Source organism: Cibotium barometz, chromosome 26 (assembly GCF_041138505.1).
Source record: "Cibotium barometz isolate CiBa-2024 chromosome 26, ASM4113850v1, whole genome shotgun sequence".
NCBI classification, from domain to species: domain Eukaryota; kingdom Viridiplantae; phylum Streptophyta; class Polypodiopsida; order Cyatheales; family Cibotiaceae; genus Cibotium; species Cibotium barometz.
The window spans coordinates 52,705,533-52,849,711 of record NC_141071.1 but is presented as its reverse complement, the minus strand read 5'-3'; the positions used below and the strand labels follow the sequence as shown (position 1 = coordinate 52,849,711).

The 144,179-nt window shown below is 42.4% G+C and overlaps 1 protein-coding gene across 3 annotated transcripts; it reads right to left on the bottom strand.

The window, feature by feature from the left end:
* Positions 1-38,868: 38,868 nt before the first annotated feature.
* Positions 38,869-133,630, bottom strand: LOC147624083 (K(+) efflux antiporter 4-like). Of its 3 annotated transcripts, none has more exons than XM_086820743.1 (20): positions 132,799-133,630; positions 114,421-114,470; positions 64,828-64,895; positions 63,006-63,096; positions 62,655-62,716; positions 62,408-62,483; positions 62,234-62,308; positions 62,043-62,114; positions 58,960-59,043; positions 58,785-58,853; positions 58,105-58,182; positions 57,923-58,011; positions 49,051-49,150; positions 48,683-48,736; positions 48,319-48,414; positions 47,024-47,212; positions 44,625-44,702; positions 39,781-39,825; positions 39,601-39,693; positions 38,869-39,515 (listed from the first exon to the last, which is right to left on the bottom strand). In XM_086820743.1, exons 1-20 carry the CDS (start codon positions 133,091-133,093, stop codon positions 39,438-39,440), a joined length of 1,842 nt encoding a protein of 613 aa, XP_086676869.1. In that variant the 5' UTR covers positions 133,094-133,630; the 3' UTR covers positions 38,869-39,437. The 3 variants fall into 3 exon arrangements, 2 of the variants coding, with proteins under 2 accessions (XP_086676869.1, XP_086676870.1); XR_015269256.1 differs by having other exon boundaries at positions 38,883-39,515; positions 43,611-44,702; XM_086820744.1 differs by lacking the exon at positions 44,625-44,702.
* Between the last annotated feature and the right edge of the window lie 10,549 nt (positions 133,631-144,179).

Here is a 144,179-nt window from a genome sequence, read left to right as displayed (position 1 = left end):
AAAGAGTATGTCAGCAAAGTGCTTGAGCGTTTCAATATGGCGGGGGGGGAAGGCATTGAGCACTCCTCTTCCTCCATATGTGAAACTCAGCTAGAAAGATTGTCCGAAGTCAGATGGTGAGAAGGCCGAGATGGCTAAGGTTTCTTATGCATTAGCAGTTGGCAGTTTGATGTATGCTATGATAGCTACGAGGCCCGACATTGCATTTGCAGTGGGAGTTGTTAGCAAGTACAAGGAAATCCAGGCAAGAAGCATTGGGAGGCAGAGTGAAGGGTTTGATGCATTACTTGTTTGCGAGAGGTACAGAAGAGATGTGCATATGCTTTGGTAGACGAGATGCATGTGTATTGGGCTACACAGATGCAGATTATGCAGGTCACCCTGACACGAGGAGGTCTACTTCTGGCTATGTGTTTACCTTTGCTGGAGGTGCAGTGTCATGGATGTCACGTGCATAGAAATGTGTTTCGCTTTCTACCACACAGAGGCTAAGTATATTGCAGCCCACAGAGGCATGCAAGGAAGCCATTTGGCTTATCGGCTAGTGGGAGATTTGGGAGTTACAGTTGATACTCCTGTGTTGCATAGTGATAGTATGAGTGCTATACAGTTGGCATGAAATCCAGTCTTTCATGCAAAGACCAAGCACATAGAGGTCAAGTATCATTTCATTTGAGGACAAGCGGCTTGAGCTTGTCAAGGTGCATACGGATGATAATCCTGTAGACCTTTTGACGAAGGGTCTAGCATCTGAGAGATTCGCATGTCTCAAAGAGATGATGGGCATTGGGTGAGCACTATTCTCGCATGTACCACTCTCGCTTAGAGCCACATTGGCCTTTAAGTGGGAGGTTGTTGGGGGTAAAGGCCCCTGTATATGGGTATTTAGCCCATCATATATAAATGGAATAAAAGAAAGATAAGGTAGTGTGAGCTACCACCAAAATACGAGTCGTCTGCTCCTCTCTTGCTCACCCATGAGCTTTTGCTCTCTCTCTCTCTCTCAGACTACACAAAGGATGAACTAGAATTTCAGAAGGGTCAAAAGGTTTCACAAGCTTCATTTATCATAGAGATTGAATTTGATGAGATGAGGTTATGGACCTAGTTTCTAGTTATGTGATGAGAAGTGCCTTCTAAGCACAAGGTTTGATGTGCCAGAGTTTAAGGCATCCACTGTTATTGATGAGGGATCATATGTGCATGGAGAACACTTGAAATCAAACTTCGTCATCCCTAGGCTGCCCTCCTTTCTTATAAATGGCAAGAATTCTATTCTTCTCTCTTACATACCAAATCTTTGTAATTTAAGGGAGGATTATTGCCTTGCAATTATAGCAGATGGTTGTTGATGTGGAAAATGAACATAAAGAGGAGTTTCTAAAGTTGGACACTGAGGTGACAGAGAACTTCATTGAAGCCCCTAGAGCCATGTCATTGTGGCTTTGACAAAGCCAAGGAGACCGGGTTCACAATATTTTCTTCCCACAGAGCTAGAATTTCAAAGTCTTCAAGAGGAGTTAGGAATTATTGAAATGGGAAGAGAGCCCTTGCCCGCCCTTGATCAAGGAAATGAAGAAGGCTCCATCAACCTTTGGGATGCATCCAAGTTGGAAGAGAATGAGAACCGAAAGGTAATTTATATGTTCTTGAGTGAGTGAATTTATGTGATTTATGGTATTGATTGAATTTATGTGAAAGCCAAATTCTTTGTTTAATGCAGATTGATCTTGATGATGCCGATGGTTTCCTTGGATGTGGAGGTGCTGCCCATGCAAGAGTTGGCCAAGATGCTGCTCTTGCACACTACATTCTATCTACTATTGATAAAATAAAAATTGTCTACCACAATAAATATTCTAGTGATGCTAAAATTCCACTTCTCACACTCAAGGCACTATCTAGATATACGGGCTATTCTTTAATCCCTTACAATACACATAAGGTCATGCTAGTAGTAGGGAAGTGTGCTACTATTCATATCTTTGGATACGGTACAAGATTTTGGCCTTCCAGAACCGGAGACTTCCTCTGTTATGCTAGGTATGCTCTAGGTGTTGGACTAGAAGATGTAAATGTACTCAAGGGTTATAGTCACAAGAAGTTTTTACGCTATAGAGGAAAAATGCCTAGTGAAGAGGAAGAGCACGTAGAGAAGAGACTCGAGAGAGCAATTAATTATCTTGTCATTGTAAATATTTTGTTATATCTTTTATGTAATGAAATGATGCAATTAAGTTTTAATTACAAGTTTGTATTAAGCAAAAATGTTTACAACACTCAAAATGTTATTAACTTCGCATACAAAATTTCGTTACACTAAATCAAAATTCTTCCTTCTCGTCTTCTTGATGATCTCCATGTCGCATGACGTGTTGGTCCTGTGCCAGCTTTCCACTTCAATGATCTCCTCATTTTGGCTTGATTTTATAAGATTCCTCCCCCAGCCCCTCAAGATGTCCAGTTTCTCCCCCTATAATCAATCCCCTTTTCAGAATAATAACAGATCTTGTTTCTATCTGTTTTGGCCTAGAGAGAGAAAATGTTCTAAAGAGAGGTAATTCAGTTTCTAGATATCTTTGGATGAAAAAATATCCCTTCTTATTAACAGATATTCAAAAAGAACTTTCCAGTGTGCAATTGGAATAAATTGAAAATAGGTAAAAAGGACCTTAGCCTGAGGGTCTAGCTTTTCTAAAATTTTTGGATTAAGGTTCCTATGGACCAATAATATTAATCCAAATGTAGGGAGGAGGTGATAAATTGAATAATAAAAGAAAATTCTCCCAAAAATGAGTAAATACTCACATAAGATGAAGAGTTGACTAAGGACAAGGTTATTAGTTAAAAAAGAAGAGATATTTAGATAAATAATGCATTTTTGACACCTCAGTATGGGGAATTCCCCTCATGAAGGAGGCACCTATTTCACATGTGTGGATGAGTTTTAAACTCACAAATAATGAGATATTTTCATCTCTCCTCTCTCTTGTTTCAACTAGAACCAAAAAGTAAGCTAAACTAACCTAAAAATGGTCAAAAAGTGACCAAACTAATCTGAAAAATTCTAGAATCAGTTTGCTTGGTTAGAGGCTCACTTTTTCCTATAAATAGAAGCCTCCTCCTTTGTAAAGGTTAATAGTGTTTTATGCACTGTTACTCTACTCCTCCCCAGAGCCAAAAACATTGAATTCATTGATAATTCAATTGTTTTTGACTATTTCCGCTACAAAGAATTGGTGGCCACTCTTGATCCAAGCAAGAGAGTAGAACCCTCAATCCCTCAAGCCAAAGGATAGCTCACAAAACTCCATGTAAGTTAGAAATTCTACTTTTTTCTAATTCTATTCTATGGTTTTATGATTTCTTGCTTCTTTTAAATTGAAATTGGATGTTATGCCTTGATGGAAAGGCTTCCCCCTTCTCTTCATTAAATTCAGCTCGTCTTTATCCAAGATGTGTAATCAAATAAATAGAGTTAAACTTTTCGTATTGTTTTCTCTTTAAAAAAAATGAGAATTGATTAAATTAGAATGCTAAATTCATCTTGGGTAAATGCTAAGTAGATTTAGAGGGTAAAAATTAAAAAATGGTCAACCATACAAAGGAGGTTATGGTAAAATTTTCTTAAATTTTGTGGAAATAAGTTTTATCTTTATGTTTCAAAAAGAGTAATCCCCTCCGTTTGTGTATTCTCAAAGTGTTATTTTCATTCTATGCATAGAAAGATGCATATTGAAAATATTTTCATTGTAAAAGCATTATTTTCATCAAAATTCATTTCTATGCATAGAAAGATGCATATTGGAAATATTTTTATTGTAAAAGCGTTATTTTCATTAGAACTGATTTCTATGCATAGAAAGATGCATACTCAAAATTTTTATTATTATAAAAGTATTATTTTCATTTAATTTTGATTTTATGCATAGAAAGATGCATAAAGAAATTTATTTTTATTTCAAAAGAGTTACTCTCATTAATTTTGATTTTATGCATAGAAAGATGCATAAAGGAATTTATTTTTATTTCAAAAGAGTTATTCTCATTAATATTGATTTTATGCATAAAAAGAGGCATAAAGGAATTTATTTTTATTTCAAAAGAGTTATTCTCATTAATTTTGATTTTATGCATAGAAAGATGCATAAAGAAATTTAATTTTTTATTTCAAAAGAGTTATTCTCATTATTTTTGATTTTATGCATAGAAAGATGCATAAAGAATTTATTTTTATTTCAAAAGAGTTATTCTCATCATTAATTTTGATTTTATGCATAGAAAGATGCATAAAGGAGTTTCATTTTATTTCAAAAGAGTTATTCTCATTAATCTTGATTTTATGCATAGAAAGACGCATAAAAGAATTTATTTTTATTTCAAAAGAGTTATTCTCATTAATTTTGATTTATGCATAGAAAGATGCATAGAGGAATTTAATTTTTATTTCAAAAGAGTTATTCTCATTAATTTTAATTTTATGTATAGAAAGATGCATAAAGGAATATAATTTTTATTTCAAAAGAGTTATTCTCATTAATTTTGATTTTATGCATAGAAAGATGCATAAAGGAATTTATTTTTATTTCAAAAGAGTTATTCTCATTAATTTTGATTTTATGCATAGAAAGATGCATAAAGAAATTTATTTTTATTTCAAAAGAGTTATTCTCATTAATATTGATTTTATGCATAGAAAGATGCATACAAGAGTTTAATTTTTATTTCAAAAGAGTTATACTCATTATTTTTTATTTTATGCATAGAAAGATGCATAAAGGAATATATTTTTATTTCAAAAGAGTTATTCTCATTAATTTTGATTTTATGCATAGAAAGATGTATAAAGGAATTTATTTTTATTTCAAAAGAGTTATTCTCATCAATTTTGATTTTATGCTTAGAAAGATGCATAAAGAAATTTATTTTTATTTCAAAAGAGTTATTTTCATTAATTTTGATTTTATGCGTAGAAAGATGCATAAAGGAATTTATTTTTATTTCAAAAGAGTTATTCTCATTAATTTTGATTTTATGCATAGAAAGATGCATAAAGAAATTTATTTTTATATCAAAAGAGTTATTTTTATTTCAAAAGAGTTATTCTCATTAATTTTGATTTTATGCATAGAAAGATGCATAAAGAAATTTATTTTTATTTCAAAAGAGTTATTCTCATTAATTTTGATTTTATGCATAGAAAGATGCATAAAGGAATTTATTTTCTATTTTAAAAGAGTTATTCTCATTAATTTTGATTTTATGCATATAGAAAGATACATAAAGGAGATTTTTTTTTATTTCAAGAGTTATTCTCATTAATTTTGATTTCATGCATAGAAAGATGCATAAAGGAATTTAATTTTATTTCAAAAGAGTTATTCTCATTAATTTTGATTTCATGCATAGAAAGATGCATAAAGGAATTTAATTTTATTTCAAAAGAGTTATTCTCATTAATTTTGATTTTATGCATAGAAAGATGCATAAAGGAATTTAATTTTTATTTCAAAAGAGTTATTCTCATTAAATTTTATTTCATGCATAGAAAGATGCATAAAGGATTTATTTCTATTTCGAAAGTGTTATTTTTCTTAAAATCAAATTTATGCATAAATAGATGTATAAAAGGATTTTTATAAAAGTGTTATTCCCACTGAAGTTGATTTTTATAAAAGAATGAATGGATGGATAGATGTGATGTGAATATGATAAATGTGACTGAATGAATAGATGTGATGTGAATATGATAAATGTGAGTGAATGGATGGATAGATGTGATTGAATAGATGGATAGATGTAATGTGAATATGATAAATGTGACTGAATGGATGGATAGATGTGACTGAATGGATGGATGTGGATGTATGTATGTGAAAGGATGGATGTAGATGTAGGTAAAAGGTTAGATGTGGATGTGTATGTGATAAGTATGGATGTGGATGTATGTGGAAGAATATATGTGGAGTGAATGTGATGAATATGAACGAGAATAGAGGCGATGAGGTGTGATGTAAATTTGATAGATATGAATGAATGTGATAGCCTGTGAATTGGGATGTGAATGAATGATAAGGGATGTGAATGAATGTGATGGCATGTGAGTCAAGATGTGAATGAATGATAAGGGATGTGAATGAATGATATGAGATGTAAATAGATGTGATGGGATGTGAATCGGGATAGATGTGAATGAATGTGATGTGGTATGAATGAGATGTATTGTGAATGAATGTGATGTGGTCTGAATGAGATGTGTTATGAATGAATGTGATGTGGTCTGAATGAGATGTGTTGTGAATGAATGTGATGTGATCTGAATGAGATGTGACGTGAGTGAATGTGATGTGGTCTGAATGGATGAGATGTGAATGAATGTGATGTGATGAGATGTGATGAGATGTGGATATGGGTAAATGCGAGTGGATGAGATCTAATGAGGATATTTGAGGAAAGAAGTGATGACATGAAAAATGATGTGATTGGATGAGAATGGGAATTTATATGAAATGAATGTGGATTAAGTAATGTTGATTAATATGGAAAGACGAGAGTTCGTTTTATAGAAATTGTATTTATGATCGATTTTTAAATGACTGTTTTATGTTAAGAATGCTAGGAAAGCATTTTGACCGTCTTGTGAATGAGGTCGTGGAGACCTAGCTGATAAAGTTGCAATAGCTGACGGAGAGTCAACAGAGGACATCTCGCGTAGCAAGGTCGGCCGAGGTCTTGACCAGCCTCGATTTAAATGGTGAGCTTGCGGTACGGTGGATGAGGGACCAAGGAAACGGCCTATGAGTGAAGCGCTAGGTGACCTACGAAGGATCCTAGAGGGTGCTGACCATACGGTGCTCGGCCTCTAGGTCACCGAAGATACCCACAAGTACGTCGGGGAAGATATTGAATAAGGAGTAAGAGTTATTTTTTGAATTCGGGCATGGATCTGGTTGATTGACCTTGCTGGTCCTCAATGGATGAGTCCATGGCTTTTTTATATGGATTCCGTTGTGATTGATCTTGCTAATCTTCAACGAAGATTCCATTTTGATATGTGAATATATTGCCAGTTATTATGAGCTAGGAACTAACAGGCCCGTGAGTGGACAGGTGGTGAGCGTTCTGGTTGCCAATGATGCCATAGGTACACCGATGAAGGAATGATTGTGGAAATTAGGATTTAACCAGAGATTTTGAGGATTATGATCAGTGATACCATGATTTCATTAATGACTGTTTTTAAAGATAGCTGATTTTATGAAAAATGCAATTTCATATTGGGTGTGTAAGTGGTGTGACTAGTTTAAGTTTGCATGAATATCCGGCTAGGGGGCCTGGGAACTCTTTTCCCTGGTACCCGAGAAAAAACCTAACCAAATTCCTAATTGGATCCCATCACTACAATGGTTGGGCGGTTGGCTAACCCATGGGACTGGAACAGTGGTTGGGCGGTTGGCTAACCCATGGGTTAGGTTGGACTGATGGATCCCTAAAATGAGACTCCATTCGGTTATGGTACGACAGATGAAGTAAATCCCGGACAAAAATTGTTCTTTGGAAAAGGATCAACGGCTGTGCCTCTCAATGGGGAAAAAAGTGTTGGTCTCTATGATCCAAGTACAATCTTTTCCCTGATCTGACTATGGGACTTATGGGTTTGGTCAAATCAGTTCAGTTAGTTAAGGCTTTTGACTACGTTAGAGAAAAGTTATCTTGGAGGAATTGCCGGTGCTTTCCGGGCAAGGGAAGTTTTTCCGGGTTCGGTTTTGGAAGAACCGATGGATTAGTCTCTTGTCCGAATATCCGTGGGCGAGGCCCCGAGTGTGGGACCTTACCCCGTGTAAGAAGTGCTACTTCCACTGCTAGCACCCCTGAATTCGTTGCGTGGTGGGGACACGGATCTCAAAGATTTCGTGCTGCCTTTGCTAAATCACTCATACAGGCCTTTTCCATTGATATTTTTCGCCCAAAAGTATATCTGTAGAACCAATTGAACATTTCTTTGAGGTAATTTGTACAAGTCTTTCCTCCTCCATATAGCGGGTGTTTTTGAAATATACTCCTCTAGCTCAGTAGTGAGATTTTTCCATTCCTTGGGTGCTCCACATGTCAAGAGAACCATATTCATTCATGAAGTATGCACCATGTGCATACAAAATGTGCTACAGAAGAAAATAGGACCAATTCAGAAGCTATACTTCATAATCATTTTTAATTTATGAGTAGAAAGAAACTTATGTTTACCATGTAATGTGTAATGTTGGTATCACCCCATGTATCGACCATGGCTTTTGTAAAATTCTGAAGCTCTTCTTGAAATTTTTGGCGCTCCTCTATAGTCGTCCTACTTTTGCTCATTAATTTAACCATCTTATTGAAGTCTGACCAAACCTTCTCACGTAGAACTGCAGAGTCAAATGTTGTACATTTACACAAATCCTTCCACAAGTCCCAGGGCTTTGAGTTCTTTACTAGAAAATGTATTGCCTTATATCCACTCATTGACACCTGCTGGCGCTGGGCCACTTCATGATTCATGCCACAAATCTTCTTGTTAACAGTAATTTGCACATTGCCACCATGGCACACCCAATTGAGTTGAGTAGTTCCTCTACTTTTTGAAGAGCTTCATGTTGTCTTTCCTTGCCTTGCATAGTAAATTCATAATCAACGTCACACTTGCGAAGACGATCAAACACACGCATGAATGCATGCGAAGTACAAAAGTGGACATTCTTGAGTTCTAGTGAAATTGTAAGATTCCATTCGGGGTCTCTCAAATGCATGTTTGGCTCAGCTAGCATGTTAGCAGACAAGACACCTCCAACCCAATCGCCAGCATTATCATCCACTGTGTCATTCTCATCATCTTGATTCTCTAGCTTCTTGTTCCTTCTTGCCTTCTTTTGTGTCTTTTCTCTCACGATTCTCATGCACCATGGACAAGAATTGGGGTGTTAGCACCTTGTGGACACCCAAGAAGGCACTTTATTGTCTTCCAGTCACCTCCTAAATGCCAATCTATTTTATAAGTGCCCTTACCCTCCACTTCTAATTTTTCTCCTTGAATCTGTGCTTTAATGACATTGGTAATCCATGGTATCCTATCAAACATCCAAGCCAGCACTTCATGTGCCTCCTTCGGTACTTCAAACGCTCCAAGCCACCATATCTCTCTCTAGGATTTGGACACTAAAAGAGGGAAAACTTGACTTGTAAACTCTCTCCCTATTGCTCGTCTGATTGTCTCGGTTTTCATTAGAACCTTCCAAAGGTAACTCAGTCTCCTCATTCATGTTGATCTCACTCTTTGCATATGCCATTGCCTCATTCTCATAAGTGTGATACTCATTCCTTCTAACCTCTTGCCTTTCACAATCTGACACTCATCCACAATCAACATAAAACTTACCTTGTCTCAGTTTTCATTAGAACCTTCCAAAGGTAACTCAGTCTCCTCATTCATGTTGATCTCACTCTTTGCATATGCCATTACCTCATTCTCATAAGTGTGATACTCATTCCTTCTAACCTCTTGCCTTTCACAATCTGATACTCATTCCTTCTAACCTCTTGTCTTTCACAATCTGACACTCATCCACTTTCAACATAAAACTTACCTTGTCACCTTGCATGACAAACAAAAGTAGATAAGTTTTAGTACTTAAAAGATTTTTCTATTAGCTTGCACATTAGGTGAAATATGGACTCTCATTTTTGCCCCTTAAGGATTTCCACACCTCCTCTCTCTAGAAAAATGGTCTCATAGAGTGAATTTTTTGCAAATCAACTCAGAAGAAGTGAGAGGAGTTTGGAAATTTGGAATCTACTCTTCGATAGCTTTCAAATGATATATAGCATGATGGGCAATTTTGCATAATAAGGAAGTTCCCAAATTGGTGATGACATGGCATCAATTGGTGATGATGTGGCATGCATGCCACATCATCACCAATTTGGGGACTTCCTTAATATGCAAAAATTGTCCATCGTTCTATATATCATTGGAAAGCTATCGAAGAGTAGATTCCAAATTTCCAAACTCCGCTCACTTCTGAGTTGATTTGCAAAAATTTCGCCATGAGCCCGTTTTTCTAGAGAGAGAAGGTGTGGAAATCTTTAAGGGGCAAAAATGAGAGTCCATGTTTTGCCTAATGAAGAATGTAATTGATGGAAGGCTTGATATCCTTTTGTGCTAATTCCCACCTCATTGCATGCTTTCTAAACCTCCTCAATGCTTAGAAGATTGGTAATGTCATCCATTATCTCATTTGCGAGTACTTGACGTATCTTCTTGTGGCATGGGTCTCGAATGATGGAAAGAATGTCACACCTCCTCATACAACTACGTAATATTTATCCAAAATCTTGAGGGCCATTATCACCACATGCTTCTTTCAAAAAGTTACTATCACAAACTAATAAAGATTACCAAAAACACTTTGATCTATTGCTTATAACAACCACAACAACGAAAAATACCTTAATCAAAATTACTTGCAACAATAATAGCCAAAGAACAAAAAATAAACCTTGCTGCATGGATTCTTCGCTTGCGAGCACTACCACCAACTACGAGTTTTTGAATGTTATTGATTGTCCTCTTTCGCTCTCTTGCTCCCACGGGGATGCTCTTCATGCGAGAGATTGTGTCTTGTAGCTTCATCTCATCTCACAGCTGGAGGATAAACTCTCTCACCTTAAGATCCAACTGATTAATGGGGTTCCTTATAGTCTGGTCAACCCACACAGAATCTTGGGATAAAGATCCCTTCTACAAGAAGTACATATAGAACTCATTATCAGAGAACAATTCATTCAGAACATATCATTCATATCGTTAACATAATAATGGTCCGTCAGACCGAAAATTCTATCTGAACATTCCCCACAAAAATTTCACTTATGCAAGTTCTCGATTTGTCATCCCTTAGATCCACTGGGTCAAAGGTCAAACAGCAGCAATCTATCAACACTATCCACTAATCTCATAGTGATTTGCTGAAGGTCATAATCGTCTTCCAGTTACTAATATCATCATTGGGGTTCTCCCCATTCATCCTCATTGTGGCTTTGTTCAACTTATCTTATTTCAACTTATCTTTGTTCAACTTATCTTATTTCAACCATAATATAGAATCATCATCTTTAAATCAGGATCCAAATCAATTCATCAATTCTCAACCAAAATTTAAAAAATCATATCAATCAGCATTTGAATTCATCCTCTAGATAGCATTTTTTCTTATAACTTCAAGGTCTTAGATTTACTCGTATATATTGTCAGTAAAGAGCTGCAGATATACCCACGATATATACGGGTAGTCACGGTCCTTGGAGCTATAAGGTAAATACCATCATAGCTATGCCTCAAGCAAGTCAGGGATTCCATACAATTGCGGTACTTCCATCTGAAGACCCAATTTCCAATTTATGAATCTTCATTCTGAATATCAATTTGTATGAATTTCATCACACTGTTGCCATATATATAGGCAGTGATGTGTGTGAACACACTTAGGACCGCCGGGGGCACTTTTTTCCTCTTTAGGAGGTTTTTTTTCCCGGCTTGTATATACGCCCATCATTCTAGGGCTAACTTATCTTTGTACATTGACACAATCTAATACACCGTGTGTTGTGTGCATTCTTGCTTCTTCTTCTCCAAGCTTTGTGTGCTTTCCTGTAACCCTAATTCCAACAATTGGTATCAGAGCAGGCATCGGCTCCCATGGCTACGCTGCTATCACCCTCCGACTCATGTTCTCCGATTGAGGTGAGATTTCACGAGCACTTGCAGGTCCCTATACTCTGCAAATTATCTCGTAGGGCTCTGCGTTCCCAGAAATTGCATATGAGGTTGTTTCGGGCTCTGTTTTTGCATTACAAGTTCTGCACAAGTGTTTTTGTCATTTTGTGCAGAAATTTTGACAGTACAGTTTTTTGCAAAACAAGCATACGTATTCTATTATGGATCGTGCTACATAGCACGAGTTGTTTTCTGTTCAGTCTTTGCTTCATTACAGGTAGCTTTTGCATCAGTTTCAGTCAGTGGCCATGGTTGATAACAGCAATGATGTATTTCGCATGTTGTCTCTGCTGATGACAAACTGGATGGAGACAGCAACTACCCGCTTTGGGCATACATGATGCAGCATGTTTTGGTTGCAAAAGGAGTGTGGAACATTGTGCAAGGTATGGATGTATGTCCAGGTTCTATGGATGTAGGATCTGTTGAGGATATTGCAGGTTCTAGCAGCTCTACTGTTGCTGCTATTTTACCCACTGCTGAACAAGCTCGTTGGGATGGTAAAGATGCGCAGGCTCATGCCTTGATTGCACTTTCTATTAAACGTAACATCACCCCACATATTTGTTCAGCTAAAACAGCAAAACAGGCTTGGGATATTCTAGCTGGTTTTTGTATGCAGGTCATATAACAAGGCAAAAATCTCTTACCTGCGTAAAGAGCTAGAATTGAAGATTATGCAGGAAGATGATGACATAAATGTTTTTCTTTTGTTGAGATTAAAGATCTCAAGGAACAGTTGATTTCTGCAGGTGAGATTATTCTTGATCATTCTCTGGTGCAGACTATTCTTGATGCTTTACCTGAGTCATATCAGACTTTTGCTTCCATGTGGAGACTTATTACTGAGGATAGACCTGATGTTGTCAAGTATGATACTTTAGAGTCAACAAGCTTTTGCAAGAAGCGCAGTCCAGGTAAAACAGGGCTAGACAACGTGCAGTTGATCAGGCACATTTGTTGCTGCCCACCAGCAGAGAGAAGAAGTGGTAAGGCAGCCCCTTTCACTATTTCTTCTCCTATTAGTAGGTCTGCAAATTCTTCTCCTTCCACCAGGTAGCAACAATAGATCTAAGAAAACTCTTGAGATAAAGGCAAGAAAAAGATCAGGTGCAACTATTGTAAGACAACTGATCATGTCATTAAGAATTGCCCTAAGCTAAAGGCTAAAGCGGCAAAGAAGAAAGAGTCAAATGCAGCCACAATAGCGGATGCTTCTACAAATGCAGCCACAATAGCGGATGCTTCTATAAATGCAGATTCTGCAAATGTTATGCAAGATACAGAATGGGCGTTTAACGTGTATTGCAAGTATGACCCATTTTTCCATAATGCATGTTTGGCAGTTTCTGTTGACTCGGATGTATGGTATTTTGACAGTGGTGCTACAAAGCACATTACCTCGCATCATGATATGTTCACTTGTCTTGAAGCTGTCCCTAATGGGAATACTGTCACATGTGCCAATAATGCTTCTTACCCAGTGAAGGGCGTTGGTAAAATTATTCTTACTGCTACAGATAGCAGCGCTTTCACACTTTCAGATGCTTTGTATGTGCCAGGGATAAAGAAGAATCTATTGTGTGCCTCTGCGCTTGCTAGACTTGGACTTGTAGTCAAACTTGTGGATGACAGATGTACTGTTCATGATTTGACTTCTGGTGATACGATTATTACATCTAGCACCTTGTTTCGTGGGTTGTATAGGCTCAATTCTTATGACAAGTGTGTGGAAGATTCAGCAAATGCAGTTTCTAATGAAAAGGTAGTTTCAGATGCAAAACTATGGCATGCTCGTTTTGGTCATTTGAACTTTGCTAGATTGTTTTGTTTGCAGAAATTTGATATGGTTGCTTCATTGCCTCCTCTTGAGACACCATTGAAACATGTTTGTGAAGGCTATATTTTGGGCAAAATGCAGCGTTCTGCGTTTCCAAAGGATGGTTCTGTGCGGGCCACTCGCAAATTACAACTTGTACATAGTGATATATGTGGGCCTATGCAAACTCCGTCATTTGGTAAACACTTATACTTTGTTGATGATTACTCAAGGCATGCATGGGTATATCCACTGAAGGCAAAGTCCGAATTGTTTTTGTGCTTCAAACAGTTTTTTGCTTATGGTTGAAAATGTATCCAATTGTACTGTGTGCACCCTCCATTTTCTGATCGAGGGGAGAAGTACATGTCTAAAGAGTTTAATGCATTTCTGGCTAGTCGTGGGATAAAAGACCAATGTACAATGCCATATACCCCTCAGCAAAATGGTGTTGCTGAGAGGAAAAACAGGTCACTTATGGAGATGGCACAATGTATGGTCAAGAGCCAATCTTTGCCACATGCGTTTTGGCTTGAGGCTGTCATGTGTGCTGCATATGTACTCAACAGATGTCCCACTAAGGCCTTGTAGTCTGTTACTCCATATGAAGCTTGGCATGGTAGGAAGCCTTCTATTGGTCACTTGCGTGTCTTTGGTTGCTTGGCCTATACTTTAGTGCCTGTGCAACAACGTAGAAAACTGGATGATAAGGCTGTCAAATGCATTTTTGTTGGTTACAGTGCTGAGAGCAAGGGTTACAAATTGTATCATCCGCAGTTAAAGCGTATCTTGATTAGTCGAGATGTTGTTTTTGTGGAAGATGCTGTGCGCAGCCTTTGTTATCATGTACCAAAGAGACAGGTGTGAGCTCACGGGATGTATTTGATACGTTGTTGCCTCTGTTTATTACAGGTGGGAATTCAAATATAAGTCCTAATGAGGCAAATATTCAGCCTATGTAGATTTCAAACGACATCATAGATCAGCCTATTTCTGATGCAGATTTACAAGATGTAATTTATGAGGATAGGGCTGAAAATGAGCAGGCTAGAGGTATGCCTAAATTGCTAGTGCAAACCTTGCGTAATAGTAAAATTGATGCACCTATGTCTAGTCGTACTCGTTCAAGTTTTCAACATGCCTCTTATGCATCAGATTGTTATGCTTTGACTGTGTCTAGTATGTGTAAAGAGGAAGAACCTCTTTTATTTGACGAGGCACAAAAATCAAAAAATTGGTTGGCTGCAATGTAAAGTGAATATGATGCTATAATGAAGAATGGTACATGGTCTTTGTGTGATTTGCTTATTGGTAAAAAGGTCTTTGGATGTAAGTGGGTTTTTAAGTTGAAACGAAAGCCAGATGGCAGTGTTGATCGCTATAAGGATAGACTTGTTGCAAAGGGTTATGCTCAAGAAAAGGGCATTGATTTTGATGAGACCTTTGCTCCCACTTGTCGTATGACTACCATTCGTAGCATTTGTACATTGGCAACTCATAATGGTTGGAATGTACATCAATTGGACATAAAGACTGCGTTCTTGAATGGAGATTTGCATGAGGAGGTGTATGTATCGCAGCCTCGTGGTTTTGTTCAAAGAGGGCAGGAAAACAAAGTGTGCAGGTTGAAAAAGGCCTTATATGGTTTAAAGCAAGCTCCACGAGCTTGGTATGAAAAGATACATGCATATTTGACTGCACATGGTTTTCAGAATAGTCCAACAGAAAGCACTTTGTATGTTAAATGTGTGGATGATGTACATCTAATCATTGCTCTCTATGTCAATGACATGCTGCTCACAGGACCAAATGAGAGTCATATTGCTGATTTTAAGGCTGATTTGAATGCCTCTTTTGAGATGTCAGATTTGGGGCATTTGCATCATTATTTGGGGATACAATTTAAGCAGTGTGATGGAGGTATTGCTTTGTGTCAGACAAAGTATATTGAGACATTGTTGCAGAGATTTGGCCTTGAAGACTGTAAGCGTATTTCTACTCCAATGGGGACAGGTTTGAAGTTGAGTCTTCATGATGCTAGAGATCACCTTGATGTCACACTCTATCAGACAGCTGTTGGTTACCTCATTTATGTATGCATTACGAGGCCGGACATTGAGTTTGCAGTCTCACAGGTGAGCAGGTTTATGCATAGCCCAGGGTCTTAGCATTAGAAGGCAATTAAACGCATCTTTCGCTACTTGAGTGGCACCATACATCTTGGGTTGTTTTATCCCCAAGGGGGGATCGTTGCCGCCAGATTTACATGCTTTTTCGGACTCAGATTGGGCTGGTTGCTATGACACAAGAGTGTCCACAAGTGGTTTTTGTTTCATGCTCGGTAGCTCATGCATATCTTGGTTGAGCAAGAAGCAACCTACTGTGGCCACTTCTAGTTGTGAAGCTGAGTACATGGCAGCTTTCACAGCTACGGTTGAGTGTGTGTGGCTCAAACGGCTTATGGCTAACTTAGGTGTTGTACAGGAGACTGCGAATGCACTCTGACAGCAGTCAGAGCGCATTGGCAGTTGCGAGAAACCCAATTTTTCATGCTCGCACAAAGCACATTGAGGTGCATTATCACTATGTCAGGGAGAGACTCTCAGCAGGAGAGATCAGCTTGGCCTATGTGCCAACACAGGACAACCTCACCGATCTTTTCACAAAGGCACTTCCTCGTGAGAAGTTCGAAGCTTTCCGCAAAGCTTTGGGCTGGCTCCCCTTTGTGGACTGATCTACTTCGGGCATGGCACTTCCCTATACATGAGTGCCAACTCTCATGCACACCACTCCCAGGGGAGATTTGTTGCCATATATATAGGCAATGATGTGTGTGAACACACATCATTGCACATATATAGGCAATGATGTGTGTGGACTGATCTACTTCGGGCATGGCACTTCCCTATACATGAGTGCCAACTCTCATGCACACCACTCCCAGGGGAGATTTGTTGCCATATATATAGGCAATGATGTGTGTGAACACACTTAGGACCGCCGGGGCACTTTTTCCCTCTTTAGGAGGTTTTTCCCCCCGGCTTGTATATATGCCCATCATTCTAGGGCTAACTTATCTTTGTACATTGACACAATCTAATACACCGTGTGTTGTGTGCATTCTTGCTTCTTCTTCTCCAAGCTTTGTGTGCTTTCCTGCAACCCTAATTCCAACACACACAACTACAATCTTTTACTAGTATTTCATAAATTTTTGACATTTCTTGCTTCTTGGTTGATCCACTTTAGCCAATTCGCATTGATATCAGCTAAAAGATCCATGTCCCCTCCACATTACGAATTTTGGGGTGCTAGAAGTGGAAGTAGCACTTCTTGCACAGGGCAGAATCTCTCACTCGGGGCCTTGCCCCCACAGATATCTGGACAAGAGACTAATCCCTCGGTTCTTTCAAAACCAAACCCGGAAATACTTCCCTCGCCCAGTAGACATAGGCGATTCCTCTAGGATGTTTTTATTCTAATGTTGTCAAGAGCCTTAACTAACCAAATTGATTCGACCGATCTCGTAAGTCACATGGTCACATCAAGGAAGAGACTTGCACTTGGATCATAGAGACTAATGCTTTTTTTATCATCAAGAGGCATAGCCGTTGATTCTTTTTCCATAGAACAAGGGTTATCCGGGATTTACTTCAACTATCGTAACTTAACAGAATTGAGTCTCATTTTAGGGATCCATCAGTCTGGCCTAACCCCATCAGTGATAGGATCCATTTAGAAATTTGGTTATGTTTTGTCCCGGTACCAAGGAAAAGAGTTTCTAGGCCCCCTAGCCGGCGCTTCAAGCAAACTTCAAGAAGATAGTCACACCACTTACACACCCAATATAAAATTGCATGTTTCATAGATTTAGCTGTCTTTAAAACAATCTTTTAATGAAACCATAGTATCACTGATCATATTCCTCCAAAATACCTAGCTTAAATTCTAATTTTCAATCATTCCTTCATCGGTGTACCTATGGCATCCTTGGCAACTAGAACGCTCACCACCTGTTCACTCAGGGGCCTTTTCAATAGTTCTTAGCTCATAGTACCCGAAAATATATTCACTTAAGAAAACCCAAATGGACTCTCCGTTGAAGATCAGCAAGATCAACCAACAGATCCATATAAAAGAGCCATGGACTCATTCATTTAGAACCAATAAGGACAATCAACCAGATCCATGCTCGAGTTCAGAAAATAACTCTAACTCCTTGTTCCATTTTTCTTCCTCGACGTATGCGTGGGTATCTTCAGCGACCCAGAGCCTGAGCACCTTGTGGTCAGCACCCTCTAGGCTCCTTCGCAGGTCACCTAGTGCTTCACTCATAGGCCGCTTCCTTGGTCCCTCATCCACCGTACTGGAAGCTCACCATTTAAATCGAACAGAGGCTAGTCAAGACCTCGGCTGACCTTGCTACGTAAGATGTCCTCCATTGACTCTCCGCCAGCTATTGCAACTTTATCACTTACATCTCCACCACGACCTCATTCACAAGATGATCAAAATGCTTCCCCAGCATTCTTGACATAAAGCAGTCATTTAACGAACTTTCATCTTTCCACATTGTTTCACATCATTTCTCGTTATTCCACATTCTTCTACATCAATTCACATTGCTTATTCCACATCCAGTCATATGTATTCCCATCGTCTTCATCCATTCTTATCCAATCACATCATATTACATCTCATCACATCTATCCTCACACATCTCATCCATTCTCATCCAATCACATCATATTACATCTCATCACATCTATCCTCACACATCTCATCCATTCACATCTACCCATATCCACATCCAGTCATATATATTTCCATCGTCTTCATCCAATCACATCATATTACATCTCATCACATCTATCCTCACACATCTCATCCATTCTCATCCAATCACATCATATTATATCTCATCACATCTATCCTCACACATCTCATTCATTCTCATCCAGTCATATGTATTCCCATCGTCTTCATCCATTCTCATCCAGTCATATGTATTCCCATCGTCTTCATCCATTCTCATCCAATCACATCATATTACATCTCATCACATCTATCCTCACACATCTCATCCATTCTCATCCAATCACATCATATTACATCTCATCACATCTATCCTCACACATCTCATCCATTCACATCTACCCATATCCACATCACATCTACCTAGATCCACATCACATCACATTCATCCACCTTACATCTTATCCATCCATTCACATTACATCACATCCATTTATATTCATTCAGATCCACATCTCATCACATCACATCCATCCACATCACATCTCATTTATTCATGTCTCATCACATCACATTAAAATTCATTTACATCTCATCATATCATATTCCCACACATCATATCCATTCACATCTCATCACACCCATTCACACACATCACATCCATTCACATCTCATCACACCCATTCACATCCATCACATCCATTTACATCCATCACCCCCATTCACATCCATCACATTCATTGCATCCACATCACATCACATATATTCCATCCACATCTATCCTTATCACATCACATTTGTAAGATCCCCGTCCCCACCGCACAACGGAATCGGGGTACTAGCAGCGAAAGTAGCACTTCTTGTATGGGGCAGGGTCCCACACTCGAGGCCTCACCCACGGATATCCAGACAGATAACTAATTCCTCGGTTCTTCCAAAACCGAGGAACCAAACTCGAAAAAAATTCCCTTGCCTGGAAAGCACATGCGATTCCTCCGTGATAATTTTACTCTAACGTAGTCAAGGTCATTACTAACCAAACTGATCCGACCAAACCTATGAAGACACTTGGTCAGATCAAGGAAGAAACTTGCACTTGGATCATAGAGATCAATGCTTTTTTCCCCATCGAGAGGCACAGCCGTTGATTCTTATCCATAGAACAATTACTAACCGGGATTTAATTCATCTATCGAATTATAACAGAATTGAGTCTCATTTTACGGATCCATCCGTCTAGCCTAACCCCATCCAGTCCCATGGGCTAGCCAACTGCCCAACCACTGTAGTGATGGGATCCAATTTAGAATTTGGTTAGGTTTTGTTAGGAAAAAGAGTTCCCAAGCCCCCTAGCCGGATATTCATGCAAATTTAACACCAGTCATGCCACTTACACACCCACTATGAAATTGCTTTTTTTTCTCAGATTCAATCATCATTAAAACAATCATTTAATAAAACCATAGTATCACTGATCACAATCCTCCAAAATATTCGATTGAGTCTTAATTTCCAATCATTCCTTTACCGGAGTATCTATGGCATCATCAACCAGAATGCTCACCACCTGTTCACTCAGGAGCCTTTTCGATAGTTCCTAGCTCATAGTACCCGGTAAATATTCACTTATAAAAATCAAGATGGAATCCTCGTTGAAGATCAGCAAGATCAACCAACGAATCCATATAAGAGAGCTATGGACTCATCAGTTGAGGACCAGCAAGGTCAATCAACCAGATCCATACTCGGTTTCAAAAAACAACTCTTACTCCTTGTTCCAATATCTTCCACGACACACGTGTGGGTATCTTTGGCGAGACCCAGAGCCCGAGCATCGTATGGGGTCAGCACCCTCTAGGATCCTTCGCTCGCAGGTCACCTAGGGCTTCACTCATAGGCCACTTCCTTGGTCTCTCATCCACTGTACCAGAAGCTCACCATTTAAATCAAACCGAGGCTAGTCAAGACCTCGATCGACCTTGCTACACGAGACATCCTCCGTTGACTCTCCGTCAGTTGTTGCAACTTTATCAGTTAGGTCTCCATGACCTTAATCACAAGACAATCAGAATGCTTCCCCAGCATTCTTGACATAAAACAGTCATTTACAAATAGGTCACAATTACAGTTTCTATAATGAACTCTCATCTTTCCATATTATCCCTCGTCATCAGTCCACATTACTTATTCCACATTCAATTCATATGTGTACTCATTCTCATCCAATCACATCATTTTTCATCTCATCACATCAGATTCATTCACATCACATATCATTTATTCACATCCCAATTCACATGTCATCACATCTCATCCATTCACTCATATTAACGTCTCATCATTTCACATACACATTCGCATTCATTATTCCACATACACATCCACATTCGTACATCTACATCCATACATCCAATTCCACATCCGCATTCATACATACACATCCATATCCACATCCATACATCCACATCCACATTCATACATCTATATCCACATCTACATCCATACATCCATTTCCACATCCACATCCACATCCATACATCCATTTTCACATCCACATTCATACATCCATTTTCACATCCACATTCATACATCCATATCCACAACCATATCTACATTCATACATCCACATCCATACATCCACATTCCACATCCACATCCATACATCTACATTTATCTGATTCATATCACTTCCATCCATCCATTTACATCTATCTGATTCCTATCATATCTCATCACATCTATTTATAGAATGTAAGAGAATTCTAATTTTTTGATATAAAGATTCTTTACGCATCTAATTAGGCATAAAGACAACTTTAGTAGGAATAACACTTTTATAAAAATCCTTTTATGCATCTATTTATGCATAAATTTAATTTTAAGAAAAATAACACTTTCGAATTAAAAATAAACCTTTTATGCATTTTACTATGCATAAATTCCATTTTAATGAGAATAACACTTTCAAAATAAAAAATAAATCTTTTATGCATCTATCTATGCATAAATTGAATTTCAATGAAAATAATACTTTCAAAATAAAAATAAATCTTTTATGCATCTTTCTATGCATAAAATCAAAATTGATAAGAATAACTCTTTTGGCTTAAAAGTAAAATTCTTTATGCATCTATTTATGTATAAAATCAAAATTGATGAAAATAACTCTTTTGAATTAAAAATAAAATTCTTTATGCATCTTTCTATGCATAAAATCAAAATTGATAAGAATAACTCTTTTGGAATAAAAATAAAATTCTTTATGCATCTATTTATGCATAAAATCAAAATTGATGAAAATAACTCTTTCGAATTAAAAATAAAATTCTTTATGCATCTTTCTATGCATAAAATTAAAATTGATAAGAATAACTCTTTTGGAATAAAAATTAAAATTGATAAGAATAACTCTTTTGGAATAAAAATTAAAATTCTTTATGCATCTATTTATGCATAAAAAATCATTTATGATAAAAATCACACTTTTAATATAAAAAAATCTTTTATGCATATGTTTATGCATACAAATCGTTTATGATGAAAATCACTCTTTTATGATCAAAATAAAAATTTCAATATGCTTCTTTCTATGCATAGAATTTAATTCTAAGGAAAGTAACACTTTTTTAATAAAATATTTTTAGTAAGCATTTTTCTATACCTAGAATGAAAAATAACACTTTAAGAATACATATACGATGGGAATTACTCTTTTGAAATTAAAAAAAAAGTAAAACTTATTTTTTATTATTTTAGAAAATTTTGCCATAACCTCCTTTGTATGGCTGACCATTTTTTAATTTTTAACTCTCTAAAATTAATTAAAAGTTCACCAAGAGTATTTAAATCATTCTAATGTAAAACATTTTCTACTTATCAAAGAGAAACATTATGAAAAGCTTGATTTTATCCATTAATCAGTCATCTAGGATAAAGAATGGTTGGATTTACTAAAGAAGAGAGGGGAATGCCTTTTTTCAATGAGGCATACATCATATTCATTTTAGAGAAGACAAAAATCATAAAGAACCATAAAATGAATAGAAAAGAGAAGAATATCCAACTTACAAGGAGAATTTGAGAGCTTTCCTTTGGCTTGATGGTTTGAGGGATCTACTCTTGTTTGAAACAAGAGTAGCCACCAATCTTTAGAAGAGAGAAGGTCAAAAACTAATGAATTATGAGTAAATTCACAGTTTTTGGCTCTTGGAAGAAGTAGGGTAACAATGCAAAAACACTATTAAGCTTCAACAAAGGGAAAGGCTTCTATTTATAGGAAAAAGTGAGCCTCTAACCAAGCAAACTGATTCTAGAATTTTCCACATCAATTTGGTCAATTTTTTACCATTTTTAGATTAGTTTAGCTCACTTTTTGGATCTAGTTGAAACAAGAGAGAGGAGAGATAAAAATATCTCATTATTTGGGAGTTTAAAACTCTCCCACACATGTGAATTATACGCCTCCTTCATGAGGGGAATTCCCCCATACTGAGGTGTCAAAAATGCATCATTTCTTCTAAATATCTCTCCTTTTTAACTATTAACCTTGTCCTTAGTCAACTCTTTATCTTATGTGAGTATTTACTCATTTTTTAGGGGATTTTTCTTTTTTTCTGCCATTTATCTTCTCCCTACATTTGGATGAATCTTATTGGTCCATAGGAACCTTAATTTAAAATTTCAAAAAAATCTTGACCCCTAGGATAAGACCTCTTGCTTGATTTCTAGTGCACCTCCTGAAAATCTTTTTGAACTTCTATTTTGGGGAAACTTATTTTAATAAGAAGAGATTTTTTCATCCAAAAATATTTAAAAACTGAATTATCACTCTCTAGAAGATTTTCTCTCTCTAGACCAAAACTAGTTTGAAACAAGATCTTTTATATTTCTGAAGAGGGATTTGATTATAGGGGAAGAATTTGGACATCATGAGGGGCTGGGGGGGAGGAATCTTACATTCTACCCCACTTAAAAAACGCGAGATGTCCTCATCTCGCAGGTGGAGTATGATCTCTTTTATCTTCTTCTTCTTCTTTAATCACTTCCAGCGTTACTGCCTTGGAAGTGCATGGCCAATTTGGGAACAACTCTCTTTGGCTTCCCCTATTCTAAGGTGGAGGTCTTACATTACTTTGGATTGAAACTGCAGGTTCGATAGAGGGTCTACCTCTGGGATTTCCCTGATTTTGGCAGATAGAATCCTGATTACTCTGAAAGGAAGGGACTGGAGTCTGGAATCTTGATCCCTGATTTCCCTACCCTGAAAACCTTGATCCAAAAGGAGTTGGGTAATCCATACTGCGATGTCCAAATCCTTGACAGTTATAGCATTTCACTCTCTTGTTCAAGGGTGGAACTTCTGAAGTTGAAATCTGGGGGATTGAGTTTCGAGAAAAGGACATTTCTTCCATTCTAGAACTTCCCATATCCTAGGTTTGACCCTGATATCTCTTAGGCAGAGGAAGGTTGGAATCACCTTCTGGGAATAAAAACCTTTTGAAAGGTGATGGTGCTGGCTTTGGCGAGACTTTGACATCAAAGGCTTTGGCAAAATCCTTCGCCATTCTTACTGCTTCGACCATTGAGATAGGTTTAGCATTCTTGACTAAAGTATCCAATGGCTCGTTCATTCCTCGAATGAACCTGGCCATCAGTTGCTCTTCATCCAATTCAGGGGAATATTTAAGGAGAAGGGCAAAAGCCTGATGGTACTCTTCAATTCAAGGAGAAGAGCAAAAGCCTGATGGTACTCTTCAATTGTCCGGTGTTCCTGATTTAGTTCCAAGAACTCAGTCATCTTAGTTTCAAGAAAGCCTGGGGGACAAAACCTCTTTCTGAGGTAAGCCTTGAGATCGGTCTAGATTTGGTATTTCGGTCGAGATGGTTTGTCTCGCAGTGATTCCTCCACGCAACCCTGGCCGTTTCCACGATCTTTAACCTGGCGAGAGCCATCTTGCTTCTCTCATTGTAGCCAATTACATCAAAATATTCCTCCATGCCTCAATCCACTTTTCTACAACTTCACCTAACTATTCCCCTTCACCCTTGAAGGGACCAGGCTAAGAACTATGAAGAGTTTTACGAACATCCAGGTCGAGCTCTTCTTCATCGAGTTGGGGGTTAACATTTCTACCATGACGACCTCGATCCATGTTCCTATCAATACGAAAATTCTTGTTAAATTTCTTTATTTATGATTCAATCCGATTTTTAATTCAACTGATTTTGGGGTTCTTTAAATAGGTCGGCTCCCCACATAATCATGGGGTAAAGATACTCATATAGAACGCATTATCGGGTAACAATTCATTCAGAATATCTCATTCATATCTTTAACACAATAATGGTTCATCATACTGAATTTTTTCATCTGAACAGTCCTCCATGGGGATTTCAATTTTTCAGATTTTTAATTTATCATCCCTTAACTTGATCCACTAATCAAAAGTTAACAGTAGTAATCTGCCCTAGCACAATCCACTAATCTCATAGTGATTTTATGAAGTCATTAACGTCATTCCAATTATGAACATCATCACAGGGACTCATCCCATTCATCCTCATTGTGGTTTTGCTCAGCTTATTACATTTCAACTAAATTTCAGGAATCATTATTTTTCAATCAGAATCCAAATCAACTCATCAGTTCACAACCAGAATTTAAAAATCATATCAACCACATTCAAATTCATCATCTAGATAGCATTAATGCTTATAATTTCAAGTCTTAGATTTACTCGTATATACTGCCAATAAAGAGCTGCAGTTATACCCTCGGTATATACGGGTAGTCATGGTCCTTGGAACTATAAGGTAAAGACCATCATCTCTAGGCCTCAAGCAAGTCAGGGATTCCATGCAATTGTGGTACTTCCACCTGAAGACCCAATTACTAATTTATGAATTTTAGTTCAAATAACAATTTGTATGAATTTCATCACACAATTCTGATCTTATTCTGCTACTTCATAAATTTTTGACATTTTTGGCTTTTTGGTTGATCCTCATTAGTCAAATTGCTCTGATACCAGATGTAAGATCCCCGTCCCCACCGCACAAAAAACGGATTTGGGATACTAGCAGCGGAAGTCGCACTTCTTGCACGGGGTAGGGTCCCACACTCAGTGCCTCACCCACGGATATCCGGACAGGTGACTAATTCCTCGGTTCTTCCAAAACCGAGGAACCGAACTCGAAAAAACTTCCCTTGCCCGGAAAGCACAGGCGATTCCTCCGTGATAATTTTACTCTAACGTAGTCAAGGTCATTACTAACCAAACTGATCCGACCAAACCTATAAAGACACTTGGTCAGATCAAGGAAGAAACTTGCACTTGGATCATAGAGATCAACGCTTTTTTTCCCAACGAGAGGCACAACCGTTGATTCTTATCCATAGAACAATTACCAACCGGGATTTACTTCATCTATCGAATTATAACAGAATTGAGTCTCATTTTACGAATCCATCAGTCCAGCCTAACCCCATCCAGTCCCATGGGTTAGCCAACCGCCCAACCACTGTAGTGATGGGATCCAATTTAGAATTTGGTTAGGTTTTGTCCCAAGTACCAGGGAAAAGGGTTCCCAGGCTCCCTAGCCGGATATTCATGCAAATTTAACACCAGTCATGCCACTTACACACCCACTATGAAATTGCTTTTTTCTCAGATTCAACCATCATTAAAACAATCATTTAATGAAACCATAGTATCACTGATCACAATCCTCTAAAATATTCGGTTGAGTCTTAATTTCCAATCATTCCTTTACCGGAGTATCCTGTTCACTCAGGGACCTTTTCGATAGTTCCTAGCTCATAGTACCCGGTAAATATTCACTTATAAAAATCAAGATGGAATCCTCGTTGAAGATCAGCAAGATCAACCAACGAATCCATATAAGAGAGCTATGGACTCATCAGTTGAGGACCAGCAAGGTCAATCAACCAGATCCATACTCTCCTCAACCTTAATCGCAAGACGATTAAAATGCTTCCCCAGTATTCTTGACATAAAATAGTCATTTACAAACAGGTCATAATTACAGTTTCTATAATGAACTCTCATCTTTCCATATTATCCCTCGTCAATCCACATTACTTATTCCACATTCAATTCATATGTGTACTTATTCTCATCCAATCACATCATTTTTTATCTCATCACATCAGATTCGTTCACATCACATTCACTTATTCACATATCATCACATCTCATCCATTCACTCATATCGACGTCTCATCATTTCACATACACATTCGCATTCATTATTCCACATACACATCCACATTCGTACATCTACATCCATACATCCAATTCCACATCCACATTCATACATACACATCCATACATCCACATCCACATTCATACATCCATATCCACATCTACATCCATACATCCATTTTTACATCCATACATCCATTTTTACATCCACATTCATACATCCATTTCCACATCCACATTCATACATCCACATCCACATTTCATATCTACATTCATACATCCACATCCATACATCCACATACATCTACATTTATCTGATTCGTATCACTTCCATCCATCCATTTACATCTATCTGATTCCCATCACATCTCATCACATCTATTTATAGAATGTAAGAGAATTCTAATTTTTTGATATAAAGATTCTTTACGCATCTAATTAGGCATAAAGACAACTTTAGTAGGAATAACACTTTTATAAAAAATCCTTTTATGCATCTATTTATGCATAAATTTAATTTTAAGAAAAATAACACTTTTGAATTAAAAATAAACCTTTTATGTATTTTACTATGGATAAATTCTATTTTAATGAGAATGACACTTTAAAAATAAAAATAAATCTTTTATGCATCTATCTATGCATAAATTCAATTTCAATGAAAATAATACTTTCAAAATAAAAATAAATCTTTTATGCATCTTTCTATGCATAAAATCAAAATTGATAAGAATAACTCTTTTGGATTAAAAGTAAAATTCTTTATGCATCTATTTATGCATAAAATCAAAATTGATAAAAATAACTCTTTTGAATTAAAAATAAAATTCTTTATGCATCTTTCTATGCATAAAATCAAAATTGATAAGAATAACTCTTTTGGAATAAAAATAAAATTCTTTATGCGTCTATTTATGCATAAAATTAAAATTGATGAAAATAACTCTTTCGAATTAAAAATAAAATTCTTTATGCATCTTTCTATGCATAAAATTAAAATTGATAAGAATAACTCTTTTGGAATAAAAAATAAAATTCTTTATGCATCTATTTATGCATAAAAATCATTTATGATAAAAATCACACTTTTAATATAAAAAAATCTTTTATGCATATGTTTATGCATACAAATCGTTTATGATGAAAATCACTCTTTTATGCATATGTTTATGCATACAAATCGTTTATGATGAAAATCACTCTTTTATGATCAAAATAAAAATTTCAATATGCTTCCTTCTATGCATAGAATTTAATTCTAAAGAAAGTAACACCTTTTTAATAGAATATTTTTAGTAAAAAATTTTCTATACCTAAAATGAAAAATAACACTTTAAGAATACATATACGATGGAAATTACTCTTTTGAAAACTAAAACTTATTTTTTATAATTTTAGAAAATTTTGCCATAACCTCCTTTGTATGGCTGACCATTTTTTAATTTTTAACTCTCTAAAATTAATTAGAAGTTCACCACCCAAGAGTATTTAAATCATTCTAATATAAAATATTTTCTACTTATTAAAGAGACATAATGAAAAGCTTGATTTTATCCATTAATCATTCATCTAGGATAAAGAATGGTTGGATTTACTAAAGAAGAGAGGGGAATGCCTTTTTTCAATGAGGCATAACATCATATTCATTTTAGAGAAGACAAAAATCATAAAGAACCATAAAATGAATAGAAAAGAGAAGATTATCCAACTTACAAGGAGAATTTGAGAGCTTTCCTTTGGCTTGATGGTTTGAGGGATCTACTCTTGTTTGAAACAAGAGTGGCCACTTCTCTATGTAGCCGAGATCTGATTGATGCTTGATCTTTTAATTAGAGCATAAACCCCACTATATTTTCCTTAACAAGTTAATATTATATCATTGGTTAAAAACTTTTTAAATAAAAGAGACCCATTTAATGTATCTTACCTGAAATGAAGGATTAAGAGAGAGTTTCTAGTACTCTGTTGTGAGATAATGTTTCAAAATCCTAAAAGCATGGACTATAGCAATTAAATCCTTGTCATATGTACTACATTTACACTCAGTTGGTTTTAACTTGCAGATCTCATAAGCTAAGTAACGACCTTGAGGAGGTCACTATATAAAAATCGTATACATCATATGCCTTCAAGTCTTATATAAAAAATACCTTATTTGAGAATTGAAAAAAATAAAATGAACCTTTTTTCCTTATAAACTTACTTTTTTTTAAAATCCTTTAAATGATACCCTTATATAAATATATTTTTATAAATTTATTTAACAAAAGAAATAAAAATTTTCCTTTTGTTAAACTCTCGTGCTATTTCACATATTCTTAAAGTAAATCCCTTGAGTTAATGACCATCCTGCATTAGTCCAATAGCCACTCGCATCAATCACAACTTAAAAAATGGTCTACTAAAGTCAAGAAGTTGTAAGACATGGGCATGGTTTAGAGCTTATTTTAAAGCTTGAAGATAACCATTATGTCTTTCAGTCCAATGAAGTTGTTGAGTCTTCTTTAGGAGATCTACTAGTGGATGTGTAATTTATACAAAGTTCTTGACAAAATTTTCTATAATAACTGTATAATCCTAAGAATGATAAAAAGTCATGTACATCACGAGGTCTAGGCTAAGTGACAATGGGCTTGATAATCTTTAGATCCACTTGAATGCCTTCGACGCTAAGACTATCACTACAGAAGAATGACAGTATAGTAGCATTTCTAATAGCATTTATAATTACAAGCCTTGGTAAATGTCGGGGTTATTCCGCTGCTAGAAACGTTGCTATCTTCACTGTAGTAATAGGAGCATTGCTCATCAGCATTTTTTGTAGTGATAGTTCGCTACTATGGGCAATAGGTGCTGTGGATAGTGACATTTCGTTGGCTGGTCAGTAATATTTCGTTGTTGCTAAAAACGTTACTGAGAAATGAGAAGAAACATGTTTTAAAAAAAACTTGAGGCACCTAGGAGATTTTTCATAGAACTCCAAAGTTTGCTCTAGTTTTTTTATAATAAAGAGATAGTGCTTAAGAGCTTCAGGCTCTTATCTATAAGATCTTATGCATAAAGCATAAGATTCTTTAAGCTCTCTTGCATGAGAGCTTATGCATAAAGATATTATGTATAAGAGCTTATTTAAGCTCTAATGCATAAGAAATTATGAGAAAAGAGCTCGTATGCATATCTTATCGTATACAACAAAGTAAATAAAAAGATATAAACGTAAAATCACACTGACTGTGTGTATATATAAAAATGATGATAAAGTATACAACACCCATCCATGGCTGTGTAACCAAATATAGTTTTTATTACTTAAATCGTTGAAGAAATACATTTTGGATTGGACCAAAAAAGAGTACTAATGCTTTATCATAGGCAAAACAAAAAAAAAAACGCAAAATAAAAATCTATAGAGTTAGGGGCTGCATTGGGGCTCCAAAAAAAACAATCCATCTTCAAGATACGACATACAAATAAATGAACATTGCTTTTATGTTATTATAAGTTTACCTTTTTTTTCCTAAAAATTAAGATACAATTCAAGACAATATATTTGCAGCAAAGATTATTCGAAAATCTAGTCCTCTTTCAAATGTAACATCGCGCTGCAAGTTGGTTGCCATCTATCCATACATAAACATAAATACTCAAAACTCCTATGCATAGTCTATACATAATCAAAAATTCATCCTAGACCGTAACACCAGAGTGCTACAAGATGTTTACCATCTACCTGTTAAAACCCTAAGACCTCTCTAGATAATTGTTATGCATAAACATGCATAAATCAGGCATAAGCTCAACCACCCAACCACCCCCGAGCCCAAGGGATGCACACATGAATTATAAATGAAATACATCATACCTCTACCTTGATGTCCCATACCATCAAGAGGTATAACTCCAATCCAATAGCATGTAGCTATAGTGTGAAATGGTAATGAGTAGATATGGACGTCTACACAAGAGACCATAGCATAAGCCTCCAAGCCTCCAAGCTCCCTTGAGTGTGCCCCATGCCCCTATTATATAGGAGGACCCTCAAGTGACTCTTGACTTTCCATTTCCCATGTGTGACCCTTGGATCCCTGACCCTAACCTTAACCCTTAGGGTTAGTCCTAACCCATGCTCCACTAGAGCTTGTTCCCATGCTCCCATGCTTACAAGCCTAATGTGGGTTAGCCTCCTAGTATATGCACACATAATGTGTATATAACATAGCACACATAATGTACATATAACATACTTCCTCTCTCTCAAAACATTGCACTCTTGCAATGAAAAGAAGGAGAACTACGTTGAACAATCTCAACCGACTCCCAAGTCGAATCCTCAATTTCCCTATCTTTCCACCTAATTTTAACCTCATGGATTAGTCAACTACAAAGTTTCCTTTCCCTGAATTCAAGAACCTTATCAAGTTCATGTGGAACATAGGATAAAAAATCGACTTCAACGAGTTCTTGAGGAGTAACTGTGTTATCCTCACCTCCCAGATTCCCTTTCAATCTATTGATATAAAAGACTGGATGAACTCTAACATGTGGAGGTAGTTTTAAGTTCAAACGCAACCGTGCCAATCCGATGTATAATTCGAAAATGGACCACAATACCTAGGAGATAAATTCGAGCATTTTTCCATTGACAAAGTCTGAAAAATCTATAGGAACATTAAAATAAACCAACGCTCCCGGTTCAAAAGACCAAGATGAGCGTTCCCTATCAGCATAAAACTGTGCCCTATCGTGAGCACTCCTGATAGAATCCTGAGCTTCGGTCAACATTTCCTACATATCACGTAAGAAATCCCTCGATACATCAAGCTCAATGTCCTTAAGATCGACATCAATAGGTGCCCTGGGTTGATACCCATACATAAGTATGCACGGACTAAAAACCAAAAGCCGTAAATTTAAAACTGTTATAGACAAATTGAAAGATATTTTTTTCAATATGATGATTTTTCTAGAGACATATGCACAAAGCATATACACTATAATCTGATTTATACGCTCTGTTTGCCCATCAGACTCTGCAGCGGATGATCAGAGTTATTCACATTCCAAGTAACTTCCTCGTTGTAAACCTTTCGGAATAAAGTAAAAAAGCATGGCATTATAACAGCAGAAACCAGGGATTCATCGATGCCCCAACATACCCACATCTGCATATGGAATAATCGACGTCTCGAGTTACCCATATCAACATAGAGAGTCATCAATGTCTCGATGAGTCACATATGTCCATCCGTAAACAATCAAGTTGACTATATAAATCACCTAAAGTAGGGAACTAGAGAAAGAAATGCCAACAAAGGAAGAATCCAAATTTCCTTATCCGAACACAACAAGATAAACTTATTTGAACTCTAAAGAAAGATTTCAACAAGTGAAAATGCCGATGAGATTACCCTCATCAAAACATGCAGGCTATAGATAAAAGAAGTTTATCTAGAGAATGCCCACACTATAACTTCTAGTGAATTTAGAAAATAAGATTGTCTTTGAATGTTGAGGTCAACATGCTAAGTGATGTAAGCAAAGCAACAATCTTGAGCCCAAATTATTCCATAAGATAATATATCTGAGGGATCACTAGCGTCCCATACCACCATTATACCACCCATATATACCTTAACAATTTAAAACTCCCTAGTATGCCGTCTAGGAAATATGAATAAAATCCTGTATAAAAGGAATAAGATGGCCTTATCCAGACTTTCACATACTAAACCTATCTCTATATACTTGAGACTACATCAAGGAATAACTCCTTCTGAGTACATCAAGGAATAACTCCTTCTGAGTACATCATTTGAAAAGAAATTGAAATATTTGCGCCTTTCTAATGATAACTACCCAAAACACAATAAAGTTAGGATAGAAAAATAACTCACCTAGATATATAAGCAACTAGGTATCCAAGTTGGAATATATACAAGAGTAGAAGAAATATACTCCAAAATTATGTGCAAAAAACGAAGGCAAATGCTACCTTCAAAGCACATGTAATGATTCAAAAGATCAAAAGATCCTTATAAAACCATGGATAAAAGCATAGAAGGTTCTCGAATCCATAAAGACCATAGTTGATCATAAAAATCAATGCATACTATCTAATGGACATTAATCATGCCAAAAGAAGCATTAAAATTGGTGGCCAACTCATCAATCCCTGGAGTATATGAACGTGGTGTCGTTCAAGCAAAACTTCAAAGTAAACAAGTGAAACACATGTGTGTAGCACTCAATAAAAAACTCCTAGACACAAGTGATCTAGGCAGAACCTGATGAGTCCATATAAAACTTGAAAAACATCCAATAAAATCCACCAAAACAAACCGATCAACTAACCCATGATAGAATTTGTCTTAGGCTTAAAAAATTAAGCACAATCCACACTTAAATAAGTGCAAAATAAATTATCATGAAAAAGTGTCAAAGGTGAAACACACTTTGAACGCAAATTATAGCCATCAAAAGAAATTAAGGAACATGTCCAAAAAGAATGGCTAAACAATGGTAAAAAATCATAAATACATCGTTTAAAATTAATCTAAACATAAATGTCCATTAATACCAAGTATAATCGTATTAATAATATGCGAATAACCCGCATCTATCTAATGTCAGAATGAGAAAACGTACTTCAACATTAAATAACCCTCAAAAATATTAAATTCTCAAGAAAAAGAATTATCATGATTTTTTTCTAATTTTTTCTAATTTTATACGACCTCAAAATATGATAATTTTGAATTCCACCAAACCTATCTTATGGCATTCCAAACCTATATTTTTCCAGAAAATTTTTAGCAATTAATTTTACCAAAATACCATTGATATTTTCAAAATATCAATTTTTAGGATTTCTAAAAATAATACCTAGAAAATTTTTAATTTTTCTTGAGAATCCCATCGTTCACAAAATTTTCAATTCCGCCCGATAATTCTCAAATCCAATGAAAATTTATAATTTTAATGAATTTTTCTAATTTTTTGGATCAAAAATATATTTTTAAAGAAATTTGAATGGTCACGGATGCTCGAATGGACACACCACATGTCAAACACCAACCCCACATTTTTTCAAAATTTAAAATAACCTTTGTCTAATTTTTCACTAATTTTTAAGAATTTTTTAAAATTTTTAAATTACCTCGAACGCATTTAGAATACGAACGGTCAAAAAATTTCGGAATTCCAACGGTTTTCTCGGAATACGGAAAGCCAAAAGTTTTGGGAAAATGAAAAGACAAAAAAAAAATCGAAATGTGAAAGGTCAAAAGTTTCCGGAATACGGAAGGTCAAAAGTTTTTCCGGAATTCGGAAAGCCAAAAGGTTTCAAGAAAACGAAAAGCCAAAGGTTTTCTGGAAGATAAAAAGCCAAAAATTTTCAAGAAGAAATTTTTAGAAAATTTTCAGAGATTTTTTCCTCAAATCTCGTAATTTCTCACTATTTTTCAAGCTTTTTTTGAAAAAGATTTCAAAAGCTTTTTTAATAATAAAAAACTTATTTTTAAAAAAAATAAAAATAAAAAAGCTTTAATTAAGCTTTTCTTTGGATTTGATTTTTCTAAGGGGGGGCGATTTTTTTCGCCGGCGGGCTGCAGCTCCCCCTCCCCCCCGGTGTCTGCGTGCAAAGGAGAGAGATAGGGAGTTTAAAAAAAATACTCCCCTCTTTCCTCTCCTTCTCCCTTCCATTCTCTTTCTCCTCCCCTCTGTTAATCACAAATTAACTTTAATCATTGATTAAAGTTTTTTAATTAAATAATACTTAATCATAATTAACATTAATTATGATTAATGTTTAAAAAATCATTTTTAAGAGAATTCCTCACGAAAAAAAGAAGAAAAAAAACAGATTTGAGAGGCGGAGAGAGTCCCACGCACACGGGAGAGCATCTCATGCATCAACACGCTGTCCCCTATTGAATTTCAGTAGAAATTGGCAAAAATTTGATCGCATTCTCGCGAAAAAAAACCCGCAAAAATGTATAAAAATACATTTTTAATCATAAAAATGCTCAAAAAATTTAGAAAAATTTTCTAAAGACTCTAGAAATTCAGGGAATCCATTCTACCAAAAATATCCACCATAAAATATGTGGTATTTTTGTAAACATTTCCATTAATGCTTGATTTTAACCATAAAAAATAAAAAAAAATAGCATTAAACTCAAAATTTCTCCGCAACGTCGATTCGTCCATTGAATTGTAGTAACACACGTTCCAATCACCATATCGATGATCCACGTGTAATTCATCAACACAAATCAACAAAATAATATTTTTATTAGTAAATATTAAATTTACTTAAAAAATCAACAACAATTAAATAGAGATTGCTCTGATACCACTGTTAAAACCCTAAGATCTCTCTAGATAATTGTTATGCATAAACATGCATAAATCAGATATAAACTCAACCACGCAACCACCCCCGAGCCCAAAGGATGCACACATGAATTATAAATGAAATACATCATACCTCTACCTTGATGTCCTATACCATCAAGAGGTATAACTCCAATCCAATGGCATGTAGCTATAGTGTGAAATGGTAAATGAGTAGATATGGACCTCTACACAAGAGACCATAGCATAAGCCTCCAAGCCTCCAAGCTCCCTTGAGTGTGTCCCATGCCGCCCCTATTATATAGGAGGGCCCTCAAGTGACTCTTGACTTTCCATTTTCCATGTGTGACCCTTGGATGCCTGACCCTAACCTTAACCCTTAGGGTTAGTCCTAACCCATGCTCCACTAGAGCTTGTTCCCATGCTCCCATGCTCACAAGCCTAATGTGGGTTAGCCTCCTAGTATATGCACACATAATGTGTATATAACATAGCACACATAATGTACATGTAACACTACCCATGCATAAACATTAGAAAAAGTGGTCTAAGGTTAAAAGACCCTTATTTTACTTTATTCTTGTGTGTGAGTCAAGTAGGTGACTCCTTGGTTCTAGCCATCACCTTTTAGGTAAGTCAAGTGAGAGATCTTAGGAGAGGTGGAGTGATTCTAGGCCTCTAGGCGCCTCCTCCTGAGTCTATATAAACAAGCTCTCCTACTCATTCACTAACTATGTGGAGAGAGTAGAGTGCATACTAATGTGCCTCTAGGTATCTTCTCTCATGAGTCAATATAAACAAGCTCTTCTACTCATTCACTAGCTATGTGGAGAGAGTAGAGTGCATACTTTGCGTACTTGCTTATAGTGCTTAATATACTAAGTGATCCTTTGTGAAAATACTTTTTATTAGCACATCATTAGCATTTGTTTATGAATATGTTTAATGGGTTGATTTCTTGAGCACATTCCATTACTCTTGAGTCTCATCTATTTATGCTTGTGTACCTTGTTCATGTTTTGAGCACATTGATGATAGCTTGTGTTAGCGTATTCAATCATAGTTGTTTTACACTTCATCTCCTTGTGATCAATCTCTCATCATTTCTTTTAACATTAGCCAAAAACCAATGTATCATACTAGGACACAGTGCATTATGACTTTATGAGAAGGATAAGGTTCTAGTAGGTGATGTGAATTTAGCTTATGTCATCCAAAGGATTAGATGGCTAACATCTACAACAAAAGAAATTGTGTACATAGAAGCTTTGTAGTTTAGAAGCTTACTTAGTGTAGGATACGGAGTTGAGCTTGAGAGTGAGCGTTAAAATATAGAGCTCAAGTAGTGTAGATATGGCTGGATGAATATGGTCGACATGCCAAGATGAAACCTTTGCACTTATGCCCTTAGCATAGTTGGTGATATTATGGTTGATATGTCACTAGTGGTTTATAGGCTATATGATAGCCATTTTGCTTTACTAGAGTTATGGCACTATGGACCTTGTATATTTTAGTACTAGAATACTTTTCCTTATATATGTACTCTTATCTTTATGTTATGGTTGTCGATAAGTGATAAAAGAAGAAAATTCAACCATCTATCTCTCTTTTGTGTGTGCTTGTCTACTCTTGTGTGTGTGAAACTTAAGAATTTTATTTCAAAAGAGAACTTATTGGGAGGATTTGGACTTCTGAGAGGACAAGAAGTCTTGTGAAGCCTACTTTGTCCCTTGAGTGATATTCACACTCACTTAAATAGGTGGGTTAGCACCACCAAGGGATGTGCTGAGGTCATCATACCAATCACCTTAGAGAAAATATTATGATAACCTTTTGAAGGCCAATGTTTACATGTCACTGAGTCCTCTTTCACTGAGAGGGAGTAAATGAAATAAAATCAAGAGCTAGAGGCTAAACTAGAACCTCTATCCTTAAGAAAGTGGTCAAGTACAAAACCAATCATAGAACCTATGAAGGAACCTTAGATCATCCCAAAGACCTTGACCAAACCTATGATCATCTCGATGATCTTGACAAAACCTATGACTATTCTCAAGTGGCTACAAAAAGAGCCAATTCTAGAACTTACGACTATTCCCAAGTGGCTAAGAGCGCTAGAGAAAAAGGATAATTACCTTGGGGATTGTGGTCTCGTCGTTTCCAAATGTTTCACTTACATGTATAAATTGAATGATAGAAAAATCTTTATGGGACACGAGTAGGTGTGTCCTTACAAGTCTTTAGACTCACAAGGATAGAACAAAGATATATTTCTCTACTGTTGGGACTCAAAGCATATGCTAATGTAAAAGTAGAGTATTCGTGGGTCAAATCCCAAAGAAGAATGTCTTCATCTTCCTATGAAGACAAACACACTAACATAAGCTTTACGTCCCAACAATAGGGAAATATATATTTGTTCTATCCTTTGTGAGTCTTGTCTCTCAAACACACAACTCCTCTAGACCCATGGGGAAAGCCCAATCTAATGAGACAAAAGACCCACACCTTGCCCCACTAGTGTTTTTGTAATCCCATCACACGACACCCAAATCTAGCAACACTGCCCTTCTCTCCATTCTTGCAACGCTGCCCTTCTCTAGCAAACATTATGTTTGTAAACCCGGATTCCTCTATGAACATTATAGTGGCATCAACTCTAGAAGGAAAAACATGGTGTCTACCAACTCCACAAAGCATATGATTTTCTCGGATCCAATGGGTGGACAGCTCCTGTCTTCAGGTCAAAAAATGCATGGTATATGACTCGTGGTCTTCAGTGGTAAAGTTTACTTCCACTACTCCACACAAAACATCACAAACTAAACCAAAAGGGAGAATTGCAAACTATCTAAGAAAATTGCAAGGTTTTAAAGGGGTTTATGAGGTCATGATCAAATAGAGTTCATTTGTAGCACTTTACGCCATAGCAAAATCAATCTGTCAAATCTTCATGGTGAAGATTTCAATGGTGGCGGCCACTTTGAATACTAGTAAGGTATTACTTTGAGATGAACCAACTTCTTTTGTCACCCCCGTTATCTTGTAACTTCAATACTAAAGGCCACGTGGCACTAAACCCAAAGTCATTTCGTCCATGATGCTCTTACACTGCATTCAGAACATTTGCCATTCACAGAGGACGTGCTGCTTTTTCACAAGGCAATTTCTTACAGCGCACTCTTCCCGCAGGAGAACCTGCGGAAGAGCAAAAGGATCTGCCATAGACTTCAGAGCATTCCTTGTTAGGAAAGCGCTTGCAACAGGAACCCACCCAAAAAAAAAAAAAAAAAAAAACCTTCAAACTAGTGCACACTGCAGTTAGCCGAGCCAACGTCTCCTTCATGACACAAGAAAAGGGAGAAGCAGGTAGACCTACCAGACAGCTCCATACCTTATCGAAGCACCACCTCTATAATATAATCGCATCCCAGCTAGTGACCCTATGCAAAGCTAACAAGAAACAAATACCATACGTATTACACCCCCTAAGACCTACCAGACAGCTCCATACCTTATCGAAGCACCACCTCTATAATATAATCGCATCCCAGCTAGTGACCCTATGCAAAGCTAACAAGAAACAAATACCATACGTATTACACCCCCTAATCACACTCATTAAAGACCATGGTGGACAGCTTTATACTGCACCAGCAATTGTAGCACCTTGACCACCTTCTTAGATCGAAAGAAGGTCAATAACATTGGGTTTTCAATCTTCAAAGAGGCTTTAAGCATATCTGACACAATTGCAACATTCTGGTGGTGCTGATTTAGCTATGATGATGAAAAAACTTGTCAGAATCACGTCACATGATAAATTAGAATCTATGCAATGCAACAATTCTAAGAGCTAGCCTACTATCACTTTCTTGGGATTAAAAAAAGAGCTAGCCTACTATCAGTTTCTTGCTTTGTAAAGTCTCTTTGCTTTCAAACAATTGATGACTCAGATGTTACATGATTGGACAAAGGTACACATCAGTGAGTTGATCTATTGCAATGGCTGATCAAAGTTCTGCATCTTCTCTTGCACTCAAAATCTAGGCAATGATTGTATCCAGAAAAACATGCATACAAAACAGTATAACTGCACTCAGCAATGTATTTCCTGCAAATGAAAGACCGCTCAGAGGTTGAAGACTACGGACAAATGAAAGAATTCCGTCTGGCACCATGGTTTGATACTCATTGCATCAGATGAATCATTAAGGCCAAAATTCCTATAAAGCTACAGCCATTAAAACTCGGGAGAGCCTAACATCTCTTTAGCACATTACCCATTGTGGGACCAGATCTCTTTCATCCAGCGTCATCCAGCAAGGTGGTTACCCTGCTGGTGTGCACACCCTCTTTGGCTAGTCTCATTGGATTCAATCATGCCCCTGCTTTGGATGCACCTGCAACAGAATAGGAAGAGCACGCCTGCAGAAAGAAGAACTCTCCATTGAGATTTTTAAAGAGCTCATCATCTTTGAGAGCCCTGGACTGAAACAATCAATTGCTGGCCGCTGCCAGAATGATGATTCTCCCCTTTAATAAAAACCTGCAAAGCAGCATCTAGTTCAGGCTAAAACGCAAATAGCATTTCCACCCTTCATCTACACAGATATTCGCCCAACTGTTTTTACCTCAGTCGAGGTGGAGTCGGAGGAGAACCAGCCCATCAGAATACCAAGGTGGATGATGATGGGAATGAATTTGAAAAGCAGGGGGGTTGTTACCTGCAATCCAAAAAAATATCACCAATCAAGACTTTCATCCAGGACACTTTTTTCTATACAGAGAAAAAAAAGGAAAGCACAGCTTACCAGGCTAAGTGCTGTTGTTCCCAGCAACAACAAGTACAGCTTATTCTGCAGGAGCAAGCAAACACAGCATTTTAAACTAGGAAGAAGCATTGTTGTAAACCAGACTGATTCAAAGCTGCTCGTCTATACAGGGAATGACCCCCCCCACCCCCCCCCCCCCCCCCCATGCTGGATGCCATTGAACCCGTTTAGAAAGGAGCACAAATCGCCTGATTAGAGAAATCATATGTTCATGCACAAGCGCCCACAATACTGGAAGACTCGTTGGGGAAGAGCGTCAGGGTTAAGGCCTTTAGAGAACAATGGATATGGCATTGTGAGGGAAGATCAATAAATTTTGCATCCTATGCTTTGAATGTCCTTACTAGTGATGCCAAATCCCCCTTCTATACCAGGAAGACTACTAATTTCTTTTAAAAAAATTGGCAGCTAATATTTATGCCCCCAGATCACCTTTACATAGTACATAAATCAGCCTCTTCTAATCTCTAGCCCATGGAAGAAAAGGTACATATGGATATTCAATGCTATACCAATAGAAAGTCATTTTCCAAACTTAACAAAAACCAAAGTACAATCTCGATTCCATTAGAGTCTACTCACAAAGCTTCAAATCATCATGCATAGCACAGACACAATGCTATGAAATCCCCCCCACATCATTAGCACCCAAGTGTAGGTGTAGGTTCACGCATGAAAATGTGTCGCCGTAGTGACAAATCTGCGTAGATAAACTATCAAACTGAGTTTCTATCACTTTTCTTGAGATGAAGGGCATCATCAAGGCTAGCACTATAGCAGTGTTGAAATGAAACACGTTTCATTCCATATGAATGAAACGCATTTCTTTCATGCTGCTTGGGAAAACCTACGTTTTTCAACGTTTTCTATCCAGAGAGCACGTTTTTTGAAAAAACGTCTACAAGCAACTAGGAAATTTTGATTGAAGGAGCTCTTGCCTTGCACAACCTCCCGCACTTCCAAGGTTCCGTGCTCGCCAACTCTCAGGTTGGTTGTGCTAATTTGTGCTTTTTTTCTTCGATTTTGTAAAAAACACAGATTTTGGAATTCGGGGGTTTTCATGCCACGGTGCCAATCCAGCCCTGCTTTTGTCAAGATGCCTTGCACTAAGGATGCCATGTGGGTCCATGTCACTCCGGTATCTAAATATGGTGGTTCAGGCACACAAAAGTGAAAATGCAATTTTTGCGGGGTTTGCTCACGAGGGTCCATAATCCGTGTTAAGGCCCATTTCACAGGTTTAACCGGGGAAGACATTGGTGCATGCAAACTTGTGCCTGCAAACATCAAAGCCAAGCTACAAGAATGGAAAAGACAACAACTGGCAGGACGCAGTTGTGGGCCTGTACTTGAGGATATTGAGGCTAGTGAGGATACATGTGAGGCATCAAAGAGAACACGGTTGGGTTCAGAGGAAGGTGCACAGAGCCAAGCAAGATTTGGGGGTGCTGGTAGTTCCACTCCCACAGCAACTAGGGAACTCACTAGGCTTTTCATCCAATGTGCTTTGTCTTTTCACATTGTGCGCACACCACGATGGAAAAAGGCCATAAGGGCAATCAGCCGCATTGGATGTGAGTGGGAGGGACCCTCCTATGAGACCTTACGCACTAAAGAGCTCAGAAGAGAGCAGCAAGCAGTGGAAGTGGAGATGGAGCCATTAAAAGCCACTTGGAGCAAGTATGGTTGCATATTGTTATGTAACAGTGGTCAGATATACGCAAGAGGAATGTGTACAATATTTTGGTGTCCTCTTGCAAGGAAGTGCCATTGATGCATCTATGCCTGCGACAGTGGTGACAGGAGCATTTATATGGTCACACCCCACAAGGCTATCATGGAGATAAGCCCACAAAACTTAGTGCAAGTGGTCACTGATAATGGTAGCAATTGTCTCTGTGGGACGGATGCTAGAGGATGAGTTCTTGCAGATTGTATGGACTCCATGTGCAGGCAGAGTGATGCAAGAAGATTGGCGAGCTCTTCAACCAATCTATAGTGTTCTTCGCATCACTGACATGGAGGGCAACACTCTTGGACTCTTGTACGAGTTCATGGACCGGATTGGAGAGGCTCTTAACCGAGGCACTCTCTTGACAAATGAGAGGTACTGAACTTCCAACTAGTTGCCTTCTTGTTGTAACTTGTAAGTTGTATCATACTATGATCTATCGTAGCCTGTAGGAGTGAGCTAATAGCTTTGATCATTCATGGCTACTTTTTAGGGTTGAGGACATTCGACGAGTTTGGAATGACCGGTGGGATTGGTTCCATAGACCAATCCACGCGGTTGCCCACATATTGCACCCTCTCCGGCATAGTGAGGCCCAGTATATTAATGAAGAGTTGGAAGACGGATGGCAAGATTACATTCAGAAATGGACAAGAGGAGACGTGGAGCTCATGAGATGCTTGGAGGATGAGCGGCTAGTGTATCGGAATGCCAGCCACGCATTTGGTAGACAGACTGCATGCATACGAGAGAGACAGACTGCATGCATACGAGAGAGACAGCTTCAGCCAGTCTCATGGTGGGAGAAGTGTGGGATCAATAGCCCTCACTTGGTGAGTACAACTCTAAAAGACAAGTCTGTTATTTACATAATACATTGATCAATGATGATTATACTTAAGACTTTAGTACCCTATACTTACAAAGTTTAAGTATTTTAATGGCAGAAACGCCTCCTCATTCGAGTCCTCTCACAGGATTGCAGTTCGGGTCCTGCTAAGAGAATTGGAGCACATGGGCCCTCTTCCATACAAAGAAGAGGACCAAGTTGTCTACTGCTCACTTGGAGCGGTTGGTGTATTGCCATTGCAATCTCCGCCATATTGAGCAGTCGGGCAATCCAATAGAGCCTCGTTAGGTCAATGTCGGTAAAATCGACATTGAGAAGATGAAAGATGTCCCAAAGATTCCTCATGAGGAGCGCGACATATATGCCATGTTGTATAAGGAGTTGATGGCACCTGCTCATGGCACACGAGCATCTACAGTAGCATTATCAGGAGGTGCTAGTACTAGTGTAGCAGCTGGACGAGTGTGGTAGCTGAGCCAGCATCATCCTCTTCTAAGAGTGACATTGAGTCTACCGAGGAGACTATTGATGAGGACATCGAGGATGTTGAGGATTGAGTGCCCAGTTGGTAGTGCCCGCACTCCATATTGAGGACTCTAGTCTTTGGGGCTATCAAGCTCCTCTAGTTTACTATTTGTCATCATTCATGCATGATTGCATCTATCAGGCTTTAGCATGCTTTACTTTGTGTATTTCAGACTTTAGTTTACTTTTTTTGTATCAGCTCAGGATTCAAACTTTTTGTGATCACTTTGAGTGCCATTATTGAGTAGTTGCCATTATTGATGATGAAATCCAGATCTTGATTCTTGATGTTGCCAGTTTATTTATGCCAATTGGTCAGTGACTCAGTTGGGTGCCCACTCTAACTGGGTCACCTAGATTGTTTAGTTATAGCGTGTAAACAAGTTTTAATGTGTAAATGATGCATGTTTAATATTGTTTTGCAAGGAAGGCAACATATTTTTAACATATTATAAACCTGTATATAAATTTTGAGGCCTGTACCCCCCCTTTTTGTATGAAACGTTTTTGAAACTTCTAGAAAATGAATGAAACGTTTATGAAACACGCTTCATGAAACGCCTGGCAACTATGCACTATAGAGCGCAGAAGTGCGTGCACAGTTTTATTGCTTTGGAGAGTGAATTCATATAAATCAGGTGGCTGCAACTTGGACAAGGACTTAACACGTAATCTGCAGTTCAATATGGCAGAAAGATATACCAATGGAAAGTCCACGTTCCCGAACTTAAAAAATTCCAAAGTGCAATCTTGGCTCCACGGAAATCTACGCACAAAGCTTCAAATCATCGACTCCATCATGCATAGCGTAGACTACGTGCTATGACAGCCCCACTCATGTCATCAACACCCAAGAGTAAGTATTCAATGATGGCCAAGCGACCACCAATGCTATAAAATACGAAAGTCTTTACCTAATGTTCGCAAATGAAATTCAAAGTTGCATGCACTCTGCGATACAGCTGATGCTGTTTAAGAGCTCTCAGAAACAGGTTAAATGCCTTCTATCTTTACCATAAGATCTTATCCTCTTTAACAAAAGAGACACAAGCTTTATCAGACAAATCAGCCCTTCACTGACTTGGGAGTATTTCAAGGTCTTTGCAAAGAGCTATCAGTCTTAAGCTGCAGCAATCTTTCCCCGTCTCCTTCATGAATCATGATACTTGGGCTGGATCATTTTTCTGCTTGCCCAAGGAGAGGAGGCAACACTTTCAGTGGTCTTCGTGAAATTCCAGAAGAATATATGCCTAACTTCTTTTATACGGAGACAAAACTGACAACACATTAAACAACAAAACCAGAAAGACAAGCACAGGCAGCTTTCTCAATGTTCCCTCTCTAATAGTTAGCTGCCTGTGTTTCAGTGGTCTTCGTGAAATTCCAGAAGAATATATGCCTAACTTCTTTTATACAGAGACAAAACTGACAACACATTAAACAACAAAACCAGAAAGACAAGCACAGGCAGCTTTCTCAATGTTCCCTCTCTAATAGTTAGCCAAGCATTCCTTGTTCTTCATGAAAAATATGCTTCACTTCTTGCATAAGAGACAAAACTAACAATACACAAAACAACAAAACCAAAGAGACAAGCAAAGGCAGATTTCTGAAAGTTCCCTCTCTAATTGTTAGCCAAGCATTCATTCCTTGGTATCGGAAATACTATTTTAAGTGGAAACGGATACAACAATCATGTTGCAAAACCAAAATTACCTCCACCAAATGCATGTTTGAAGCACGGCTAAGGAGAACAAAAGCAAACTCCCCAATCTGGGCCAGAGACATGCCAACCTGTTAAACACACCAGTACAACCAAGGCCACTCATTTTTCAAGCTAAAATTCTGTAGTAACAAAAAGTATTTTAAGGTTTTCAATTTTGTAATTCAATAATAATTATGTAAACATTCGCACAACTTGTAGAAAATACAAAGAAAAGCAAGCAACCTTATGTCAAGAGTAGGAAATTGGAGATGTAAATAAGAAATCGTAAGAAAAGAGAGAGGAGATGAGCAGAGAATAAAACGAAAATGGGGAGAGGAAAGACATATATGGGTTGGTTTGATGGCTGGTCATGCACAAGCCTCTTATGTGGTGAAAGATGGCTATCACATGAATGATAACTGCCTATGTGTTGTTTCAAACATGAGGCAAAAAAGTTTTTTGGATGAATGTCATGCTCTTCCCTTTACAGACACATAGCAATATTGCCTACCCCCCAAATGATTGAGAGGTATTTCTTTTGGCCAAGCATGAGATGAGACATAGAGGCTTATGTACATGTATGTGTCACCTGTCAAAAGGTGAAATTTGATAGGCAAAACGCTCCTAGTTTACTTCAGCCTTTGCCAGTTTTGGACCAACCATGGGAAAGCATTGCCATGGATTTCACCATAGAATTGCCTCATACACACAGCATGTGGACAGGTTTAGCAAGCAAGATCATTTCTTGCCTATCAGAAAGACCATAAAAAGCTGAACATGAGGTCAAAATCTTAATGTTGACATTATCGGAGTCGGTGGGTGGTGGTCCTGGAAGATCCTCCAAGCCTCCTTGCAGTCCTGTCCCAAGAATAGAGCTGGTATAGTTCCTGCTCGAGCTTGGCTAGGTGGGCCTGCTCGAGCTTGGCTAGGTGGGCTCGCGTCTTCCTCTCTCTGAGAAGTCGGAAGATCGCTTGTGCCGGTTGGTGAGCAGTGGAACCTAGGGTTGCCTCAGAAGGTAATTAAGCGTCATGGAGTGCTCAAGTCAATTTTGGGGGACAGAGATCCCACGACAAGACTCTTTTGGTTTGGGTTCTTCTTGTTGCTTAGCAATCCAACTGTAAACAAATTAATCAACAAGTAATCAGCTTTATTCATGGAAATGAATACTCATACCATGAAGATTGTATATTGTCCAAGCACAAATCAGTAAACCTACAAACGAACTCCCAGCCTCTAATCAGCTCCAACTGGTGCAGGCAGCTTCATATACAGCCCATGTAGCAATTTTGGTTCATACAAAACAGAGAAGACAGCCTTCAAAGCAATATGGGCAACCAAGAACAGCACAGGCACGGTTGTATGGCACTCTCGACGCCTATAAGAGAGGTCATCTGGAGGTAAACGGAGAAGTACAGGGTAAAACCAGGCTGAAAGAGAATGTATGAATGAGTATCCAAGTGGAAGTTTGCCCGTGGGCTGCACACATATTCACAAGCTTCTACAATCTTCCCGGCATGTGTTCATAGTGTCAACAAGTTTGGGTGCCTTTGCAATTTGAGCTATTCAGCCTTAGGCTGCTGGTTGAATAGTTTAGGATCTCCTAGATTGATAGGCAGGCTGCGTAGCCAGGATTGTGTCGACTAGAACCTACCGGCAAGTTGCCGGGCAATGAGAATTTTGAAGAACCCATTGGGCAGGTTGCCCGATATTTGCACTTGTTAAAAATAGCTTGGAAGTCGAGCAGAGAATTCCCCGGATAAACGTGATGCTTGGTTTACGAATTTCCCTTTTTGGTAATAAAAATAAAATAATCCAAGGAGGGCGGCCCAGTGTACTTACAGCATAGCATTCACACAGTGGCACAGTTCTATGCATTTGTCCACTGGAGTTGGTAATCAGAAGTAGAAAACAAAAGGCAGAGCAAGCAACATGTAAAAACATGGCGAAGGGATGACTGTAGAGGAGTTCACACAGCAAGAGCTCGCTGTAACATCAGTCATCGCACTCGCTCGGCTTATCCATTGGGCACTTCACAACCATTTGATCGGAAAACAAGGTTTCTTCCCTTTCAAATCTGCCAATAGTTTCAATACCGAAACAACAATTCCTAGATCACAAACAACCTGAAGTCATTTTGTAGAAAAGTGATGTCTTTCACAATTCAACATTTCTGGTTCTACCCTAAACCCTAAACCAGTTGCAGGCATATATAATTGACCTTCATCTTAAGGATAAAGTCCGTACTCCAAATACCTAAGGCCCAAAGCCAAACCACCATAATCGTCTGATAATCCCCCTACCAGTATTTCTCATCTCCAGTCATATGTATAACTTTATGATTCAAACATCCAAAATCATATTCTCTGTAGGCACATTTCTCAAGACCTAACCATAAAATAGCATGACTTACAAGAAATGAGTTCTTGATGCTGTAGCCGAACACTCTTACTACAAGAGTAACAACGACAGTCTTTGCAATGATCACAAGAATCACAGACGCCAGTAATATGTCCATGTGGCTGAGTAAGAACTGCACATTGATGAGCATCCCAATACTCGAGAGGAAAAGTGCTGCAAAGAGATTACGAATTGGTTCCACCTGTCCAATCAAGGAGATACATCAAACATCAAAAATAGTCATGTTTTTCTGATAGGGGAAAAAGTTCTAAAATGAAACTTTCCTTTTTGGTAAGCATAAATACACACTCCACCAGTGGCTTGTACTAACACTGCTATGTTTAAGATACCAGTAAGCTCACTTGTAAGTGAACTACCATGTGCAGCCTTGGCAGCTACAAAGAGCCTTTTGGCTGGAGCAGCCCTGTTGCCTTTTAAGGAGGGCTAGCTGTAAAGCTCTCTCCGATTTATACACCATGGGACAATATCTCTTGTATGTGCAGCATGGTAACTATGACCGATGCAAAAGAGGGAAAAAACGCCGGATTAACTGCTATCGAAAAGGAGGGCGCTTCCTAACTCCCACATTGGGATGCTAGGGAGCCTTCATCCGGCCAGGTGCCTGCAGAGCTAGAAAAAGTTCCAGTGGATGCTTTGTACAGACCACCTGAGCACGAATAGAGCACACTTTTTCACTTCTACGGCAAGAGAACTCATTGTCAGTGGGACTTCATTCTACATCTTGTAACCATGAGTAGTCACTACACATGCACATAAAAATTTGGACACTTTCATAAAATACATCTTCCCATTCCACAAATGCCTGTGGAACCTCTGATTGCATGCCATGGATGGTTATATTTTCAACCCTTCTTCCTAGACTGCCACGCCCACTCTTCACTTCAAAATCTGTCTCCTGCCCAATATGACCCATTCACTCCACATTCACGGCTGTGATAAACCTACATCCTCCAAACTGTTAATGCTTGTGCTATACGCTGATTAGATTGATAACAATAACCCTCCCAAAATCCTGCTCCTTCTGGGGATCAGAACATGTGAAAAACTATCAAGCTGACTCAGAAACCTTCCTCTACAAAAATAATCAGTCATTGAAACGTTGGGCACAAATAGAACCTATAAATAGCATGATTCTCTGACTTTGGGAATCATACCTAGAAATCGCGTGATTAATGTATACAGACTTGATTCCCACTCCCTGCATTGATTACTTAATGCCTAAGAGAGACAATGTCCTCTCTTTTTTCTGATAGCCTGCAATTATGTAGCTTGACATGGATAACTTACTTGCTGAAGTGTATGCTCTGCAAAATCTGTTGTTGAAATCATGACACCAGCTACAAATGAGCCGAGCTCAAGGCTCAAGCCCAACTTATCACTGCACTGTGACACAAAGAAAAGCTTAAATTTCCAAAATGCAATAACTACGTCAATGCATCTAGAAAACAGCAACAAGATGCGCCCGTTTCTTGGCACCCCTATCCAAATTTGTTTCCAAAAAAGAGAACCCATTAATCATAGATATATAGACAATAGGTATTTGCTGATGATTAGGACACTAATGCAGATTTGGCGCATCCTGCTTAGGCCACTCCTTTCTTTGCAGTCAATGCACTCGTGATAACAACATGAAATTTTGCAGAAAACCTACCCAAGCTACAACTAGGCAGAATGCCACTGCAGCTAGCTGATACAATTCATTTGTCTGCATGATCAAAAAGGATCAACACATGATTAGTAAAATCACATGTTGAAGGGAAAAAGTTTTAGTTAAGCAATAATTTTGAAGTGTGCCCTCCAACTGTGAAAAAAAATTCAGCTTGCACCAACAAGTTAGCAATTCATCAGTCAAAGCTACCTTTTCATTCCCGTAAAAACACAGACAAATAATAAACCTTGTGTTGAAAAATGTGAATACCACATACCATTGCCAGGATATCCCAAACAAGTAACACGAGGCTATTGTAAAAAGGAATAAAAACAATGCAAAAATACACCTGAGAGGAATTGATATCATGCCTGCTGAGATGAAAGTCGCATCATCAACTTCAAGAACCGAGGCACAAAGGACCTAGATATTACCATTGAAAGTGCAAGAAATAAAGCAAGCAGTAACAGCCTGCACACACAGTGTCATAAAATTGTCAACTTAAAGAGCAATTCATCACCAAATTCAGAATCCAGATACACAATCATAGATGTCTTTAAAAGCTTTTCGATGTTCTCTACACTCACTGCTGTGATCTTGGTGCTTTCATAGAAAGAAATTGTTAAATCCTCCAAAACATTGGTGCTATTTCCTACAAACCTTTACTACATCAACATTGCCATCACGAACTTTACACACCACTTAAAAGCGCTCACAGCTTCTTCATACACATAAAAATTAACAAATATATGCTTGCACTCTAACAAGGGAACAACAATCTGTGCTGATTTGATCTTTTTTATACTTGTGCATACTTGGGACCCAAAGAAGAGAGAAAAAAAAAAAGTTTGTTCATGCCAGCAAGAAAAGCAATGAATCAGAGGTAGAAAAGGTGAAGAGTGAATGTGAAGGACTATCTTCTTAAAATCTTGCTCATCTAGGGTGGATTAAAGCAATTCATAATAACAAGATTATGATATCTAAACTTAATAACGATAAGCTTAACAATGGCAACCTAATGAAGACAAATATTCATAATCATTCTCACTGATTCAAGAGCCAAAGTACATCAAAGTTTATACGATCCAGTTGAGTTTTTTGCATCAACACAACGTCCATGCAACCAAGTGTAATACATGTGACCACGAAAAATGTGGTCCACACATTCCATGTGCAATGCACACAACATATGACCCGAAAATGCCAACAACTACTACAACTTTTTACATTTCATCACTCTCATAGTACCCTTTGAACCAATGAACCACACACAAATACATACACTTCAGGAGAACCCTTGCCTCCCCTGAATATGCAAATCTCAGATAAATTCCAACACCCTCTTTTGGGATGCTTCCCCAAATTCCACTATCTCCTAGACTCTGCAGCTCTGACTCAACATGGTCAAGAAGGTTTGACTGGGGTCATGGGCTCCATCCAAACCCTTGTTGGTATTGGACCCATTATGACATGTAGTGGCTAATGGTGATATTACACCAAAGGCGGAAGTCGTTTCACATGACTCACGCTAGCACAGTGAGCCCAAAAGCTCTCTACACATGTCACACACAAAATATTGGTTCAAAATTATAACTCATCTTGAACGCTTACAAAGCAAACAACACATTCTAATGGAAAAATCGATGAAGAACTACTCAATGACACGTGATTTTTTGAAGACACCCTAACGATCTTGTCAATGATGAAACAATAGATTCTGCCCAGCTCAATGAAGATCCCATGAGGATGGTTTGATTTCCCAAGGTTATGTCAACGGCCAGTACATCCTTATCCAATTGTTTTACCACCATATGAACCCTCCCTTTACATGAGGCTCAACTCGTATGTTTTACTTTTAGGCCTCCTGCTCTCATACCACATATCCTAGACTTTACCATCCCCCTCCCCCCCTATTAGCCGACCACATATACCTCTCCTTCACAATCTCATGCTCTCCCTTAGCTTCACCCGCATCCATTTCCATCATTATCTTGACCACATTTATGAGGACCACCTCTCCAGCCACATCTCAGCCCTAACTTTATCCCTGTCTCCACCACCACATCCCAACTCTTCTCCATCATCCATGATTCCGCCAATGCCATCTTTCCCTGTACCACACATGTTCTCAACAAGTTTGCCATTGGGTTCCGAGCCCCAAAATGGGTGGTATGATGAAGAATTCAAAAACACCAGGCTCCGCCTCTTACACGAGAAAGAACATGGGCTGATTTCAGCACGTGAGATGCAATGCATCCTCTCTAGACTCGCTCATCGAAAGAAGCGAGTGTTTCTCGCTGAACAAGAACAGGAGTTGTACCAATTCTTTTTGAGAGAGGATAACTCAAGAGCTTGCCGCATTCTTGAGGAAAAAAGAACCCCCACAACTATCACACGAACGCTGGCCTCTGGGAAACCTATGCACGACAGTTGTATGATGTGCCAGACCAATTTATGACACATTCCTCAGCCCACATCATGTTACCTCTTTGATGCTCTCAATGTCACTAAGGCTCTTAAAAAGTTTCACTCCCATTCTTGCAAGTCTTTTTAACAAAGCACTTCATAAAGGCTTCCACCCCTCTGCAACCACCAACACCAGCGTCCCTATCCACAAAGCAAGAGACACCACGAACCCAAGTAATTACAAGACTATCATGATTGGCCACACAATGGCCAAGATTTATGGAGCGGTACTGAAGGGCATGATCAGCTCTATGGCAGAAAGGATGGTGTGCCCTTGCACAGATCTCCTCTATTGCCACAAATAGCTCTAGCTCAACTTCGACACCATTACCTCCCTCCTTGGTGGGCTTCACTCAGCCATTCATCTTATCTGCTTAACTTTTCCTGCAATCCTTCTGGATGTGGTCAGGCTTGTCACAGTAGAAGCATTCTTCTTATCTGCTTGCCTTTTCTTGTAATTCTTCTGGATGTGGCCAGGCTTGTCATGGTAGAAGCATTTCACTTTCTTCTTCCTCTTTTTCTTTAAAGAAGAGGATTACTGGAGTCCTTCCCCTTACCTTTCCTTGCTGCTGCAGAGAAAGCTGCATCACCTACATTTCTCAACTTTAGCCGCAACCCTTCCTCAAGTAGTATTGCAAAAAAATCCTCAAAAGAAAGAAGCGGATTCCTTTCCTGAGTAAGTGGTCATCAAGTTGCTGGACCATCAAACCTTGGGAGCAACTTCCTCAAGCACTTCCATGCTAGCTCATTGCTTGCCATCACAATCCCAATTGCCACCATCTGATCACATAGATCCTTGATCTTGTGATGAAAATCTATGTTGTTTCTCCTTCCTTGAACTGCTCCAAGGCAAGATGGCTCTCAAGGTTTTGAATCGAGACATGTTAAATCAGTGTCATAACAAAGTCACTGTCACTGCTGACGATGGCACACAAGAGTATCTGCATCCCTTATCCTCCTCCATGCCAAAAAAGAGCTAGGTCCGACAGAATTGTTTGTGTTGAATCACATGGATCCAGTGTTGCAACCACCATCACATCAACCCCAATAATAGTCTCCCACAACTCGTACGAAGACAAAATTGTCTTCGATTTGAACATCCAAAGGGTGCAGTTGGTGCAATCCAACTTTCCTTCACCAAACGGTGGCAGTCAAGCCCTTGCGGCTGTGTTTCCTATTGCTTAGACCATATAAGAAATTACAGACTGTGTGTTAACAAATACAACACAATCTTCACAAAACAAGACTAAGAACAATAGATACGGAGAATAAAAAATTACTACAAACCCAGATGAGGTTTTGGAGGTGGCCACTGAGTTCTACTCTACCTTGTCCTCTGCTGAGGCACATTCTCCAGAGGTCGAATTCGCTAGACAGTGAGTCTGGAGTTGCACTCCCAGGGTGGTCACAGATGAGATGGGTAGGCGTTTGATGGCCCCTTTCACAAAAATGGAGTTGGTAGCTGCTTTTGTATCACAAAGTGCACACTTGTTTAGGAGTGGATGGTCTCTTTCAAGCCTTCTTTCTCTCCTTTTGGGAGTGGCTGGAGAACCCTCGTCTTTTGGCCTCAGAGGATTTTCTACTCTGGCAGGATGCATCCTGCCACAGAGCATGACATCCAGTTTGATTTGTCTCCTTCCTAAAGGGGGTTGACAAGCTGCAATTGCGACAGTGGAGACCAATCACTTTATTGTCAACTGCCTAAAAAGGGTTGGCAAAGTTGATGTGCAGCAGACTTCGCCCGTTCCTCCCAGAGCTTATTCATGACACTCAAACACACTTTGTCCAAGATAGGAGCATCTTGGACAGTATCTTCACCTTCTTTGAGGCTGTAGAGTGGGCTCAGCAGAAGAGGCAACCTCTGGCCATTTTATTGTTGGATTTTGAGAAAGCATATGAAAGAGTGGACTGGTCTTTCTTGGAGGGCACTCTTAGCACGCTTGGCTTTCCGCAGCAGTGGATTATGGGGGGGTGTCAGGCCTTTATCATTGTGCCAGCAGCACAGTGACTATTGGAGGCCGTATGGGTGATTCTTTTCACTTGCAGCGGTCTGTGAGACAAGGATGTCCTCTTGCTCCTTATTTGTTTTTGTTCTTTGCCGAGGCCATGTCTTATTTTCTTCGAGACGGCACTAGAAGGATTCATGGCCTAAGGTTACCTTTGGATTTACCTCAGGACCTCCTTGATGTAGAGGATAATGCGCAGGTCTTGGAGCATGTGCACGTTGCTTGGCAGCAAGAGCAAAGATCAACTGGAACAAATCTTTGGGTTTCCTCACCAATCCTCTGGCTTCTCCTACTTGGGGTCAACAGTGGGGATTCACTTCGATTGGTCACAGGCAGTTTAGGTTTCCAAGTTGGCCTTGACATATCGACAACCCAGCAGTTTGTTCCGGTGATCTCCTCTATCAGGAGAAAGCTGGCTTTCTGGAGTTAGCTAGACTTTCTGGAATGGCCTTGGTAGTTAATCAGGTTCTCTTGGCCATGGCTTGGTATGTCACTTCTTGTTGGTGCCTTTCACGCTCTCCCATCTCTCAGCTTCGATGGTTGATCCAAAATTATTTGTGGGATCCCCTTAGAAGGCACTTCGGATACGAGAGCTAGAGTGGCTTGGGATATGATACAATTTTTTCATACGGATATTGGATAGTTATCGGTGAACGATTCAAATGATCTGAAGTACCCGTTGGAGTTATTCTACCAACAATCCAGAAGATCACACCTGGAAGATCTTACGTCGGGATGGGGTGTGTCATTGTCACCCTCGCCTTGATGGGGATTGGAGGCCTTCTATCTGATGGATTTTCACTTTTGTCACCTATCAACCGCCTCGTTCGGCCTTTCTTCGTAGTTTACTGTGTGGTTGGGATTCTCTCAGATGATGCCTCATTCACCCAGGGCCCACTCTTCTAGAGGAGATTGAGCGACAGCCAATCCTATGGAATCCCCACATCAAAGATGCTTTTGGGTACATGATTGGTGAGGGATCTTACATCTCTTGGGCTGACAGGGCTGTAGGTCCTACTCACTCTCTACAGACTTGGAGGTCTGCATTCAGTGACATATCCCACCCTGATCTTGCCCAGCGCGTTGGAGGTGGTCTCACTTCCGTGCATGCTCAATGGACCGAGATTCATGAGACTATTCGTTTTGACAATGGCTGTTCAGATTGGATCGTCACTTTGAGGGGGATTCCGAGCCCTTTTGGCAGGCCCAATTCTCACCAAGACAGGAGTTCCTCTCATCGTACCAGAGGAGTTGTTGGTTATGGCACATCTTATTTCCGGGTGGGTGACACAGGCTAGTTACACAAGATTGATCCTCCTTCAATCCCAGAGATAGATAATCATAGATGGCAGTGGATTAGGGTGGTTGCCTCTGGCAGCAAGGGGTGGTTTATCGACCCTGCGGTGATTGATTCCAGTTTATGTGAGTACAAACTATGGCTGTGGGAGAACCAGCCTTTGGCAGACTTAGATTGGGATCATAGTGAGTGGTTTTGGCCTCCATTACGGGAAGGCTAAGAGCCAGTTCCCTGCTTTCAGTACACTGCCAAGATTGGATGGGCGTCACACATCGCTCAGACGGCCCACATGGCACACACCCCCCTTCTAGAGCCCCTATTGGCATGCAAAGGGGATTTCTCCGGCTTTCTTGGAGAGATTTTGGACGCAGCTTTGGGATTCGTGGAACCACACAAGACGACTTTTGCTTTATGTGGATTGGCACATGCAAGTCTAACGGTGGGTAGTTGGCTAATGTAGATGGTCATTCCTAGCACATGCTCAATTTGCTCAGATGGGATCTTGGAGACTCATCATCATTGTCTTTGGTTACATTACTTGGCGTGCATTTTGCTAGTTGCAGCCAAATTTGGTAGGCCAGCATCTTCGATACTAGGCTACTCCGGATGATTTATTTTTCCATGTCGAGCATGGGATCTTTGCTCGCATGCGTTTTTCTGATATCTCTCGTCATGTTATGCATTCTCAGGAATCATCGAATAGCTCAGAGACCTTTAGTATCATAGGCGCTATTACTGGCTGGTGCATTTGGATGGCCAGATGTCGCCGTACTCTTGGAGGAGAATCTTCTTCCACTCATCATATTTTGGCAAATATTTGGTCTGACACCATTCACACGCTTCGTGTGTTGAATGGGACTACTTGATGACTCTCTTCCCTCGGTCTAATGAGTTGCGAAGAGAACATTTCTTGGAGACTTGGAGTCATCACCAGATTTTCTTTCACTTGCAGGGCAGTACCCAACGGTGGAAGTACATTCCTCCACAATGGTTTATGTCCCGCGTCTCGTATCTCCCTCCCTGAGATTTTGTAAAGGTTTTGTTTTTTGGTGTAAAATTTTGCCTTTGAGTGCGGTTGGTCGCACTTGAACTTTTTGGCACTTTAGCGCATGTCTGTATGAGATTTGTGGTAATATAATTAGCCCTGTTTTACTCAAAAAAAATATTACTACAGACCAGTTGATACAACTCATGATTGCTTCCTTTTCGTCCCTGTGATCCAATGAAGGAGCATTAATGGATATCTAGAAAGATGTTGAGATGGAAGGTTGTAAGCTAGAGAAAGGTCTTAGCAGTCGGTGCCACAGTCGTCATGTAGACTCGGCCCATAAAGATGAACTAGACACTGCTATGCAATATCCCCACCTCCCATTGACATCCAGGCTCATCTTAGGCCCTATTTATGCCCCACAACGTCAAGAAATGGTGTCTAAGAGTAAAGTCTACCTCCTCCATGTGTGGACCACTAAGGGATAATAACCATCTAGTGTAGCATGTAGCATGCTTGGCAATATGCCAAATCTAATCCAAGCCATCTCCAAACCATATGGCCTCCTAGGCTACCATCCAATGTGAATACAAACATGAGCCAGCCAGTGCTTGGACAATACAATATGAGGGTGAAGGATTGATATCTAACATTATTAGTTGTGAATTTTTGTCCTAAGAAGATGCATCTTGAACGATTGTTAACCTAAAAGTGACATTTAGAGAGGTGATAAAAGCAAGGAACAAAAGCAAAAGTGTTGCAAAGCATCCAGGATAGTGACAAGTGTTGGATATCAATGCTCCACCCTCGTCTATGGGACTGCTAACTCTATGTAGTAAGGTCTCCTTTATGAAGAGAAGTCGTTTTGTGTAGGAGTATCACGAACGCCAAGCAGGCCAGGTTTGGACACATGGATGGCCATAGGTGGTCGGATGGTTAAGAGACGGCTTGGCATCATGCCAAATTAGGCTACATGTAAGTGCAGGCTGATATGATTGATCAAACCGCACTATGGATTTAGGCTACATGTAAGTGCAGGTGGATATGATTGATCAAACCGCACTATGGATTTAGGCTACATGTAAGTGCGGGTGGATATGATTGATCAAACCGCACTATGGATTTGGTAGGTCTTCCCAGGACACTGTCCTAGGGATTTAGGAGCCTAGTCTCTAGAAGCTTCTAGTAGGTACTAGGACCTAGAAGCTCCTAGACCTAGATAAGCCTACAAGCTTCTAGACCTGGAAGGACGTAGAAGCTTTTAGACCTAGATGGACCTAGAAGCTTCTAACCGCCTCATGGGCAAAATATATATAGAACCCATTAGGTAGCTTCATCATCCACTCCACTCATTCACTTATCTTATCTTCCTAGCTTTCGAGGATGACAGCGGACTTCCGCAGTCATATCATGGCCACCCCGCATATAGAGGCCTATATAGAGACACGGCTAGCCCCTTCTCCGAGAGTTCATCAGTCATCACTCTGAGTTTCCTCCCTAGCTTCTACTAGCATATAGCCTCCATCTTAGCAGTTTCGGATCAGCCATCGAAGCTCCCTTTACAAGAGCATGTGGGTGTGGAGCTTTGCCATCTATTGTATCACTTCAATAATTTAGTATTCTTCTCTATCTCTGCTTATTGTGCAATTTAAGTTTTAAATTTTGGTGTTGTGAAAGATCCTACTTCTTGTGAGTGTCCTCTTGTATACGCCACACACATATCCTCTTACAAACAACATGAGCACACTGAGCCACCAGCAAGGTTAACTTTCATGATGCTAACATGGAGCATTTTTGCATTTGATACTTGAACAAGAACAGAAAGAGAGAAGTGTGTAAGAAGTCTCATAGCCTCAGTATGAGAGATGATCCTGAAGTGTAGTATTTACCTCAACATAACTCTAGCCGAACAAACTAAGCTAATTCAAATCGTAACAGTTAACCAGAAAAAAACATCTGAAAATATTCTTTGTTAATTTTGGAGTCCTGGAAAGCTCGATTTTTCTGCCCAACTTAAATAACTTCATGAATGCCTACTTACAAAGACTCATGCTATCGAACCAATCATGCATCGCCTAGACTACCACCCACAAAATCTTTTTCACGTCATCAAGGTCCAAGAAGAGGTACAGGTTTATGCATGAAGGCACGGCCACATTAGTATACACATCGTTCACAGCTAAACTACTGCACTACGTTTCTATGGCTTCTCCAGAGACTCAGCCATAGCCACGACTAGCACAAAAAGCAAAATGCCACCAATTTTCTACCAGTGATGGTGTATTTTCATCACTTCAGAGGTAACCATGCTCATCTATAATCTGGGGTTATTGTTCACATTGATAGCTTTGTCTCAAAAGAAAGGTTAAACACTTCTGCCAAGAGCATGTTAATATTCATAAATGGAGCTATCATTAGATAAAATTCAGCCGTTCCTTACTTCCTTATTCAGAGTAGAGGGACCACTGGTACTGGAAGGTACTTACGATCTGAGGATTGAAACAACTCCATGAAAGACTCCACTACTACCTCCAAGCACAGGAAGTAATGCAAACAGCAAGCCCACACAGCAGTCCTGAAAATCCATGGAAACAATTCACTAAGAGCTTCAAGTGGGAAAAAAAAAAGTGCATGCTCGTAGAATCCAGAAGCAAATACCATACAATACCTGCAAGATAAGAGTCCCAATTGTTACTTGCCCATGCAGGGCATTAACACTGTTGCGCTCCATTAAAAATTTCAGAACCTAAAGACGAGAATTTAAAACAGCATTCACTATGAGAAGACTCTAATTTAAATATCCTGCAGATTTTCTCATCTTGTTGATGCCCTCATGTTACTAGCAAGAGCATGGCATTTTCCCCAGTGTAATATTACTACAGTCAGATAACCCTCGTCAATGATAAAAAGCCTTGCCAGACCCATCACTGTGAAAACAATATTAGCTCAAATGGCCACACAAATATTGAACCCTTTCATATTAAAGGAGAGTATGCAAGAATACATGCATCTATCATGTGCATGCTTGCACACTTGCACAGCAGTGCTCTTCTATAGGATGCACAGCCATGCACTTGCAAATGATATGGACACACATATAGGCAATAAAAAAACAGAAAAAAACAGACCTATCATTGGATGTGTGAGATGGAGCAAGGGTGTGCAGCATACAGGGAGAAGAAAAGCTTGGATTTATTTCATCGACTCAAAGACAAAACACTCAAACTCAAAAAACATTATGATGCCCTTCCCTCTTCACCGAACAAATACAGGAAGAAAAATCATACGGTTGCGCTCATCATTATGGTACTTAAATTGAAAGGGGAAGTTTGAGACCAAGAGGCTTACTACTGCTGTAGAAGAGATTGATAAAAATGCCCCTACAAAAATTCCTTCAGTGGTTTTTGCTCCACATAGCTGCACAGCACGAGAACCAAATTTAAGTGTGCTAACACCATTGCAAAAGACCTCTACAGTAATCTAGCCTTAACAAGAGCATGATTTCAGATAACCATTACTGTACCAGTGCTGTTATGCCACAAAGGCACATGAACAAAACTATTTGCAGAAGCCCCCCAAATATTGCTACAGAACGCACAACCCTCAGCTGTGTGGAAACATCATTATGCACATACAAAGCCAGGAGCATTACCAAACAATCAGCAAGGAAAACAAAAGCAAAGATTTGGGAATATTGTAAAAGCAAATAGACATTACATACAAATATTAGTACTTGCAATATTTCACAAATACCAACAGTCCAACAGAGTTCAATCTAGAGCAAACACCTGATGTCTTAGTTGCTTACCTGATGTCTTAGTTGCTTGCTCTGCTGAGAAAACCTACTATATAAATAACTTATAGCATCTGCATAAAACTCCCCAAATACAAAACAAGACCACAGATCTGACTACCTCAGACTTTTTACACCTTTCTCACTAACTCTCCACTCCCTCTTGCTTGGACTTTGGCCTGCACATGGACCCTTAGTTACTGTTGGCAATCACAGGTTCAACCATGGAGCTATGGAGGATGAAATCTCTCCATGGTTGAGGAGGAAGAAGAAAGAGAGAGCAAGAGAGAGCAAGTTGCGCACAACACAAGGTGATTGTGTTATGAATGATATGAGAGATGAGATTAATGAACCACCAAGTACAATACCCTTTTATAGGCATTGAACCCTATCTTTTGACTCTAACTAAGAGGTTGTTCACACCTAGAGTGTTCACACCAAGTTGGCTATAAACCTAATGACCCGATGCCCGTATCCCCAACGTCGCATGATATTTTGGTGTATTTCTAACACCCTCCACGGCCTGTAATTGGGTAGGAGGTGTCGAATACCATAACCTTGGTTTTCCCAAGGTTGACTAAGAGCCCCCTCTATGTGCAAAACCCTGTAAAGTATCCATGTGCTTCTGTAGCCCCTCCTCAGAATCTGCAATGAGTAAAATATCATCACCATATATAAGGATGGAAACAAGAATACATCCTAGAGAAGCTCCTCCACCTCCAGCTCTATCAATGAAGTCTAAGATCTCATCTATGTAGAGTCCAAAGAGGGTCAGAGGTAGTGGGCATCCTTGTTTCACTCCGATGGTCCTAGAGACCTCCTCAAAGAGTCCTCCCGTGCATCACCCAGCCAATAATTGACTCATATAAGGCAATAATAGCCCACATCATGTCAGACGAGACCTCGAGATGTTGTAATCATTGTAGGAGACCAGCCCGAGGTCTTGTATCAAAAGCTTTGTGAAAGTCCTCAAAGCAACTACATAGTCAACAGTCATGTGCCTTGGCCTGCTCAACGATAGCCCAAAGTGTGAATATGTGATTCAGTGTGGATAAGGTCCTCCTCAATCTTACCTGCCCTGGTGCCCTGTATCCCTCTCTCTGCCAATGTGTTGAGCTCAAACTCAAGTATAGATCCATAGAGCTTGGCCAAGGTACGGCAGATCATGATGGTTCTATAGTTATGAGGATCCATGTGTGATGACCAGCCTCCAAGTGGGGGGGAAGCCCTCTAAGAGAGCCCTATAAAACATATGGGCTAAGAGGCATGTCAAGGTGTCACCTGCATAAGAGAGGTGCTTAACCATAAGCCCTTCGTGATCCTGTGAACGGCCATTCTGAAGCTTGCATATAGCCTTCACCACCATGTCTCCTGTAAAGAAGGTGGATGTGGTGGGACGTGCATGAGGTAGATGTGGGAGGGGGGTTTGGTGGGAATGTGGTATAATGAATGTTAGGAAGAGCTGGAATAAGTCCTCGTGCTGTTTACAACAATGTGCTCGTTTCTTGCGGCAGGTAAGGTACCGGTTAATCTATTCAGCTTCACGCTTCTGGATGGCCGGTAACTAACTCACGCAGAAGATGTGCACATATGATACAGCATTCGTCAACATAACAACTATTCTGAGGCATGGTACCTGTACGGGCTTTGGCAATGGACCGGCGGGCATGTGGGAAACCATTGATGACAGATGTGGGGATAATTGTTGTGAGCTGTGAGCTGAGGGTGGTAAGGGGTGTAGATGGGTCTACATCCAAGAGACAATGGTAGAGCTGATCTGCATAGATAAGATCACAATCATGGGTGAAATGGATCTGAGTGTAGTGTGAGATGGGCGGTGCCTGTGGTTGGATAGGTGGTGTGCAGATGAGGGTGAAAGCGAGGTAACCGTGGTCGGCACCAAGCGGGTATGGTGGGATGGTAAAGTCAGGTATCAGCGAGGCTAGTTAGGTATCGACTGTGCTTGAGCCCCCCTTACACGGAAAACTAGCCACCATGCAATCCTATTATAGATAGCAAGGCTGTGGCATGAGCAAAGTTGTAGGAGGCATCTCCCATAGAAAGGGATGTCTCCACGTCCTGTGAGATCTGCTGTTGCCCTGTGCCATCTTGGATATCACATGCAACATGATAGGTTCCTCAAAATTATACATCTGTATCTGCTCACTCTTGGTCCTAGCATTGAAGTCCCCAAGTAAGCAGACCTTGCCTAGTCCCAAGAAGCCAGTGATATCCTCAGAGAGAGCTATGTCTGAAATAGCATACCGCCACATAGATGCAGATCGAGGCTGTAACCTGTAACCAAACCCACAAATTGCGGGCCTCCTCATCCCTCGTGACTATTTGCCCCTCCTACAGTTCAGGCAGGGAAGTGGGCAGTTCAAAGAGGTGGCAAGGTCATCATCGCAGATATATGTCCCAAATAGGGACACGAGGTCTACGGGACTATGCATTTGAGGATGGCAGTCTGGAACTGCAACGGGACTTTGTGGTCAGACATTGGGGGATCCAGGGAGATTTTCATAGAACGGGACATCATCTTCTACACTGAGGGGCATGCTCATTTTCCTATGCTCCCCGTGTGGAGAGAGAGAAGAAGAAGAAAAGTTAAATTAAACGTCTGCAAAAGACTCGAAGGGTCTATGAGACCGAAAAGAGTTACAATAGTTCCATGTCATAACTAGATCATGGAAAAAGAAACAAAAACCAGACAACTAGCTACATAATCTATAGTGATCATGTGAAGAGATGAGATAAACATCTAAGAGAGAGAAAGAGAAAGAAAGGAGAGAGAGAGAGAGAGAGAGAAGAACCTTGCTTGTCGAAAACTCTAGACCCAATGCGAAAAGAAGAAATACCACGCCGAATTGGGCCACAGTCTCCACCTGAATGGAGTCAAAATACTCAAAAACTCAAGCTCTCACAGCACAAAAAAAAAGGTGGTGCTACCAAAAATCCACATCATATTTGGAGAAGAGCATCATCTGCTTTGCGTTCCACTTACTTGAACAAGCTCACTGACAAAGCTCAAGCCACCAGGTCCAATAGCAGATCCAGCTAGAAGATACCCAGTGATTACCTATATAACATAATAAACATACAGCCAGACAACTTAAATCTCTAGACATACAAATGGAAGTCATCAAACCACTTGGTGGTGACAAGTAAAGATACAAACCGGCTGGCCAATACAAGCGAAAATTATTCCACCAACTGTTGCTGAAACTATTACCACCACCATGTCAGAAATGAACCTGCCAAGTTTTAAAATGTGAAAAGGGATCATTTGAAAGTGGCCATAACACAGAAATAATCACATTAGTCTTAAGGTTTGCAATTTTATTTCTGAATCAGATGATCTTTCATGTGCTCAATGAAAAGACTAGCACGGCCGTTGACCTTCCAGTTGAAATCAGCCCTGATACCTTAAGTCCAATTGCAGCACCGGATACTTGGACTTTGGGTTTGACATAACAAAGATATTGTCCTGCAATATTTCACGTCACACCTATGAGACACATCACACACGATGCTTTAACAAAAAAAGAATGTCAGGTTCTTTGCAAGCTTGACAAGGAGGAGAATACAATTCTACAACTGCTTCTAGAGTTTTACCCCAGTAACACTATGCATGGCATAGACTATTTGCCAGAGCCTCCGTACTCAACAAGTGGTGCATACCTTGTGCTTACTCTAGAACAGTAATTACATTGTTAGATGTCAACAAAGCTGATGTATTCTGAAGCAATGATTGGATTAAATAACAAAACCTATACCTTTTTATCAATAAGTGTCGGCAACTCTTCAGCTCCATTGTCAGGATCAACTCGAAAGACGTCCTGAATTTGAAATGGTTTTGTCGTCCCACTGTAACAGTGGAGATGTTAAATTCCCATTTACGAGTAGCATCTGGGCTATAGATAGCACAACTTTCATGGAGCTAGCACAGCACTTGAATACAATTCTAACTATTTACTTGCTCAGATAGGTTGAGTAGGTGAGTTTATGGCTACTGTCAATTTCTAGTACTAATACTTCTACCTACATATTTAATGCAATTAGCCCCATCTCTTGGCCATAAGCCATGAAAGGCACTTTTCTAGCACCTTTTCAGCCAGTTCACCCCCACTTGTCATTCCATAAAGTGCTGCTGGTTTCTATTGCACCATAAATTACACAACCATGGCTCTCTTGAGCATAAAATTGGAACCTGGACCACACCCATGTTAAACTCCATCCATGATAAAGTAAGGAAATTAATATAAATCATGTGTCTTAAAGACTTCACATGACCAGCACTTAACTAGTTTCCACCTTACATCAAAAACAATAAACAGGACCACATTAACAATGTAACAAACTAGTCGCAAAATAGCTTGTCTTCACCTTACATGATATGAGTTGCCAAATGCTTGAGATGATTTGAACTTATTAAAAGTTTCACTTTAAACTATTCAAGCCCATGGATATAGATGATTGGAAGGGCATAAAAATGGCACAAGTGACAGCTGTACATCGCATTATCCATCAGGGTCTTGGATTGATTCTAGATCTCTATTTTTCCGAGAGACTCCCTCTACAACCTACACCTAAACCCGTCATGTTCAACCCCAGAAAATGTGTGGGCTTAACATTATCGTTGTATCATGACCCACTATATCCTTGGTCCACCACCATCTCAATCTTCACACCCTCTGTCATAGCCTGCTCTCTTCCCTCTAAAGATTTGGCCCTCTCAACCTGGATATTAAAGAAGCTTTTCCCTGCCCCTAGAGGGGGATCTATTAAAAACTACCTTCTCCTTTCCCTTGTCCTCCTCAACTTTTCTTTTCCCTCAACAACTTTACTACCTCAATCTCTCTCTCTCTCCCTCTCCCACCCCCCCCCCCCCGCTTTTCAGGTCACCTGTCTATCATTGGATGCCACTTGTGATTAAATGCCTCTTGGGAGTATTAAACCTGGTTAATGCAGCTGGTTGCTTGGGTCACTGAAGCCCTTTTTGATGGGGTGTCAATCAACAGCAAATTTTTCTTTGGGTACATGACCCTCATCTCATTGTACATATATTTCAGTGCTGTAGTGTTAGCTGTTACTAGGTCTTTGTGTTGGGCCATGTCTTTTTCCTTCTGGCATTGAGCCTGGCTGTCAGGTGATACTTAGGATCCATATATTCACTGTTCAGCTGGGTCATGTGACATATATTAGGGCATGAGATGAATCACTACCTTGATCTGGGTCTCTGTTTTGAAGGCTATCTTGCTGTGTGGGTCGGATTTTTACTAATATACAAAAAAATTTTCTCGAAGAATAAAAAGACACTAGCAAGGTTAACCTCTTAACACGATCATGCCTTTCATGTGTGAGACATGCTACTTGCTTTTGGCATTCTTCAGGACATGCAAACACAGCTATGTAAAATGAACACCAAAAGAAAGTAAAGACTTTTTCAAAAATAAACTTAAAGACAAAAACGTACATAGCAAGGGAATAGTACCTACTTGAGGCTCCAAACGATTGAAAAATGGTAAGACATCCTGATTAAGACTCAATTTTACAATGAACGAAATAAAGAGAGAGAGACACAGGAAGAACTCTTACTTGTCTGCCTGGGTATCATTTTTTTTGGGCTTGTCGTGACTGACCCGAGCAACAGTCTCCAAGACAGCCTATGCAATAGCCAGAACACCAAAAACGTTGATATTAACAACACTCCCACACAGCCCTTCTTAAAAATACCAACACTAAACTGAATTGCTAGCAGCGTGTGTATAAAAACCGTTGGCATTTCAAGAGGTTTTTCCTTAAACATAAAGTAATCAAAGTAGAGCCTCAAACACACGCTCCCAAAAATACCAACACCACACTGAATTGCTAGCAGCATGTGTATGAAAACAGTTGGCATTTGAAGAGGTTTTTCCTTAAACATAAAGTGATCAAAGTAAAGCCTCAAACACCCTTGATCAATTCATGTCTAATCTCTAACTCGTTGCCTGCCCTTCTAACCCTTCTTTATTTACCACAACCAATGTGAAACATGTGATTAAGATACTTGATAAAAGTAGCTCAACCTTAAGAAGTGTTGCAGCCAGATGCCCACAGCTGGCAAATAGAACTTCTTAATTAGCCACTCTTTAAAGAGGTCTCTGTAAGTGCTGAATGAAATGCCTTATTTCCATCACCCATCATAAGCTTGTAGCTAATCACTGTCATTGGCCAGGCACTGCGAACTGTCACCTAGCATGTCATGCATCCAATTAGCATGCCATGTCAATCCAGCCAACAAACCACGTCGTCACAACACATCAGCTCGTGGGTCCTAAGCAATGATGCAAACAAGCTTGAACTTTTTTGTCAAGGGGAAAAAACCCTTTGAACCAAAGGGAAACACAGCCTATAAAAGAAGCCAGCTCACATCTCTCTCCCTTCTCATTCTTCAGGTATTCAAATTCTCGCGTCCTCTCATGGTTCAGTTTGTGGATTTTTTAATCGGTATCAATGTATTCTAGAGCCTAACAGCCTCAACTGTTCTGTAAACAGCGACCCAATCTCTCGTGTACTTTACAAGCCAAGAACCCTACCCAAAACTGCCCCCCCCCCCCCCCCAAGTTGCTGTCATACGCTGCACAACAGTCATACAGTACGTATGGTCCGAAACAGCGATATTTTTCCCCAGTTTTTGACCGTCACTGTTTTGACCCCCCCTTTTTTTTAATGGCCGTTTTGTGCTGTTTATGGCTGTTTTGCCTGTTATGGCCATTGCTTGCTTTGGGCCTTGGCCTTGGGTGGGTGCCTTGGACTCTTTGGCCACCCTTTAAAAAGCTCGCCTCCAACCTTCTCTCCATCACAAGTTTCAACCTCTCAAGCTCAAGCTCGCAAGGTGCCCACCTCCAAGTCTCCAAGCATTCTCTCTCTCTCTCTCCCCCCCCAAGCCATAGCCATTCTCTCGCCAAGCCATAGATATTTTGGCCATAGTGGAGAAGACGTGGAAGTGGATGCGAAGACATGTCCATGGTCTAGCTGCCTTATTGCATCCGGAATACAAATCACCGGCCCTCTTCAGCAACGTGGAGTTGCTTTAGGAACGTGATGCTTTCTTGCCGAAAGCATTGCCAGAGGAGCATCATGGGAACCAGCTAAGAAATGAAATGAAATGAAATGTTATATTAACATCTTCAAAAGGCCAAAGTGACCTATGAGACCAAAGTTACAACCATGTGACATCTGATACACTATCTGGAAAAGAAAAGAAAGGACTGAAGGTAAGTATCTAGCCCTACAATACATCAATAAGAGAGAACAAGAAAAACGACCAGCCTCAGTGTGTTGTACAGCCAGCGTACAGTAAATAAACTCTAGAAGACAGCTGCTGTGTACGGCCAGGACTCGGAAGAGAGATGTAAACAACTGCCTGCTATACAGCCAGCGCACGAAATACAACTAGAGGGTCTGCTATACGGCCAGCGTTGAGAGAAGAGAGAGAGAAAGCTGCAGCCGGCCAATAGAGATGAGCGCTTGATGATAAAAACAGCCCCGATCCCTGCTTTAATAGAATCGACCAACTCTAAAATAGCTATGCTTTTCCTTTTTGCCCAAAATAGCTGAACTTGCCCAAAAATATCAACTTTATGCTTTTCCCAAGCTGGTTGGCCAAGTTTGCTCTAGGCACCTTCTTTTGTCCACATAAACATGCCCAAAAAAATAATAAGTCCAGCCCGTCTTTAATGATGTGTGAACACACCAACTTATAAACGTTATAAGTCACTTTATTGATAAAAATCCCATGGTGCTCGTGCTACATAGCCATCTTTCGAACCAAACTTCGCCAATAAATGCTTCAGCTTTCTTCTCTAGAAAAAACCCCATTCACACCTTGGTTCCCCTCAATGTGTGAAACACTAGTCAAGACTGGTGAAGGGACCAAATGGTGGCATCCCCTCCGTCTTATAAAGCAATTGTTCGCAACTGTATAAACCTGATACCACTGAAATATTCTTTAAGTATAACAGATCCACTGCCAATCTATAATATTTCATAATTCTAGGCATTAAAGCCATAAATCCAAATCCACGATCCGAAGTCAGATACGAGCACACAAGCCAACTGTATCAAGAAAGAAACTTTATCCATATCCCGAGTCAAGAACTTTGATAATAACCAGACACAGGAACAACACCCAACTGTGTCCCAGATATCCATAAATCCATAAGCCGAGTCAATAACTCTGATATTAACCAAACACAAGCACAAGAGCCAATTGTGTCCCAAATATCCATAAATCCATAAATAGTTTTAAGTACCTGCAAAAAGAAAATAAGTAGAATACATAGCCACAAAACATCTTGTCATGCCATTGGACTACATAAGAGCACCACTCCTATGGTCCATACGCATGCCCAAGCCAAACATGCTTCACATGTCCATATGGTTCCCCAGGGCAACAACCCTTCCATGAAACCATACATGCTCGCCAAGGTTTGCCCTTCCACGAGACCTCACTCACTAGGGTCCCCAACCCTTCCATGAGTTCCAAGACTCACCAAGGTTACCACCCTTCCATGAATGAATCCATCCACCATTGGCGTAGACACAGTCCCCTACCAACGAGATGTTAGATCACATGACCCCTTGCGTAGACATAAGTCCCTTGCCAACAAGGCGTCATGTCCACTCTACCACATGCACTCCATGTCGGTACTCAGACCATACACTTTGGAGGAGAGGTGGCTCAAGTTCACTCTACCGCATACACTCCGTGTTGGTACTCTGACCACACACCTTGGAGGAGAGGTGGGCTCAAGTTCACTCTACCACGTGCACTCCATGGTGGTATTCTGATCACAGCCCTGGAAGGAGAGGTGGTATTCTGATCACAGCCCTGGAAGGAGAGGTGGGCTCAAGTGTAGAACATAAGATGAGAATGAGTCACAGGCATAAATATCCTAGTGCTCCATAAACAAGAATGAGTCACAGGCATAAATATCCTAGTGCTCCATAAACATTTCTGCTGCATATACTTTTACAAGCATTTCGGTCAGCAATAGTTTTACAGGCATTTCGACCGATGATAAAAATCCATAGAAAAATCCTCGATCCATGAGTTCCATAAGTCCACTACATCCCAACTAAAGGGATGCCAAAAACATACTCCATCCAAGCAAAAGGAGCCATATAGATGCGTCAAACCATCGTATATGTATAAATCCTTGAGCAAAGATATGCCAAAAACTTAGTCCATAGGCCTTGGTCATGTCCATATGAAAAACCATGTAAACCAGGCTTTTCAACCATTAATATTAGTTACCTCTATCAGTTCAAGGCAAACAACACACAATTGTCCTTGTACGGGCATACAAGGGTTAAGTGTCCAAAAACTCTTACAAAAAACAGCGACTTTGCAAAACTCAAAGTATACTTACCTTTTCTTGTCAAGTTCGTCATGAAGCATAAGGAAATATCTCCTCAGCATCACATAAGATATATCTTGAGAGATAGATCCATGTAGTTTGCTAATAAACTTGATTTATAATCCACAATAATCCATATGGAGAAAATGCTGAACACGGGCACATAAAGCAAAGTCCATACTTCGAGGATAAAATGTGTGAATCCATAAATCCTTAGACCCAACTTTCTATTGCTCATGTCTGCTTCTACAAGCTCAATAGCAAAATTGTTGGTCAGTGTAGTCCCCACTTCTAATCTTTTCTCAATCGCAAAATTGTTACTCATGTCTATTTCTTCCGAGAAAGCCTATGCTCTAATACCACTGTAAGTAATAGGGGACCTGGAGAGATAGACCAACACTTCAAAATACCAAACACAGAGCATGAAAACACAGCGGAACAACCAAACAATATAAAAACACCGAAAGCACACTGATCTTAGGGTGTTTCTTGGACACCCATTTACTAATGCTCGGGAGGATTAATATGTAGAAACCCTTAGCAAGGGCACACATGATCCGGAATGGTTGACCCCCCCCCCCCCCCCCCCCCCCCCCCCCCGCGCGCGAAACTTTTTTATTCAAAGAGAAGCCTTTTACAATAAACCAATGCATACAGTACCGGATTTTCCACAAAGCATCAGCACAACTCTTGCCCAAATCGCAGTCTAGAGCTAAGATACAAACATCTCCAGCAGCTCTCCAAAACTATCCCAAAACAGTCCCCCAAAATCAACCTTAACCAACTGAGAGAGAACGAGAAAAACGATTAGCCTCAAATCACAGTCTAGAGCTAAGATACAAACATCTCCACAAGCTGTCCAAAACTATCCCAAAACAGTCCCCCAAAATCAACCTTAAATCAGCCCCTAACACCGCTTGTTACACGGCCATTAATATCCGAGAGAAGAATCCCGGCTGAATCCACACATGTGGAGCCTACAAGGCTGCTGTATGGCTGTCTAAACTAACCAGCTAAGAGAGAACAAGAAAAACGATTAGCCTCAAGTGTGTTGTACAGCCAGCGTACAGTAAAGAAACTCCAGAAGACAACTGCTATGTATGTCCAAGACTCAGAAGAGAGATGTAAACAACTGCCTGCTGTACGGCAAGCGCATGAAATACCACCAGAGGGTTTGTTGTACGGCCTACGCTGAGAGGAGAGAGAGAGAAAGCTGCAGCCAGCCAATAGAGATGAGCGCTTGATGATAAAAACAGCCCCAAGCCCTGCTTTAATAGAGTCGACCAACTCTAAAATAGTTGTGCTTTTCCTTTTTGCCCAAAATAGCTAAACTTGCCCAAAATAGCTAAACTTGCCCAAAAATATCAACTTTATGCTTTTCCCAAACTTGTTGGCCAAGTTTGCTCTAGGCGCCTCCTTTTGTCCACATAAACATGCCCAAAATAATAATAAGTCCACCCCGTCTTTAATGATGTGTGAACACACCAACTTATAAACGTTATAAGTCACTTTATTGATAAAAATCCCATGGTGCTCATGTTGCGTAGCCATCTTTCAGGCCAGACTTTACTAGTAAATGCTTCTGCTTACTTCTGTGGAAAGATCCTTGTTCACACCTTGGTTCCGCTCAGTATGTGAAACACTGGTCAAGACTGGTGAAGGGACCAAATGGTGACATTCATGCATATGAAAACAATTTTAAACATGTTGTGTCGGTGTACAGGTTGAATCCAAAGCTTCAATCGCGAAGGACCTCATTCCCGAATCCCTAGTAGCTTGCCACAAGCAGCTATGCTCCACTGGCATCCATACACATCCAAGTGTGTGCTAAGCCGAGACATAGGAGACCTTAATGACCAAGAATGCAAATGTAGAGTAGGCCTAGCGAATACAAGAAAATCTTACCTAAGAATCGGTTGCCACTTATAGTCACCTTCCACCTTTAGGTCGAAGTAATGATGAAAAAATACTCCCGGCTGAAATTAGGTTTTTGCAAATTAGGGTTGCTACTCAAATAGGGTTTTTTTTTAATTAGGATTTTTGAAGAATTAGGGTTTCAATAGAATTAGATTAGGTTTTTGCAAATAAGGGTCTTTACAAAATTAGGGTTTCAGCTGGCGCCCCATTCAAGAGGGAGGAGGGAGAGGAAGATAAGCTTTCCACATGCATAGACAATGGCCATTGGTCCATCTTAGCACAGGCCACACCTCTCCCATAAGTGGGAAGAGTGCCTGGCAATAGTCTGGTCGACTGGAAGGGGAAATGTCCAAAATTTGTCCGCCCACTCATTAATGAAGTGTGCACGTCCAAACACACAAGTTGTCCGGCCGTGCTTTAATGAAGTGTGGACTCTAGTAAGCTTAAACAAAGAGTTTAGAGTCACACTGTTATGTACCTGGACACTAATCTATGGATTAGGGATCTAATCCAATGAGGTTAAGAGGCCCCGAGAGTAGGGATTAGCAAGCTGATACTTGGCTAGGATTCCTTGATTGATAAGACAAGCTTAATGGCCGTTTATAGTGAGTTAGCTATTTAGGGCATAGTTAGCACAATATAAGTAAGAGCTTGGGTTATTATTAGATGTAGTCGTGCGGCTGTACCACTGAAGGTCTCGCTTGGACTAGGAGAACAAACATGCTCATGCTATGCACACGACGATGAGTACGTAGGTTGGCGTGTCGAAGGCCTACGGGCAGGCTTCAGTGATATGGGAAGCCGGAGTTAGACACGGGCCTATGGGATTGTGTAAGGACCCCTAGCCTTGGTTCAGGGAAGATTGGAGGATGTCGGTCCCGGTTGGGAGGTGAGCTAGCCTACTACCTCATGATTTGGTTTAGGACCAACCTTGGTTTTCAGCTGCGTTTAGGGCAGATTCAGGGAGGGACTTTACAGTCGGTATCAAAGAAACCATAACACACAGGCTGGACAGGTATGTGTGTCTAGGCATTGTAGATGTCGGATTTCCAAGGTATTCCTCTCATCATTTTCTCTTTCTATCAAATCGATTGCTCTACAGAAGTTGTACAATGTTTTTGTTGGCGTCAAGGTTTGCATATCTTCGAAGTCATGTGTCAGAGGGGATGAGAGAAGTGGATCACTGATTTGATGTGTGTTTGGACTGTAGCGATTACCCGTTTAAGGCCTGTAAGCGGCTGGTGTTTGATGGCATGATGGGCAGCCACAGAGGGCCACCCTAGGCGGCTGCTGTAAGCAGCCAGCCAGCCCTAGGCAGATGGCTCAGCCTGGGCAACCACCAATAGGGTGCATGCTTGCAGCAGAACCCTAGGCAACTAGAGTTGGCACACAACAATGGGGCAGCCAGCAGGAAGAGCGTGCAGGAACGCACAGGGGCCAGAAAAATCTTGCACAAGGCCAAAAAAAGCTGGCGCACGTGATTAAAAGAACAGACCAGCAGATTTAGAGAAAAAAGCAGCATCCTTTATTTTTTAAAGGAGAAAGCAAACGTCTTTTGTATAATCGATGGCATTTTGCTAAAAAGGGGAAAGCTATAAGTCATTAAAGCACATGGGTTTTTTTTAATTAAAACTGAAAAGCACTTGAGTTTTTTGAGAAAGCAAGTAAACTCCTTGGTTTTTTACCACAAAAGGGGGGGTTTGCTTATGAGTTCTCCACATTCAAAAGACAATCCCCTCGGTCAAGAGGGCTGATAGTACACGGTCAGCTTCCAAGAGTGGGATCGGTACTTGAGTTCGTGGACGAACGAGATTTTAGTGACACTTCATCTCGACATGCGAGTTTTCCTTGAGCAGGAGCAAATTATCTTGGGTTTGTCATGGCTGATGAAGTAAAGAACAATCATGGCATGCACGAGAATGTTCAACCTCACGACGGCCATCAGGATGACGATGTGACCATCAATGACCTGATCAGTAAGGTTAAGGATGACCTGGTCACTAAGGTTGACTTCGACGTAAGGATGACCTTGCTAGAGCAGTGGATTGCGAGCCTAACTAACACCATTGTTGTTATGCAAGCAACTTTGGCGGATTTGGTGACAGCACAGGGGGCAGGAATAGCTTTAGTTGCACCCTCTTTTACTCCAGAATCCTATGTGGGGGAGCGGTAAATGAAGACTTAGGAGACAGTTGACTCCTAGTTTCACAGATGGGGTACGCACTTTAAGTTCCATCCTTTCCCCGAGGATAAAAAGATACAGATGGTATAGATATTCTTGACAAGAAAAGCCCTTACCTGGTGGAAAGAGTTACAACTAAGCCCACGACATGGATAGATTTTGAGAGGGTTTTCCAAGAAGAGTTCCTGTAGGCCAAGAATGAGTACGACATTGTGTCCAAGTTTAAAAACTTGGACATGAAGATTATGCCTTTCGACACATATTTCCAAAAATTTAGAGAGTTGCAAGCTCGGGCAACCCACATGGACCCCATCACTATTTTGGGATTCTTTGTGGATGGATTGCCTGATGGATATATCAACTCCAGATCACGAATAATCGAAGCAAAACGTTGGATGATGCCATTTGCTATGCCAAGTTGTGGACTACCTCATATATTTGAGCAAAACAAGGCCATACATACAGTATGGGGTGTCTCAGTTGAGTTACAAGTAAGTTTATGCACAACCCAATGTCAAAGCATTGGCAAGCTATGAAGCGAGGATTTAAGAACTTACAAGGCACCGAGGGTCTTGGATTGTTTTATCCTGGGGGGGGTGATTGTTATTTACTTGCTTACAGTGATTCAAATTGGGGTGGTGACTATGACACTAAGAGTGTCCACAAGTGGGAATTGTTTTTTCCTTTGCAGCTCATGTATATCCTAGCTGAGCAACCGTGGCCACATCATCTTGTGAAGCTAAGTATAGGGCAGCTTTCTGTAACCAACCTCCTACCTTGTTCTTCAAATTGACCATTGTCTTGCTTAAAACTATTCCATATGTGAGTTGGTAATTACCAGATAGCTCATGGAGCATGAATTGTGATTTGTATATCTATGCTAATTACACTAGAATGCCCATTTCTATTTATCAAAAATGCCCAAAGTTTTCAGTCGGATGGTCATAGATCAAATACCCAGATGATTGGATTTAGCACTCAGATGGTCAAATGGACCAAAACGCCCAGATGAGTGATGAGTGGTTTCGAAGCCGAAACCAGATGATCAAATCATTTAAACAAATCATGAACAGGTGAATCTTTACAATGATGCCTTCTTAGATCCAAAGCATGAAACTCCTAGAATCTGGGAGAGTTGCTATTTCTGGTAGACTCTGAAGGAAATTCTATTCGTGTCTAAATCTCTGGATTTTCACAAGGATCAAGACTTACTAAAGCATCATTGTCAAATTCTTTATGAGTTGGGATATTTTTGCATAGAAGGTTATGGAAGAATCAGCTCTTAAAGTAAGACACGTGGCGTCAAGAATGAGACAAGTGTCCCTACACTTGTCATTTCACCTTACACTTGTCAATTTAGCTAACACTTGTGAATTGAAGTAGCCACTTGTCATTTGGAGCTTACTCTTTCCATTCTAGAGCATTGAAGCCTCAAACCTATAAATTGGAGCACTCCCTCTTCATTTGGAGAACGCACTTCTCATCTATTGTAAAGGCTCAGACACTTTGTGCCCGTTGTTTGAGTCAGTAAAATTACTACAAAGAGGAAGGAGTCTATTCCCCTCTCAGTGAGGTCTCATTTCTCTTTTCTCTAAATCCTACTTTCTTTCATTATTTGTGATTGTTGATTAAGTGGGTTTGTTACAAGTAGTTCATCGATTTTGTCGCTTTCACGTGTCCCTGTGTTACATGGTATCAGAGCTAAGTCTTATCTTGTGAGAACTTTCCCGAGGTGATGGAATTTTTGGCCAGCCTTTGAAGACTTTCTTACTGAGAAGGCTGTTTCACGATTGATGGTGTTGAAGCAGCGAAAGCCTACCTCAACATGAAAGGAGTCTCTACTTCAGAAAAGTCAAAGACCATGAAATTTACTTCACCCACCATCATCAAAGGAGGTGGTCAAGTTGTAACCTCGAAGTCCCACCATACCCAAGCCGCCTCATCTTGTCTTGAAAATCCTCATAAGGACAAGGAGAAAGCCAAAGAACCACAAATGTCCATGGTGGCTGATTCGCCTAAGGCTATTATGGCGAAAGCAATAGTGGTTCATGAAGTAACTTCACAAGTAGCTACAAAGCAGGAGTTCAAACCCGGAGAAAAGAGCGTGAAGTTTGATGCTCTATGGTACGAGAGATTCTCAAAAAGGTGTTTCTTTTATTAGGCAATTCGATGCTGCTTTTGGTAGTGAAGATTATTCAGAAAAGTCCAAGATAAGGATGGCGAGAATGCACTTCAAGGATGCTGCCTTGAATTGGTGGCTCAAGATTTGTCCATGAAGAGAAAGAACCAAAGACATGGAAGGACTTCAAGGAGATGTTCAATAAGAAGTTTTTACCTTCATCCTTTAAGCTTGATGTGCAAAAGGAATGGGATGAATGCCTCTACTATGAGATTCAGGATGAGGGCAGACTCCAGAGAGTGGAGGTGGAGTCGCCTTTAGTTGCAGAGTGCACCTTTCAGAGGATTCGGGTAGTGGTTGCCGCTTCTCGGAAGTGGCATATTGACCCCGACCCTGCTGATGTGCTCCCGGATTGGCGCATATGGGCATATGCAGCGCGCCCCTTGGCCCGACTACAGTGGGACCCCGGGGAGTACGAGTGGCATGATCCTTATGCATCCCTTGAGGCCACAGAGATCACCTTTTTCCAGTATACTGTTCGGCTGGGACGGCATATTTTGACGGCGAGGAGGACGGTTTCTCCAGCGGCAGCGGGGCATTGGCGATTGCAGGGACTCTCACAGGAGTTCCTGGAGGATTTCTGGGCTCGGCTCTGGGCTAGTCGGCAGGCCCGCAGGATCTCGGCTTTTCAGTGGCTGGTCGCCCACAGGGGCTCAGCAGTTGGCACTTGGCTTGTTTACAGCGGTCTTCCGGCGGCCTGCGTCCGATGCGGCCACCCTATGGAGACACAGAGACATTGCCTTTGGGACTGCCCTCAGGCACAGCAGATTTGGCTGTGGATACTGCGTATTCTGGGCCCCCTCTCTCCAGAGGGTGTGTTTACGTGGGGTGCCGCTGCTTGGTCGACTTCGTCAGGGCCTGCTATGGGCTATGAGATGGAGCAGGGCAGTCAGGCCATCAGATTTATTAGGGGCCAGCCTCGCCTGGTTCCGGCACCGGATTTCTCGTCCGCCAGTTGGACACAGGAGAGGGATTTACGATGGGAGCTCCTCAGCAGCCTCACCATCTGGTTCACCTGGAGGGCCCGGTGCTTTACGGCCTTTGAGGGGAGATTGGAGCCACCAGCAGAGACTGTACGAGGGATTTGGCAGGAGTTGATCCACACCCTGCGAGGACAGTACGACCGCATCCGGGGAGACTCGGATGAGGCGATCTTACGGCGCCAGGCCTTTCACACCACTTGGCACTGTGGCCCGTTCTACACCTTACACACGGGATCCCCCCGTTGGCACTACAGGCCACCTGTTTGGCTCTTCCCCCTCCCCTATTGTATGATTTAGCCGCTCAGTTCTTTATACTGATGCTTGTATTTTGCAGCACCTAGGGAGAGTCTCCCGGGCTGCCATGATGGATTCACTGCTCTTCTCTCTCTTAGGAGCAGGAGAGATCTTTTGTAGCCCTACGGGCGTTTTTATATAACTAATGAAAGGATCTTTTCTCGGGGAAAAAAAAAAAAAAAAGGAATGGGATGAATTGAAGCAGAACCAAGGGGAGAATGTTGAAACTTATATCAATAAGTTTGATACAACCTCTCTCAAATTCACATCTCTCAATGAAATTCCCTCAAATATGGAGATGAGGAAGTTTATCCATGGCTTACATCCAACGCTTCGATGGGCTGTCAAGATGACAAAAGCGGACACCTTGGAAGCAGCTCAAGATACAGCCATAGAAGCGAAGGATTGCATATGCCTTGCACAATTGGGAAGCCTTACAAAGAAGAGTTCCAAAAGAAGAAGGCCAAGGTGTTTGACCAAAATAAGTCATAAAGACGAGAGCAGAAGCCGAAGAATGGTGGTAAACCACCTCTGCCATCCAAAAGGAAGCTCACGTACAACAGCTGGTAGACTATAGCAAGGGAAAAAAATGCTTCGACTGTGGAGAAAAAGGGCATATGGCTAGCATGCCCAGGAATCCTTTTGGACCCAAATGGGTGGTAGATGCAACAAACACTTCTTTGCTACTCACGGCCCATCTCATGCCAAAGATAGTGTCACGAAGTTGCAGGATTCACATGGCACTCTTCATTTAGATTCTCTTATGGTTAGACAGATTGCCATTGATTTCTTTCGCCAGCTTCTTAGCGCCGAGCCTCATTCCGACTTGAGACACAGGGCATAGAGGAGGTTTGGAATGCATTGCCACATTTGATTACTGAGGAGATGTGTGCCATTCTGGATGCCCCTTTTTCTATGCAGGAGTTTAGTCATGGTCTTCATGCCTTGCCTCATGGTAAGTGTCCAAGGGAGGATGGTCTCTCCCTTGTTTTTTTCATTACTTTTTGGGACGAGATTGGGAGAGAGATCACATCGGCTCTCCAACAGATGTGGGACACAAGTTCTATGCCTTCTTCTCTCACTGAGGGGCTTATCTTCGTTATCCCTAAGAGTGGCAATAAGACCTTCATTGGACAGTGGAGACCTATCACCTTACTTGGGATTGCATATAAGATCCTTGCTAAGGCAATGAGCATTAGATTGCAGCCAGGATGTCATTCATGATACTCTGAATGGATTCTAACACGGAAGGAGCATCTTTGATAACATTTTCTCGTTTTGGGAGGCCGTGGAATGGGCCAAAGCGAGTAATCAGCCTTTAGTCATTCTGATTTTGGATTTTGAGAAGGCTTATGATAGAGTGGATTGGGACTTCCTTGAGGGTACTCTTGGCCATATGGGTTTCTCTCAGAGATGGATCAAGGGAGTTTCATGCATGTATCGCAATGCCCACAGTAGTGTGCCGCTTGTGGTGATAGAGGAGAGCGGTTTCAGACCTCTCACTCAACACGGCAGGGATCCCTTTAGCCGCATTATTATAATCATAGTTGCATAGGCCATGAGCATCTTCCTCCACTCCACTGCTAGTATTTCTGGATTGAGGTTGCCTCTTCGTAGTCAAGAGGAGCCGGTTGACTCTAAGTTAGCTAATGACACAGCCATGTTCTTGGAGGCCTCACACACATGTTTACGTTCCTTCCGGGTAGCACTAGAAGAGTTTTGTTTGGCAACAGGAGCCCTCATTAATTGGCACAAATCTGTTGGTTTTTGGATTAGTGACTCGTCGAGAGTTACTTGGGGTGCAGAGCTTGGTTTTACTTGGATCTGTAGAGGATGCACTCCTAGATATTTGGGATGCCAGGTTGGGGTTGATATTTCTCCTGCATAGTAGTTTGCTCTAGTACTTATGAGTATTCGGAAGAAGCTTCTTCATTGGAGCTCCAGGAGATTGGATTTAGCCTCCAGAGCATTGGTGGTTAATTAGGTATTGCTTGCCTCGGCTTGGTTTATTGCCTATTGTTGGTGCTTCTCTCGTGTGTTCAATTTTCTTTGTTCGGGTTTGGATGGCACCACAAACACACGTGCCAAGGTAGCTTGGCTCACAATTATTCAGCCCAGACGAGAGGGGGGGCTGAATATTATTGAGAATTTTGTTACGAAAAATCTAAGTCATTGTGATGTGTTGTACTTGGTATGCCTTGGCATAGGAGAGTCGATCTAGCCATTGATTGGGACCGAAGCAAGTTTAGGTTCCCTTTCAAAGGCAAGAATGTATCTTTTGATGTGGGAATTGAAGGAAACTCTATTCCCATGATATCCCATCTACAAGTTTCCAAAGCAATGAAATCGTTTGTTTCCTCGTACTTGCTTTTGTAAATGTCATGTGCATGCATGCTCATCCCAGAGCTAATCCCTGAAGGGCAGCACATAAACATAGTAATTAGGGCTTGTGCAGTGTACTCGAGGACACCAGAAAAGCATCCTGTGGATGCAAGAACGGGTCGGCAGGTAGCTCAGAGGGGCTACATGCGCCATCAGCAGCAAACAAGATATTTTTGTATTTTTGCTGCTGGTCGACAGCAATTGGCCAACATAAGAGTGGTCCAAAGTGCTTATAAAAGGGCTCAGCCAAGCATTCATTCACTCATTCAGTCCTGTAGGGATTGGATCGTTAAACTAGGGCTTTTGGAGTCCAAGCTCACCTTTTCAGGGCAGCTAAGGGCTTGCCAAGAACATGTACCTTTTTGTATTATATTGAATATACTGAAAATACAGCTCTCTCTCTCTCTCTCTATTCTCTCCATCTTCTGTTTGCGTTTTGCATCTGTGTTCCTGGAAAGGTGTTTAGGGCTGAAAGAAGACACAGAGCTTCCGCACATGTGACATTGGTAGTATCAGAGCTTCAGGTTCAGCAATGCTAAACATTGATGGTGTCCCAAATGAAGGTGCACAGTCCAAGGAGAGTAACACAAGACATGGAAGAAGTTCCTAGGAGGTTGGTTGGTGGTGTTGCACAAGACCCAAGGGGAAAGGCAACCCTATGAGTCGGATGCCACTTGGGGCATACCAAGAAAGGCATTCAAGAAAATGGTTCCAAGGGATGATGATCATCCAAGGGGTGGAGTGAAAGTGCCAGACTTGATATTTAGGAAAAGAAGACCTAAGAAAGTGTTCAGGGACAAGGCAAGAAGGCAAGGGGACACAATGGAAGAGATGCACAGATCTTCATCAAAATTTGGAGTGGAATTGGAGAACAAGGTAAGGTTTTGAGTGAAAAGGTTGCCAAGAAGGAAAGGATAATGACGAGTTTGGATGATGACAATCATCCAGAGTCATAAGTTGGAATCCCATCATCAAGTCTGGCATAAGGGGATGTCATGTGCATGCACATGGACATGCTCATCCCAGAGCTAATCCCTCAGAGCTAATCCCTCAAGGATGGCATATAAACACAGTAATTAGGGCTTGAGCAGTGTAATGCAAGACACCAAAAGGCATCTTGTGGATGCAAGAACAGGTTTGCAAGGGCTCAGAGGAGCTACACGCGTCGTCGGCAACAGACAAGATATTTTGGTATTTTTGCTACTGGCCGACAGTAATCGGCCAACATAAGAGTGGTCCAAAGTGCTTATAAAAGGGCTCAGCCAAGCATTCATTCACTCATTCAGTCATGTAGGGATGATCATTATACTACGGCTTTTGCAGTCCAAGATCTCCTTTTCAGGGCAGCCTAGGGCTTGCCAAGGACATGTACCTCTTTGTACTATATTGAATATACTGAAAATACAGATATCTCTCTCTCTTCTCTCCATCTTCTATTTGCATTTTGCATCTATGTGTTCCTAAAAAGGTGTTTAGGGCTGAAAGAAGACACAGAGCTTCCGCGCATGTGACAATAAAAGACCACCAGAGAGGCCAGAAGATCATCAGATCGACCTCATTCCTCGGAGTTCGCCTCCAAACTAGCCACCTTACCGGTAAACCTTGCCACGGGAGGAGATTATGAAGCAGGTAAATGAGTTAAGGGTTTGATTAGGCGGCGTTCTTCAACCTTTTTCTCTCCAGTACTGTTAGTCCAAAAGAAAGATGGGTCTTGGCACATGTGCGTGGATTATAGAGCCCTCAACAAGATAACCATAAAGAATAGGTTCCCCATAGCTAGGATTGATGATATCCTATGCAAGTTGGATGGATCCAAAGTGTTCTACAGGATAGACTTGAAGAGTGGCTATCATCAAATAAGGATTGCTCCAGAGGATGTGCACAAAACAGCGTTCAGGACTACCTTTTAGCTATACGAATTTCTTGTGTTACTCTTTGGCCTCACCAATGCCCCTGCCACATTTAACAAGATGATGGATAGAATCTTCAAAGCCCATCCAAAATTCACAGGTACTTTCTTTGATGATATCTGAGACGAAAAGCATCAAAAGCATTTGGATATTGTTTTCCAAGAATTGAGAGAGCACAAGCTTTATGCGAATGGTAAGAAGAGTGAATTCTTCTTGTCATAAATTCACTATTTGGACCATATAGTGTCCAAAGATGGGATTCGGATGGATCTAGACAAGGTCAAGGCTATTATGGAATGGCTAGAGTTGACCAACGTGCATGAAGTTAGAAGTTTTTTGGGACTATGCTCTTACTACAGAAGGTTCATCAAGTGGTTTGCAGTGGTTGCCGGACCATTGCATGATCTGACAAAGAAAGTAGTGGGGTTTAGGTGGGCCAAGATGGAGAAAGAAGCTTTTTTAGCGCTTCGAAGTTTTACGCCCGTAAAGCACTCGTATTGATTGTTCTAGATTTATCAAAGCTATTTATTATAGAATCTGATGCTTCAGGAAATTGCATTGGTGCAGTCTTAAACCAAGAAGGACATGAAATTGCTTATGAAAGTAGAAGATTACAAAATTTGGAAAAGAAGGCTATGGTCGTCATCCATGCTTTGAAGATTTGGAAGCATTACCTCTTGGGTGGTGAGTTTATCATCAAAACAGACCATCAAAACCTGAGGTATTTTCTATCTCAGCGTCAACTCTCTGAAAAGCATCTTATATGGGCCAATTATTTGGCACAATTTCACTTTCAGATTATGCACACACCTGGAAAGAAAATAAGGCGATTGAGGCCTTGTCAAGAAGACCCCACATACATGCTATCTACATAATCTATCATACAGATTTCACTGTTATGAGAGATATGTATGCTTTTGATGAAGATTTTTAGCTCATGTGGGACAAATTGCAGCATGGTGAAATAGTGAATTCTTATGCCATGAAGGATGGATTTCTATTAATGGAAGACAGGTTATGTGTGACGAAGGATTTCATGTCTAAAGTGATGGAGGAACGTCATGCTCCTCCCTACATGGCTCATCATGGTAACTTAGCCACAACTCAGGCCTTGGAGATGTATTTCTTTTGGCCAAGTATGAGAAGAGATCTTGAGCAATATATTAGGGAATGCTTGATCTCCTAAAGGGTCAGGTTTGATCAACGGAAACCAGCTGGACTTCTACAACCACTCTCGATTCCCAACCAACCTTGGGAAATTACTGCTATGGATTTCATTTTTTATTTGCCAAAGTCAACCAATGGAAATGATGGGCTATGAACCATCATTGACAAGTTCAACAAGCAAGCCCATTTTATTACATTGAAGAAAACTATTGAGGCAGAGCATATGGCTAAGTTGTTCATCCAAAAAATCTTTAAGCATCATGGATTGCCACAATCCATTGTGGGAAACAAAGATCCGAGAACTAACAATCTTTTCTGGAGAGCTCTCTTTGATGACATAGGTAGGAGCTAACTTTTTCTTCTTCTTATCATCCCCAAACAGATGGACAGAGTGAGATCGCAAACCTCTACATTGAAGTGTTATTGCTATGAAGCCAAAGTACAATGGGAGAAGTACCTACCATTGGTAGAATATGCTTACAATAACACAATACACACTTCTACAGGTAAAGCTCCATTTGAGATCATTTATGGCAAGCCACTCATGTTACATGTACTTAGAACCAAAGAATAAATTTTCCACATCGATGAATTCCTGCAAGATATGGATACAACTTTTGCTCAAGTCAGCAGAGCAATACAAAGGTCTCAAGACAAACAGAAGAAAGTAGCTGATACGCATAAAAGAACTCTTACTTTGAGGAAGGAGATTGGGTTTGGTTAAAGTTTGATAAAACCAGATAATCGAAAGAAAAAGAGAGTTTGTATATACCATTCTCCACGCCGCCTTCCCAAACAACCTGGCCAATCTTGCGGTCCCGTAGAGCAACAAAATGCTCCTCAAACTACACCCAGAAGCCAGTCTTGCACACCTCATGCACTGACAACTGTCACGACCCTGTGTTTTTCTCTGGACAGTATGCAGGTGTGCACGGGGACATGGTGGACAGTGTGAATGGCACCAGTTCGGGGCCAAGTGATTAAAGTCCCTTCACATAACCCAAGGGGACAAAGGGTTAGAGGGGACAAAGCTTTAAAAGCATTAAAAATAAAAGAACACCTTTTATGGAGGGATCGTGGCCCATATGCTATTATGGGGGGCCACGTGTGTGCTTTTTTTGAAGAGGGGCTGACGAGCTACAGGGAGGCGTCTTTCTATTGGTAAGAAGGGGGAGCGCTGAACTGCCTACTCCTCTTTCTCTTGCAAACGGAGGGCTGGACTGTATGTGGCTGGACTGAAAAGCAGGGCTGCAGCATGCATCTTCCTCTTTTGTGGAAAGCAGCGCAGAACTATAGGCCGGCAGCAGGAGGTTCAGTCGGGCAGAACTCTCTCTTTCTCTCCCTTGCAAACAGTCAGGGGGCCAGGGGCTGGTTGCTCTGGACACAGGTGGCCAGGACTGCAGAGGTACACGCAGCAGGGATTGCTTGCGCAGATGGTCATAGGGCTGGTCCGCAGGAGGATAACACTGCAGAAGACCATGCAGGCCTTTGGCAGCGCATATGAGACTTCAGTTGGATTGTAGTGTACAGCTCCTCTCACCCATAGATGGCTGCTGGGACAGAGGTGCACAAGTGTGCTGATCCTCCTTGCAACAGGAATGTTTTGAGACTGTTTATGGGCTGTTTTGCTTGGCTGCAAGTTCACTGTGTACATGGGATATTGGCTGCAAGTTCAAGGTCACTTGGTTATGTTTCTTGGCATGGGAGCGACGCAAGCTCTCATGGGTGCATATCCATGGAGCAGATTGCTTTCTTCCTACTTGGAACAGAGGGACCTGCAGTTTTGGGCATACCTATGTAACATAGTTGTGGGGCAGAAATACAGCCAGACATATTCAGTAAGAGCTCTCTCTTTTGTTTGTGTCGTGTTGGCACTACATTTGAGTATGTGCCGAGAGTGGTTCTGTACGAAAACAGACAAAAGTTTCAAAGGGAAACAAGCCTAAGGGTTTCATGTGGAAACAGGTCGTAGGTTTCTCGAGGAAACATGTATTTGGGTTTCTCCAGGAGATAGGTCACATGCAGGCAGAAGGTACAAGAATGGACACATGTTTGGTACAGCCTTGCTACTGATTGGGCAGGGGACAAGGAATCCATGACAGAGATGGATAGTACCCTTGGAAGGTAGAGAGGGTTGGTACAGGTGTGTCGACTGTATGGTATGCTGTGCTGTGATACAAGTTCTCTTTTGAGAGAGAGTTTGGGAGTCTGTGTTGTGTCGACTGTATGGTATGCTGTGCTGTGATACAAGTTCTCTTTTGAGAGAGAGTTTGGGAGTCTGTGTTGTGATGCAGAAGCACTGAATGTGTCAGGGTGTGATGCTGTTCATAGGATGAAAGGCTATGGATGATTGTGGCAGCCTTGATCATGGGAGAAGACTTCTGTATGCAAGACTCAATGTGTGAGAGTCTTTTGATGTGAACAATGGCTGGACTTGTTTGTGGATGCCGAGTGGATATGAAGCCATGATGTAGGGTATTTGCAGGCTTCAGGAGTTCTACTGTGACGGCTGAGTTCCCAGCCTTATTGTAATTAAAGCTCTTATAATCAATTAAAGAAATACCGCAAGGGGCGCCACTGCGTTTTGGGGCTAATCGGTGTCCGTGTTTTGTTTGTAGGAGCACTCTAGCTCCCCCTGTTTGTTTTCCTTTTCTAGGTCCTCAATGGCGTTGAAATGTTTTATGTGCGAGTGTTTGTTTCACCGCCCGTCAAGATTTCTGAAGGCCGGTTTCAGACAACAGATGAAAACCAAGTGCTGGGACGTAAAGAACACGAGAGGAATGCTTCCCCCCTCTGCCATCGGGAATAATCTCCATACAGCCCTCACTATGTATTGGTATGGTGGAATTGTCACCAATGAAAATGCGACCTGATTGCCGTTTCAGATCGAGAAAGAAGTCACGGGAACGAGTCATGTGCCTGGAAGCACCACTATCGAGAATCCATTCCCGAGTATCCTTTACGGTGAAGCCAACTGCCTCCTCGCTCAAAGAAGATAAAGCATCCGTGTCCAACATCTCCAAGTGCACAAAGGCTAGAGTTTCTGCAGCTGGAGCTAAAGAATCAACACTCTTCCCAGTCCGCTTGGGACACTTCCTCCAATAGTGGCCTTTCTCCCCACAATCATTACAGGTCCTCTTGGCCTTTAGTTTCTCTCGGTCTGAGTCAGGCTTCTTCTCAGAAGACTTCTCCGATGAAGCCTTCCCTTTGTCCTTGTTATTGTTATTACGGCCTTTCGACCGTTGGCCAGTTAAGGCCTCAGGACCTCCGCCCTGTGGAGGGTTCGTGAATCGCTCTTCTTGGTCCAAGACCGTGGACACAAGCTCCTCCCATGTGATGGTGCTGAGCCTGCCACTAGTGATCAACGAAGAGTAAAAGATTGAGTACTGAGAGGGCAAATGTGACATCAACGTTATGGCCATATCCTCTTATGATATCTCTTTCCCTGCCAAGAGAACTTCCTGCTGAAGAGCAGGCAGCTAGTTGATGTGCTCCCGCATCGTCGACGACTTTGTAGGATTCATCACCCGCATCTGAACTTCCAAGGAGATTCTCTTCATGGGTGATACCCTGTTGTAGAGAGAAGCCAAATGTTGCCAAATACCTTTGGCCAGCATCATATGCTTTATGTGGTTGATCACCTGTGGTGTGCAATTGAGGAAGATGAAAGAACGGACTCTGACATTGACACGATCCCATAACTGTACTTGTGTCTCCCGTTCTTTCCGAATAGAGGGTAACTCCCCTTCCTCTAACTCCGGCCATGGAACCCCAACAACAATGAAATCAACCAAGTCATAGGACTCCAAAACAAATTCCATCATTACCTTCCAAAAGCCATAGTTGTTGCCGTCCAACTAGCGGTCCACCAAGAACGTGGGGAGTGTTGGAATCTTCACATGCTTCTCAGCCATCTCAAGCAAATCTCTCATTGCGAGGGTTTAACTAAAAAGGGAGGGTGGGTGGGAAAAAATGAAGAACTAAACCTGCAAGTGGCTGTCCAGCAACAAGGCCCGCCTTTTGCTTGCTTCTTCTGTTCCCATACAGCCAAGACACTACCCAAAACAGCCCTGAACAAGTGCCTGTCGTCCAGCACTCAGCCTGCGAAACGCTTGCACTCCTATTTCCTCAAAAGCCCAAACAGCACTTCAAACTATCCCCCTCTTGCTCACACAGTTCCCAAGATCTTCCAAGAGCCTAGAGCTTTGATACCATGTCAAAATATGTAGCGGAAAAGAAGACTGGAACTGAATCAACACAAGACAAGTGCACAGCAGAAAGGAAACGCACAGCTGAGAGAGAGAGAGATGTGTAACCTACTATCATACACAAGAAGATCCCAGTGAACAATGTGGGGGGCGAGGGGCCATTATATATGGCCCCAAGCTGTGGTCGGCCAGCTGTAAACAGCCGACAACGGCCTCTACTGCCCACGACCCGCGAACAGGGTTAGTCGGCCAGCAACAGACTCATGTCGGCCAACATACAAGGGAAAGCCGAGAGCAGCAGAGCAGTCGGATAGCCCTCCACACCAAGGAAAAAATGGGAAACAAATATGGGAAGTGAGGAAAAATGGGGACACACCAAAACTAGACAGGCACACCCACAACAAAGGCCCTGACATAGTGTACAGACAGGAGATGACTGCTAGCATACTCCAGAGTGGCCCTCAAGTGCTAGCCGTCTTGAGGAGTCCAGTGCAAGCCTCAAGTGCCTGTGGGGATCCATGTGACTGATGCGATGGAGGTATATGACTATCTGGAAGAGTGCATCCACTACCATCAGGACCTGGCCGACTGCCTCTAGGGCTGGCCGACTAGCCCTAGACAAATAAATAGGAGTAAAATCAAGTAAAATACCAGATAAATGGTAAAGCCCCAAAACACAGAGATGCACAAATTCTAACACCCCCTCTGCAGCTCGTAGTGTGCAAGAGTCGAAAAAAGATAGGTTGATGAAGATGCAACCATGGACCCTCCAGCACCGCGAATACCGGAATCACCTCGGAGAGAGCATCCACCAACCTGTTTGCTCGAAACAAAATGCCACCACAAACAGCAAGGAATTTTGCTTGGCCACGAATTCCTACACAAGCGTGCAGTGAACTCCAAGAATAGATGATGAGCTGTTGGACACACCGCGCCCATAATCCCCAACAGTGGACGGAACACAACACGTCCCAAATGTTGGGGTAAAGGCGTTATGCCCACCCTTATAGTGTGTACAAGCCCATAAGTTATAGTACATAGTACACTTAGTACTTTTAATGTACTAAGTGCACTATGTGTACTAGTGCAATATACATGTGTGATAGGGGAGTCACACACTCACTTGATGAGTTGACTTATCCCCACAACTCTCTCTCTCTCTCTCCCTTCTTGTTTCTCTGTGTATGTCTCTCACATGAACATAACCTAACCCTAATTCTCCCCATCAACTGGTATCAGAGCTTAGTGATCCCTCCCTCTTTCCTCTTCTCCTTGATAGCAGGCACCGGCAGTGATGGCGGAGATGCTTGTGAATAGGCGAAGGTGACGGCAACTTTGAAGCGCACAGCAGTCAGGCATTTCGTGTGAAGGGCCACCATGAGTCAAGCGCACAGGCGGGCGTCAACAGCTCGAATATGGAGTCGATTGGCCACCTAGGCGAGTGGCGCTAGGCGAAGCTAGGCGAGCGAAGAGGCGAACTCAGGCGATAGCACCCTGGTATCGCGAAAGAACCACCAAGCGATGGCGCCGGCTGTGCGAACTAGGCGTGTCAGGCGCCACCAGAGCTGTCGACTACAAGCGTGTAGCGCTGGACGTCGGCTGGCGCTAGGCGAAATATAGGCGAAGGCGTGTTAATCATCGGCGAAGCACACGTTGGGCGGAACCTGTATATCACCATAGACTTCATCTCGGCTGAGCAGGACAACAAGGGCAGCAGGCACTCTGGTCCGATGCTTCCGTAGCCAGTCGATCTTGAGGATACCAACAGGTGGAGGTAATCTGGCGTCAACCGGTTTGCGCTCCTTGCCTCCGATGGCGGCCACTTTGGAGAAGTCGAGGAGGGCCAGGGTGTTGATGGGCAGAACCTCCATGTGTAGGTAAGAGGAGATGGTGGAATGGAGCCCTGAAACGCCTACCAAGGCCACTAAGGGCACAGGAGGGGTGCGCAGCTCCTCTGGATATATCTCCTCCATTGATTTACCCTGCAGATCAACACAGATCAAGCTCGTAAAAGATCCGGTTTAGCCCAATTCAACCTCACAGAAGCTTGGATTTTGATCAATTTTGCATCCGCCACTTGGGCGATGGAAGCTCCCTGCTCTGGTGAGTACAATCAGAGAAAAAATCAAAAAATTACAAGGTATTTTCCTCAATTTTTTTTTGGGATTTGCAATTGAGCAGGTGCAATCATTAATTGGGCAGATACAGGCGCCGAATTGCTCAATTTTTTGAGCAAAATTGGCAAAATTGGGTGACATTGGTCACAATCAGGATCAATTTGCAAGAAATTGGTCACAATCAGGATCAATTTGCAAGAAATTGGATGTCAAAATTTGGGGCTTTTGATGTAATTGTGCAATTAAGCACTCATACATGCTGGATGATGTGAGAAATCGCACATTTGGGCAAAATTGCAGCAAATTGCAGTGCAAATCAAGGGGCTTTTGTGCCGATTGGGTTGATTTGCATGCAGGCGATTGCATTTGATGCTGTGGATAATGTGTTGATGTCTTACAAGCACTCAATGTGCCTGTAAATCAAGGGGGTTTCATGTATTTGATGTATATGTGGCCAGGGAGAAGCATCGTGAACACTCTGGATGCCTTCATGTGCGTCAATGTACCATGTATGATCAAAAATTGATCTTAAATCAAGGGGCTTTTCAAGTTTGTATGCTTGTTGAGCTTGGCAAAGCAACAGGCAAGACATTTATGCCTTGAATCCTCAAAAATCAGCTTGCAGTCAAGGGGCTTTTGCCCAATTTCTGTTCGGGACTGTTTTATGCAGTGTACGGGACTGTAAAAATCTGATTTTTACTCATTTGGACAGCCAGGAGAGCATTTATTGCTACTGTACCTGCTGGTACAGATTTGGCACAGCTTTGTGCAAGTTTTGGCATGGCTGTACACTGATTTGAGTGAGGAAAAGGTTCAATTTCAGTTGTTGTACTTGCCGGTACAGGTTTGGTACATCATTGGTGAGCACTTGGTACTGCTGTACAGTACTTTGGAAGGGCAAAAGAGCACATTTAAGGTGCTGTCCAAAATCTGCAGCAACCAGATTTTGGTGATTTCATCACATAAAGTGGGAGAAAAGTTGCATTTGTGCTTCCGCAGTGGGAGATAAAGCTTGGGAGAACAACTGTGAGCACTTTGTGTGCTTTTTGGTGCAGTGTTTGCACATTTTTGCAGGGAGTCAGGCATTGACAGGTTGCATTTTGCTATGGCAACCACAGGTGAGAGCTCTTCATTGCTTCACATCAAGAAGCTTGAAGGCTCGCATAATTATGATATTTGGCAAACCCAGTGCTACAATGTGTTGCTCCAGAAAAAGCAGCACAAGCCTATCAAAGAAAGGGGTGTGATGCCCGCTTCTCTTACTGCTGAATTGTGGGAAGATATGGATGAGCTGGCAAGATCTACTATCATGTTGTCTGTGTCAGACTCATTACTTTTCAGCATTCGTGAAGAGAAGACAGCTTGGGGAATGTGGCAGAGATTGCAGGACTTGTATGCCCAACAAAGTGCCTCAAGCAAAGTGTACTGGTTGAAGAAACTCATAGGTCTTCAGATGAAGGAAGGGGCATCTATGACAGCCCATCTAAATGAGTTTAATGGTATTGTCAGCCAGGTCATTAATCAAAAGTTGGCAATGGACGATGAGTTCAAAGCCACTTTTTTGTTATGCACTTTGCCAGAGAGTTGGGACACATTCAGGACAGCCACTAGCAATTCGCATGCTATGCTGTCATATGCAGATGTTGAGGGTGCTCTTCTTCAAGAGGAGATGAACAGGAAAAACAACTCTGTTGGAAAGTCCAATGCAATGAATGCACGTGGGAGATCCCAGCAAAGGGGAAAAAGCCAAGAAAGGGGAAGGAGCAAGTCTCGCTCCAAAAAGGATTTGGAATGCCATTATTGTGGCAAGAAGGGACACATTAAAAAGCAATGCTACAAATGGAAAAATGATCAAAAAGAAAAGGGAAAAGGCAAAGACAAAGACAAGGATGAAGCCAAAGATGTAAAGCCGAAGGGCAAAAGTGGAGTCAAGATTGAAGAAATCAATGTGTCACATGCAGGTGGCAGTGAGGATGAGGTCCTATTTACTTCTTCACTTGATGCCCATTCACTTCTTACAGGTGGTCATGGTATGCACTCATGGATCATTGATTCAGGTGCCTCCTTTCATGTCACAGGTTGCAGAGACTTGTTTGTCAGGTATACTGCTGGCAATGAAGGAGTGGTTTATTTGGGTGATAACCATGCATGCAAGATTCTTGGCAGAGGTGATGTAAGGCTTGTATTTTCAGATGGCTCACAGCTTATGCTCCATGATGTCAGGCATGTGCCTGAGATCAAGAAGAATCTGCTTTCTACTGGACAGCTTGATGATGCTGATTATGTTACCACATTTGGTAGTGGAAAGTGGAAAATTAGCAAGGGCTCACTGGTTGTTGCCAGAGGCTCTAAGGTGGACACTCTTTACTTTATGCATGCAGGTGTTTGTCACCATGCTAATGTAAATGCAACCGAGCTGCCGGAAATTTCTATGTGGCATAGCCGGTTGGGACACATGAGTGTCAAAGGAATGGAGCAATTGTCTCGTTTGGGTTACTTGCCTTCTCTAAAGTTTTCAAGTTTTCAGTTTTGTGAGCATTGTATATATGGTAGGCAACTACAGTGCCCGCACAAGAAAGCTCTTGGACAGAAAGATGCTCAGTTAGAGCTTGTGCATACAGATGTATGTGAGATGCCTCAGCTTTCTTTGGGAGGGGCAAAATACTTTGTGTCTTTTATAGATGATGCCACACGTAAGGTGTGGGTTTATCCTCTTCGTTTGAAGAGTGATACATTCTCAGTGTTTCAGAAGTTTGTTGCTCTTGTTGAGAATCAAACTGGCAAAACACTCAAGGCTTTGCGTTCCGACAATGGTGGAGAGTACATGTCCAAACAGTTTCAGGACTTTTGTGATGCTAAAGGCATCAAGAGGGAGCTCTCTACTCCTTATGATCCTCCACAAAACGGGACAGCAGAGAGGATGAACAGGACCATTCAGGAGAAGGTCCGTTCTATGTTGTCACATGCTGCATTACCTCATGGTTTTTGGGCTGAAGCTGTTATGACAGCCGTTCACCTTATAAATAGGTCACCTAACACAAGGCTTGGTGGGAAAGTGCCAGAAGAAGTATGGACAGGGAAGCCTCCGTCATACAAGCACTTGAGAGTGTTTGGTTGCGTTGCGTACGTGCACATACGCAGGGAAATGCGCACCAAACTTGATCCTAAGTCTCACAAATGCATATTCCTAGGATATGGTGACAGAGGTGAAATGGGGTATAGACTTTGGGATCCCATGAATAGAAAGATCATACGCAGCAATGATGTCATTTTTGATGAAACATGCATGTATAAGGAGCCTGCAAGGCAACAGGAGCCTGGCAGAGTCATCTTTGATGATGATGGACATCATGGACAACAACAAAGGGCTGTAAATCAGCCATTACAGCAGGAAAACCAGCCCTTAAATGGTGCTGAAAATGGTCCAAATGGACAGCCAGAGATGGCAGAAGATATCCCTATGGATATACCACAGTTAGAGGAGATACCGGGCATGATTTTTCAGCCTTATGGCATGGAACAGGAGCCACCAATGGGTGATATGCAGGCTGGACAGCAACCTGCAAATGATGGTCATTGGGTACGGAGGTCCACAAGACCCTCCAGAGCCCCTGACAGGTTTGTTCCAGGGGTTGACTACTTGATGCTCACTGACTGTGGGGAGCCCTCATGTTATAAGGAGGCTTTACAGAGGGCAGACAAAGCTCTATGGGAGCGTGCCATGAAGTCAGAGATGGATTCTCTGCATAAAAATGGAACTTGGAAGTTGGTGCATTTGCCTGCAGGCAAGAAGGTTTTGCCATGCAAGTGGGTTTACAGGCTCAAAGTTGCATCAGATGCAAAGCCAAGATACAAAGCCAAGTTAGTGGCTAAGGGCTTCAAGCAGGAATATGGTGTGGACTTTGATGAGATCTTCTCTCCAGTGGTCAAAATGACCACACTTAGAGCTGTGTTGGCTTTGGTTGCGCATGATGATTTGGACTTGATTCAGATGGATGTGAAGACTGCTTTTCTTCACGGTGATCTCCATGAGGAGATATATATGCAGCAGCCAGAGGGTTATGCAGTAAGTGGAAAGGAGAAGCTTGTATGCAAGCTGAAAAAGAGTCTTTATGGGCTCAAACAGGCACCAAGAGAATGGTATCATAAATTTGATACATTCATGAAATCTCAGAAATTCAGGAGAAGTGACATAGATCACTGCTTGTACACCAAGAAAGCTTTGGATGGCAGTCTATTGATTCTCATTTTGTATGTTGATGATATGTTGATTGCCGGGAAATCTCGTAAAGAGATGGATGCCTTGAAGAAGAGGCTGCATGAAACCTTTGATATGAAGGATTTGGGTGATGCAAATCACATCTTGGGTATGCGGATACTTCGGGACAGAAATCAGCATGTGTTGTATTTGTCTCAAAAGGAATACATTGGCAAAGTCTTGCAGAGGTTCAATATGGACGGGGGGAAGAAGACTAGTACTCCTTTGCCTCCATATGTGAAACTTAGTGCTATGGACAGCCCACAGTCAGATAGAGACAGGGCTGATATGGCCAAGATTCCGTATGCTTCAGCTTGTGGCAGTCTCATGTATGCCATGGTTGCTACTAGGCCGGACATTGCATTTGTAGTGGGAGTGGTTTCTAGATACATGGCCAACCCTGGCAAGAAGCATTGGGAAGCAGTGAAAGGTGTCATGAGATACCTGAAGGGCACACAGGATATGTGCATTTGCTTTGGCAAACAGGATGCATTAGTGCATGGTTACACTTATGCCGGTCATCCAGATAACCGGAAGTCTACTACCGGTTATGTGTTTACATTCACAGGAGGTGCTGTGTCATGGATATCCAGGATGCAGAAGTGCACAGCCTTATCTACTACAGAGGCCGAGTATATTGCAGCCACAGAGGCTTGCAAGGAGGCATTATGGCTATCTCGGTTAGTGGTTGATTTGGGCTATACAGGGGATATTCCATTGTTGCATTGTGATAGTCAGAGTGCCATCCAGTTGGCAAAGAACCCTGTCTTTCATGCAAAGACGAAGCACGTGGATGTGAAGTATCACTTCATCAGAGAGGTGATAGAGAACAAGCAAATTCAACTTGTTAAGATTCATACGGATGACAACCCGGCTGATCTGTTGACAAAGAGTTTGCCTCCGGAGCGATTTGCTCATTGTTGATGGGCATTGGATGAGGCCAGTTTCAGCCTTGATATGGCCTTGTATATTATCATGTACATGCTGATTTTTTCTTTTCCTTTACTTAAGGGCACTTTGCCAACAGCCTCGAACAATGAACTTGAAACAAATCCAGTTTTAATCTCTGATGTACCAAAGACAACCATGTCCAGCCAGATGTCTAATGCTTGGAACTCTGAATCACGATCCCCATGCACCAGTAAGTGGAGCTGAATCAGCCCCCTCTCCCGCCCACAAGCCTCTTCTGGCTAGAAGCACATGGGAGAAAACTGCATGTGCACTAGAGAAGTACACCATCTAGGTTCTCTCGAGCCGGAAGCGCCCTGAGAGCCCTAGAAGTAGTACTAGAATCTGTATCACTATCCTGTGTCGTGTCGTTGCCTTTTCTCTGAGATGAAGCCTTGCCCTTGGTCTTGTTCTTCTTCTTGGACAAACAATTTTTGGACAGATGGCCTCTTTTTCCACAATAATGCTTGGAACTCTGAATCACGATCCCCATGCACCAGTAAGTGGAGCTGAATCAGCCCCCTCTCCCGCCCACAAGCCTCTTCTGGCTAGAAGCACATGGGAGAAAACTGCATGTGCACTAGAGAAGTACACCATCTAGGTTCTCTCGAGCCGGAAGCGCCCTGAGAGCCCTAGAAGTAGTACTAGAATCTGTATCACTATCCTGTGTCGTGTCGTTGCCTTTTCTCTGAGATGAAGCCTTGCCCTTGGTCTTGTTCTTCTTCTTGGACAAACAATTTTTGGACAGATGGCCTCTTTTTCCACAAGTAAAGCAGCAATTCCGATCTTTCTTTTGAACTAAGGAAAGTGCCTGGTCAGAACTGTTGACTGACACCTTCAATTTACCCTGTGAGATGAGAACGGACAACTCCTCCAAAAGTAGGGAGCTAAGATCATCAAAATCCAACTCAGTGGATGTAACATGGTACCGCAAAGATCGAGAAATCACATCATAGTCCGGCGGAAGCCTGGTGAGGATAAGAGTAGCCAGCTAAGCAACACCCATAGACAATAACTGGTCATGGATAACCTTGGCCTTCATGAGAAAAGACTGCATTGAATTGCCTTCAAGAAATAACAAACCGTAGAGCTGCCCGTACAAGGTAACTGCCCTCATCGATGAATCTCGAGCAAAGAGATCCTCCAATTTAGACCATACTTGATGAGCACTGGTGAAAGTTTGTACAGCCGGTGAGACCTCCTCTGTGATGGTCCGCACAAGCACAGAATGCGCCTTCGAGTCTCGATTCTCCCAGTCTTGTAATTCCATCCTCTTGATCCTAAGTCCACTTCCTAGAGTTTTGGGACACTCGAGCTTCCCTTCAGTGCCCTAAACAATGTCCCACAAATCCTTGGGGATGAACCAGATCTCCATCTGAAGCTTCCAATAAGCATAGTTGGGTCCTTTCAACTTGTCATCCTTGTTCGTACGGGGGGAGCCATATCCACAGCAACAAAGAACAAATCTCAGCTCTCAAACACTTCTCTCAAGTGCTTCCCAACGACGCCAGGCACCAGGAACAGTCAGCCCCCTCTCAAACCTGAGAGAGAAAGAGGCTGGACAGCAGCAAAACAGTTCAAGATCCACCGAGAACCTCCTACCGGAAGGGTAGGGACTCGTGGAGGAAGAAGACAATGTAGGGCCACTTGTCTAGCAGCACCAAATGCAAAGAACTCACCAAAAACAGATGCCGGTGCAGAAAACTCAACCGCAACTCCACCTTTTGCCTCTGTAGAAGAAAACGCAGCCAAGTAAACTGGTCGGCTTGCCTCTGTAGGAGAAAATGCAGCCACCAAAACTGGCCGGCAGCAAACAGCAGGCTGGCTGGACCTGAAAACGCAGAAAAGTTGGGAAACGCAGCCACTTGTTGTCACGGATCTGCAGCCAGGAGAGATATGGAGGAAAACGCATAGCAAAGGAAGGAAAGGTGGCAGATTTGCAGAGTTTGGAGCAGTCTGGACCTAAGCGTATGATACCATGAAGGAGATAGCACAGGCGGAAGCATAAACAGTAAACATATGAGAGAGTGCAAAGGAGATTGAGAAAGTTGGACAAGATCACCTTTTATAATAGCAGTAAAGCTTTACAATGGCAATGGCCAGCAAACTGAGTGTTGAACAATGTGCAAGGGAAGTGGATGAAATAGTGAATAATGGGAAACTCCTTATATAGTGTAGTAGGGACCTGGCCGACCGCCTCTAGGGCTGGCCGACTAGCCCTAGACATATAAATAGGAGTAAAATCTAGTAAAATACTAGATAAATGGTAAAGCCCCAAAACATAGAGCTGCACAAATTCTAACAATCCCCTCTATATGTGTAATATGCGGAAGCTTCGGAGAAGGATCGGTACTTCAAAACTCAGAAAATCAGCACTCTTTTCGCGACGGAATTAACGCACAAACTGAAAGACGATGTGCAGAAAATAGAGAGAGAAAAGGGAGATGGAGAAGGACACACTATTGGGTCCCAATTACCCTCTGTAGGGCCCCCACCACGGATGGTGTATTTGCTTTATTAGAATGATGTAAATCTGAAACAAATACAAAGTACTTGACCTTTTCTTGGCTGGAAAACCTGCCCTTGACCTTCAGTCCTTCACCCCTTTGCTTTAGCAATGTTCTTGGCTGTCCTAGCCCTTGGTTGCTTGGAGCACTTGGTGAATTATGAGATGACTACAATGAATTCTTGGCTGGGCTTTTATACTTCTCATATCATCCAGTCGGCTGGCTTCAGGGAGCTCCACGACTGAATTTTATTATTAAAGTGTTTTCACACTATGTTAAATACTATGCCACCCTGCTGTCCAGCCTGCGCATGCTTCTGGGGCAGCATCCTGGCTGCTGGGCATGCTGCGCAGAGGTGTGGGACAGCTCCCTACACCTGGCCGACTAGGTGGGTAGGGTACTAGACCTGGTCGGCTACCTGTCCAGCAGTAGTACAGTTGGCCGACAGCCCCTCCAGCCCATGTCATGGCTGGTGGGCACAATGTGGGCCCTCCTGGCCCCTTGGGGGTGGTTCTACACCTCCCCCATGCCCAGACTAAGAATGCAAGATGCAAATCCTTGCACTGGGGTAGCCCTATGGGCTGGCCCCATCTCTACATGCAAACTGTCACTATTTGGGCATTCTCTGCGCTTCAGGCCTATGGACGAGTTCTGTAGGATGGACTGGCATCTTATGGTTGGGGACTTATGTCTACATCGAGAGCCAGTAGGCTGGATATATGGGTTGGGATTGTGTATCTGCGCCCAAATCCAGAGTGTGGTACCACGGACTACAAGCTAAATGAATAGGGAGACTGTTCAATGCATCCTTGCATAACATGTTTGCAAGTTAAAAATCCTGTCTTTGCATGAACTATTTGATTGCATGCAAGATTTGTTTGTGTAGTTCACATGTAGGGGACGCCCTCTTGTGAACCGTGCGAGTGAAACTGTATTCTGACCTCGTTTGTGGGCTGTAGACAGGTGGTAAGTACACCACTCTACTCTTTTATGAGTTAAAGCAATGTATTCTTTGTTTTGCAGGTCCACACTTTAATAAGTGTGTCCGCCCAAGTTATAAGTGAGATTGGGCGTCCACACTTCATTAAAGCTCGGGCGGACAAACTATAAGTAAGAATAGACTAGAATTCCCTTCCGGTCGGCTAGGCGAGTGTCCAGGCACCCTTCCCACTAAATTTGTGTGGAAAAGGGATGGTTATGGACTGGGTGGCAGTATGAGGACCTGCCACCATGCTATTACTCATTTTGAAAATTACCTCTCTCTACACTCTCTCTCTAGAAATAGGCGCCCCCCTTCAAGAGAGCCTATTTTTGTTATTCTCTCCAACTTTTTGCTTGGTGAGTGTGCTGATTTTCATTCCCTCTTGCTCCCAACTCCAATGGAAAGCTTGAAGATTCTTCCTTTCACAGTTAAGCCTCCAGTTGCTCACCTTTTCACTCTATCTCTCTCTTCTAAATGAATATGGAGTCTCCTAACCATTCTACCGCCCCCAAATTCTGCTGAAACCCTAATTTTCAGAAACCCTAATTCTGCAGAAACCCTAATTTCAAAAACCCTAATTTTGGAGGAAACCATACCAAGCTGTGCCCCTTACTCATAGGCATCTAAAGAGCCCAAAATGCCCAATTTTGGACTCATATAACCTGCTTAAAACCCTAAAAATCAGAAACCCTAATTTCAGCCGGAAGTGGAAAACGGTCACATTCAAGCTGTAGTTCGTCCGCACGGAGGTGGAGCTCGACATTGATCGTCCAATACTTGGTAAGAGCATTTTGCAAGCAATTTTCAATTTGAGATTCGAATGCTTTGTCAATATGGTCTCCTATGTCTCGGTCCTGGCACACACATGTGTATGTGTATGGATGCCAGTGGAGCATAGCTGCGTTTGACAAGCTTCAAGGAATCAAGGAACGAAGCTACTCTCAAGTGAAGCTATGGATTCCATCGTCTACGACAAATTTGTTTGCAATGCTGTTTTCATGATCATGGATGCACTTGAACAGTTTGGCATGTGAATGCCCGTGAGGCTTGTAACAGTTTTCCTTGATAATAAAATCTATTACAAGGGGGGGTCGGCCCTTTCCGGCCCTAGTGCAGTGTGCAAAAATAAAATTCAGCTTCTTACTCTATTGTGTTGCGCCATTTAAAATTGTTTAATTATGTTAATAGCTTAAGTGTTTGCCAAGATTGTGCTCAACCCCGACCGGGGGAATCTCATTGGTATCAGAGCCTAGGATCTTCCTCCTTTCTGTGTGGAAGACGGTCCTAATCTAGCTTACACTAGCTGTTAGCATTCTTAAGCATTATGGCGAGCCAAACAGGTACTTCACGGGATGTAAATCCAAGGAAGAGTACATATGTGAAGCCAAGAGGAGACAATGTGCATGATGATACTCAAATGCATGAACAATACGCTGCTGAAAATGTTTTTCTTGGGTCACATGATGGTATTGCACATGCCGGACAGCCATCTTATGTTAGAAGGGAAGGAAATGCAACTCATGTATATATGGGACAGCCATCCCGAGGTAAGGAGAAGGCTATACAGAGTGATGCACATGATGCTATGCACGCTGAAATTGCAGACCTCAAAAGGCAATTATGTATGATGCAAAAACAACTCAAGGATATGCATGAAGACTCACAGTCAAGGCATGTATCTCGTGTGTCAAAGCATTCTCCTTTTGTGAATGATGCATTGGAAAATGTTGCCATGGAATTGGGGGTTCAACCAAGAGATATGGCTGTCTCTTACCTCATGGGACAAGGTGATGTAGTTACTCGAAAGGAAGGAGGGCTTAGGTTTAAAAAGCCTCCTCTTATGAATCAACATGCAGCTGAAACATCAAAGCTTAAATCTATTGTGCGACAGGAAAGAGAAGAGGCGTCTGTTACCTCTCATCATGCCTCTACCGCACATGTTTCTCCTCCCCACAGGTCATCTATTAAAGCTCATGAAAGTCTTCTCAAGGAACCGACTCATAAATCAGCCCCTCCTCATGATGGAATTGAGCGATATGTTCCTACTAATGAAGCAAATAAGCAACTAATCGAGAGAGATGAAGAGGAAACGCATCAACATAAGAAGAAGAAGACTAAAGAGTTTACTGCAGGTGACAAAACAGTTAAGTTTGAGTATTTCCATGGAGAATATGATTCTACCAAAGCTCTATCTTTTATCTCCCAATTTGAAATTGCTTTTCATGAGGGAGAATTTTCAGAATCATCAAAACTCAGACATGTGGGCATGTACATGAAAGGCACTGCTGCTCATTGGTGGTTGGCCGAGAAGCTTTCCGGCAACACCATTTCTATATGGGCTGAATTCAAACAAAAGTTTTATGATCAATTTTTGCCTCCAAATTTTACTCAGGATATATGCAGGAAGTGGGACAGGTTGGAGCAAAAAGAAGGGCAATCCATTACCTCTTACGTCTCCAAATTTTGGGAGGTATTAATGGAAGTGTTACCCTTCATGACCGTTACTGAAGAAGAAAAGAAGAGGAAATTTGAGTCAGGATTGCAACCCATCTTCCAAAGAGGACTACAAATCTATCCAAACCAAACTCTTCGTCAACTCATAAACTCGGTCTTGGCTTCCGAAGAGCTTAATGTCAAATGGGTGCAATCTAGAATTGACCAAAGCTTGGGCAAGGGTAAGGAGAAAGCTGGTTTTAATGTACAAAAGGGTGGACAGCCCTTTAGAAGAGATTTCAAAGCCATGCACAAAGCTGAAAATTCAGATTTGAAGGATGTAAAGCCCCCTCAAAGAGCTGAAAATGCAAAAGAAAAGAAACCGTGGCAGAAAAAAGGTGTTTATGGCTTGACTCCTCAACAAAGGGTACAATACATTCGTGAAGGCAAATGTTTTAAATGTGGTAGTAAAGATCACATCTCTCCACAATGCCCTAACAAGAATAAGAAGCCAGAAGAGCCTAAAGTGCATGTCAATATGGTATATGATGTACAGGGCAACACGGGACATGCAAACATGCATAGAATGGTATGCAAAGCATGGGGACAACTAAAAGACCAGCCAGCTTTATTCATGTTTGATGACTGCTCCACTGACAACTTCATCTCCACTGATATGGCTGCTGCCTTGGGGATTGAAGTAGGTGACATGGGACCCGAAATTCATGCATGTTCAGCTTTTCTGGAAAAAGATGTGAAGGTTACACCCCTTATTGGAAAGCTGCGAATGCATATCCAAGGATACCTCGACCACGAGAACTTTCTCGTTGCCCCTCTTAGTGGATGTGATGTATTACTGGGAAAACCTTGGCATGCACGCCTTGAGCCTACCAAGAATTACAAGACCAACAAAATCACTTTTATGTATAAAGGTAGAGAGCATCATTTAGATGCAGGTGTGTCGGGTGATACTATCCCCGTTGTATCTCATATACAAATCAATAAAGCAATGAAAAAGAGTGTTTCTTCGTACTTGGTTTTTGTACGTGATAATGTGGAACACAGTAATGTACATGTGGACACTCTTACTAAAGAGAGGCTGAAATTTTTAAGCGAATTCGGGGATTGTTTTGCTGACTCTTTACCTAATGTAATGCCTCCTTCACGGCCAGAAGATCACCGCATTGAATTAGTTCCAGGGAATTCACCTCCAAATAGGCCAGCATATCGTGTTAGTGCTTGCCAACAAGAAGAGATTATGAAACAAGTGGGTGAACTACTTGAGAAAGGCTTGGTGCGGCCTAGTTCTTCGCCATTTTGTTCACCCGTTCTTCTTGTACAAAAGAAAGACGGTTCATTCCGTATGTGTGTGGATTACAGGGCATTAAATAAGATTACCATCAAGAATCGGTTTCCCATACCGAGGATTGATGATATCTTGGACAAGCTGGATGGATCATCTTGTTTTAGTCGCATTGATCTTAAAAGCGGCTATCATCAAGTGCGAGTGATGCCACAGGATGTACATAAGACAGCATTTCGCACTTCTTTTGGTCTCTATGAGTATTTGGTTATGCCATTCGGTCTTACAAATGCCCCGGCTACTTTCAATCGCATGATGGACCGAATTTTCAGAAATCATAGAACTTTTACAGGTGTGTTCTTTGATGACATTCTTGTATTCTCCAAGAATGAGGAGGATCACAAAAAGCACTTAAGAGTGGTCTTTGAAGAACTAAGGCAGCATAAGCTTATGATCAACGCCAAAAAGAGTGAATTTTTCCTTTCAGAGATTCACTACTTGGGACACATAGTATCAAAGGATGGTGTACGAATGGATCCTGCAAAGATCCAAACCATCAAAGATTGGCCAGAACTTAAATCTATTCATGAAGTCCGAAGCTTTCTTGGTCTATGTTCATATTACAGGAGATTTATCTTTCACTTTGCAATGATTGCTTCGCCATTGCATGAACTCACCAAGAAACGTCCTATGTTTAAATGGACAGAGGTTGAGATTAATGCTTTCAATAAGCTCAAAAATGCCATTATCACAGGGCCAGTCTTAATCATTCCAGATTTGCAAAAGCCATTTGTGGTAGAATGTGATGCTTGTGGCAATTGCATTGGAGCCGTCTTAAATCAAGAAGGACATGCCATTGCATTTGAAAGCAGGAGATTGCAAAATGCTGAACTTACTCTTGATGTTTATCAGAAGGAATTATTGGCCGTCATTCATGCTCTCACAGTATGGAAACATTACTTATTGGGAGCTGAATTTGTTGTCAAAACTGATCACCAAAGTTTGCGGTACTTTCTTACGCAAACTAAACTCTCTGAGAAACAAATGAGAATGGCCAATTTTCTCTCAATGTTTCATTTTCAGATTTTGCATACTCCTGGCAAGAAAAATGTGGTAGCAGATGCATTGTCCAGAAAACCATATGTGGCTGCAATTTCGGTTGCTTCTCATCAAGACTTGTCTACTATGCGAGAAATGTACCATTTGGATGCTAATTTTTCAGATTTATGGGCTGATTTAATGACCGGTCATACACATGCTTCTTATGTGGTCAAAGATGGTTATATCATGAAGGATAACTGCTTATGTGTGGTTTCAAACATGAGACAAAAAGTTTTGGATGAATGTCATGCACCACCTTATGCAGGGCATAGAGGGATACTCCCTACTACTCAAATGATTGAGAGATACTTCTTTTGGCCAGGTATGAGGAAAGATATAGAAGCCTATGTACGTGCATGTGTCACCTGCCAAAAGGTAAAATTTGATAGGCAAAAGACTCCTGGTTTGCTTCAGCCTTTGCCTATTCCGGACCAGCCATGGGAAAGCATTGCAATGGATTTTATTATGGATTTGCCCCGCACCCCAAATGGCAATGATGCAATATGGACAATTGTGGACAGGTTTAGTAAACAAGCACATTTTCTACCTGTCAAAAAGACCATAAAACCAGAATATATGGTCAAAATTTTTGTGTCACAGGTATTTAAACACCATGGTATGCCCAAATCAATTGTGGGAGACAGGGATCCCCGAACAACAAGCCTCTTTTGGAGAGCTCTTTTTGATAACATGGGCACAAAGCTGAATTTTTCTTCAGCTTATCATCCTCAAACGGATGGACAAAGTGAAGCTGCAAATTCAGCTGTGTTGGATTTGCTTAAATGCTATGTGACAGATCAGAAATCTTCTTGGGAAAAGTATCTACCGCTTGTAGAATTTGCATACAATAATACGGTACATGCTTCTACAGGCAAGGCCCCATTTGAGATCATTTATGGCAAAGTGGTATTGCCACCTATCTTACGCACAAAAGATGAGATATTTGCTGCTGATGACTTTGTCAGGGACCTTGATATTGCCTTTTCACAAGTTCGGACAGCCATTGCACGCTCTCAAGCAAAGCATAAGAAAGCTGCCGACAAGCATAGAAGGCAATTGGACATTAAAGAGAATGACTTGGTATTGCTAAAATTTGAGAAAGCTAGACTCAGGAAGAGGTCTGGCAAGGAGAGAGCATGCCCAAAACTCTCTACCAGGTATTATGGACCCTTCAAGGTGATCAAGAAGATCAATGATGTGGCTTTTCGACTTGCTTTACCGGATCATTGGAAGATTCATAATGCATTCCATGTGAGCCTCTTGCGCAAATATGTGGGACCGGAACCTTTGAAACCGGTTATGGAAGATCCACCAGAGGTGGAAGAGCTGGAAGAGGTATTGCAGCCAGAGCAAATTGTGTTTCATAAGGAGCGAAAGTTTGCAGGTGGCAAACTCCAGAGGCGCTACCTTGTGAAATTCAAGAACTATTCTCCTATGGATGCAAAATGGATGGATGAAACATACTTCCAGGAGTATCCGCAGCTCCTTCAAGCATATTTGGAAGCATTTCAGTTGCGGTCAACTGTTTAGAAGCAGGGGAGGATGTCACTATTTGGGCATTCTCTGCGCTTCAGGCCTATGGACGAGTTCTGTAGGATGGACTGGCATCTTATGGTTGGGGTACATCGAGAGCCAGTAGGCTGGATATATGGGTTGGGATTGTGTATCTGCGCCCAAATCCAGAGTGTGGTACCACGGACTACAAGCTAAATGAATAGGGAGACTGTTCAATGCATCCTTGCATAACATGTTTGCAAGTTAAAAATCCTGTCTTTGCATGAACTATTTGATTGCATGCAAGATTTGTTTGTGTAGTTCACATGTAGGGGACGCCCTCTTGTGAACCGTGCGAGTGAAACTGTATTCTGACCTCGTTTGTGGGCTGTAGACAGGTGGTAAGTACACCACTCTACTCTTTTATGAGTTAAAGCAATGTATTCTTTGTTTTGCAGGTCCACACTTTAATAAGTGTGTCCGCCCAAGTTATAAGTGAGATTGGGCGTCCACACTTCATTAAAGCTCGGGCGGACAAACTATAAGTAAGAATAGACTAGAATTCCCTTCCGGTCGGCTAGGCGAGTGTCCAGGCACCCTTCCCACTAAATTTGTGTGGAAAAGGGATGGTTATGGACTGGGTGGCAGTATGAGGACCTGCCACCATGCTATTACTCATTTTGAAAATTACCTCTCTCTACACTCTCTCTCTAGAAATAGGCGCCCCCCTTCAAGAGAGCCTATTTTTGTTATTCTCTCCAACTTTTTGCTTGGTGAGTGTGCTGATTTTCATTCCCTCTTGCTCCCAACTCCAATGGAAAGCTTGAAGATTCTTCCTTTCACAGTTAAGCCTCCAGTTGCTCACCTTTTCACTCTATCTCTCTCTTCTAAATGAATATGGAGTCTCCTAACCATTCTACCGCCCCCAAATTCTGCTGAAACCCTAATTTTCAGAAACCCTAATTCTGCAAAAACCCTAATTTCAGAAACCCTAATTTTGGAGGAAACCATACCAAGCTGTGCCCCTTACTCATAGGCATCTAAAGAGCCCAAAATGCCCAATTTTGGACTCATATAACCTGCTTAAAACCCTAAAAATCAGAAACCCTAATTTCAGCCGGAAGTGGAAAACGGTCACATTCAAGCTGTAGTTCGTCCGCACGGAGGTGGAGCTCGACATTGATCGTCCAATACTTGGTAAGAGCATTTTGCAAGCAATTTTCAATTTGAGATTCGAATGCTTTGTCAATATGGTCTCCTATGTCTCGGTCCTGGCACACACATGTGTATGTGTATGGATGCCAGTGGAGCATAGCTGCGTTTGACAAGCTTCAAGGAATCAAGGAACGAAGCTACTCTCAAGTGAAGCTATGGATTCCATCGTCTACGACAAATTTGTTTGCAATGCTGTTTTCATGATCATGGATGCACTTGAACAGTTTGGCATGTGAATGCCCGTGAGGCTTGTAACAGTTTTCCTTGATAATAAAATCTATTACAAGGGGGGGTCGGCCCTTTCCGGCCCTAGTGCAGTGTGCAAAAATAGAATTCAGCTTCTTACTCTATTGTGTTGCGCCATTTAAAATTGTTTAATTATGTTAATAGCTTAAGTGTTTGCCAAGATTGTGCTCAACCCCGACCGGGGGAATCTCACAAACCTACATGCCTACAGAGGCCTGGCATCCAGTTGCAAACCAGATACACAGCACATCTGACATCATTCCAGAGGGAGACTCACAGCGCGGACTGGCACTGCTTCATGTGCAGGACAATGCACACCTGGCCTCGGACGACTGAGATGGATCCCTGGCTGACTCGTCCCGGACTGGGCTCACATGGGACCAGTTCACCATCCCAGGTCCTGCACCTTCTGTACAGAAATGTCTACGTGGCATCCAAGTGCGGGATGCACGTGACATCCCCTTCTGCTTAACTTGACGGAAGCTGCATAGCCTCCAAATAATCCGTCAATAATGCCGGATAGTCTTCGAAAAATTCCTTGTCGAGCCATACCGCTTCATGAGTTCCTCGGTCCTGAAACTTCGTGAGGAACTGTCGTAGTCTTCGGCCTGAGCCATGCTTGAAACGGTGCAGAAGGATCTGTTCTGGAACCATTACTTCTGCTTCATCAATGATGTCTGGTTCCGCTTCGTCTTTGACCTCTGAAGGGGGTGGACCTGCATATGGCTTTAACCAACTGACATGAAATACATCGTGCATAGTCCAACTCGGAGGTAGCTTTAACTGCATAGACACCTCATTAATCTTTTTCCGGATGGGAAATGGTCCGAAGCTCCTGAAAGACAACTTTGGGCATCGCTTGCCCACCTGCTTCAATCTTTGCTTCATAATCCGAAGATATACCCAATCTCCTTCCGAAAACTTCATGTCCCTTCGGTCTTTATTGGCCTATCGAGTGTAGGCCTCTTGCACTTTAGCCAATCTGTCTTTAACGGACTCTAGGATCTCCTGGTAAGACTCCGTCACTCTGTTCGCCTCCAATACTGAAGACGAAGTCCTGGTTAACAACGACTGGAAAGGCCTTCCAAACGCTGCCTCATATGGAGTCCTGCCAATAGCTGAAGAAAAAGAGTCATTTAAAACAGCTTGAACTAAAGGCAAAAACGATTCCCACTTACCTTGCTGATCGTGGACATAACACTTCAGCACATCAAAGGCCAACTGGTTGTATATCTCTGTCTGGCCATCTGTCTGTGGGTGGAATGCACTGGAAAAATTCAACTTAGTACCAAAATTATCAAACAATGCCCTCCAAAAATGACTGGTAAACTTGGCATCTCGGTCTGACACAATGGTCCTAGGAATCCCACCAATCGGGTACCAATGCCGAATGAATAGCTGGGCAACATCCTCGGCGGTCACATTGGCCCTGCAAGGAATAAGCATAACAAATTTGCTGAACCTATCAACAATAGTTAAACACTCTGTATTACGCTTACTCGAACTGGGAGGCAGATTTGTGACAAAGTCCATTGAAATGTCTTGGAAAGGACCCTCAGGAATTGGCAAAGGCTGTAATAACCCTATCTTCTTTCCACGAGGAGCTTTCACCTTTTGACAAATGTCACAGCGTTGTACATATGTAAACACATCACGCCTCATCTTTGGCCAATAGTATTGCCGTTCTAATTTCTCCAGAGTCGAATTCATGCCCCTATGACCACCTGTAATGGCGTCATGGGCATCATGGAGAAGAGCTGCCCGGAATGATTTCATGACACACAGTCGGCCTTTGTAGTAAAGCCAACCATCGCGTATCAGAAAATGGCATGGTCCTGTGGCCTCCAATGCCTGTTCCCACTGAGTACCGAATTCCTCGGAATCCGCGTACGTGTGCTTCATGTCTTCTAGTCCAGTACCAACGAGGTCAAGTCTAGTGGTCTGAATCGCAGATACTTGTCCCTTCCTGCTCAAAGCATCGGCCACTGGATTGGCTTTTCCTGGGAGGTACTCAATCATGCCACCAAACTGCTGGAATATCTGACTCCAGCGGTGTTGTCGATCACTCCACTGTGCACTTGGCATCGTCTGAATCCAGCGCAATGCCTGATGGTCAGTGCGAACCTCGAAGTCACGGCCATACAGGAAATGTTTCCAATGTTTCAAGGCCTGTATAACTGCTAGGAGTTCACGATCATAGACTGAGTAGTTCTTTTCGGCGGGCAGTAACTTACGAGACATGTAAGCTACTGGATGACCATTCTGTTGCAATACACCTCCAATTGCGATGTTACTCGCATCGGTGATCACCTGAAATGGTTCGTCCCACGAGGCAAGGGCTAAACAAGGCGCTTCTGATAAAGCCACCTTGAGGTCCTGGAATGCCTCCAACGCTCGTGGAGTCATTCGAATCTTTTGCCTCCTTGTTTTCACTCCCTTTAGCAGATCGGTGAGGTCTGCTGAGAGATCAGAAAACTTGTCAATGTGGGTGGAATATGCCTGGCATATACCCACAAATGATCTAATGTCATAAGCAGTCTGAGGTACTTCCCAGTTAACAATCTCGGCCACTTTAGCCGGATCAAGTCGAATGCCTTCGGCACTGATTATATATCCCAAGTAATGTACCTGGAACAGATAAAATTCTGACTTCTTTTCATTGATATAGAGCTCGTTGCTTTCCAACAACTTAAGGACTTTCTCCACATCAATGTCATGCTGCTCAACTGTAGCTGAAAATATGAGTATGTCGTCCAGAAATATGAACACACACACTCCAATCAACTCCCGGAAAATACGCATCATCATGTGGTTAAATGTAGCTGGGGCGTTCGTCAATCCAAATGGCATAACCACAAATTCATAGTGGGCCCGTTCTGTACGGAAAGCTGTCTTAGGGATGTCCCCCTCAACAATCCGAACCTGGTGGTACCCACTCTTTAAATCCAGTTTGGAGAACACCTTAGCTCCATTCAGCCTCTCGAGGATATAGTCAATTCGAGGCATCGGGAATCGGCTCTTGATAGTCAGCTTGTTGAGTGCACGATAATCGACACACAACCGAGAAGACCCATCTTTCTTCTTGACAAATAAGATCGGTGCTGCAAATGGCGACACGCTGGGGCGGATGAAGCCAGCTTGCAACAATTCTTGGAGTTGGCGGTCCAACTCCGATTCCATTGCCTTAGAAAGGCGATACGGAAACTTGCTCGGGGGTTCCGAGCCTGGGAGGAGGTCAATCTTGTGATCCTCCGGTCTGGACGGGGGAAGCTGGGGAGGGAGACTGTCCCGAAGAAAAATTTTCTAGAACTTTTCATGGAGAACCGAGTACTTCTCGGAAGCACTGGCCACCGTCTGGGTTGTCTGGATGTAAATCATCGCACACTGTGCGCCTTTCCTGACTGCTCGCTTAGCCTGCAAGTGGCTTATGAGCGGAAAGTTTGGAATACCTGGCTCACATTTAATAGTCACCGGGGTGTTTGACACATTCCGATCAATCTGGAACGTGTGCTTGTCCCACTTGACATCAGGAAGAAACTTGTGAAACCACTGGATACCCAAAATTATGTCTGCTCCTACAAGAGGGGCAACCATAAAGTCACGCACAAACTCTATGCCCTGAATCACTAATTTAGCACCTAGAGCTTCATACTTGACGCTCGTTGTCATACCTGTGCTAAAACCCTCAACTTGTTTGTCCACCGGAGTTAGCTCGAAACAGGCACGCCTAGCGGCCTCTTCCGTGATCACATCCTCCGTGCTGCCGCTGTCAAACAAGACAACGACTCTCTGGCCACCTATGTAGCCAAAGGACTTGAGCAATTCGTTGCGCTCATACTCCTGGTCATGGGCGCCCTTCTGCTTATCTTCGAGCTCCCGGCTAATAATTGCTCCTACTGAAGCACCGGGGGTTGAAGAACTAGGGGTAGCCGCTGGGGTCTGTGTGGGAGCTGTGCTCACCACGGAAGCTGTGGAGGCGGCGGCGGCCTTTGGAGGCTTCTTCGGACAATCCCGAGAAGTATGTCCTTTTGTGTGACAAAAGTAACATCTACCCTCCTTCCTGTACTGAGCAAGCTCCTCAGCACTCAACTTGCCACCTGTCTTGCCTGCCTCCGCTTTCTGGTCTGGAGTAAGCTTAGACGCATTGTTCGAGTTCTTGGAGCCAGAGGCTCCCGGGCTCTGTCCTGGGGAAGACCCCGTCTGGTTCTGGCTTTTGCCCCCCGAGGCGTTAGCCTTGGGAGAAGCCGGCTGGGAAGTCTTGGGCTTGCCACCATTGTGTTTCATTTCTGCACTCTGCACAAGCAAGAGTGCGTCCTCAAAGGTGGCTGGCCTAAACATACGCACCTCCCATTGGATTTGCGTGTCCAGGCCATACAAAAACTGCCCTTTCTTGTCCGCATCAGATAAGCCTAATTGTAGACACAAGGTCGAAATTTTATTGGCAAACTGAAGGACTGGTTGCGCATTCTGACGCGCACCCCTGAACTCGTCTTCGAGTCGCTCAAGGTAGTGGGGCGGTAAAAACCGCTCCTTAAGGTCACGGACGAACTCGTCCCACCCATAAGCTGCCATACCTGATCTGGTGTGGGCATGCGCCCACTGAGTCCACCAAGGAATGGCCTCACCTTCCAGGTACCAACTGGCTAAGATCACTTTGTCAATATCTGATTTCCTAACTGCGGCAAAGTAAGCTTCAAATTGATGTAACCATGAATACAGAGTAGTGGGATCGAGTTTACCATTATACTTACTGAAATTCATTTTCTCGGGAAAATGATTCGAGGGCGCCGCCGGTGTCAATCTGGCGTCCAGAGCTCTGAGGTAACGCTCGTGTTCCACTCGTCGCATGGCGTCGTCTTCGCGTTGTCGAATCTCCAATGCGCGCATCTGCATCTCAAGCAAGGAGCTTGGCTGCGGCTGTGACCCTGCGAGAGGGTCCCTGTGAGACGAGGATCTGGTATCTGGGATACGGAAGGAGAGGGAGGAGGAGATGGAAAACGCGACGCTGGAGAGCGAGAATGCTCCTCCAGAGCCAAAATCCGCGCCTTCTGCTCATCCAACTTGGTTGTCTGGTCTGCGATTGCTCGCATCATCTGCTGGAACATGTCTTGTACACTCAAGCCGGGTGCCCTAGCTAGGCTGCCTGGTGCACTCTGGTCCCATGGTTCTGGTTCTCTCTCGTCGCCGAAGTTCGCCATAGCGGGAAAATGCAGTTCCTTTCCGGAACGCAATCTGACCATCCACTATCTGTGTGGGAGACTTCCGGAGGCTTCCGGAGGCTAAAAACCAACCGTCCTTCGAGGGACAGGAGTCACTCCGAAAGGGGTAGTCCACCGGCGTCTAAAAACCAACCACACGAGCGAAAAAAAAAATTTCTGGTTTTCTTTGCTGAATCTTTGTCCTTGAAGTGAGCTCTGATACCACTGTAATATGCGGAAGCTTCGGAGAAGGATCGGTACTTCAAAACTCAGAAAATCAGCACTCTTTTCGCGACGGAATTAACGCACAAACTGAAAGACGATGTGCAGAAAATAGAGAGAGAAAAGGGAGATGGAGAAGGACACAGTATTGGGTCCCAATTACCCTCTGTAGGGCCCCCACCATGGATGGTGTATTTGCTTTATTAGAATGATGTAAATCTGAAACAAATACAAAGTACTTGACCTTTTCTTGGCTGGAAAACCTGCCCTTGACCTTCAGTCCTTCACCCCTTTGCTTTAGCAATGTTCTTGGCTGTCCTAGCCCTTGGTTGCTTGGAGCACTTGGTGAATTATGAGATGACTACAATGAATTCTTGGCTGGGCTTTTATACTTCTCATATCATCCAGTCGGCTGGCTTCAGGGAGCTCCACGACTGAATTTTATTATTAAAGTGTTTTCACACTATGTTAAATACTATGCCACCCTGCTGTCCAGCCTGCGCATGCTTCTGGGGCAGCATCCTGGCTGCTGGGCATGCTGCGCAGAGGTGTGGGACAGCTCCCTACACCTGGCCGACTAGGTGGGTAGGGTACTAGACCTGGTCGGCTACCTGTCCAGCAGTAGTACAGTTGGCCGACAGCCCCTCCAGCCCATGTCATGGCTGGTGGGCACAATGTGGGCCCTCCTGGCCCCTTGGGGGTGGTTCTACACCTCCCCCATGCCCAGACTAAGAATGCAAAATGCAAATCCTTGCACTGGGGTAGCCCTATGGGCTGGCCCCATCTCTACATGCAAACCTACATGCCTACAGAGGCCTGGCATCCAGTTGCAAACCAAATACACAGCACATCTGACATCATTCCAGAGGGAGACTCACAGCGCGGACTGGCACTGCTTCATGTGCAAGACAATGCACACCTGACCTCGGACGACTGAGATGGATCCCTGGCTGACTTGTCCCGGACTGGGCTCACATGGGACCAGTTCACCATCCCAGGTCCTGCACCTTCTGTACAGAAATGTCTACGTGGCATCCAAGTGCGGGATGCACGTGACAATATGTGAAGCTCAATCTCGATGTGAAGGGGCGAGAGGTATTGAAGACCATTACCTTGGTTTCACCAAGGTTAACAGAGAGGTCCCGTTGAGTGCAAAAGTCTGTAAGGCATCCAACTATCTCTGAAGCCCCTCAGTTGAGTCTGAGAAAGAGAGAGAGAGAGAAAGAAAGAAAGAAAGATATATTAAGCGTCTACTAAAGACCCAATGGGCCTATGAGACCAAAGTGATACAATAATGTCCATGGCATATCTCATCATGGAATGGAAAATAAAACAGAAAGAAAACATAAATATAGCTATTTCACTCGGGTGATACAAAACTGTCCATGGAGAGAGAGAGAGAGAGAGAGAGAGAAAGAAAGAAAGAAAGAAAGTTATATTAACGTCCACGGGAGGCCGAATCCGACCTATGGGACAGATCAGGTACATCCATTTACATTCCACTTTGGGTATCGATGCCAAAGAGGCATAAAACTGAAAAAAAATTAACTCAAAATGAACTCTTAAGACTCTTAAGAGTTTAAATTACAATGGGTTCTATTGCATCTAGTTTGAAATTGAGGTTCAAAATAAAAATAGCTATATTTCATCCATGGATGGATTTGCTGGAGGGGGGTCACGGGTGGGGTACGGAATTCTTTATTGATTGCTTGTCCTCCTCTGTATATTGCCCATTTGCCATTCTTTCTTGCTTCTTTAACTTTATTCAGCTCTGCCGATCTGTTCTTGAGTTGTAGCGGGGTGAGTTCATCAGCTATCCATACCTTTGTCCCTTGGAGAGACCTTGTTTGCTTCATCACTGCTATTTTCTCATTGTTGTCCATATAGGAGACTTTTGCCTGTGTACCCTTTACTATAATAGAGATAGGGTCTCCTAAGTCCACGAAGGGGACTACTTTGCTCAGTTGTGCTGTAAGTACATCTGTATCTAATATGTAGTCAGAGAGAGAAGAAAGAAGAAAGAAAGCTGTATTAACGTCTACTAGAGGCCGAACTCGACCTATGAGACAAATCAATGTACAACTGTCAATGTCTTCTGGATGTCCAAAAAAAAAGGACAAAATGAACATGAAAGTACTAAGCTAGTGGGGGGGGGGTGTGATGGATGGAGCACTACTGCTAGAGGCCCAGTATGCAACCTATATGCGTAGTGTATACAAGAATGCAATGCAGATCTGTCTAGCTCCAACCAATACCATAATGGGGGTGTAATATGTGATACATAGGCGATGGCGAGGCAAAAATACCTCGGAGCATGATCTCCGGGTGTGAGTGTAAGTGAGCTAGCCGCTCCTGGACATGGTGCTGATGTCGAGCCTGTATCTCTGTGATCTCCCTCTGATGTAGTCTAGGGGAGAGAGAGAGAGAGAGAGAGAGAGAGAGAGAGAGAGAGAGAGCTGAGTTTCAATATATTTGCAAGCCTTAGGCTGCCCTAGAAAATGTAGAAAACACCTAGTCTAACCCTATTCTAGTGATCCAATCCCTACAGGACTGAATGATCACGATGAGCCCAGCCATTGGCTATTTATGAGCCTTTTAAGGACCTATGGACTGGCCGACCTACTATCGTCCATGTCCTTGGACAAGCAAAAACCTCCTGCAACCGCCACCATGAGAAGTCTCCAATCTGCAAGCCGACAAGAACCTAGTCCTTTCCCTGCCCACACTAGCTGCTGAAGTTCCTAAATCTGGTCCTTAACATGATCTTTATCTGTTGCCCTTCAGGGATTAGCTCTGGGATGTGCATTGTGCATGCACATGACAATTATTTTGATTCGAGGACTTTGAATTCATATGGACTTTCCACCTATTCGATGGTGTGTAACCCACGGACATGTTAGGGGTGGAACTTGTCATAACCATTGTCCTTCATGATCTCTATAAATGCCTTTGGTAACCTTAAGTTCATTTCCATTTGGAGGGGTGAAAAGTAGCTTGAAGCCATATGTTGTCTTCAGGCTGTTGGAGGACATGGGACATACATAGAAATTGATGGGAAGTTTTATGCTTGCCCTAAAGTAGACATGAGAATCTCCTAGTTATGTGAGAAAAGACAATTTCCGTTCACTTTTGATGAGGATTAGATAGGGAGGATCTTGCAATTGGAACATTGTACTCAAAGTACATGGCACTAGGACTTGTTTGCGCACATTGAGTGGACTAGCGTTTGCCGACAACTAATGCGGGATGCCATTTTGTATGATAGTTGAGTTGTGTTGTGGGTCGTGCTATGGGTCTACACTTGGTTGCTATGGTAGAGCTTGTTGCACTTTAAGACTTGACGTCATATTGGGATTCAGCTCTTGGATGCGAGTTGGATTGATAGTAAGCGATTGGATCTTTGTAGTAGGGTCTACAGGAGGAGTCTTACACTGGCCTAGGTAAAAGGCCGTAGATTTGAGTAGATGCTATGGACAAACGTCCAAATCGAAGGATTCACTTACATAGGCTTGTCTCCTTATGCATTCACGAGGACATGAATTGAACATACAGAAGGAAGTATGTTATGTCCCAACGTCGACTAACCAAGGTCGGGGTTAGGGCTTAGCTGGGACGTGGGGACTTGAAGGATCACACGTGGGCTAAGGGTGCTAGCATGATGAGGTCTAGATTGGCTAAGAGCTTATAACATATAGCCTGCTAATAATGGCTAAAAAGCAAGGGCCAATAATAGCCTAGTTATTGCCATATAAGTAACCTTGGGGGCACTTACGAGTCATTGAGGTATCCACGCCTTAGACAAGAGGGCTACTAGGGGCATGCAAGACCTCATGGCCATTGAGCTGCAAGGTGGGTGACTCGGCCTCGTGGTATGGGACACTAGATTGGGACCATCAATAACAAGCAAGCTCACAGAGAATCTATGGTTGGGTGGTGAGTCGCTAGCCACAATCTATCGTGGTCATGCGATGCGTACGATGTCAGGTCTATAAAACCTCATTAGGGTTTCGGTTCTAGGTCAAATGATCCTTGGGCGTGGTCTGTGGAGATCTTACAGAGAGGTTGCGGGCAGTTCAAAACAGATGCACGGATGAGCATGTAAATGATATGTCTAAGTACCCTCCATACCCTCTGTAAATCTAGCCTTCCAAATCTGCCAAGCTGTCAAGCTCCCAATATTCTCCCAAGCTAATTCTACTGCCAAGTGACTAGCTCTGAAAGGAGAATTAGGAATCTTTCCCAAATCTGTGGTATGGACCGCTCCACAAACAGAAACCTTGCTTGAAGTTTTTCTAATCGCATATTTCAAGTTAGCAGAATTTTAACTAAGATAGATAGAGTAAGTGGTTGCATATAGTATCAGAAAAACAATCCTAGAAAGCTAATGAAACCAGAAGTTTACACAACAACTGTACGACTTATAGCATATAAACCTCCTCTCGCCGCACAACAGATAAAGTCTCTCTACATATGCAAACAAATCAATTAAAGATTGGAATAAGCTAGCCAGTATGCGAAAAAGACAAGCGTAAAGTGCATACCTGTTGTTCTGTTATGCTGTTGTTGAAACTACCGCCATTTCCTTCACTACCTACAGCACATGCAAACTTCAATGAGCAAAAGAACATGAGAAGCTAAAGTCAAGCGAGTGCCACAACTGAAGCAAAAGATAAAAACTTAATCTTAGAGCAGACCTGCAAACAAGATTTTGAGATACATCGAGCACCCTAAACACCAGAGGATGATGTCTCCAGTTCATGCATTCAAAACATCTTCATGAAGAAGGAGAGAACATAGAATAGACATGTGCATGCGTGCATGCCCACACACCGAAAACTGAAAACAACTTGTCACATGCGTGCATCAAGCCTCACGTTTACTGAGGCTGCGTAGAGGGTAGTCTGCGAAAGTTGGAGAACAATATGAACCCTAATTGACAAAGGGACATTATCACTTAGCATACAAACAGGTACAGATGCACCAGGGTAGGTGCGCATCTATGCTGAGAACTTCCAGTCCCCAGAGGCAAAGTCTTCTGCGAATGTGCACGCTAGGAACATATTGAGCAAAGTGGACATTAGTTGCAGCCAAAAAATAAGCATGGAAAAGATGCTATATGCATTGCCGAAGACGTCTGATTAAGGTGTGCTAATTAGGTTCTTCTGGTGCAAGTAACTTTGAAGAAAAAAGAGGAGAGAAGAGTATAATATAATATTCACTCAATCAGGTCCCAACTAACCCAATTGAGGGTTTCCCACCTCACGGTATATTTGCTAGTATAAAGATGAAGTACAATTTTTTGATCAATAATTTTCCTTAAAATGTGAATGACCGACCTCTCTCGAATAAGCATCCAGGCTGATCAGGAGGCATGACTGTGCCCACCTTGTTGAGCCTTGGAAACTTTGGACGCTTGCTCCTTGTAGGTCTGAGCAATTCTGCTGGCAATCACTGCTCTCGGAGGGTCAAGTGCATGCCCACAGCCATGGAAGCATGTGGACATGCACTCAATCTGCAGTCGACTGTTAGGCAGATGTGGAGGCTGTGCATGGGCTGAAAGGACAGCTAGACACATGTTTCACAAGGCTAACAAAAAGGCGCCCATGTTTATCAAATGTGGACAGCTTCAGATACATTGTATCTAGTCATGAATAGTTGGCGCATAGCTGGCCAACCCTACCAACCAACCAGCCCCTTGCCACTATAAAAGGGCATTTATAGGCATCTCCTAGGCATTGGCAAGAACTCCCGCATAGAGGCAGTGTGAGGACTTCTTAGTCTATTAGTATTTAGAAGACATGATTAGAGACATAATACAAAAAGTAACTGCACTTAGAGCCCAAAGCTGTGTTGTTTACATTGATACACAGGCCTTCTTTGAGAGAACGGTTGAAGGCAGCAAGTGGAAGCAAAGAAGAGACTTGGAGCAGCCAACAATGATCCAACACTTGAGCAAAATGATGAATGAATTAAATAGCAAAAAGCCTCTTCTTATATAGAGCACAAATAGCCAAGTCGGCCAGTAAAAGAAACCCACAACTAGTGAAAATACCTACGACTCGGGAAAAGTGCCTAAATGTAACATACCCATCTTCACTAATAAAGAAATGTTCATGTAATAGATAAATTTATAAGTTTTTATGGTATAAAAATCAATGATTTTATTATTTGAGTCATTTCTACTTAGAATTAACAAGTCGACGTCCAAGATGGCCCCATCCCGGAAACGTCAGAATATTGCCCCGAGAGGAGCCCACAACAACGAGATTAGGAAAGATGCCCCGATGCGGCTCCAACTCTCCCTTTCCAAGCTCCTCAAGGAAATGGTAGCCAGGTTAGCTCGGTTATATTTTAAAGAAGAGTTTTTTTTTCTATATTCGTGCTAATAAATGTGTTTCTTTTCCTTTTAAAAATAAGGACATAAAATTGTATGAAGTTATGAATTGTGTGATGCTGTATTTAATAAATTGCATTGGAAGTGTTATCTTTAAAGAGTACAAGTTTTTCCTGGCTGTAACGCTAACTCCGTTCCGTGCTCAACGCTAACTCCGTTCCGTGCTTGTGCAGCCGGGCGGCGTCGTTAGCAAAGCCCGAGAATGGCCCAAGGTATCCCTCATACCATTGGGAGAATAAGGTTCGCAGATTCAGGCGAGAGGTTATGATGCTCCCTAGTTCTGAGGGCCCAGGCTAGTGCGGTAAATAAGCCCACCCTAGTGTGCAGACATCCCTCTGAGAGACGGGAGGATCGAGCGATGAGCCTGAGAGGGCGACAAGCCGGCTTGAGTCCTCGCCAGCGGCCGACGATGAGGTGTATGGTCCCGTGGGGTTTTGCCCAGCATGTAGAGGTTGGAAGGCCGAATTCTAGATCGGCAGAATAAAGAAAAAGAATAAGAGAGCCGGTTTGGCTTGTATGGAATTGATTCATGTATCAACTTTTATATATATATCTTGTCTTTGGCATGATTGTATCGTGTAAAAAGACGGTTTTAACAAACCTTGTGAAAAGGGTCGTAATTAAGGAACATGTTTATTTATGTCAAACAGTGTGGTAAGATTAATTAGAAAACAAATTGACGCGTGAGTAGGGTGAAAAGTGGGAGGTTGGAATGCCCCGATGGCACCATCCTACGGACGGGTGGACCCGATTAGTTGGGTAGCTTTCCAACAGATTAAGTGAAAGCCCTACGCTAGATAATTAGGTTCTTGGGCAACTCTATTCTAGAAGACTAGGTCAGCGGCTGTGCCCTGCATGGATGAGGAAAAAAGCGTTGCCTCTAGAAATCAAGTCTAGTAGTTGCCCAATTTATGATAAATTACCCTATGGGTGATTTGACTTTTAGAAGATCACGCTTCCCTGTGGGATAGGACTAGGTCTTACCTATGAATCGTATCCTTGAATCTCTACATGATGGTCAAGGTGTCCATAAATAGAAAATTATCTCCAAGTTAAGACTTAGTGGACTATCTTAAGTGTTTCTCCTATTTTAGAAGGAGGAACCTTACAATTGGTATTAGAGCCAATCTTAGCTCCTTGAATTGCCATTTAAGGACTGTTTTGCAATGAATGTTTTACCTAACATAATGCTAATTAATAAAAACATCCTACTAAAACAAATAGTTGAATTGATGTTTGAATTGATTGTAGGAAGAGGAAGATGCCTACTCGAAGTTTCTAGTTTTCCAATGCATCTTCGAGACTGCTAGTCACTCCTCAAATTTCGAGTTCCGTGACACCATGGTGCAGATACTAGAGAAGATGTCCCTCCCTCATTTCTCTCGTATTGAAAGAGGATGAGATAGAGATTTCTGGAGTCGTGGGCCGAGATATTTCTTCATCCGAGCAGATCAAATTGGGAACCTCACCACCGACCTAAAGCGGATTCGTTGGATTGAAAAGTTGAAGATGATCCGTTTATTTTGGTTCGTCGATACCCCCAAGGCCGACACCTCTGTGACTATAGATGGGATTCGCATACCTCAGGATCGCTGGGTGTATGACCAAGTGATGCAAATCTTACCTGTTGATAGAGTAGCTGTGTTGGGATCTACCCCAATCCAAAGTCTACCACTCTTACCATCAGTTTTTAGAGTCTTAGAAACTATAGCGAAACCCCTATATTTCACCTATGTACCCTTATGTCATAGTCAAGCTTAGGAATTTTCCTTGATGACAAATAAGACTAATTATATTAGTCTCAGATCTTTGTAATAAAACTCGTCCTTGTAAATATTTGGAAATAAAATGATTTCAATGTTTTACTCTCCAAAAATAAGCGTTGTGCAAATATGAATCTTGTAATCTTAACATTGTTTTTACAATGATGGCAAGGACGATCACCCTCCACTTCCCAATGCGCTTTACACTAATACCCAGGAGAAGAAGCTCCTGCTCAAGCAAATGCAACCTCCCTCCTTTAAAGGAGAAGGTTCAAAGGTTGAGAAGGATACTGAAGTCTGGATTGAGGCGATGGACGATTATTTCTCTGCTGTGCCGGTACTGGAGTAGCAAATTAGTCTATGCTTGCACGGTTTCGCCTCATCGGAGATGCTAAACTCTGGTGGAAACAGTGGTGCCGTGACAAGAAAGTCACCGAGCATTCTCAAACGTGGGAAGACATCAAGCAAGCAGTGAAGGAAAGATATCTTCCCCCATCCCATGAATCCATAAAGATGAATGAGTTTTTTAGTCTTAGGCAGTGCAGCTTAACTCTTGAGGACTACTATTCCAAATTTATCACTCTTCGGAAGTATGCCCCAGCTATGACTACTTCCTAGCAAGTGGCTCGTTTCTGCCAAGGGTTAAATGAACCCTTAGACTCCTCCCTTGAAGCAATGAGGCCAAGCACATTACAGGATGCTCTCATACGAGCAAAGCCCCTTGTGAAAGAAATGAAGACTGACAAACCTAAGCATCAAAAGAGATCTTACCCTGAGGCAAATCCTAAAGATCAACCCTACAAGAAACCCCAACAGAATTCCCCCTACTACAACAGAGGGCGACAAGGCGACTCTTTTGTCCCCCGCTCGTATGCTGCTTCTTCCCGAGAAGGCCCTCTGTGTTTTGAGTGCAACGAGCCGGGGCACTTTAGAGCCAACTATCCCAAGATGGCAACATCATTTCCCCAAGGTAGCAGAGGAAGTCAAGGTTATGGAACCCCTATCCACCAAGGTGCAAGAGGCGGTGGACGTAGCAGAGGCCACGGAGGAGCAATTGCTAGGACCGCCTGTATTATAAGTGAAGAACCAACCTTGGAAATGGCTGAAGAAGAGCGTGCTACCGTCCATGCAGCAGTAGAACACCAAGGTCCGAATAAACAATTTGGTGTAATCCAAACCCCAGCCACTCATCACGGTAAGCCATTTCAGCTTTTGATTGATTGTGGCAGTACCCATTCATTTCTTTCTCCTAGGTGTTTGCAAAAATTAAACTTGAGTCAAAAAACAGCTAGAAGAATGACTGTAGAGTTAGCCAGTGGGAAAGAAGTAGTATCTCGCCACTCTATAGGAAACCTTGATTTTGAGCTGGGTAATCAGCAAACTCATGGCCACTTTAGAGTCTTGCCATTAGGAATTTATGATGGAATCCTTGGGATGGATTGGTTAATTGCAAACAAAGCTAGCATTCATTGTAACCAGGGGAGTATCACTTTTGAAAATGAGCATGGCCAAGTAATATCTGTTCAGGGAAACAGGAAAACCTAAATCTAGGGTAGTCAAGGCAAAACATCTTCTCAAGGGAACACGTAAGGGTCAGCAAGTTTTCTTAGTCAAGCTCAACAAAACCATTGAACCTAGTATGGAGACAGAACCCTCTTCCTCTTGGCTCCAAGAATTCTCTGACATCTTCCCTGACGAGCTTACAGGGCTGCCGCCTCCTCGAGAAGTCGATCATGAAATCGAGGTGATCCCTGGAGCTCAACCCGTTTCAAAAACGCCCTATAAAATGTCCCTTCCTGAAGCCATTGAGCTTAAAGAGCAACTTTCCCAACTCATTGAGCAAGGATTCGTACGCCCGAGTAGCTCTCCTTGGGGGACACCTGTTCTTTTCCAAAAAAAGGACGGAACTCTCCGTCTCTGCATAGATTATCGAGGACTAAATCAAGTCACTGTCAAGAATAAGTATCCTATCCCTCGCATTGACGAACTTCTTGACAGGCTTCATGGGACCAAAGTCTTCTCAAAAATAGATTTGAGGTCTGGTTACTATCAGATCAAAGTCAAGAAAGCAGATATACCCAAGACACTATGAGTTTACTGTAATGTCATTCGGGTTAACCAATGCTCCTGCAACCTTCAACCGCCTAATGCAAGATATATTCCGTCCTTACTTGGATGAATTTGTGCTTGTTTTCTTTGATGACATCTTAATCTACTCCAAATCAATGGAAGAGCATGAGGAGCATGTGCGTAGAGTTCTGCAATTGTTGCGCAAACACAAACTCTATGCCAAGAAGAGCAAATGTACCTTCTTTACTCATCAAATTGAGTATCTTGGATTCATCGTCTCCAAAGATGGCATTTCAGTAGACCCCGCCAAGGTCAAGGATATTCTAGAGTGGCCACCCCCTAAATCAGTTCGTGAAGTTCGTGGGTTTTTGGGAATCACGGGATGGTACAGGATTTTTATCAAAGATTATGCCTTGGTAGCTGCACCTTTGACGGATCTTCTTAAGAAGGATTGCAAAATAGTGTGGCTACCAATCCATCAAAACAGTTTTGATCACCTCAAGGTCATTATTACTTCTGCCCCAGTCCTGAAACTTCCTAATTTCGCAAAGGAATTTGAAGTGGTTACTGATGCTAGTAGTCTAGCACTTGGTGGTGTCTTAGGCCAAGAAGGAAGACCAGTCGCTTATACTTCCCGCAAGCTGAAGCAATATGAAGCAAATTATGCCACCCATGTTTTGGAGCTCTTAGCAGTTGTTCATTGCCTCAAATTATGGAGACATTATCTCTTGGGGGGCAAATTCCAGCTTGTAACTGACCACAAAAGTCTAAAGTGGATCTTCACCCAGCCTAACCTCAACATGCGGCAAAGGAGATGGATTGAAATTCTACAAGAATATGACTTTGACATCAAATTCTGCCCTGGAAAAGATAATGTGGTAGCCGATGCACTTAGCCGCAAATCTTTCTTGAGTGCAATTTCAATGCCAAATAATCCCATACTGGTCAAGGTGGAAGAAGTCTCATCTCATGATCCAGATTACCAGAGGATGATGAAGTAGTAGAAGAAGGGGGAAATTCAGAGAAAGAGAAGAATCTAATCAAGGGATACTCCACTCATGAAGGAAGCCTCTACTTCAATCACAGGCTATGTATCCCTAAGGATCCTGCTTTAAAGAAACTAATCCTCCATGAAGCTCATGATAGCCCTGCTGCAGGACACCCAAGCTATGCAAAAACATTAAATGCCGTAAGAAGGAGCTTTCATTGGACAGGCTTGAAAAATGATGTCCTTCGGTACTTGAAGCAATGTCTCTCATGCCAAAGGATCAAAGCTGAAAGGGTCAAGATGCCTAGAAAACTTCAACCCTTAGATATTCCCCAAATGAAGTGGTAGTGCATTAGTATGGATTTTGTCACAAGTCTCCCCATTGTTCAAGGAGGATATGACTCCATCTTGGTAGTAGTGGACTTACTTACCAAAGTAGCTCACCTTATACTAGCAAAGAAAACCTTCAAAGCTTCTGATGTTGCTCGAATATTCATCAAGGAAGTCCTCAAACTTCATGGTCTCCCGAAAAGGATAGTAAGTGATCGGGATTCTCACTTCACTTCAAAGTTCTGGCAGTCCTTATTTCAAGCCCTAGGAACTCAACTTTACTTTAGCACAGCTTATCATCCAGAAACCGATGGCCAGACTAAGAGAGTCAATCAAGTAATTGAAGACATTCTCAGAGCATATTGTGGACGGGAACCAAGAAGGTGGATTCAATACCTTCCTCTGGTAGAATTTGCCTACAATGCATCTTATCATCAGAGCATAGGAATGTCACCATTCAAAGCACTCTATGGGCAAGAATGCTTGTCTCCTCTAAATTTCTCTGATCCAACCATAAGAGTTGAGGCATCCAGGAAAATGCTCGAAGAGATGAAGGAACAAACCAAGGTAATCCAAAAGGATATTAAAGCTGCCCAAGATCGACAAAAGCATTATGCTGGCACCAAGAGGTCTAAAAGGATCTTCAAGGAAGGAGACAGAGTTCTTCTACGAGTGCGACCCAAACGAAGTTCTCTATCACTTGGGAGATATAAGAAACTCAGTCCTAGATATTGTGGTCCCTATACAGTTATCAAGTGTCTAGGTAAAAGTGCCTATAAACTCCAGCTCCCATCCCATATCAAAGTCCACAATGTATTTCATGTAAGTTTGTTAAAACCATATGTATTCAGTCTCGATCATATTCTTGATGATGAACAAGTTGTAATCCCTACTCAAGGAGTCCTTGAATTACAGCCCAGTAGCATCATAGATTCTAGGGAAAGGCAACTCCGAAATAGAACTCTTGTAGAACATCTAGTACAATGGAAAGATTACCTTGAAGAGGATGCAACTTGGGAAGATGAAGCTACACTCTTAAAGGATTATCCCCAATTCATGACGGGATGAGGACATCTCGATTTCTTTAAGGGGGGAAGGATGTGATATACCCATCTTCACTAATAAAGAAATGTTCATGTAATAGATAAATTTATGAGCTTTTATGGTATAAAAATCAATGATTTTATTATTTGAGTCATTTCTACTTAAAATCTTCAAATTCTGAGCCCAAATTTGGAATTTGCGCGCGATTTTACCCTAAGATAGGATTTTACAGCATCCAAAAAACGGACACCGAAACAAGCTCATACGCAAATTTCAGTCATTTTGTTAAAAAGCGACGACCTTTAAACCTTAATAAATGCACGACCGAGCGTCCGATTGACGAATGGTCTAATCCCCTATGACCAGGAAAACCTTCCGGACAAAACAAAAAAAACCCCAAAAAAAAAATCGCTCCACAGGACAATCCGACACGCAAATCGAGGCAGGCGTCCCAAATTTGGGAACCCCGCCCCAAAATTTGAACCGTACACTTACCAGGACGCCCTTACGATGGCCGCACAAGAACCAAAGGATGGCCGCCCACTGTGTGGTCCACACGTACCCCTACGTGGACACCCATGCTGCCCCAGACCAGATAAGGTACATGCGTACCACTCCTTTCCCTGACAAACTGACACCGTACCTTTTCCCTAGACCCATGCAGGCCACTGATCCATAGCCTTTGATGGTACACCGTCCTTTCATCCTTGCTTTGCGCAGCGCCCGCACCCGTGCCCCACAGCTATATAAACCCCCGGGGTGCTCCACAAGCAACACGCGTTTCTGTGCAACGTATGTCCCGTCTGTACCGCCGTCCATCCCTGTGTAGTGTACTTGCTGCAGTACAGCCGCCCCTCTCACACCCCTTCATTTGCCTCTTTTCAGATAAGCCAATTTTCCTCCATCCCCCTCTTGCTAGGAGCCAGTGTCCTTAACTCTTCTCCCCCCCCATGTGAATAGACTTACAGCAGCTCTCAGCCCTTTAGCAAAACGTTTTTCTCTTAAGGACATCTCAAAATCCCCCCCCCCATTTGCGTAGACTTTAATAAGAGGTTTTTGCCTTAAGAAAGGGTTCGTGCGCTATAGTCTTTTGCTCACACAGTGAGCAAACGATCTTCCGACTGAAGCGTTTCGATCGCGGCAGCAAGCTTTACAAGTCGACGTCCAAGATGGCCCCATCCCGGAAACGTCAGAATATTGCCCCGAGAAGAGCACGCAACAGCGAGATTAGGAAAGATGCCCCCGATGCGGCTCCAACCCTCCCTTTCCAAGCTCCTCAAGGAAATGGTGGCCAGGTTAGCTCGGTTATATTTTAAAGAAGAGTTTTTTTTTCTATATTAGTGCTAATAAATGTGTATCTTTTTCTTTTAAAAATAATGACATAAAATTGTATGAAGTTATGAATTGTGTGATGCTGTATTCAATAAATTGCATTGAAAGTGTTATCTTTAAAGAGTGCAAGTTTTTCCTGGCTTCAACGCTCGCTAACTCCGTTCTTGTGTAGCCGGGTGGCGTCGTTAGCAAAGCCCGAGAATGGCCCAAGGTATCTCTCATACCATTGGGAGAATAAGGTTCGCCGATTGAGGCGAGAGGTTATGATGCTGCCTAGTTCTGAGGACCCAGGCTAGTGCAATAAATAAGCCCACCCTAGTGTGCAAACATCCCTCTGAGAAGCGGGAGGATCGAGCGATGGAGCCTGAGAGGGCGACAGGCCGGCTTGAGTCCTCGCCAGCGACCGACGATGAGGTGTATGGTCCCGTGGGGTTTTGCCCAGCATGTAGAGGCTGGAAGGCCGAATTCTAGATCATCTCGGCAGAATAAAGAAAAAGAATAAGAGAGCCGGTTTGGCTTGTATGGAATTGATTCATGTATCAACTTTTTATATATATATCTTGTCTCTGCCATGATTGTATTGTGTAAAAAGGCTGTTTTAACAAACCTTGTGAAAAGAACCGTAATTAAGGAACATGTTTATTTATGTCAAACAGTGTGGTAGGATTAATTAGAAAACAAATTGACACGTGAGTAGGGTGGAAAGTGGGAGGTTGGAATGCCCCGATGGCACTATCCTACGGACGGGTGGACCCGATTAGTCAGGTAGCTTTCCAACAGATTAAGTGAAAGCCCTACGCTAGATAATTAGGTTCTTGGACAACTCTATTCTAGAAGACTAGGTCAGCGACGGTTGTGCCTTGCATGGATGAGAAAAAAAGCGTTACCTCTAGAAATCAAGTCTAGTAGTTACCCAATTTATGATAAATTACCCTATGGGTGATTTGACTCTTAGAAGATCACGCTTCCCCTGTGGGATAGGACTAGGTCTTACCTATGAATCGTATCCTTGAATCTCTACATTATGGTCAAGGTGTCGATAAATAGGAAATTATCTCTAAGTTAAGACTTAGTGGACTATCTTAAGTGTTTCTCCTATTTTAGAAGGGGTACCTTACACTAAAAATGTGGGAAAATTTACCCACGACTAAGTAAAATACATCAGATAAATATGCTGCATAAATGCTACAGTAAATGGGATAAATGCTGGAGATGAACACAATCCAACACCACCTCTCAGCTCCAGCATGGTGGACCGACTCCCATACGGATTAGGAGCTGATAATAGAATCTCGAAGAAGAGGTTTACTGAAGAGGTCAGCTAGGTTGACCTGAGAGGAACAATACTCCACACAAATGATGTCGTCAGCAACTAGCTCACGAACAAAGTCAAAATGGACCTCAATGTGTTTTGTCTGTCAGAATATGCAGCGGAGATGAAGACAAGATCTGAAAACACTAGAGCAAGTGCACAGCAGAAAAACGCAAAGAAGAGAGAGAGAGAGAGAGAGAGAGAGAGAGAGAGAGAAGCGTATAACTCTGCTATATACACAAGAAATCCCGAATACAAGAATACAATGTGTGGGGAGCCAAGGGGCCATTTTATATGGGCCCCACTAGCCAGTCGGCCTGTAGAAAAGACAGCCGACATGTGCAAAAATTATCCACGACCTGCTCTTTGGAGCAATCGGCCAGGTTAGAGCAGTCCGTCATGAGAAAATCCAACAATCGACCAGCACACAGAGGTAGCCGACGTGCACAGGACAGCCTCCCACACCTGGAAAAATAGGAAAAAAATAGGAAAAAATATGGAGAGTGGGAAAAAATGAGAAAACACCTAAATCGGGCGGACACACCCACAACAGAGGCCCTGGTGTAAATATAGAGACAAGAGATGACTGCTAACACCCCCTCTCAGCTCCTGGATGTGGAACCAACCCCAGTGAGCTAGAGTGCCGCCAGAGGATAGCCTGAGGTAGAGACTTCGTGAAGAGGTCCGCCGCATTGTCCTCCATCGAGCAATAAAGAAGCAAGATGTCACCAACCAAGATCTTCTCACGAACAAAGTGATATTGTATCTCTATGTGCTTGGTCCGGGCATGGAAGACCGGGTTCCGAGCAATAGCTATACAGCTCTGGTTATCGCACTAGATAATTGTGGGCTCCTTCTGTGGAAACCCAATCTCGCCAAGCAACCTCCGCAGCCACACAACCTCGCAAGCAGCACCACAAGCAGCCCGATACTCTGCCTCTGTCGATGATAAGGCAATAGTTGGCTGCCTCTTACTGCTCCATGAAACCACTCCTGAGCCGAGGGAAAAACTGTAGCCTGATATGATCTCCTCGTGTCTGGATCTCCTTCCCAATCTAAGTCATTCCATCCTTGGAGTCTGACTCCATCCATCAATCCCCCTCCTATGTAAAAGAGTCCAAGATCCTTCGTACCCTATAGATACCGCAAGATCCGCAATCCTGCGTCCCAATGAGACTTCAACGGTGTCTGCATGAATGAGCTCAACAGCCCCACAAAAAAGCTCAAGTCCAATATGGTGTTCAGCAGCCAGATCAATGAACCAACCAGCTTTCAGTACAGAGGCATCAATTGGCTCACAAGGATCATTCACTGTCAGCTTCGTGTTCGGGTCCATCGACGACGTAATAGGCTTGCAGTTCTCCATCCCAAAGGCCTCAAGCAACTCATGAACATACCGTTGCTAAGAGACAAAAAACCCCCTCTGGGTCTGCCAAATCTCCAATCCCAAGAAGAATTGGAGTAAGCCTAAGTCGGTCATCTCAAACTCCTTGGACAAGGCAGCCTTCGTCACTCTAATGTGCTCCACATGACCGCCAATGAGAATGAGATCATCCACATAAAGGATGATTAACGTAACCATGCCGCGTTCCCGAAAGAGATACAGGTTGGGATCTACAACCGATCTCTGAAATCCAGTCCGAAGAAAGAAGGAATCAATCTTCTGATTCCAAGCCCTGGGAGCCTGTTTAAGACCATACAAGGCCTTCCTTAAACCGGTAAACCATCCCTTCTAATCCTGGAACCACAAAGGCTCAACATACACCTCCTCTTGCAAGTCACCATTAAGGAACGCAGATTTGACATCCATCTGATACACGAGCCACCGCTGAGAAGAAGCAAGAGCAACAACAGTCCGAATCGTGGTCATCCTCGCTGTCGATGCAAAGGTATCCTCATAGTCGATGCTTGCTGCTGAGCATAACCCTTAGCCACAAATCTGGCTTTGTGTTTGTCCACCGACCCATCAGACGCATATTTGGTCTTAAAGACCCACTTGACACCAATGATTGACCGTTTCGACAGCCTCGGCACCAACTCCCAAGTGTTGTTCTTCTCAATGGCATCAAGTTTCACCTGCATGGCTTTCCTCCAAGTATCCTGTGCAAGGGCTTCCTTGACGGAAGTGGGCTCTTTGTCCCGTATGATACGAGATATCAAAGCATAGTTTACCTGTAAAAGCTCCGCTGAATGACTTTTATCATGGACTGTGCGATCTTCGAGGTCCGTCCTCTATGGTCCATTTGGAGGGAAGCTCCGTGACACCTGACTCCCGAAGAGTGTCTACTAACCACCTCGGTACTCGAACAGAACACAGAGCCTCTTGCCGCTGCTTGGGCTCATCTCCAGCTGCCGACTCAACCTCCTGAACTGACTGAGGTTGTCTAGTTGGAACAATAGACTGGGAATCATCATCAGAATCCTCTAGGTCTCCAAGAAGTGGCGGCTCATCGACAGTGGAAACCAGAACGTGCTCATCAAAGACCACATCCCTGCTGACAACAACCTCATTCCTCTCTCGATCGTGTAACCTGTATCCCTTGGAAAGAGAGTTGTATCCCACAAAGATAAGCTTTTGGAACTTGGAGTCGAGCTTCCCTCTCTGCTTCTTCGGAATGTGAACATACGCATCGCTCTCAAACACACGGAAATGGGAGACATCAGGTTTCCTGCCAAAATATGCCTCAAAGGGAGTCATGTTCAGTATTGAAGTCGTCGGAGACCGGTTGAGGATATGGACAGCCGTAGCCGCAACCTCTCCCCAAAGTGGACGAGGAAGATCACGATGCTCCAACATCATCCTCGCCATCTCCACCACAGTCTTGTTCTTTCTTGATGCCATGTTCCGCACAAAATCTCACGAAAGCATTAGAAGAAAATTCACCTCCTTTGTCAGCCCGGAGAGTCTTCATTGGAGAAAGGAAATAAACCCATGTAAATCTGGAACAATCATCAACAAGCAGCATGAAGTACAGAGAACCTCCCAAGGATGTTGTCTGCATAGGTCCACACAAGTCAGTGTGTACCAATTGCAATGGTTTCGAAGCCTGCCTGGAAGCCTGCTTCGGAAAGGTTTCCCTGTGCTGCTTACCATGTATGCAAGAACTGCAGCGTCCTTGCCTACTGCCAACATCTGGCAAGACAACCACTATCTGGTCCAGAAAGCTCGTAGCGCATGCACATTTAAGTGGCCAAACCGAAAGTGCCACAAGTCACCAACCTGAGAACCTATCAAAGAGGAGAGTGCGGAGAGTTTGTATATACCATTCTCCACACCGCCTTCCCAAGTAACCTGGCTAGTCTCGCGGTCCCGTAGAGCAACATAATGCTCCTCAAACTCCACCTGGAAGCCAGTCTTGCAAACCTCATGCACTGACAATAGATGAAAACCAAGTGTTGGGACGTAAAGAACACGAGAGGAATGCTTACCCCCTCTGCCATCGGGAATGATCTCTATCCGGTCCTCACTGTGTATCTGAATTGTGGAATTGTCGCTAATGAAAATGCGACCTGACTGCCGTTTTAGATGCAAAAAGAAGTCACAAGAAGGAGTCATGTGCCTAGAAGCACCACTATCGAGAATCCATTCTTGAGTATCCTTTGCAGTAAAGCCAACTGCATCCTCGCTCGAAGAAGATGGAGCATCCGTGTCCATCATCCGAGACAGGAGTCACTCCGAAAGGGGTAGTCCACCGGCCTCTAAAAACCAACCACACGAGAGCGAGAAAAAATTCTGATTTCTTTGCTGAATCTTTGTACTTGAAGTAGGCTCTGATACCACTGTAACATGCAGAAGCTTCCGAGAAGAATCGGTAACTTCAATACTCAGAAATCAGCACTCTTTTCGCGATGAAAATTAACGCACAAACTGAAAGGAGATGTGCAGAAAATAGAGAGAGGGAGAGAGAGATGGAGAGGACACAGTATTGGGTCCCAAATACCCTCTGTAGGACCCCCACCACAGATGGTGTATTTGCTTTATTAGAATGATGTAAATCTGAAAGAAAATACAAAAATCTTGGACCTTTCTTGGCTGGGAATTCCCTGCCCTTGACCTGAAATCCTTCACCCCTTTGCTTAGCACCCTCTTGGCTTGTCTAGCCTCTTATGTTTGAGCTCTTGGTGAGAAAATGAGATAAATGAACGGGATTGTGGGCTCTCTATTCATACTACTCCAGTATGAGCAGTTGGCCAGTACTATTGCAGTCGGCCAGCCAATAAATGTCCCACGACTGAGAAAATACAGCAAATAATCCTTTAAATGCTGCGCATCACTTTACTACATGGCTGGGCACTTATGCGCATGGGAAACAGGGCTGGGCACTTAGGCGCCTGCTGCCTGGGAGGCTGGGTACTGAATACCCCCTGTTTTGGAGGCTGGGCAGCCTGTATGGGCTGCCCCACACTTGCCCTACACCTCTCCTAGGGCTAGATAACTAGTCGGCTACCCCTAGGGCTGTCCTACAGTCCCCCATGGCCTACCCATGGCTGGTGGGTACAGCCAGGGCCTTCTTGGCCCTCATGGGGATGGTTTCACACCATCCCCATGCCCACACTACGACTTGGGGTAGCCCTATGGGCTGGCCCCTTGTTCTAAAAGCAAACCCTAACTAACTACTCAATGATCTGACATCTAGTACCATACCAGATACACAGAATCACTGACATCATTCCAGAGGGAGACTCACAGCACGGACTGCACTGTTTTATGTGAGGACAGTGCACACCTGACCTTGGACTCATGTGCAGGACAATGTACACCTGACCTCGGACAACTGAGATGGATCCCTGGCTGACTCGTCCCGGACTGGGCTCACATGGGACCAGTTCACCATCCCAGGTCCTGCACCTTCTGTACAGAGATGTCTACGTGGCATCCAAGTGCGGGATGCACGTGACAAACTAACTGAAACAGATCTAATTCAGCACAAGTCAACTCTTCACTCATAATTGTTTCTTCTCAACAAACTCCATCAAAACAACATAACTAAAACCAAAACATAAGATTTCATCAATCCAACACAAACAAGCTTCCCTATGTATATACAACTAAGCAAATCTCAACACCCCTCAGATTTGGGGATAGAACAGAAAAGAGAAGTACCACAACAATAAGGAACTACTTCACAACTATCTCAGCAAAATCTTGTATTCTGGACTTCACAAAGAACCAAAAACAACCACCATAACTGCAACTGCACTCTACAGATAGCCACCAACAAACGCTGCAGGCTTTGAGCTGGTCCAAGTTCCAACAGAATTGCAACCTCAGAGATCTTAGAGAACCCACCTCCTCCAAGACCCTCTCACCTTTGCAACTTCTGCTCTGAGCAAATCAAGTCAACTCAGACAAAATCCATGACGTCTTCTCCTTAAACAAAACAGTCACAACAAACTTCCACTGAAACTCTCACCCAAGCATCTCTCTTTGCTTTCTTTTTCTCACATTCGTTTCTCCTCTTTTCTCTGCTCCTTTCGACCTTCTCGATTCTCTTCTCTACTGTCTTCTCGATTCTCTTCTCTACTGTCTTCTCGACATCCAGCTCACACACAATCAAATCTTCTCTTTCTACAAACTTCTTTTTCCAAGCCTCTCCAATTTCAAGCTTCTCTCTACTGCTTCCCGCAACTATTGCCCTTCTCTTCGCAATCTCCCCTCTCTACTCCATAAAAGTGTACTTTTCTTCTCTTGGCTAGGGTGGCAACGACTAATTTCATTTCTGAAAAGTGACCAAGCAACATTTATTTTTCTCTTTTCTAACCATACATCAATGATTTATTTTGTTTTTTTGGGATGGGATGGACATATCTATTGGGCATTTTCTTTGAGCACGAAAAAACCTATCAACGGTTCTAGCCGAAGGCTCCTTAGGGTAGGTTCTGGTGGTATGGGACAGTAGGTGGTTACTATTCTATGGACCCCTTATGGGTTTATTTTGAAAAAAAAAAAAATCTTGAGTTTAGTGTAGATCTCGGCAAGTTACATTACAAAGACCTTTACAATAATTGAAACACCTCTTCTTCCTCCACACCTCCTTTGATAACTAGCCATCTATTGGCATGTCCCTCATTGTTTGGGTTTCTCTTCCCACTTGCCCATGGTAGTCTTTGGAATCTGAGGTTGCTAGAGTACCTAACATGAGAATGAGGGCTGATTTTTATTGACATATTGGGAGAAAACCGGCTCATGCTCATGTGCTGATGCCAATGTTTAATCTAAGGTGCCCAACGTGACACGAAGGTCTCAAGCTTGATCTCTTTATCTTCTTGTAGCTTGACTACAAGCTTTAACACCCCATCGGAGAACTAAGTTAGTGTCTCGTCTAGCTGTTCTATCCTCCATTGCTCATTCTTTTGTTGTTAAATGTGAAGCCATGGTAATAACGCTGCTTCGCCCCAGTCAACAGAGCCCTCCCATGTATAGTCCACCGCCCCTGTAAATTCTCTAGCTTCATACTTCTTCCACCAAGTGACTGCATCATCGGTCATGTACATGGAGACATTGAGCAACTAAGTCCTCACCATTTTCACCACCTTCTAGAAAGTTTCAAATAAGCAGATTCACGAAACCACTCTCCTGATAAAGCTATTCTAGAGAAATTGTGAAAATCTACTTTATTGGGAGCATCTGATTTGGAGGGTCTATCACTGGCTCCCAATCAAGCCAAGCTAATCTATCAAGACTTCGTTGACAGCCCCAATTCTGATTTTCTTCCTTGCAACACAAACAATTGGCCTCAGCTTTCTCCTGCCTACGGTGCTGGTCTTCTTCAGCCTCGAACCAAAGTCTTTTTGCTTCTTCTCATGGTCTTATTCCACAGCTTCCTTCCAAAATTTGGTACCTTCATCCTGTCAGCAGGGGCAACAGTCTTCTTCAGCTTCTCTGTGAAAACTGTCTTCTTCCTAAGCTAGCTGGCAGGCTAACTTTGCCGCTAGAGCTCATTGATCTGTTATCACTCCTTTCGTTACTCTTCCATGTGTTGCATCAAAATCATTCATTCTTCTGCTGGTTCCCTGCTTGCTTCCATGCATTGATTCATCAACTTGCATTCTCCCCATTCCCTGCGTTCACTTTCTTGCCTTGATTTGAATGTTGATATGCTGCATCAACTGGGCAATCATGAAACCATTCAATTCCGACATGGTGCACGAGAGATGGGTGATACAGGGGACACTGTGGCAGCCGCATCCTCTTTAGGCAATTCAGACCTCTTCAAAATGTTTATCAACCTGCCAGCTCCCCTTATCTATTGTCTTTCCCAAGAGACAATTGGCCATCCATTATCTGCAAACAACACTTGAAAAGATTCTTCCTGCACATGAAAATTTCTACCCTGTAAGCCATAGCTAAGCCTTGCTCTGATTGCAACGTCAAAAAGTCTGGTAGAAGCGATTTAATTTAACACAACACAATCTTATAGACAGCAAGTATCATGACCAAACATCCACACGACACCTCGTTGGGTCCCAAAAGCCAGTGGAACTGACATGGAAGGTATTGATTGTAATGGCAGTCATTATCATAATGATTATTGTTAAAGCAACCCACTGAATACGATACAGACTACACTAAGTCCATACTGCAAAAAGTTATCATCAAATTGGAATAGCAGGCCAAAATATATTTTTGTATTTTCATTGAGGTAACATTCAGCTCTTCTTCTCTCAAAGCATATACTGATTTACCTTCTTGCTGGTCTTTCTCAGAGAACTCCTTCTCCAGGACGCGATCAATCATGTCGGCAAAGCTTCCTTCTTTAGGAGGAGGAGCTGGGATTGAAGTGTTTGCAGTGCTCGTCTCATCAAATCCTTCATCGAATGCATCATCTGCATCTTCATTGATGTCTACAAGCGTTGCAAAACCTAGATCTACTGCACAGAACATCCCCAGCATCAAAATGATGCAGACTCCCTGCCGAAAACCAACAGTCCTCCTATTCCATAAGCTAGGATGACGATCTGCTTGACTAAACTCCCCCATGCTAGCTTTATGGCTGAGATTTAGAGTTACTGGCCTCAAGATCCCATCTGTCTTTCAAAGCCAGGCCCTTTCCAATAACATATACTGTTCAGTGTAATGCTTCTTCCATGTTTGCTCGTCAGAAAACCTCTTCCCGTGTACGGCATGCTTCGATGAAGTTAGATGTGTTCTGCAGACTGCAAGATCCAAAGATGGGAGATACTTGCATAAAATGTAACCGCAGGACGAACCGCCTTGTGACGAAGACTTGGGATTTGTGGAAGGCAGGCGCACTGCAAGGGCGAGGACTGAAAGCCTAACCCTAATCGAACAGAAGAAAATGCGCCGTGAAGTGCAGAAGTAAAATGTGCTAGGAAAAAGCTGAGGCCTAATGGGGCGTCAAGGTGAGGTACAAAGCGGGCGGCGAGCTGTGTCGAAAGCTTCCCGTTGATCGCTCAATACATACTACTCACGATGGAGACGCTTCTCGCGCTCTTTGCCACATTCAGGTGTGTTCGGAATATTCGCTCAACGAAAAGAACATTCATAGCCACCCCAAAACAAATATGATCCTCATGATTTTTATTTTATTTTTAGCGCGGCAAAATCCGCAAACCAAGCCCTTTGTTAATGGCGGCGGGCCCTATGGGTTTTCCAAGGTGGTTTTGGTGTTTTTTTTTTTGTTTTATCATTTTCGGGAGGTGGCGAAGCATGGATTGCCTACCAAGATTTGAGCGTGTCCCGGTACCACGAGTCATCGTCTTCTTCAAAATATGCCTTGTTTTGAAAGCGTGCAAAAATCCCAAGCTTATATTGTGAGGTGAATTTAAAAGTAAAAAAAGATATGATTTTCACAAATTATAATTTCTCAAATATTTAAAAAAACAAACTTTTTTTCATCCAATGTTGTGTAAGAAGACTTTGAATTTTATACACAATATTTGGGAGTTTTTATACTAGGGTCTAAAATTTAAGTATAAGGGATACAGTGGGGCTTCAAGGTGGCCACATCTAAAATAAACAAACGGCATGGGCACCCATGTGAGAATCTATTTGTATAATGAAATGAGTTTTATAAGTTTCTTTTATGTATCTCCTTCTACTTAAAGCTATTGCCTACTTTGCCTAGACCTCCATCGATTCAAAATTCATAATAATGAGGGAGCGAGGATGAAGAGACACGTTTCAGCAAACTAAACCTACTTGTTAAAAGTAAGACTGGGCGTTCCACATGAAATCCAAGGCAAGAACACTCTCTCTCTCTCTCTCTCTCTCTCTCTCTCTTCTCTCTCTCTCTCTCTCTCTCTCTCTCTCTCTCTCTCTCTCTCTCTCTCTCTCTCTCTCTCTCTCTCTCTCTCTCTCTCTCTGCCCCCTGCTAGTCCCTTCACCTCCCTTATGGTGTGAACATGTTCGCTTTGCACCCTTGCTCGCGTCGCTCACTGCCTGTCTCCTGTCCACCCACCTGCTAGTCCCTCCGCTGCCCTTTTCCCACCCACCCTTGCTCGTGCCGCTCACTGCGCGTCTCCCTGTTCGCCCGCCCGCTAGTCCCTTCACCTCCCCAATGGCATGAACCTGTTCGCTTCGCACCCTTGCTCGCGCCACTCACTGCCTGTCTCCGTGTTCGCCCGCCTTATTCCCACCCACCCTCCTCAGGCCCCCAAGGCAGCAACATAACTCTCTCTCTCTCTCTCTCTCTCTCTCTCTCTCTCTCTCTCTCTCTCTCTCTCTCTCTCTCTCTCTCTCTCTCTCTCTCTCTCTCTCTCTCTCTCTCTCTCTCTCTCTCTCTCTCTCTCTTCCCTGCCTATGGGAAGCGCTGCAGAGTAATCTCAAGGAATGGCTCTGAGTCTCCAAGAGAAGCTCTAGGCCCTTGAGACGGCAATGAAGGCACTAATCAAGGAGAATAAGAAGACATCCGATTCCAACCTCAATGAGGTGGAGAACAAATTACACTAGCATATCATGGCCCTCGAAGCACAGGTCATGGACCTTGAACAAGAGAACACGGCACTCAAGGAGGAGGTGAGTGCATTGAAAGTGGAACTAGTAGCCATCAAGAACACCGAGAAGGAAGAAGGGGAGATCAATGACAACACTCTCACGGCCATCAAAGAAGAGATCTCCAAGGAGATCACAAAGGACATGGAGGGAAAACTCGAAGCCAAGCAGTCAGGATGGGTTGAAGTGGTGAAGAAGAACATCCGTAAAGAAGTGAGGGCGGTGACTCAAAGTGAAGAACACCAAATCATTTACACCACCATTGAGGAGGAGAAGATGAGGCAAGCCCGCCACCATTGAGGAGGAGAAGATGAGGCAAGCCCGCCACCTCAACATTCGAGTCACAGGTATAGTCGAGACTCTCGACTCCACTCCCGAGAAAGCTTCTATGCACGAAGCTCAGCTACAGGGAAGAGGACCCTCTCCCCTTCACCGAAGCATGGAGAGCCGGGAAAGACTCAACACGCAAGCGAGCCCTCATCCTACAGTTTGCAGGAGAGACGGAGAGGGTTACCTTCATGAGGAAGAGGGTGATTCTACGAGGATCCCATCTATTTGGTTGACGACCTTACAAGGATGCAGATAGAACACAGGAAAACATACATGCCAAGAGTCCTATAGGCCCGGAAAGAGGGCAAGAGAGCATTCTATCGCGATGGTCGTGTCATCATCGACGACAAGGCCACCGATTAGCACCAGGAAGCCTATGGGACATCGGCTATGGAGGATCCAGATTCACAGATACACATAGCAGTTTGGAACTCCAATGGAGCACTTTGGACACATCCCTGGGAGGATGGAGGAGGTCATGGAGGGACGGGACATCATACTACTTACAAAGATGCACCATAGCCTAGAGAGGGGGCTACCCAAAGTAGAGGGCTATCAATGGGAGTTTACATACAGGGGGACCCACACGGCAAAGCACATCGAGAGGATCTGGAGGTATAGCGGTACTCTTCAAGCAAGAGCTACAGGAGCGCCTACAGGTGGTAGCACATGACCAGGAGGAAAGATACATGTGGATCAGACTGCAGTTCTCGGCAGACAGGGTGTTATACGTTGCTCTATGCTACTTCTCTCCTAGAGGATCGAGATATGCCATGACAGCAAAGGAGGAGAGTAGAGGGGAGGAGGAGGACACAGGACCATTGGGAGAGTCACCATATGCAGCCCTTTCATATGAGATCATACACTACTCCAACCTAGGGGATGTCCTCCTTATGGGGGACTTCAATGCACGGACACAGAGCCGATAGTGCAACATTTACGATTTCGAGCACCCCGAGGTGATGCACACACTAGAGGTGGAGGACACGGGAGCTTGTAGGGTGTCAGAGGACATGGGGCCGGATAACACCATATATGGTCATCACTAACTTGAGCTAGGAGCGCGACACCATCTCGTTATTTATAAGGGATGAGACAGTGGTAGGATTCAGGAGCACTGACATGCTTTCCACGATCAGGGGAAGCACATTGGACTATATCATGGGGTCCATGGAGACCACACAGGCAGTGACATCTTTCACCATCCCCCCTGTCCTATTGGTGCAGATCACACATACTTCTTACTGTCACTGGCGAGCTCCACACCAGCACCCACACAGTCCACACAAGCATCGCATACAACTTTCTACTTCACCATGACTTGGCAGACATATATGAGCATCATGTATATGACAGGCTACTTTAGATGGATCCCCTGTCACCTCTAGACACACTCACCACCCACCAGCTGTCATCTCTACTACATACGGCTGCAACCCGCAGCTCCCCCCATCATACACACATTGCACACACGAATAGATTTGGAAGCATGCCCCAGAATCAGTGGTATGATGATGAGTGCAGAGATCTATATAGACACCTCCGTGCCTAGAGAGCACGGGGGACCATTACACAGAGACAGGTGAGCCGACAGATGAGGACCCTCACATGCCGTAAGAGGCGTGCATATGAGGAGGCACAGTACTGGGATATATACCACCTACTCTTCATGAGTAGAGATGCAGCCACTACATGGCGCAAGATGAGAGAGCCTCGCCCTCGTACCCCGATTGAGGATCGACACACATGGCACACATATGCAAAGAGCCTCTACCATATTCCTCAGCAGCTGCCCATACCACAGCCACAAGAGTCCCACCCTACCACCTCTACTTTCTTTACCGCCTCGATGGTAGAGAGAGCTAACCGCCGGTTACAGCATGGGAGATCGACTGACCACACATGTATATAGAGTGAGCATCTTATTTATGCAGCTGACACACTGGGACCCTTTGTTGCTCACCTCTTTAATAGGGCACTAGTGGAGGGCCGACCAACTGAGTGGACTATGCACACCATCGTGCCTCTCCACAAAGCGGGAGACATGCTAGACCCCAGCAACTACAAGACTATCATGATTGGTCATACATTGGCCAAACTTTATGGCGCAGTGCTCGAGGCAAAGTTGAGCTCATATGCAAAGAAGGAGGGACTGCGAGCACCAGGGCAGGCTGGATTCCGACGAGCTTTCTCCACTATTGACCATATATTCACTCTAAGATGTCTGACTGACCAGGCTAGGGTGCGGGAGAAGAGATTATACTACTGCTTTGTGGATTTTCGCAAAGCATTTGACACGGTGCCATGAGAGAGACTCTTCCAGCGCCTACAGTCATTAGGGATCCCATCAGATATGGTTTGGGGCATATATGCTTTATATGAGCAGATCCTCGGGCGCATACGATGCCCCGTGGGGGCTATCTGATGTTATTGTTGCTAGCACCGTAGGTGTGAAGCAAGGATGCCCACTCTCTCCTACACTATTTGGGCTATACATTGATGAGGTGGCTGACTTCATTGGTCACAGTGGTGAGGACGGGGTAGACATCTCAGTTACCACAGTCCACACTATGCTATATGCAAATGATATTTTTCTGGTCTCTGAGTCGCAAATGGGACTACAGCACCATCTCCATGCACTCATCTCCATGCACTCGACGACTTCGGCACATAGAGGGGGCTTACAGTGAACCTTGGGAAAACCAAGGCCATGACTTTCCACACCTCATGGGGCCGACGACGGTCCATCTTCACACTAGCAGGAGGACAGGTAGAGTTGGTAGACTCATATGTGTACTTGGGGATTACATTTACGACTCCGCTAAGAAGATTTACTATGGCACAGGCAGCCAGGGATAGACTCACACGAGGGTATGTAGCTCTAGCATGGCTAGAGCTACATACCCTCGTGTGAGTCTATCCCTCTAGCCATGCTAGAGAGAGAGTGTCACCAGGCACACTTCCAGGAGCCCCGCACGAAGTGGTGGTTGTTTGACACACTAGTCACCCCTACTTTGATGTATGCTGCAGAGCAGTATGGGCACCTGGGCTCGCCACCTTCACATGGTCTCAGATAGAGAGGCCTCAGATTCTCATGCTTTCACGGATGATCCGCAGCAAACCCTCCGTCCCACATGACATTGTCCGGACGGAGTTTGCTGCACCTCCTATGCTAGTAGAGGCCCTCTTCCAGACGATCTGCTTCATGCTGAGGATTAGAGATATGCCATCAGATCGACTCTCACATAGAGCTTTTGAGGCGTCCAAGCAGCTCGCAGAGAGTGGAGATAGGAGATCATGGTATTCACATATGATACAGTGGCTCACTCAGGCATGGTCTTGACATAGATCACCTGCCACCTTTCCAATATTATATACATGCACCACACATCCAGCTCTCTCAGAGTGAGAGGAACAGAGTCCTTTGGCAGGATTTATGGCAGCGATACACTCAAGAGACTTGGATTACACCCAATCAGCCTCTACCGCCAAAGAATCTATACTACAGAGATCAGTCTATGTGTATCTCAGCGGATGGATTCATACAGAGACTTGGATGCATGGATGTGTACATGCCTCACAGTGCCCAAGTGGCAATTGGCCAGTTGAGAGTGTCATCACACCAGCTTGAGATTGAGGCAGGTAGGGCAGCACGGATCCCTAGAACAGAGAGGATATGCAGACTATGCTATGAGGAGGTTGAGAGTGAGGAACATTATGTATGCAGATGTAGAGCATATAGTGTCATTAGAGAGAGATACACCACCATCTTCAGTGGACATCCCTCACTCCGCCATATCATGGAGTTGGCAGACCAGCGCAGATTTGGCTAGTTCTTGCTAGAGACACAACGCCACAGAGAGACACTGCTACGGACTCATACCACAGGGAGAGGTGGACGACAGCTCCAGCTCACTGATTTCTTCCAGAGATCTATCCTAGTGCCTACCCTGACACGGGAGGGGGTTACACTTCAGCGCATTGCAGACCTCCAAGCCAGACGAAGACCAAGAGCACCAGGCTACCAAACTCCCAGACTACATTAGAGGGAGATCACAGAGATACGGGCTCGACATCAACACCATATCCAGGAGCGGCTAGCTCACTTACACTCACACCCGTAGATCATGCTCCAAGGTATTTTTGCCTCGCCATCGCCTATGTATTACACCCCCATTATGGTACTGGTTGGAGCTAGACAAATCTGCATTGCATTCTTGTATACCCTACACATATAGGTTGCATACTGAGCCTCTAGCAGTAGTGCTCCATCCATCACACCCCCTTACTAGCTCAGTACTTTCATAGTTTATTTCATGTTCATTTTGTCCTTTTTTTTTCTGGACATCCAGAAGACATTGACAGTTGTACATTGATTTGTCTCATAAGTCAAGTTCGGCCTCTAGTAGATGTTGATACAAACTCTCTCTCTCTCTCTCTCTCTCTCTCTCTCTCTCTCTCTCTCTCTCTCTCTCTCTCTCTCTCTCTCTCTCTCTCTCTCTCTCTCTCTCTCTCTCTCTCTCTCTCTCTCTCTCTCTCTCTCGGATTTGCACAATTTATGCTACAGCATATCCTTCACCTTCCTTCCTTTACTCTTCTTCTAACTTCTACAGATCCCATACTATCCTTCTTTTTCCTATCATTCAAGCATCATTTCATTCCTTTTTAGTTGATTTTACTGTGATTAGGACCTTGTAAATGTTAATTTACTATGATTAAGACCTTGTTAATGTTAATTTATTGTGATTAGGACCTAAATGTTAACTTAGTATGATTAGGACCTTGTAAATTTTGTATATATTTTCTCCAGATACTTCATTCACCATGTTCGCATATGTTTAAATTTCTCTTGAATGTTTATTTTCATGTTTAAGATTTCAAAGGTATATTTTTGCAATTTAAAGATTCTTAACTTCTTTAATGTCAAAAAAAATAAACTTTTAATTTATGTCAAAAATTTGAAACCTTTAATCAACCGTACTATTGTGAGGTGATGTTCTCTGTAAAGAAGGTTCATATCCTATGTATAACAATATCTTTGAGATGTTCTCTTTTGCCACAAAGAATTACTATGCTATGTGAGCTTTTTATCATGGTAAATGCAATTGATTGCTAATTTCCATTTACCAAAGGCCGCCACGGTCTCCAAGGATCATGTATGGTGATCGTAGTTTGATCAAATTTGTCATATGGAGAGAGAGAGGGGGGGGTATATTAAGCGTCTATCAAAGACCCAATGGGCCTATGCAACCAAATCGATCCAATAATGTCCATGGTATATCTCATCATGGAACAAAAAATAAAATAGAACAAATCAAAACTATCTCTAATGTCCATGGTATATCTCATCATAGAATAAAAAATAAAATAGAACAAATCAAAACTATCTCTTTGGAGTGGTACAAAAAATGTCCATGGAAATCTCATCATAGAATACAAGGAACATGAAATATGAGAAGAGCATCAGCCCCCAGTAGATGGTATACCGCTCTCCATTATATCAAGCAAAGGGCTAATGAGTATAGCCAAGAGGTCCCACTTAGCTATGTCACATGGAAAGGTAGCTCAATGGCAATGGAGCATGTCCTAGGGATGATCTGATGGAGTGGATCGTGGTCGTTATCTGAGGGGCCATGGGCATCAGGCACATTGGAGTGTGCCTGATGGGCATCAGGCACATTGGAGTGTGCATGCTTGGCCTGAGATAACTCCCTCTTGGGCAAGGTGGGTCCACAAATAGCTCGATCAGGATCCACGAGATCCACTATGTCCTCCTCTTGGGTCTAGAAGAAGCTGGTGATGGTTAGTTGACAAGGGGCATACGATACTCGAGGGTGGCCCTCGAGTGCTAGTTGTCTCGAGGACTTTAGGGTAAGCCTCGGGTACATATGGGGATCGAGGTATGTGACTGTTTGGAAGAGTGCATCCACTACCATCAAGGCTGCAACAAACTATGCCTAGATAATCTTGTGCCAGACCGATGGTTTGTTATGGGACCATATGGGAAAACATACTGACATGGGCCCCTTCAACTCACTATCAATCCCCATCAGATAAAGCTGGCCCCCTGAAAGTTGCTCCATACATACATCAAGGTTGGTGTGATGAGGGAGTTAAAAAACTAACCCTTCATCCTCGGCTCTCAAAAATGTGCCTAGAAGTGCTGTCGCGCCCAAGTAACCTTAAGGTATGGATCATATGGGAAAACCTAATGACATGAGGCCTCTCAACTCACTACCAATCCCCATCAGATATATCTAGCCCCCAAAAATGTGCCTAGAAGTGCTATCGTGCCCAAGTAACCTTAAGGTATGGATCATATGGGAAAACCTAATGACATGAGGCCTCTCAACTCACCACCAATCCCCATCAGATATATCTAGCCCCCAAAAAGTTTCTCCGTACATTAGGGTTAGTGTGATGAAGGAGTCAAAAAACCAACACTTCGTCCTTGGCTCCTAGAAATGTGCTAGAAGCACATTTCCAACAAGAAGTGCCTAGAAGCACTACCGCCCAAGTAAGCTTAAGGTTAACATATCACCGTGTCACTTTGGCATGTGCTCTGTGCAAACCATGGTAAAGCGTGGGCCACTAAAAGTGACACTAGGGTAGACATAGGATTAGATAATATCCACAAGATCCCCTCTATATGTGAAGCTCAATTTGGATGTGAAGGGGCGGGAGGTATTGAAGACCATTATCGTGGTTTTACTAAGGTTAACACGTCCCACTGAGTTCAAAATTTGTATAAAGCATCCAAATATCTCTGAAGCCCCTTGGTTGAATTTGAAAGGAGGATAATGTCATCTACAAAGAGTAGTAGGGATCAATATGCCTACCAATGTGGAACCAGCCCCACATAATGTGTCACGGAGTGAGATTTTTGGAATATTTTAGTATCTAATTTTTGTAAAAAGAAAGCTTGTAGAGCAAGCTTGGGCTAAAATAGCCATATATTTTTTTTTTATAAAATAAAATACTTAAAAATTACTCAAGCAAGGATGCTTTTGGCACACACTTGGGTGAGACCCAATCTAGTGTTTCTCTTCAGTTTCTATATTTTGATTGCACGTGCTTCTTGAGGTATGTCTTTTCTTGTTTCAGTGGTATCAGAGCCCTAGTGATGCTCCAAAAAAATTTGAGACAACAAAAAAAAGCTTTGAATATAGCAGCACTCAAACGGCCATGTAACAAGCAGCAACAGTCGCGCGGGCACAAGTCCCAACAATGGACACCGGTCACATAGTAGCATGACGCTCAAGAAACGGGCTAGCCGCGGCAGCATTGAGACCACATAGGTGACAAGAACAACCAGATACCAACAATGATGGACGTTACCAACAATGATGGATGTTACCAACTGCTGGACCGTCAACAACAAGGGCCAGCATACGGCCACGAGGAGAAGCCTCTCACTCTCCCATAAGTCGGACATTAAAGGAGCCCTTTGTGCTTCTTATACTGCACTCTGCGTGGCAGCTTGGCAAGCCGCGGGAGAAGGAGAAGAAGAGAAGAAAGAGAAAGAAGAGAGAGAAGAAGAGGAGGAGGAGGCGTAAGTAACCAGGTAATAAGCTTGCCATACAAACCACATGTAACAAACATTGGAGGCCCCAAACATACGTCGATGTACACCAAATATATTAATATTTATAATGGATTCACCTATGATATTAACATAATTTGGCATGATGAAAAGATAATCCAAGCATTCTCAAGGGTAGAATAATATTTTTAAGAGAGCTTAAAATACTTTCTCATAACACTTAATATTTACAATGGATTCACCTATGATATTAACCTAATTTGGCATGATAAAAAGATAATCCAAGCATTCTCAAGGGTAGAATAATATTTTTAAGAAAGCTTAAAATACATTCTCATAACACTTAGCCTGAACCAAGCTTTGATACCATGAAAAGGTTGGGAGAGGAGAGAGAACTTAAGCTCTTACAAGCTTACACACACTCACACAAAAATGGATGAGACATATATAGAAATGGAAGGCTGAAATCGTTTTCTACTTGTTGCTTCTTAAAAGACGTCTATGGTGGAAGATAAGTGAAAACTAACATAGATACTAGAGTATTGTGTACAAGCGGTCCATTATGTGAACATGCTAAGTAGGTGAGCCGCTGGCAGCATGATAAGTATGGCATAACTCGATTGGACTAGGTAGGTGTAGTCTAATTGTAGAATCACTGGCAAAGATCCGTCGTGTGAGCTAGCGCCAGTGGTGTAAAGGTGGAACAATGGTCACCTAGGCACATCATGAGTGCCAGCTCATATTGAGCTTAACATCTCTACACTTCGTAAAGGCCCTGGGCTTCTAGCATCTTGATGAGATCTAACATTGCTCAAGGTTTGGTTAAAACTCTATTACTTGGGGTTACTGCTGTTAAATTTGCAGCAATGTGATGAGCTATGGTGGATCAAATGCTAGAATCGACATCATTAACAAAGAGATTAGGGTGAGCAATTAATTGATAGCATAATGTAGGCATGGATAATAAAAAACCAGCAAATTCTCATTAGGCCAATGCCTCAATTTATAGAGTTCACATCCAAGCATCTAATCCCACTGATCTCTCCTTGATTCACTCCACCTCTTTTGCTTGATTCTCTCCACCTCTTCCTAGAACATCTCCACACATCCTAAATCTTCTCATGCTACCCTTTATTCTCTCCCAGTAGATACCTCTCACCTTTTCATAGCTTCTCACTCATTTACAGATTCTCTTTTACAGCCTCTTGCTAAGGGCTTGTTCCCGCACACACCCTATTC

Bases quoted from the DNA above. Each gene is read 5' to 3' on its own strand.
- LOC147624083 (XM_086820743.1), bottom strand. From the start codon at position 133,093: ATGGGGGAGTTTAGTCAAGCAGATCGTCATCCTAGCTTATGGAATAGG. The intron at 48,737-49,050 runs GCATGATATCAA...TTGATCATGCAG, and splicing joins TGCGACTTTCATCTCAGCAG to ACAAATGAATTGTATCAGCT. The intron at 39,516-39,600 runs GTAAAAACAGTT...GCTGCTTTGCAG, and splicing joins CCGACTCCACCTCGACTGAG to GTTTTTATTAAAGGGGAGAA.